Source organism: Scyliorhinus torazame, chromosome 16, assembly GCF_047496885.1.
Source record: "Scyliorhinus torazame isolate Kashiwa2021f chromosome 16, sScyTor2.1, whole genome shotgun sequence".
NCBI classification, from domain to species: Eukaryota; Metazoa; Chordata; class Chondrichthyes; order Carcharhiniformes; family Scyliorhinidae; genus Scyliorhinus; species Scyliorhinus torazame.
Window position 1 is genome coordinate 119,797,871 of NC_092722.1, and position 131,023 is coordinate 119,928,893.

General features: G+C 47.8%; 1 protein-coding gene across 5 annotated transcripts; it reads left to right on the forward strand.

Annotated features, from left to right (window-relative positions):
- The first annotated feature begins 60,243 nt into the window (after positions 1 to 60,243).
- a1cf (apobec1 complementation factor) lies at positions 60,244 to 120,715 on the forward strand. Of its 5 annotated transcripts, none has more exons than XM_072478939.1 (12): positions 60,244 to 60,474; positions 67,357 to 67,502; positions 69,392 to 69,526; positions 76,217 to 76,347; positions 84,069 to 84,307; positions 90,309 to 90,473; positions 92,637 to 92,734; positions 92,827 to 93,097; positions 95,910 to 96,127; positions 96,233 to 96,369; positions 112,347 to 112,477; positions 119,079 to 120,715. In XM_072478939.1, the coding sequence occupies exons 2-12, from the start codon at positions 67,404 to 67,406 to the stop codon at positions 119,300 to 119,302; spliced, it is 1,848 nt and encodes a 615-aa protein (XP_072335040.1). In that variant the 5' UTR covers positions 60,244 to 60,474; positions 67,357 to 67,403; the 3' UTR covers positions 119,303 to 120,715. The 5 variants fall into 5 exon arrangements, with proteins under 5 accessions (XP_072335040.1, XP_072335044.1, XP_072335041.1 ...); XM_072478943.1 differs by having other exon boundaries at positions 60,249 to 60,474; positions 96,006 to 96,127; XM_072478940.1 differs by having other exon boundaries at positions 60,255 to 60,474; positions 95,934 to 96,127.
- Positions 120,716 to 131,023: the final 10,308 nt, after the last annotated feature.

A 131,023-nucleotide genomic window follows, 5' to 3' on the forward strand; every position in this document is an offset into this window, starting at 1 on the left:
TGCGCAAAGGCCACCGTTGAGGAACCTTTGCACTTCTCCGCGCATTACCGAAGGTGAACAGCTAGTTTAGATTTAACAACTTACAAAGTTAGTAATGGATGTCTGAGGCAGGCAGCTTATTAAAAGGTAATGGATGTGGATATTGTTGGTGAACTGTATATTAACAGACGAACATAGGAATAAGGATCAACAGTAGGCCCCTCGAGCTTGCTTCACCATTTAATAAGATCATGACTGACAACATTTATATTATGGCTTTAACACTGTAAACACCATAACATCGTCAACTTTTCCACAGTGCTGCCCAAGAACAATATCAAATAAAATTTGATACCAAGTTTCATAAGGAGCTATTAGGAGAGCTAATCAGAAGTTTGCCTACAGAGGCAGGTTTTAAGGATCGTCTTAAAGGAATAGCAAAAGGTAAAGAGCCAGAGAGAGTTAAAGAAGATATTCCAGCGAGCATCCGGCCTATGCAGGTGGCTAAGGCACAGCTTCTAATGACAAAGCAATGAGATTCCCAAGAGGCTGGAACTGGAGGAGCCCAGGATACACAAAAGTTCTTACAATATGAGAAGGTTGTAGAGATAGGGAAGGGCAAAGGCACTGATGGTATTGAAAACAAGGACAAGAATTTTTAAATCGAGGAATTTATGGATCCTGGAGTCAATTTCCATCGACGAGCACAGGGGTCGATGGGTGAACGGGATTGGTGCAATAGAATACAGGCAGCAAAGCTTTGGATGAACTCAAGTTTACTAAGGCTGAAGAGATGGACCAGGATAGCACTATACTTGTCAACTCCAGAGGTAACAAAAACGTGGATGAGGGTTTCAACAGCCAACAAGCTGAGGGAAGGGCAGACAGGCAGTAAAAGTAGGTGGCCTTGGTGATTGTGAGGTGGAGGATTTGAAACACAGCTGAGGGTTAAATAGATACTGTTGTGGCTCGAGACATACACTGGATTCTTCCAGTAATTAATAATAATAATCTTTATTATTGTCACAAGTCGGCTTACATTAACACTGCAACGAAGTTACTGTGAAAATCCCCCAGTCGCCACATTCCGGCACCTGTTCGGGTATACTGAGGGAGAATTCAGAATTCCCAAATTACCCAACAAGATGTCTTTCGGTGCTTGCAGGAGGAAACCTGAGCACCCGAAGGAAACCCACGCAGACACAGGGAGAATGTGCAGACTCCGCACAGACAGTGACCCAAGCCAGGAATCGAACCTGGGAGTCTGGCGCTGTGAAACAACAGTGCTAACCACTGTGCTACAGTGCCACCCACTAACAGAGGGTTTTATTGATGAAAGACAAAGGCAGTTAGATAACAGTCACTGAACACTATGCAACAGGTCTTTACACTTCTGCTCCCTAGTCTACACTGCCCAGGGTCTTGCTTCCAGGGCCCCAGGTAAATGTCCCATTGGCCGGGCTTCACGCGCTCTTCGGCGATTGGCCCCGAGCAGGTCACGTGGCCAGTGGAGCATGTCCTCTTAAAGGACTACACATCCCTCCCCCTTAAGTCTCTTAATACACTTCCGCATAACAATGTACAATAGTCACAATTGTTAATAGGGACAACCAAGGAAAGAGAGTCCATCAAAAAATCAGTCGGTCTGGAGTCCTCGAGTCTTCCCGGATCTCCAAGGCCAAGCCTCAGGCTTGGCACTCCTGTGGGTGAAGAGGTGCTCCGCCTCAGTCATGACCACTTCAACAATGGGTGAACTAGCCTCACCAGCCTTGACAGATGAATGGAAATGGGAGCCCCTGGCTCCCCTTGGCTGGACCGAGTTACCGGAGTATTCACGGTGCTCGCCAAACTCGTCAACTCCACACTGGGGTTCACCACCCGTCAGCTCCTCAGGTGGTTTATGTGCTTTTTAACATCCTTCCTGTTAACATTGATGACATAAGACAGAGGCTCTGACCTGGACTCAATCTCTAACCCATCCTTCTAACCAAGGCGAACCTGCTGTGAAATTTCTGACCAAAATCGGGTCTCCCATACGGAACCTCCTGTCCCCTCTGCTCTGACTGCTGTCTCTTCTGGGAGCCCTGACGTACCTTCACCCTCCATCCCAAATTTGGAAATGTAAGATCCAATCGGGTTCTCAACCAACAGCCTCTGAGCAGCTCAGTTGGTGTGACCCCCTGTGGTTGAATGAGGGGTTAAGTTGTACAGGAACAAAATTAGCCAACCTCTGGCAAAGTGGTTTATCTGACTGCTTTTTCATGGCATTCTTAAAAGTTTGAACTGCTTGGTCAGCCAGACAGTCCAAAGCTGGGTGATGGGGGGCTATTCTCGTATGCCGTATGCCATTCGCTCTCACAACATGCTGGAAATCATCGCTGGTGAAGGGAGTGCCATTGTCCAAAACGATAGCCTGAGCAAGCCCATGGATACCAACCACACGGTGCACAGCCTCTACCATGCCCACCGAGGTAGTAATCCCCATCTCCTGGACTGATAGCCACTTCAAGTGGGCATCTACCAACACCAAAAACACCTCGCTCAAAACCGGGCCAGCTTACTCAATGTGGGCTCTGCTCCGTGGGTTACTTGGCCATTTCCAGGGGTGAAGTGTGACGGAAGATGGCAAAGATTGCTGCACTTAGAAAGGGTGACACTGTTGTACGAGCTTTCAATGGCTTTGTCTCTTCCCAGCCACCAGATGTTACTGCGTGTCAACATCTTCATCATTGTCTGACCTGGGAGGGTGTTATGTAACTATTGTAGGAGGGACCCCTAGACTGAGACGGGACGATCACATGTGATTCCCCAGAGAATCATGCCATCTTCACATGTCAACTCAACTTGACAAATGAAGTACGGCCTAAGCAGTTCAGACTCTGCCTCGTATTGCCAGCCAGATTGTATCATTCGTTTGAGCTTTGAAAGAATAGGGTCACTTTGAGTCCAGCCGCGGATGTGCCCATGGACACTGGCAGGTTGTCTAGGGTGTTTAGGGCTAGAATGATATCCTGGGTTACAGGCGGTGGCAGAATGCTCCTTGGTAGTGGCAAGCAACTTAACACATCCGCATTTGCAATTTACATCCCAGGCCGGGGCTGGAAAGCATAGTTGTGGCCGTCAACAACAGGGCCCAATGCTGACCCTCTCTGAGGCTTTGGCGGTATGGGCTTATCTTCATTTAACAGGTCCAGCAATGGCTTGTGATCTGCCACAATGTCGAACCGTCGACCGTGCACACACTGGTGGATTTCTCACACCGAATATAACCACTATGCCCTCCTTCTCATTCTGGGTATAGTTTTGCTCTGCTTCAGAAAGAGTCTTTGAGGCAAAGGCGATAGGTTATTCCAAACCATCCACCATTTTGTGGGATAAAATGGCCCCTGTAAGGTAATTTATTGCATCACGGGCGGAATCACCAAGAGTGGCTCGGCAATGCCACCACAGACCGAGCAGACTGGGTCCCAAAGGACATAGCTGCTAGACTGGGACTGCAGCAGGTGGTGAGGGAACCAAAAATAGGGAAAAACATGCTGGACCTCATCCTCACCAACCTGCCTGCTGCAGATGGGAATGCAGGCTGCTGTCGTAGCCCAGAGAAACGGGGATAAATTAAGACCAGTCAGATACTACTCCGCCCAAATGGATGCGGTAGCCACAGGCATGCACCAATGTGTGCGGGCCTTGGCGTGCGCTTCATGGGCAATAAATGCATCAGAACCCATCACCCTGATGGGTAAGATAATCCTCCATAGCCCTCATACCATTGTTCAACTCTTTGAGGCTGGAAGACTGAAGGATGGCTCGGATAGTAGATGCTCAAAGTGGGAAGCTAATATTTCACCTGGGGACAGACATGTGGAAATCTGTAAAGATATGAGGGAAAAGGGTTCACGATACAAGGAACGGAACATGAATGCGTTGTGGAAGTGGAGGAGGACACTAGTGGAGGCTTGGCAGAAGAGCCACTGGTGGGAGAGGGCGTGAGCAACTTATATGTGGATGGAGCAAGGAAGTATATAGGAGGAGAGCCCCGTACGGCATGGGTTGTAGTGGATAGTGAAGGTGCGTTGATTGCAGGAGAACAGATCCCCGGTAACCACTCAGCAGAGATAGCTGAATTAATAGCTTTAACAAGGGCCCTGGAATGGGGCAAGGGAAAGCGACTCAATGTGCACACGGACAGTAGATATGCTTTTGGTGTAGTTCATGACTATATGACAGCTTGGAGTAGGCGAGGGCTTGTGACCTCCAGCGGAGGACACATACAACATGAGAATTTAATCAAGGACTTGATCCTGGCCGCCCGACAGCCCTTATAAGCAGCCGTGATTAAGGTCCACGCCCATTGGAGAATTGAGAATTCTAATTCTGCTGCTGCTGATGGCCCACAGCACCTCATGGATGCCCAGTCTTGAGTTGCTAGCTCTGTTCAAAGTCTACCCCATTTAGCACGGTGGTAGTGCTACACAACATGATGGAGGGTATCCTCAATGATGAAGACGGGATTTGTCTCCACAAGGACTGTGCGGTGGTCACTCCTTCCAATACTTGGCAGAAGATGTGGAATGGCTTACTGAGGTCTGGCAACCACAGGGCGGGCGCCTTCACCATTGCTTGTTTTAGATTGGAAAAAGCCTGCATCTCCTCCTCCCTCCACTCCATCTTGTCTTTGCTAGCCCTTCCTCCGTTGGTTAAATCCTGTCGGGGCTTTGCAATGGCTGCGTATCCCTCCACAAAGTTCCTGCAATAGTTAAATAATCCCAGCACTTGTCTGACCCCTTTCACCATGTGGGGATCTCTGCATGCAAAGCATGGCTTTCTTTCTGTCTTCTGGGATTTTTTTCTTTCCTTGAGCAATGAGATGTCCTAAGAATGTCACCTGACTCAGTCCAAGCTGTGCTTTGTTCGGATTTAGTTTAAGTCCAGCGTCTTGGATCGCCTGCACCACCTGGTAGAGGGCCAGGCAGTGTGATGCTGAACTGTTTGAGGCTATTAAAATACGTATTGTAAAATAGTGGGCCTGACACAATGTAGGGGTTCGATTATCTGGGCCATATTCTTATGAAACATAGCAGGGCTATTGTAGTACCCTTGCGGTAAGTGGGTCCAGGTGTACTGCTGGTTCCCCACTGTAAAAGCAAACTTGCACTGATGCTCCTCAGCCACGGGGATTGACCAAAACCCGTTAGCTATGTCTCAAACTGTAAATATCAAGTGTTCCGGCCCTATAGTATTAAGAATACTCGCCGGGTTTGCTACTATCGGGTCTTCTCTGGCTGCATGACTATTTAGGGCTGTGTAGTCGATGGTCAGTCGGTAGCTGCCATCCGGTTTTTTAACGGGCCATATGGGTGAATTAGTACAGGAGGGAGTTTTAGTTACAATCCATTGCTGTTCCAGATCAGCAATGATGCCTTTGACGGCTTCCAATGCTTCCAGTTTAATAGGATACTGCTTGTGTGGAGGGTGAACTCCTCCAGGGATTGCTATGGGGGTGACAGCAAGGTAACCGCAATCCTGCTTGTGTGTGGCCCAGACCTGGGGGTATTGGGAGGCTAGGTTTCCCCAGACCTTTTCCTTCTCCCAACTGGGCTGAATAGTCGCTATCCGGGAGATTGTACATCCTTTCCGTTGCCCCCACCGGTCCCGTCTGTAGGGTTTGTTCCTCGTTATGGAGGCTGCCTTTGTGTCAGCTCTCAGCTGTTCTAATAAATCTATCCCCAGAATGCTGCCTTCCCCAGTCGAGCATTTCCAAATTTGAACCTGTTCTGCTTGACCCCCTATTTCGAAAACTATCGGTTCACTTAAGATTGCCGTTCGTGTTCCTCCAGTCACTCCCTGTAGTTGCATACTATGATTAGTTGTTGGCAAGGGTAAATCTGTAATGGACACGGCTGCCCCGGTGTCATTCAGCATTGTACAATTCTGACCCCCCCAACACCGCGTCCATATACATTCGGGGGTCCCTGCCCTGGGTTCCCAGGGCTGCTAATTGCCGTTTCTGTCCCAACAACTTCTGTAATTCGGACGCTGTGAGTTGAATCAACCGAGGCTGTGCTGAGACGAGGCTGCTAGGGAGGAACTCTGCGCCAGTCTTTGATTGTTTGGGTCCCTTTCCTTCCTTTCCTCCCCTTTCGCCCAGCAGTCCCGTTTCTCGTGGCCATTCCTCCGACAGTTAGTACATTGAATAACCCTTCCGGCGGCCCTGTTCTGACATTCCCTTGCAAAGTGTCCTTTCCTCCCACATAAGAAACATTCCCCTTTTGCTTTGGGTTGGAATTCCCCAGTTTGAATTGCGGCTAATTTGGAGTTTTTCTGGAAATTTGCCTCAGCTTTCATGGCCCAATTCATAATTTCCTGATATGTATTTCCCACCGGGAGACCCATTTCTACTATTTTAGTTCAGGCTGGACTGAACCCATCCTTTAACATATTTAAAAATATCTCATCATCTTTCTGGGGGTTGACTATACCCCCCTCATCTACATAACTTTGGAACTTCCGTTCCCCGTATTCGTCTGCTGTTTCTTTGGGACCTTGTTTAAGGAGTGTCACCTTAGTCCAATTAGCACTACCGTGTCCTAAGGCTCGCCCCAGGCCCCGTTTAAAATGATCATATTTCTGCTGGTCTGTTCTGCCGGCTGCCGTTATCCAGCCCCTGCTTTGTACAATGGCGGGTAACATCTGCCAGGCCGAACCAGGTAATTTGCCCTATGTTAACACATCATCCAGGATTAGATTGTGGGTTTCCCTTAATTCATCCATGGTTTCCCAAAAGGCTGAATTAGTATGGTTTCGGTGCAATGGACCGAGTTTGTCCATGAACATTTGTTTCTCCGCAGTAGTCAGCGGCATTGCTTGAGTGGCTGTTATGCCCTCTCTCCCACCCGAGGCAGTTTTGAATGTAGTTCGAATTGGTGCCATGGGTTCGGATGGGATTTTAAAATTATACGGGGGTGGATAGTCATTATACTGGGCTGCTTCGTTGGCTAAACTTCTCCGTCTATATTCCCCTGTTCTCCTTCCTCCTCAGGAAGGGAGGGATATAGTGGCTTAGCCATTATCCTTCCCTGTGGTTTGTTAGGTCCCTCCTCCTGCACTTTTCTTATAGAGGCTGCTTGTTTCTGCTCTGTCTCAGTGTTGAGGCGATTTTTCATCAGAGCAGCAAGTATTGCAGCTGCCATCTCTGCCTTATTTTTAGTCTGCCCTTGCCACCAAGCCTTTTGCTCAGCTTCGGGCGCTTCTGAATCATATCCTTTTTCAACCATCTTTTTGATCAACTTCCTATGCTCAATAACAATGGTTTGTATCATACTGCCATCAGGTCCCCACTGGGGGCTCCCTGTTTTGGACTCCATCGAATCGTCATGGGGCCCTGCCCTTTCCGGTCTTCCTTTTTTAAAACGCGCGGCAGTTTATCCTGCACTGCTCCTTGGCGTGGTACAAAAGTCCGTCTTTGTCCACCCAATATTAGCGTGTTCTCAGTGTTGCTTGTGTCTGCCGCTACCTACTCATAACTTGCACCCCTTATTTGAATCGCACAACATATGGATCTGACCGTGTGATACGCAACCACTAAATTAAAATGCACTCACCTGGGGAGGCATATCATTCTGGTCAGAATCCTGTGGACAATAATGCTAGCAGCGCCAAAAAATGTATGAGCGGTTTCAAGGCCTGTGTATTGAGTCGGCTTCCATGTGGGCTTTTCTCCTATGGCTCAACTCAGTACAAACAGCAGCAAACACATCAACAATCTGAAGACGGTTTAATATTCCACAAGCTTGCTTTCATGTACATGAGAGATAAGACCTGGATAGCTGCCAAGGTCCCTCTACAGAACAAAGACACAAACTCAGCACATATACAACATTCAAAAATCAATAGCCCTCCACAGTGGGATGTGATCCAATCCCTGAAGCTGCTATGTTTAAACTCACCCAATAGAATTGCAAGCAATGTTTAAACTTCAACCAATAGCATCGCAAGCAACCCATGATTGATGCCAGGATCCTCATCCTGACAGCTATGTGCAATCTCAACATCCTGTGCTGTTTGTCTGTGAGAAACAGAACAACAGAACCAGCACCCTGGATTGTTTCACTATTGATGACTTATTACTGCTATGTCCTAAAAAATACATGTTTAATGGTTAATAATGATTACTCGGTACTCTTCCTATAATTCATCTCAATCCTGAATAAAGTAATTTATGTAAAACTACTCTAGAGGCATGCTAACTATTTAGTTTTAAGAGGTATCATCACTGAACACCCCCCCCCCCCCCCCCACTTCATCTGCAACCCCTTAGCCCAGCATATCCCCCACTCTACCATTACCACCAAGCCAGGTAATCAACCCTGGTTCAATGAAGAGTGCAGGAGAGTATGCCAAGAGCAACATCAGGCATACCTAAAAATGAAGTGCAGCAGTTGGCATTGCTGCCTTACGGCACTGAGGACCCAGGTTCGATACCAGCCCCAAGTCACTGTCCGTGAGGAGTTTACACATTCTCCCCCTTGTCTGCGTTGGTGTTATCCCCACAACCCAAAGATATGCGGGCTAGGTGAATTGGCCATGCTAGAATTGCCCCTTAATTGGAAAAAAAATAATTGGGTATGCTAAATTTAAAAAACTAAAAATGAAGTATCAACCTGGTGAAGCTACAACACAGGACAAGTTGTGCACCAAACAGCATAAGCAGCAAGAAATAGACAGAGCTAAGTGATTCTACAATGAACACATCAGATCTAAGCTCTGCAGTCCTGCCACATCCAGCTGTAAATGGTGGTGGACAATTAAACAATTTATTGGAGGAGGAGGCCCCACAAATATCCCCACCCTCAATTATGGAGCAGCCCAGCACATCTGTGCAAAATACAAGGCTGAGGCATTTGCAATAATCTTCAGCCATAAGTGCCGAGTGGATGATCCATCTTGGTCTCCTCCGGAGGTCCCCAGCAACACAGATGTCAGTCTTCAGCCAATGCGATTCACTCCATGTGATATCAAGAAACAGCTGAAGACACTGGATACTGCAAAGGCTATGGGCCCTGACAATATTCTAGCAATAGTACTGAAGACTTGTGCTCCAGAACTTGCCGCACCCCATGCCAAGCTGTTCCAGTACAGCTACAACACTGGCATCTGCCTGGCAGTGTGGAAAATTGTCCAGGTGTGTCCTGTACAAAAGAAACAGGACAAATTTAACCCAGCCAATTGCTGCCCTATCAGTCTACTATCCATCATCAGCAAAGTGATGTAAGAAGTCATCAACAGTGCTATCAAGCAGCACTTACTCAGCAATAACCTGCTCATGGATGCTCAGTTTGTGTTCCGCTAGGGTCACTCAACTCCTCATTGCAGCCTTGGTTCAAACATGGACAGAAGAGCTGAATGGCAGATGTGAGGTGAGAGTGACTGCCCTTGACATCAAGGCAGAATTTGACCTAGTATGGCATCAAGGAGTCCTGGCTAAACTAAAGTCAATGGGAATTGGGGGAAAACTCTCCACTGGTTGAAGTCATACCTGGCACAAAGGAAAATGGTTGTGGTGGTTGGAGGTTAATCATCTCACCTCCAGGACACCACTGCAGGAGTTCCTCAGGATAGTATCCTAGGCCCAACCATCTTCAGCTGCTTCATCAATTACCTCCCTTCCATCATATGGTCAGAAGTGGGGATGTTTACGGATGACTGCACAATGTTCAGCACCATTCGCGACTCCTCAGATAATGAAGCAGTCCATGTCCAAATGCAGCAAGACCTAGACGATATCCAGGCTTCGGTGACAAGTGACAGATTACATTTGCGTCACACAAGTGCCAGACTAAGATTATTATTATCATATTATCATTATCTCCTACAAGAGAGATCTAACCATCGCCCCTTGACATTCAATTGCATTACCATCACTGAATCCCCTACAATCAACATCCTGGAGATTAACATTGATCAGAAATTGAACTTGATGAGCCATGTTAATGCTGTGACTATCAGTGAAGGTCAAAGGCCAGCAACCCTACGTCAAGTAACTCACCTCCCGAACCCCCCAAAGCCTGTCTACCATCTACAACTCACAAATCCAGAGTGTATTGGAATACTCTCCACTTGCCTGGTTGAGTGCAGCTGTAACAACACTCAAGACGCTCAACACCATCCAGGAGAAAGCAGCCGGCTTGATTGCTTCCCCTTCCACAAACATTCAAACCCACCACCACCGACAAACATTGGCAGTCATGGGCACCATCTACAATATGCACCACAGTAACTTGTCAAGGTTCCTTAGGCAGCATCTTCCAGACCCACGACCGCTACCATCTACAAGGACAAGAGCAGCAGATATTTGGGAACCCCACCACCTGGTGATTCCCCTCCAAGTCACTCACCAACCTGACTTGGAGACATATCGCCGTTCCTTCACTAATTAACCAAACATTTCTCATCCTTGGTGTTTTATATATTCATTTGAGAAAGGACAGAGACTTTGTGCAAAAATATTGTTTTGCCAATAAAGGATACAATGAAGTAACCATCAGCCTGAGTATCTCGCAATATCCAATGTAATTTCTTTCTTTCCGTCACAAATTAGGGTCGCTTTACAACTTTCTGCCCAGATATCAAACAGTCATATTGGATCGGCAGCCTGGCAAAGTACCCACCCAATTTTCACTTCAATGGATCAAGCTGGACATAAAAAAATCAGGCAATTTCTGGAATGGGCTGCAGATCTGTAATGTCAGTTCTATAGCAAGCTGATAAGTTGCAAATCTATACCATTGTATTCCCAAATCTTAAAAAGTATCTCTTGAAGAGTTTAATGAAGATTCTGATCAATGATGCCTGTAAAAGTCCAGTGTCATCACTAAACAATAACCCAGATTATAACAGTCAATAGTTGATTTGGATTCAGCAAAATTACCATCTGAAATTATCAGCTCTTAATATTTCTATTACTTTAACTAAATCTATAATAAAGTTACAAATTTAATTAATATAAGAATTCACCATAACATTCAGTTTTCAAAGATTGCAGTGGCTGGAATTTTACAATCTCCCAGGAAAGAAGTGGCAGGTGAGATGTTATGGGCCAGGGTTTAGAGAACCCCTGACCCACAACTTTTAATAGATTGTGGTATGGGGAGCACACGGCCCACTCTACAGGTGTGGTACAGCAGAAATGGAAAAGTATTTTTTAAAGCAAAACAATGTTTATTCTATGAACTCAAGTTAACCTTTTTAAAACATACAGTGAACATCTTAGCAACCATTAATTCAAACACAACCCCAAAGAATACAACACTAAGTAATGCTTAATAACGTCCCAAACAACATCCAGAAGACAAAAGAAACACCTTTTAACAGAAGCACATTAGGTTTACATTCACTACTGAGAACATTTATAATTCTGAATTCACCAAATGATCAAGAGATAGTCTTTTCATGGCAGAGAGAACAGCAGTACACCTGCTCTGTCTGGCTTCAGCTCCAACACTGAAAACAAAACTAAAACACACCCTGCAGCAAACAGCCTAAAACAAACGTAAAAAGCTGACAGACAGCCCAGCTCCATCCACACTCTGACATCACTGATAAACACCCATTTCTTAAAGGTATATTTCTTAAGCACCGACCCCGACCCCGACCCCGTGGTGGTTCAATCAACCGAGAGAAAAATAATTCCAATTCCACATGCACAAGGTTCACTCGTATACAGATATTTTTGCCGTGGGGAAAATGGTGCTTCCAGGGGTAACAAAGACGGAATACTCATTGTAATTTTTGACCATGCGCCACACTACATGGGTGTGAAAGAGAAGGTCCGGGCCCAACGCCCCCGCGGTGGCTGGATACAACTCTCCTCGCCGATAAGGAATTCTGTACAAAGGTATCCCAAGCCATCGATGGTTATGTAACCTGCAACCAGAACGGGGAGGTCTCACCCTCCACATTCTGGGAGGCACTGAAGGCAGTGATAAGGTATAACATCATAGATTATAGGGCCTTTAGCGACAGGAAAGAAAGGGCAGCCAAACAGCGGCTGATGGACTTCACAGTGGAGGTGGATCGGGGTAGTGGAGGTGGATCGGCGGTAGTGGAGGTAGATCGGCGGTAGTGGAGGTGGATCAGCGGTAGTGGAGGTGGATCGGGGGTAGTGGAGGAGGATTGGCGGTAGTGGAGGTGGATCAGGGGTAGTGGAGGTGGAACGGCGGTAGTGGAGGTGGAACGGCGGTAGTGGAGGGGGATCAGGGGTAGTGGAGGTGGATCGGGGGTAGTGGAGGTGGATCAGGGGTGGTGGAGGTGGATCAGGGGTAGTGGAGGTGGATCAGGGGTAGTGGAGGTGGATCGGCGGTAGTGGAGGTGGATCGGTGGTAGTGAAGGTGGATCGCGGTAGTGGAGGTGGATCAGGGGTAGTGGAGGTGGATCGCCGTAGTGGAGGTGGATCAGGGGTAGAGGAGGTGGATCGGCGGTAGTGGTGGTGGATCGGCGGTAGTGGAGGCGGATCGGCGGTAGTGGAGGTGGATCGGCGGTGGTGGAGGTGTATCGGCGGGAATGGAGGTGGATCGGGGGTAGTGGAGGTGGATCGGCGGTAGTGGAGGTGGATTGGCGGTAGTGGAGGAGGATCGGCGGTGGTGGAGGTGGATCGGCGGTAGTGGAGGTGGATCGGGGGTAGTGGAGGTGGATCGGCGGTAGTGGAGGTGGATCTGCGGTAGTGGAGGTGGATCTGCGGTAGTGGAGGTGGATCGGCGGTAGTGGAGGTGGATCGGCGGTAGTGGAGGTGGATCGGCGGTAGTGGAGGTGGTTCGGCGGTGGTGGAGGTGTATCGGCGGGAATGGAGGTGGATCGGGGGTAGTGGAGGTGGATCGGCGGTAGTGGAGGTGGATTGGCGGTAGTGGAGGAGGATCGGCGGTGGTGGAGGTGGATCGGCGGTAGTGGAGGTAGATCGGGGGTAGTGGAGGTGGATCGGCGGTAGTGGAGGTGGATCTGCGGTAGTGGAGGTGAATCTGCGGTAGTGGAGGTGGATCGGCGGTAGTGGAGGTGGATCGGCGGTAGTGGAGGTGGATCGGCGGTAGTGGAGGTGGTTCGGCGGTAGTGGAGGTGGATCGGGGGTAGTGCAGGTGGATCGGGGGTAGTGGAGGTGGATCTGCGGTAGTGGAGGTGGATCTGCGGTAGTGGAGGTGGATCGGCGGTAGTGGAGGTGTATCGGGGGTAGTGGAGGTGGATCGGGGGTAGTGGAGGTGGATCGGCGGTAGTGGAGGTGGATCGGCGGTAGTGGAGGTGGATCGGCGGTAGTGGAGGTGGATCGGCAGTAGTGGAGGTGGATCGGCGGTAGTGGAGGTGGATCGGGGGTAGTGGAGGTGGATCGGCGGGAGTGGAGGTGGATCGGCGGTAGTGGAGGTGGATCGGGGGTAGTGGAGGTGGATCGGCGGTAGAGGAGGAGGATCGGCGGTAGTGGAGGTGGATCGGCGGTAGTGGAGGTGCATCGGGGGTAGTGGAGGTGGATCGGCGGTAGCGGAGGTGGATCGGCGGTAGTGGAGGTGGATCGGGGGTAGTGGAGGTGGATCGGGGGTAGTGGAGGTGGATCGGGGGTAGTGGAGGTGGATCGGCGGTAGTGGAGGTGGATCTGCGGTAGTGGAGGTGGATCTGCAGTAGTGGAGGTGGATCGGCGGTAGTGGAGGTGGATCGGCGGTAGTGGAGGTGGATCGGCGGTAGTGGAGGTGGCTCGGCGGTAGTGGAGGTGGATCGGGGGTAGTGGAGGTGGATCGGGGGTAGTGGAGGTGGATCTGCGGTAGTGGAGGTGGATCTGCGGTAGTGGAGGTGGATCGGCGGTAGTGGAGGTGGATCGGGGGTAGTGGAGGTGGATCGGGGGTAGTGGATGTGGATCGGCGGTAGTGGAGGTGGATCGGCGGTAGTGGAGGTGGATCCGCGATAGTAGAGGTGGATCGGGGGTAGTGGAGGTGGATCGGCGGGAGTGGAGGTGGATCGGCGGTAGTGGAGGTGGATCGGGGGTAGTGGAGGTGGATCGGGGGTAGTGGAGGTGGATCGGCGGTAGTGGAGGAGGATCGGCGGGAGTGGAGGTGGATCGGCGGTGGAGGTGGATCGGCAGTAGTGGAGGTGGATCGGCAGTAGTGGAGGTGGATCGGCGGTAGTGGAGGTGGATCAGCGGTAGTGGAGGTGGATCGGCGGTAGTGGAGGTGGATCGGCGGTCGTGGAGGTGTATCGGGGGTAGTGGAGGTGGATCGGGGGTAGTGGAGGTGGATCGGGGGTAGTGGAGGTGGATCGGTGGTAGTGGAGGTGGATCGGCGGTAGTGGAGGTGGATCGGGGGTAGTGGAGGTGGATCGGCGGTAGTGGAGGTGGATCGGCGGTAGTGGAGGTGGATCGGCGGTAGTGGAGGTGGATTGGGGTAGTGGAGGTGGATCGGGGGTAGTGGAGGTGGATCGGCGGTAGTGGAGGTGGATCGGCGGTAGTGGAGGTGGATCGGCGGTAGTGGAGGTGGATCGGCGGTAGTGGAGGTGGATCGGCGGTCGTGGAGGTGGATCGGCGGTCGTGGAGGTGGATCGGCGGTAGTGGAGGTGGATCGGCGGTAGTGGAGGTGGATCGGGGGTAGTGGAGGTGGAGCGGCGGTAGTGGAGGTGGATCGGCGGTAGTGGAGGTGGATCGGCTGTGGTGGAGGTGGATCGGCGGTAGTGGAGGTGGATCGGGGGTAGTGGAGGTGGATCGGGGGTAGTGGAGGTGGATCGGCGGTAGAGGAGGAGGATCGGCGGTAGTGGAGGTGGATCGGCGGTAGTGGAGGTGCATCGGGGGTAGTGGAGGTGGATCGGCGGTAGCGGAGGTGGATCGGCGGTAGTGGAGGTGGATCGGGGGTAGTGGAGGTGGATCGGGGGTAGTGGAGGTGGATCGGGGGTAGTGGAGGTGGATCGGCGGTAGTGGAGGTGGATCTGCGGTAGTGGAGGTGGATCTGCAGTAGTGGAGGTGGATCGGCGGTAGTGGAGGTGGATCGGCGGTAGTGGAGGTGGATCGGCGGTAGTGGAGGTGGCTCGGCGGTAGTGGAGGTGGATCGGGGGTAGTGGAGGTGGATCGGGGGTAGTGGAGGTGGATCTGCGGTAGTGGAGGTGGATCTGCGGTAGTGGAGGTGGATCGGCGGTAGTGGAGGTGGATCGGGGGTAGTGGAGGTGGATCGGGGGTAGTGGATGTGGATCGGCGGTAGTGGAGGTGGATCGGCGGTAGTGGAGGTGGATCCGCGATAGTAGAGGTGGATCGGGGGTAGTGGAGGTGGATCGGCGGGAGTGGAGGTGGATCGGCGGTAGTGGAGGTGGATCGGGGGTAGTGGAGGTGGATCGGGGGTAGTGGAGGTGGATCGGCGGTAGTGGAGGAGGATCGGCGGGAGTGGAGGTGGATCGGCGGTGGAGGTGGATCGGCAGTAGTGGAGGTGGATCGGTGGTAGTGGAGGTGGATCGGCGGTAGTGGAGGTGGATCAGCGGTAGTGGAGGTGGATCGGCGGTAGTGGAGGTGGATCGGCGGTCGTGGAGGTGTATCGGGGGTAGTGGAGGTGGATCGGGGGTAGTGGAGGTGGATCGGGGGTAGTGGAGGTGGATCGGTGGTAGTGGAGGTGGATCGGCGGTAGTGGAGGTGGATCGGGGGTAGTGGAGGTGGATCGGCGGTAGTGGAGGTGGATCGGCGGTAGTGGAGGTGGATCGGCGGTAGTGGAGGTGGATTGGGGTAGTGGAGGTGGATCGGGGGTAGTGGAGGTGGATCGGCGGTAGTGGAGGTGGATCGGCGGTAGTGGAGGTGGATCGGCGGTAGTGGAGGTGGATCGGCGGTAGTGGAGGTGGATCGGCGGTAGTGGAGGTGGATCGGCGGTCGTGGAGGTGGATCGGCGGTAGTGGAGGTGGATCGGCGGTAGTGGAGGTGGATCGGGGGTAGTGGAGGTGGAGCGGCGGTAGTGGAGGTGGATCGGCGGTAGTGGAGGTGGATCGGCTGTGGTGGAGGTGGATCGGCGGTAGTGGAGGTGGATCGGGGGTAGTGGAGGTGGATCGGGGGTAGTGGAGGTGGATCGGCGGTAGTGGAGGTGGATCGGCGGTAGTGGAGGTGGATCGGCGGTAGTGGAGGTGGATCGGCGGTAGTGGTGGTGGATCGGGGGTAGTGGAGGTGGATCGGCGGTAGTGGAGGTGGATCGGCTGTGGTGGAGGTGGATCGGCGGTAGTGGAGGTGGATCGGGGGTAGTGGAGGTGGATCGGGGGTAGTGGAGGTGGATCGGCGGTAGTGGAGGTGGATCGGCGGTAGTGGAGGTGGATCGGCGGTAGTGGAGGTGGATCGGCGGTAGTGGAGGTGGATCGGGGGTAGTGGAGGTGGATCGGCGGTAGTGGAGGTGGATCGGCGGTAGTGGAGGTGGATCGGCGGTAGTGGAGGTGGATCGGGGGTAGTGGAGGTGGATCGGCGGTAGTGGAGGTGGATCGGCGGTAGTGGAGGTGGATCGGCGGTAGTGGAGGTGGATCGGCGGTAGTGGAGGTGGATCGGCGGTAGTGGAGGTGGATCGGCGGTAGTGGTGGTGGATCGGTGGTAGTGGAGGTGGATCGGCGGTAGTGGAGGTGGATCGGCGGTAGTGGAGGTGGATCGGCGGTAGTGGAGGTGGATCGGCGGTAGTGGAGGTGGATCGGCGGTAGTGGTGGTGGATCGGTGGTACTCCATAGTCCCAACAGTGAAATTGCTGATGGAGAGGAAAACACTGCAGATGAAATTTGATCTGCTCTCCACAAGGAAGTCAGACCATCAGCTCCGCCAGGCATGGGGGGCCTTTTACGAACATGGAGACAAGGCCAGCCGCATGCTGGCACACCTGACAAGAAAGCAAACAACCGCAAAAGAGGTAGCAAAGTTAGGGACAGAAATGATTGGATGGTAGCAGACCCAAACGAGGTTAATGAGGCCATTGCAAACTTTTTCCGAGGTCTGTACACCTCTGAATCCCCGGAGAGGGAATTGGACATGAAGCAGTTCCTGGACAAACTGGATATACTGGTGATGGGGAGACAGGAAACAAGGGCTGGAAGCACATCTAGAGCTGGACGAAATCATGGGATAAGACCATAAGACATAGGAGCAGAATTAGGCCACTCGACCCATCGAGTCTGCTCTGCCATTCAATCATGGCTGATATTTTCTCATCCCCATTCTCCTGCCTTCTCCCCATAACCCCTGATCCCCTTATTAATCAAGAACGTATCTACCTCTGTCTGATAGACACTCAGTTATTTGGCCTCCACAGCCTTCTGTGTCAAAGTGTTTCACAGATTCACCACCCTCAGGCTGAAGAAATTCCTCCTCATCTCTGTTTGAAAGGATGGTCCCTTAAGCCTGAGGTTGCACACTCTGGTTCTAGTTTTTCCTACAAGTGGAAACATTCTCTCCATGTCCACTCTATCCAGGCCTCGCAGTATCCTGTAAGTTTCAATAAGATCCCCCCCCTCATCCTTCTAAACTCCAACAAGTACAGACCCAGAGTCCTCAACCGTTCCTCATATGACAAGTTCTTCATTCCAGGTATCATTCTTGTGAACCTCCTCTTTCCAAGGTCAGCACATCCTTCCTTAGATACGGGGCCCAAAACTGCTCACAATACTCCAAATGGGGTCTGACCAGAGCCTTATACAGCCTCCCTGCTTTTGTATTCTAGACCTCTCAACATGAATGCTAACATTGCATTTGCCTTCCTAACTGCATTAATTCCATGCAGTCAGGGAAAGAGCAGGGACCAGATGGGTTCCCGGTAGACTTCTACAAAACATGTACAGCAGCATTGGCCCCGCAGCTGCGGGAGATGTTCAATGACTCACTGTTGAAGGTGGCCCTGCCGCCCATGCTGGCCCAGGCCTCGCTCTCACTGATCCCCAAAAAGGACAAAGGCCCAACAGAGTGTGGATCACACAGATCCATCTCTCTCTTAAACACTGATACAAAAGTCCTAACGAAAGCTCTGGAGAGCTGCCTGCCAGAAGTGATCGCGGAAGTGCAGACCGGGTTTGTCAAGGGAAGACAACTAAGAGTGAATATCAGACGCCTGCTGAATGTAATAATGACCCCACTGGAGAGGACACCGAGGTGATCCTCTCCCTGGACACCGAGAAAGCCTTCGATCAAGCAGAATGGTGGTGCTTGATCGGTTTGGGTTTGGAGCAGGGTTCACCGTGTGGGTGAAACCCGTGTACAGCGCTCCTATGGCGAACTGCGGACCAACGTCACCAGCTCTGAGTACTTTCGGCTACATAGGGGAATAAGGCAGGGGTGCCTGTTATCTCCAGTCCTGTTCGCACTGGCAATCAAGCCCTTAGCATTTGCCCTTAGATCAGCAGAGTGATGGACGGGCACTTGGAGAAGGGGCAGGGAGCACAGAGTTTCACTCTGCGGATGAGTGCTCGCCCAGGGACACACTCCCTCTTTCGCCAATAGGGAGGATACAGATAGTCAAAATGAATGTGCTGTCTTCATTTTTGAAGGTTCCTCTTCATATTCAGATCACTCCCTATCTTCATCCCCAAATCCTTCTTCGCCTGGGTCATCAAGCCAATCATGGCCTTTGCCTGACGCCAGTTACGGATGACTCATAGAAAAGATCAGGATCCCACTGGACGAGGCCAGATGGAAATGAGGAGAGAAGCTAGACCGAGGGGCTGCACTGGATCAACTCCACCTCCTCTTTCATCAGGCTAAGCCTGATGCAGCTCAAGGTGGTGCACAGAGCGCATCTTACTAAGACACGCATGAGTAGGTTCTTCCCGAAAGGTGGAAGAAGTGCGAGCGGTGACAGGGGGAGCGGTGACCACACCCACGTGTTCTGATCCTGCCGCAGACTCAGTAAGTTCTGGACGGCCTCTTTTGTGGCCATGTCCAGGGTTGTGGGGGTTGAAATGAAGCCATGCCCTTCTGTGATGGTCTTCGGGTGTCAGAGCATCCAGCGCTCTACGCAGGAAGAGGGGCAAAGACCCTGGCCTTTGCCTCACTGATCGCAAGGCAGAGACTTCTGCTCGGTTGGAAGTCAGCAGCGCCACTCAGGACCTCGGAGTGGCTCTCAGATCTGGCCGAGTTCCTGGGATTAGAGAAGATAAAATTCTCTATCAGAGGATCAGAGGAGAGATTCCACGACACATGGAGGAAGTTCACAAACCTCTTTGAAGACCTGTTTGCAACCAGTAACAAACTGGGGGGGGGGGGGGGGGGGGAGATGTAGAGAGGAAGCGGGTAGACAGATTGGAAAGAGGGAGGTAGGAAGGGGGGTAGGGAGGGCACAGAGTGCTGGGAGGGGGCAGGGATCACCACCGGAATGAAATGGAGCTCGCATGCAGAAGGTGAGAGAAGGGGAGGAAAGCCATTTATCTGAAGGGACACAGACCCCTAACACACATGGAAAACCAAGGAGGCGGATCATCCTAACCTCCCTCGAAAACTCAATGGTTGAACAGGACTCACCCCATCAAAACAAATGTAAATATAATGAAAGTAAAGAGTTCTGGCATTGATTGTAAATACAAATGTAAATAAGATAACGCGCGCATGAAAACCTGGGTCACAGGACAATTGACAGTCTGTTGTACAGTTGTTTATGAAGCTGCTGTTGCTTGATTTCTTCTTTTGTGTTTTTGCCAATGGCTCTGTCCCTTGCGTATAAATCTTGTTACTAAATGTTAAAAATCTCAACAAAAATATATTTTTTAAAGTGAATGATGAGACCCCTGCATAAGAAGCAAGAGCAATGGAGAGATGTACAATGGAAGCTCAGGGGAATCAAATTAAGCCCCACTTCCATCAACCATGATGACCTTGAAATGTATCACCACAGAATTCTCAGACTCTGACCTGTCCTGTCTGTCCCATAAAAACGCCACCACACGTTGGTTTAACATCTCCTTCCATGTATTGTGCACCATTGCCTATCCCCAGCCTCTCCCTGCAAATGCCACATATGAGTAAATTAGGAGAATACATCTGTCCCCACATGAGCAGAAAACTGAGGCTACAAGGGGCTGTTTAGCACAGGGCTAAATCGCTGGCTTTTAAAGCAGAGCAAGGCAGGCCAGCAGCACAGTTCAATTCCTGTAACAGCCTTCCCAAACAGGTGCTGGAATGTGGCGACTAGGGGCTTTTCACAGTAACTTCATTTGAAGCCTACTTGTGACAATAAGCAATTTTCATTTTCATTTCATTTCATATACTTTCCATCCAACAAGATGTCATTCATTGTATCAATGACCTACAGCTCAAAACATAGTAGCAATTTATTTTAAAAGTATCATCACTCTTATCCATATGCAAACTCTTAGACTGTGATGTCATGGTGCATCGCTATACTCTTCCTAAAAACCTTACAAATGCGTCTACAAGCTTTGACCCCTGTATCATCAGCAGAGGTGGAGGAGGCTGCTGGCATTGGTGGCTGTTCTCTGGCTGCCTGAGATATAGAAGGAGGGAGAGAGGCTGAGACAGAGAAACAAACTGAGGGAGGGCCAGTGGGAAATGCAGAGAAACAAACTGGAAAAGGGAGAGGAGAGCCACACAAACTGGTGAGACGGAGAGATAGCGAGAGAGAGCGAGAGAGAGAGAGAGAGAGTGACAGAAACTGGCAGGGAGGAAAGAGAGAGAGATAGGAAAAAATGTAAAAGAGAGATGGAGAGAACAGCGCAAATTGAAGAGAGGGAGAGAGGTACACACAAACTGGGCGAGGGACAGTTTATGTCAGCCTGTGATGTGTGTTGTGACACAAGATGCTTTGTTCCGGGAGTCAGGCAGCTTTGGTGTTCCTCCCTTAGGACTGAACCAGAGAATCCCTATAGTGCAGCAGGAAGCTATTCGGTCCATCGCGCCTGCACTAACCCGCTAATAGAGCATCCTACCCAGGCCCACTCCCCCATCCCGTAACCTCACCTAATCTGTACATCTTTGGACACTAGGCGGCAATTTTTAGCATGGCCAATCCACCTAACATGCACATCTTTGGACTGTGGGAGGAAACCGGAGCAGCAGGAGGAAACCCATGCAGACATGTGGAGGTTGTGCAAACTCCGCTCAGTCACCCAAGGTCAGAATTGAACCCGGGTCCCTGACGCAGTGCTTACTGTGCCACCTTACCTTACTGAAGCTGGGATTCTATGAATTGAATTATATTGGGTTTAGGTTTCTCTACAGTTCTTGTGTATTGCTAAAAGTCATAAAATATACAAAAACTTGATTTAGAAATTACTTCCATCAATGATGATTTTTGTTAAATCAGTGGAATTTTCTTTTTTACCCCCTCATTGAAGTTAATACTGTGGAAGCAGCATGGGAGTAGTTTATATTTAAACATTACTCATTCCTAAACCTTCATATTTTGGTGTTATTATGGGCCAGGGTTTAGAGAACTCCAAAATATATCATGGAGATCACCTGACCCACGACTTTTACTAGATTGTGGTATGGGGAGCACACGGCCCACTCTACAGGTGTACAGCAGAAATTTGAAAGTAATTTTAAAAGCAAAACAATGTTTATTCTATGAACTCAGTTAACCTTTTTAAAACATACAGTGAACATCTTAGCACCCATCAATTCAAATATACCCCCCCAAAGAATACAACACTCTAAGTAATCCTTAAACTTTCCTTTTAACATCCATAAAACAAAAAGGACCCTTTGTACAGAAAGACATCAGGCTAAACTTCACTACTGAGAACAGTTACCATGTTGAAAACACCAACTGGACATTCATAAGCTTGCAGAGATTCACACACATCCTGCTGTGATTGCAGCTTCTCCAAAACTAAAACAAAACTGAAAAACACAGACACACCCAAGCTTTTCCTCAAAGCGAAACTAAAAAGCAGAGCCAGAGCTCAGATCCACCCACACTCTGACATCACTGCAGCCACTTGAGCAGACAAACATTTCTTAAAGTGACATTCCCATGACACCTCCCCCAAGAAAAAAAAATCAACTTCAAGATGGTTTCATTTTTCACCTTTTCACTTTCCTTTAAGAAATGCAGACAGTAAATATACTTTTTTGTTTCAAAAAACAACACACACAAACAGGTATAATAACACAGTCCATTTTAGTTCTTCTTCCTCCAACTCGAATTCTTCTCGATTAACAGTCTCTTTGAACAAGAAGGTCTCTGCATGATTAATCCATTTCTCTATGCCTCAGCATTTCTCTTTAAAGTCAGATACTTTAGTTCAATCTGATCACAGAGTCCCTTGTAATTCTCCAACACAGGAGCATTGGTTATCACAGCTTTCAGGCAGTCAAATGCCTGTTGAAACTCCGCTGTCCACTGCAATTTTCGACTTTGTTAGTTGTAGCCAGTTAAAATGGCTAACTCCCGATTTAGAATGGCTAACTCCCGATTTAAAATGGCGAACGGCAAAGGCTGATGGGAAAGTCAGCCAACAGGACACAAATGAGCAGCTGCAGGTTGAGTGTGTATTTACCTCTGGAAAGGCCAGATAAGATCGATACCGGCAACCATCAGCATAACAAAACACAAGCCATCTGCACATTAATGAGCAATCCCCGGGAACAATGAGCAACATTTAGACACATAAAGCAAAACTAGACTTGGTGGCGCCAGCAGAAGCCTACACAATGGGAGGTGAGCGACCACCTCAAGACCGCCCATCGATCAGGGAACCGCTCCAGCATTGGAGAAAATCAAACCAAGTGATTGGAACAAAGTCCAATCACTTGGAACCAGGTACAGGGTCCGCCCCGAAAGGAGGGAAGCTCCTGGGGACTATGAGAATCGAGCCCAAGTTCAAATCGGCCCTCTGCTTCTCTTCTTGACCGGGTCACTCAGCAATGCGAACCAACCCTTGACAGTGACTGGTCCAGCCATCGCTGATATCTAGTAAGTCTTACTTCAACGCTCGCTACGAGATAGGCACTCTTAGCTACCAATCTGTACCAACTTCGAATCCCGCAGGCTCAGAACCCGAACGAAAGGCCATTTGTTTCCCTGACCTGGTGGGCCAGTTCCAAGTTAAGTATTGGCCTGTTAGTCGTAGAAGTAGCTTAGGTGTAGAATTTATGCATGAGTAGTGATTACTGTGTATAATAAATGTGCTTTGATTTAAATCTTACTCAGCGGTGTATTGGATTATTGATCATTACTCTGACTTGACACGTGGCGGTATCAGAAAGATACCTGGCGACTCAAGAGCAAAGGTGATAAAACAGAGCAATTAAACTAAGGCAAAAAGTTAGCAACATATTTAACCGTTGAAATGTGGCTGGGGCGTTTTTCATGTCAAATGATATGACTTTGAATTGGTACCATCTGGAGTCACAAAAGCTGAAATCTCCTTCACCCTGTCGGATAAAGGTACCTGCCAGTAACCTTTAAGTAAATCCAATTTGGAAATAAAAGCGGATTGTCCCACCTTCTCAATGCAATCCTCCAAATGTGGGATAGGATAAGAGTCCATTCTTGTAACTTCATTAACCTATCTATAGTCCACACACAACCGTTGGGTACCATCCGATTTTGGTACCATCACTATGGGTGAGCTCCATTGGCTGCATCCCACTTCAAATATGCCATTTTTAAGCATACTTTCAATCTCTTTGTTAACCTGTGCCAATTTTAAAGGGTTAAGTCTATATGGATGTTGTTTGATTGGCAGAGCATTTCCCACATCTACAACATGTATAGCCATTTTAGTCCTTCCAAACTTTTCTCCACAAACTTGCCCATGTGATAACAATAACTCTTTCAGGTCAGTCCGCTTTTCTCTGGAAGGTAACTCAACAATTTATCCCAATTTTTAAGAACATCCTCGTTTTCCAATTTAATTTGAGGTATGTCAAATTCTCAATCATCTGGATTTGGTTTGTCACTTTGAATTAGAATCATTAAAACCTCCTCCTTTTTCTCTCCTTCCCTTTCAAAGTACCTTTTAAGTATATTCACATGACACACTCGGTGAGTTTTCCTTCTATCTGGCGTTCGTACCACATAATTCACCTCATTTAATTTCCTTTCAATCTGATAAGGTCCACAAAACCTAGCTTTCAAAGGTTCACCTACCACTGGTAACAATTCTAAAACTTTGTCTCCACAGGCAAAACTACAAACTTTGGATTTTATGTCCGCTACCCATTTCATCACATGTTGTGCAACTTTTAAATGTTGTCTAGCCAATTTCCCTGCTCTATTTAATCGTTCCCTAAAATTTGACACGTAATCCAATAATGTAAGTTCTGATTTCTCACTCGCCAATTTTTCCTTAATCAATTTAAGTGGTCCTCTTACCTCATGACCAAAAATTTGTTCAAAAGCACTGAATTTGATTGACCCATTAGGTGCATCCCTAATTGCAAACATGATGAATGGAATTCCTTTATCTCAATCCTCTGGATATTTCTTGACAATAAGCCCTCAACATTGTCTTTAATGTCTGATGCCACCTTTCTAATGCTCCCTGCGATTCTGGATGGTACGCAGTTGATTTAAATTGTTTTATTCCTAGGATATCTATAACTTCTTTGAATAACTTTGAGGTAAAATTTGATCCTTGATCCGATTTCTGTGGGTAGTCTATATCAAGTAAAAAATTTAAGTAACTCCTCCACAATCTTTTTAGCTGTAATATTATGTACTGGAATGGCCTCTGGAAACCTAGTAGACACATCCATTAAAGTCAAAAGATATTGATTCCCACTTTTTATTTTTGGAAGCGGTCCTACGTAATCAATTAAGACTCTTGTGAAAGGTTCCTCAGATGCTGGAACGGAAATTAAGGGTGCTGGTTTTATCATTGCTTGAGGTTTCCCTATCACTTGACATGTGTGACATGATCGACAAAATTTAACTACATCTTTATGTAGTCCAGGCCAATAAAAATGTTTTTGTATTTTAGCTTGAGTTTTCCTTACTCCCAAATGACCTCCCACTGGTACCTCATATGCTACCAGCAACACATCCTTTCTATACCCTACCAGCAATACCACTTGATGAACTGTTGCCCACTTTTCATCCACCTGCATATGTAAAGGTATCCATTTTCTCATCAAGACATCATTTTTATGGTAATAACACTCTGGTATACACTCAGATTCCTCTTCCGTGTATGCTTTTTGATACATCCGGTTTATTTCTACATCTTTCTGTTGTAACTCCGCCCATTTTCCTGAACTAAATATATCTGCCTCATCCTCCACCTGTTCTTGTTCTTCCAACCATCTGATCAAAAATCGTTTCTGATAATTGCACTTCAACTTTATCTTCACTCTTTGATTTCTCCTCTTGTCTTAACCTGTGACTTTGCGACCTTGTTAATGCACAATCCATAAAAATCCCAGGATACTCGTCCTTTAACACTTCAGTTGTCTGATTTTCCACTGGCTTATCAACCACAGTAGGAATCACTCCCACTTGCGATCCAGCTATATCATTACCCAAGATAAACTGTATTCCTGGACAAAATTTTGTCTCTATTACTCCTACTACCACTTCACCACTCTCCACTGGACTTTCCAACCTTACCTTATATAATGGAACACTACTCTTCCCACCCTGAATTCCACATACTACCACCTTTTTTGGCAATATTCCTCCCAAACTGCATAACTCCTCATCTCTCACCATTAAAGATTGACTAGCTCCCGTATCTCTTAAAATTGTGACTGCTTTACCTGCTCCTCCTGATACACATGAGTAAACTTTACCCACACAAGTAAATTCTTTAAAGACATCTGGCACCTTCTTATCAATCATCTCTTGATCAGGATGTACAATCTTTTGCACCTCCTTCGCTTCACTTGAGCTTTCCTTTACCACTTTAACAAACCCCACTGTCTTATCTTGTTTTACCATATCAGCCTTCCCAGTGCTTTTCTTCCACCAACAACACTGTGACTTTACATGGCCTAGTTTATTACAGTGAAAACATTTGAAACTTTGCATGTCTCTTCACCCTCCTGGATTTCCTTTTTAATCTGAGGTACACTTTCCTTATTATCTCCCATCAGATCAACTTTGTCGCTACCACGAGTATTTCTCATGTCCCCAGTTCCTATCCATCACAGGTTGAAACGGATGTCGGAAACCAAGATTTGATTTATGAACTAATTCATAAGCATCTGCCATTTCTGCTGCTAATCTCACAGTTTTAATCCTCTGTTCTTCCACATGAGTTCTCACTACATCAGGAATTGAATTTTTAAACTCCTCCGAAAGTATAATTTCTCTGAGAGCTTCATACGTTTGGTCTATTTCCAAAGCCCTTATCCACCTACCAAAATTACTCTGTTTGATCCTTTCAAACTCCATGTATGTTTGACGAGGTTCTTTCCTTAAATTTCTAAACCTTTGTCTGTAGGCTTCAGGCACTAGTTCATATGCACCCATGATGGATTTTTTCACCTCCTCATACCTCCTCAGTTGGTGATGCAAACATTTCACTAGCCCTACCTATCAGCTTTGTTTGAATCAGTAATACCCACATGTCCTGTTGCCATTTCATTTGTTTAGCTACCTTCTCAAATGAAATGAAAAATGTTTCTACCTCCTTCTCATCAAACCTTGGCACTGCATGGACATATTTAAATAGATTCACCACCAAGGCTTCGACTATGACGCTCTTTCTCATTATCCTCATCACTATCCTCCAACTGTACGTTGACCATTACGTCCACCAATTTTAACAGACTGCCATGTTTAATGGCCATTTTCTGAAGTTCAAACTCTCTCTCTTTATCTTTTACCCTGATCTGCATCTCCCTTTCTCTTTCTTTTTGTTCTGCTGGGGCTATTCTTTCTGTTTTCCTTTCTTCTCTCTCTTTTTCTTTTTCCTCTCTAACTCTTTCTTTTTCCTCTCTCTCTCTTTCGTATTCAAGCTGCCTTAATTCTTTCTCATGTTCCATTTGTTTAATTTGTAACTGAATTTATGCCATTTCCAATGAGTCAAACTGTATCTCAGGCAATTTAAAATTGCCATAATTACCTCATCTTTTCGCATTTTGTCAGGTAATGTTAACTGCAATGTTTTTGCCAACTCTAAAAGCCTGTTTTTAGTCTCTGTCCATAAGGTACTGCATGTGACCGTCTCCACCTCCAAAAACTTCAGAGCCTCTGAAAGAGCCATTGTCCACAACACACTCCCTACTTAAACTGAAATAGCACACCTGAAAAGCAACCACAATATCCTCACCCCTCACTGTCATTAAGTTCACTAAGCCAATCTAATATAAACTTTTATCCCCCTCCAGCCCCCAATCTGTTATGGGCCAGGGTTTAGAGAACTCCAAAGTATATCGTGGAGATCATCTGACCCACGACTTTTACTAGATTGTGGTATGGGGAGCACACGGCCCACTCTACAGGTGTGGTGCAGCAGAAATTTGAAAGTAATTGTTAAAAAACAATGTTTATTCTATGAACTCAGTTAACCTTTTAAAAACATACAGTGAATATCTTAGCACCCATCAATTCAAATATACCCCCCAAAGAATACAACATTCTAAGTAATCCTTATTTATACTTTCCTTTTAATATCCATACGACAAAAATAACCCTTTGTACAGAAAGACATCAGGCTAAACTTCACTACTGAGAACAGTTACCACGTTGAAATCAGCAAATGGACATTCATAAGCTTGCAGAGATTCACACACATCCTGCTGTGATTGCAGCTTCTCCAAAACTAAAACAAAACTAAAAAACACAGACACACCCAAGCTTTTCCTCAAAGCGAAACTAAAAAGCAGAGCCAGAGCTCAGCTTCACCCACACTCTGACATCACTGCAGCCACTTGAGCAGACAAACATTTCTTAAAGTGACATTCCCATCACAGTGTACTTTCCTTAAAATTAAGTTATTTGTTTCACCATAAAACAAAATGTTAAATATTCTATTTGGGGGTTGATCATACAAATTTCGACTATGGTAACAGCAATCATATGCAACTAGTGAGAAAATACCTGTGAACAAGGCCGGAATTCTCCGACCATTGGGATTCTCTTTTCCCGCCAGCAACACACTCCCGCCCACAGGTTTGCCAGCAGCGTGGGGTGGATTCAATGGGAAATCCCATTAACAAGCCGCAGGAAGAGAGAATCCTGCCGCCAGCAAATGGCACGCTGCGAAGAAATGCGCGGTTGGGGGCCCGGGGAATCCAGCCCCAAATGTCACACGATCAAATCTCCAGAAACACATCCTTCCAGAGTTGGTAACCCAATTTACAGGACAAGGCAACATTTGAAGCTGAAGGATGCAGGGACAACATTAGAGCTGTGAAATGCTCCACTCTAGCTAATTCCAACCCAATAATTGTCAAAACAGTGGGCGTCATTCTCCGACCCCCCGCCGGGTCGGAGAATGGCCGTTGGCCGCCGTGAATCCCGCCCCCGCCGAAGTCTCCGGCACCGGAGATTGGGCGGGGGCGGGAATCGGGCCGCGCCGGTTGGCGGGACCCCCCGCTGGATTCTCCGGCCAGGATGGGCCGAAGTCCCGCCCAGAAATTGCCTGTCCCGCCGGCGTAAATCAAACCTGGTATTTACCGGCGGGACCAGGCGGCGCGGGCGGGCTCCGGGGTCCTGGGGGGGGGGCGCGGGGCGATCTGACCCCGGGGGGTGCCCCCACGGTGGCCTGGCCCGCGATCGGGGCCCACCGATCCGCAGGCGTGCCTGTGCCGTGGGGGCACTCTTTCCCTTCCGCCTCCGCCACGGCCTCCACCATGGCGGAGGCGGAAGAGACTCTCCCCACTGCGCATGCGCGGGAAACTGACAGCGGCCGCTGACGCTCCCGCGCATGCGCCGGGAAACTGACAGCGGCCGCTGACGCTCCCGCGCATGCGCCGCATTTCCGCGCCAGCTGGCGGGGCAACAAACGCCATTTCCGCCAGCTGGCGGGGCGGAAATCCCTCCGGCGTCGGCCTAGCCCCTCAATGTTGGGGCTAGGCCGCCAAAGATGCGGAGCATTCCGCACCTTTGGGCCGGCGCGATGCCCGTCTGATTGGCGCCGTCTTTGGCGCCAGTCGGCGGACATCCCGCCGTTGGGGGAGAATTTCGCCCAGTGTCTTTCCTCTTTGCCTTTCTTTTGTTATCCCCTTATCTTCCACTTGTGCTAAAGAATATTGCACAAGAGGAGCATTAACGCATTTCACCACATAACCCCTAACTTTCACATGAGCTTCAGTATATCTACTGCATTCATTGCAACAGCAATACAATGTACTTTTCATTTTGCAGCGCCCATGCATGGCTTTCAACGTTTTAACTTGATCAACTGAACTGTTGGTTGTTCCAGACTCCAGGGTAATGCTCTGGGGACCTGGGTTTGAATCCCACCACAGCAGATGGTGAAATTTGAATTCAATTGAAAAATCTGGAATTAAAAGCCGGCAGGTGACCATGAGACCATGGTCGTAAAGCCCATCTGATTCACTAATGTCCTTTAGGGAAGAAAATCTGCAATTCTGACTTTGTCTGGCCTACATCTGACTCCAGATCCACAGCAATGTGGCTGGGAAATATCCAAGCAAGCCACTCAGTTCATGGGCAATTAGGGATGGGCAATAAATGCTGGTCCAGCCCACATCCCCTGAATTAATTTTTTTTTTAAATGATCAGATCACGAAAAACAGAGAGAAGAAATTCCTTTTTGTCTCATTTCTACTACTTAACATCATGGCACAAAATTGCACTTGTTAACGCTGTATAGAAGCACTTTCTGGGTAGAATCTTATGGCTTTTATATAATCGAGGATCAGGGTCATTTCCCGGTCCTGGCCCCACACTGTTGAGCAGGGCGTTTCCCGCACTAGATCTTCTCAAAGGTGGCTAAGAGGTGGCATCAGGGTCTGCAGTCCTGCAGGTCCCTGAGGCTACAGGGTCAATGAGGGTGCCTGGGAGGTTGGCTGCCCCTCCACCAGAAGTGGCAACTCCCGCTGTCAGAGGGGGAATGCAAAGGTTCCTGCATCTTGAGGCATCCTCTGAGGTAGTTTTTTTTTAAAAAATCGGTCCACAGAATGGTCGGCAGCCATAGCTATTACCCACTGTGCATTGTTGGTCCAGTATTGGGGGTGGGAAGATGGGAGAGTGATAAGAACAGGATGCCTCCCTGGCCAACTACTGGGCTAGTTGCCTCTGGTCACTTGCCAAGGCTTGGCACTAAGGAAGCCATCGGGAAGATCCCAGGATTGTCCCCAATCAGCGCACAATTGGGAAAGTTAACTATTCAAATTGACTATCCACTGCTGGCAAATGAGTAGCCTCTTCCAGTGAGGACCTAACTCGGAGAAGATTGCCCTGAGGCAAAAACATGTCATCCCAATGACCTGACACGACTTTTCCTAATTTTACACCTAATCTAGCATAAAAGCCTACCCCCTTGGGACAGAACAGATTACGTCCTCTCTGTGCAAAGATTACTTAAATTTTAAGAACAAATCTTTCAAATTAATCTGATCACCACAGAAATGGATGAACTTGTGTTTTTAGTTGTATTTAAACCAGAAACAAACCTTTCCCCAACCACCAAATTGCTAAAACAAAATAAACAAAGCGGCCATGGTTAAAATGGGGCAAAGACAACCAGTTTGAAAACGCCCACAGCATTTTACCACAAGTTGGGAGAGCTCACAATTTGTTGGAGGGCAGTGATTGTTATGCTGGGCAACTCTAGTGTAGTAGCTATGTTAATGTGTAAATAATCTAAAGGGCTGGACTATGGCAGTGAATATAAATTTAAATCGCACACATAGTTTGAAAAGTTGAATTTAGTTTAAAGAAATATGGAAATGATAAAATAATAATCATTAAGTTATATTGTAGTAAGATCCCAACTGATTTACGAAAATACTCTTTCCGGAAGAAAATCTGCAGTCCTTACCTGATCTGACCTTAAATTACTCCAGCCCCACAGCAAAGTTGTTGACTCTTAACTGTCCTCTAAAGTGACCCAGCAAGCCATTTTACTTCCTTAAGTTACTACAAACATCACATGGACTGCAAAAGTACAAGAATGCTGCCACCACCACTTTTTCTGGGCCAAAAAAAGAATGGCCAATATATGCAGTTCTGCTATACCAGCAAACAAACAGCCTTATCCTGAGAATGATTATACTCATTCTGCACAGGTCGGATCTCATGAGAGGTATTCAGATTAAAACTAATTAATCACTATTTTTAGTGGCATTGTTTAAGTGAGGAACATCAACCAGGATACAGGAGAACTCTCCCACCTCCTTTGAGTGGTCCAATGAACTGCTTAACACACCGGCAAACAGCACAATCCCAATTTCCTCCACCTCCTTCTTTCAGATGTCCTTCCAAATGACTAACTTGGCATTTGGCGGGGATAATGAGGCAGGTGTACGTCAGCTCTTCCCACCTCATTTAAATGTGATTTGCATACCTGCACCTGTTGCAGGAGCAGGCATGCTGCCTCCACTAAAGGAAAACCCCCTGAAAAAAAGCTCCAGGTGTAGATGAAGGGGTCATCAGAATTCTCTGAACCTTTCTCCTGCATTTTGTCATTGGGGAAAAGGCAGAGGAAAATCAACTCTCACATCTAAAGAACAACGTTGCAATGTGTTGCAATAGATCTTAAGCTTGCACTCTACTCCAACCCTGCACTAGGTTGTTCACAGAGTACTGGCCTCAGGCAATACAGTCCCTTCCAATCTGCAACTGAAACAAGCTGACACACTTCAGCTAAGAAAGCAAGCCCATTGATTGGCTTTGTACTGTACTCAGAACTAAGAAATAGCAAGAATAATCAGTATGTTTGTCAGTAGGATTCAGTGAAATATTGGAAATTTGATATGGAAACATGATTTATACAAAATTATTTGCTGTGCATAAAATGTAAATGGGCATATGATAGCACGGTGGATATGTTACTGGACTAGTAATCCAGAGGCCTGGACTCATGATTGTCTTGAATGTAAGAAATTGGTGTTATATATTATATTTTATGTATGTTGCAGTAATGAAGGTGGCAACACAAGCGGACAAGGTAGTCAAGAAAGCATACAAATGCTTTCCTTCATTGGACGGGGCTTTGAGTTTAAAACTGGCAAGCCATGATACAGTTGTACAGAATCTTGGTAAGGTCGCACTTGGAATATTGCGCACAATTATGGCCACCACACTACCAGAGGGATGTGGGGGCATTAGAGAGGGTGCAGAGGAGGTTTACCAGGATGTTGCCTGGTCTGAACGGTGTTAGCTATGTGGAGAGGCTGAATAGACTCAGACTGTTTTCATTAGAAAGACAGAGGTGGAGGGGTGACCTGATAGAGGTTGATAGAGGTTTACACGATTATGAGGGGCATGGATAGGGTGGATGGGCAGGCACTCTTTCCCAGGGTGGAGAGGTCAGTCACCAGGGGGCATATGTTTAAGGTTCGTGGGGCAAAGTTTGGAGGAGATGTGCCAGAGGGTGGTGAGTGCCTGGAATGTGTTGCCAGGGGAGGTTGTGGATGCAGATACATTAATGAAGAATGAATGAAATGAAAATTGCTTATTGTCACAAGTAGGCTTCAAATGAAGTTACTGTGAAAAGCCCCTAGTCGCCACATTCCGGCGCCTGTTCGGGGAGGCTGGAACGGGAATTGAACCGTGCTGCTGGCCTGCCTTGGTCTGCTTTCAAAGCCAGCGATTTAGCCCTGTGCTAAACCAGCCCCAGATGCTGTTCAATGCTGTTCAAAAGGTATCTTGACAAACACATGGATAGGATGGGTATAGAGGGATGCAGCAAAAGGAAGTGCTAAGGGTTTTGGCAAAGGTTGGTATCATGACCGGTACAGGCTTGGAGAGCCGAAGGGCCTGTTCCTGTGCTCTATTGTCATTTGTTCTTTGTTATTAAAATCCGAGGTTAAGGAATATATTGGTTGCCATAATATTATTAAATAACTTAGGTTAAGGTATCTAGACTGTGTGTCTGCTAAATCTGTAATTAAGGAGTCATAAAAGGTGAGGCTATGGTTCATTCTAACCACTTACTTGTTTACATATAGAGGGCGAATGGAATATTGTTATGGTTGCTGGAGATTCCCTGGAGAGTAGATAATTTATGAGGGGCTGTATTTAGTCCGAGCTAAGCAGGTCTTGTGACATTTAGACATTCAGATGATGTAATTAATGGGAGGAGCCAGACCTGTCTGTAGTTTTGTAGTTTGCCGTAGAATTTGAATCTGGCAAGACAGAAGGATTTTAAGTTCAACAGCAGATTGAGCAGAAGTTATTATCATAAATTATCATCGAATTTACAGCGCAGAAGGAGGCCATTCAGCCCATTGAGTCTGCACCGGCTCTTGGAAAGAGCACCCTACCCAAGGTCAACACCCCCACCCTATCCCCATTACCCACTAACCCCACCCAACACTAAGGGCAATTTTGGACACTAAGGGCAATTTATCACGGCCAATCCACCTAACTTGCACACCTTTGGACTGTGGGAGGAAACCGGAGCACCCGGAGGAAACCCACGCACACACGGGGAGGATGTGCAGACTCCGCACAGACAGTGTCTCAGGCTGGAATCGAACCTGGGACCTGGAGCTGTGAAGCAATTGTGCTATCCACAATGCTACCATGCTGCCCCAAATCTGCTCTTGAAAGGAACTCTCTCCAAAAGTCTCTACACTGCTGAGCATGTAAACCTGTTCTGTTAACTTTATTTATAAGTGGCATTTGAACTTTGTTGGGTACTTAACTGGAGTCAGTAGCAGGTATAGATAGTAAGTTTAAGTTATTCCATTTGTTTAAGAACTGTTTAACTGATAATTGTAAAGATATTTTTATGTTAATGTCGTTAATTCGGTGTTTAAATTAAATTTAGTTTTAACATAAACGATACTCTCTTGGGGTGAAGTATGCTTTCCTCACAGTTTTACAAATTAAAAAACAATGTTTGGTGTTCTCATCTGGTATCCTAACAAATGTTGGGGAACTGGTCCAGTATCTGAACATGATTTAGATACATGTGTTCAAGCCCCAACACAGCATCCAAGGAATTTAAACTCAATCGATTGGATTTGTTTTTAAAAGCCAGTCTCAGTAATGGTGACCACAAAACTAGTGGATTGCCATACAAACCAATATGGTTCATCAATGTCCTTCAGAAAAAAAAGTCTGCGATCCTTACCTGATCTGACTCCAATGTATTTGGCTCTTAACTGTCCTCTAAAATATTCTAACAAGCCACCCAGTTGTACCAAACCACTAGCAGAAAGTTTAATAAAAATAAAAATGGATGGGCCACCCTGTACTGACATTTTCTGAAATAAATTTAGAGTACCCAATTATTATTTTTTTATTTTCCAAATTAAGGGGCAATTTACCGTGGCCAATCCACCTAACCTGCACATGTTTGGGTTGTGTAGGTGAAACCCACGCAGGCATGGGGAGAACGTGCAAACTCCACACGGACAGTGACCCAGGACCGGGATTCGAACTCGGGTCCGCAGTGCCACAGTCCCAGTGCTATCCACTGCGCCACATGCCACCCCACACCCTGTACTGACCTAAGCACTGGATTCGAACATGACAAAGACACAACCTTCCATGACAATGCTGCAAACGCTTCCTCACTCACATCTGATGGCTTGTACCAACATTGGCAGAGTTGTCCCATAGACTGGCCAAGCAACAGCCTGCATAGTCATACCTACCTCACAGCCAATGCTCCAGATTGTTCCTGGTACCAGATGGGGCAGCACAGTGCTACACAGTCAGAATAGCATCGTTCTGGGAAATGTCAACATTGATCTCAGACCTCATGGCATCATGTCAAACATGGGCCCGGAAACCTCTTGCTGATTACCACCAAGCACCATCCCTCAACTAATAAAGCAGTATTTATTATTTATTTATGTGAAAAAGGTATTGAGGGTAGTAAGTGCCCAGAACATATACTGGGTATGGTTCCATCCCTACTGGTCAAGCTGGTAAGTCCCAAGGGACATAGTTGTCTGACTGAACTTATAAATGGTGGCGAGATAACTGACACAGGGAATTCAGTAGGACAGGGACAATATTCAGGCTTGAGCCTACAAGTAGCAAGTAAGATTTTCACCACATGTATACCCAGCAATGACCATCTCCAACAAAAGGGTTTCTACCAACCTCCCCATGACATTCAATGACATTAACATCATCAATACCTTGGTTTCACTATTGACCAGAAATAGGATCAGTCACATAAATGTTGTGACAACAAGAGCAACTCAGATGTTGAGAATTCTGTGGTTAGTGATCCACTTCCTGAATCCCCAAAAAATGTTCACCATCTTTAAGGAACAAGTCGGGAGTTTAATAAATACTCTCCACTTTCCTGGATGAGTGCATCTCCAGCGATAAGCAAAAGGTTCAATGCCATTCAGCACAAAACTTGATTGGCAGCCTACCTACCACCGAAACGTTCACTCCCTCCACTTCCAGCATGATGTCGGTGTAATGTGTGCTGCCCACAAGATGCCCTCAACAACAGGCCAAGCCTCCTTCAACAACACCTCCAAAACTTGAAAATTAACTGGAAGAACAAGGGTAACTGTGTGGAGTCTGCACTTTCTCCCTGTGTCTGCGTGGGTTTACTCCGGGTGCTCCAGTTTCCTCCCACAGCCCAAGGGTATGGCAGGTTAGGTGGATTGACCATGCTAAATTGTCTCTTAGTGCGCAAAGGTTAGGTGGGGCTATGGGATTGCAGGAGGGTGGGCCCAGGTACAATGCTCTTTCAGAAGGTCGGTGCAGACTCGATGGGCTGAATGGCTATCCTTCTGCACCGTAGGAATTCCTTGAATCTATGATTCTTTGAACTGGCACACAGAAACACCACCAATACAAGTTCCCCGTCAAATCATACACCACCCTGACTTTGAAATATATTGTCGTGCCTTCATCGACACTGGGCCAGAATGCTGGAACTCCCTCACTGGTATCGTTGTAGGATTACCTTTACCACATGGACTGCAGTGATTCAGGAAGGTGACTCAGCACCACTTTCTCAACGTCACTTAGGTATGGGCAGCAAATGTTGGCCTTGGCAATGACGCCCACATCACATGAATGAACAAATAAATAAATCAATTGAAAGACTCCAGTCGAATTCCTCGTGATGCTCTGCGTACAGCTCTTATGCGCTGTGGAATTTTCCACCTTGTGTTGCTATTTTTTGTCCTTTTAGTTTTGATTTGATCAATAATTTGTTCTGAAGATGGCTTGGCTCAGTCCACTTTAAAAATTATTTACAATCTCCACAAAAGTAAAGGATTCCAACCTTTTTTGAAATGCCCGACAGAACAATGTACAAATATTGCAAAACTAACATCAGTAAAACCCATTTATACAACACTCTCATTATAAAATCTAGGTTTATGACAAATATTAAACCAAACGCAGTTTTTTTGGAAAATATACTTTGTAGGCATCATAATAAGTTAGTAAAGCTCAAATGTTCATTTTACAATGTAAACATCAATGCAGCATTTTAAAAAGTTGATTGTATTGCCACTGATCAATAACAATAAAATCTGGCTACGCACAAAATTATTTAACTTAAAGTTGATGTAATCTTCCCTTCAAATTATTAAATCAGGGCATTTCTATGAAACTAAACTTTTGAATTTATATTGGAAAATGCATAGTAACATTATTTTAAGGTGCCATTTCCAGTTCAGGCTTAATTTTAAACAGTATTTTCCATTGTCACAATTTTAGGATTTCACACTGCGTAGTTCCTTGAGTTCATGGGCACAGGTCAATCCCATGAAATGGACTTTATACTCCTTACAATCTAGTGTGTATCTTTTCCTGTCCTTATCTAGTTAACTTATAGCATCACCCAGATCATAACAGTGAACCTTTGCTCTGTGCATTTGCTGAAGTGTGTTATCAGTTACCTGGTGAGCTCTGGCTCTGAGGAAAGTGGATTGCATACACACTGAAACAAAGCTCAAGCTTCAAATCAGTTAGTCGTCTTACTGCACCAGCTATATGACTGAATTATAGCGGGAGATTCTCCGACCGCATTCCGCCCGATGCAAATACTGCCACGTCAGGCGAAGAGCGGGAGAGTCCCAGGGCTTATTCTCCGATCCCCAACGGTGAAATCGCGTTCGGCAACGTGGCGGAAAATCCTTGATGATGCCCAAATCGGGCGTGGTGCCGCTTTTGCGATGCTGTGCCCCTTGAAAAACCGCATTTTCTAGGAATAAGCCGCATGCCGTATCCATGGCCTCAGGTCATTGTCTGAGGCCCGCCCTGCCATCCTCCGTCCCTGGCTGGCCGAGTTCCCGACAGCGTGGGACTCTCATGGTCTCACCCGCCGTGAACTCAGCGTGGCGGCTGCAAACTCAGTTCAGCGCTGCCACAGTCGGGGGAGTGCCGATCCACGGGCGGGGGGGGGGGGGGGTGGCTTCAATCGGGGCTGGGGGCAGTGTGGGGGGTGGTGCCATCTGAAGGTGAGACTATTTTTGTGGTCAGGGTCCGTGGGCTGCGTCCGCCCAGAAAGCACGGTGTGGCCGTTGCAGGCAGCGGCCGTGCACATGCGCGCCCACTGACCTGGCAATGCTCCGGGTCGTATTGGCAGCTAGAGCTGGGGGCTCTATGCTGCCTCCCTGCAAGCACCCCCCCGAGCAGAGAATTGGTGGCCATTTTGTGCCAGTTTTCCTGGTGTAAAACACCACCGTTTTCACGCCGGCGTGGGGACTTAGTCACCCAAAATCCAGCCCCCAAAATGGGGCTCGCGCCGGGCACTGAACAGAGCGTGATGTTCCCGCCCAGCTGAAGCAGACAAAATCTGATTCATACTTAGATTAGCATATTTAAATAGCAATCTAAATATGCAGGGACAGTTTGAGGCCGGATTCTCCCGATTCCAGGCTGTCCACCCCTCTCCCCCTCCCCATCCCCCTCAACCGGAGCAGCATGCAGCTGACAGGAATTATTCCAGGTCTTCACCACAGGAGGCCAGGAATGATGACCATGCTGGGGAGCACTGAGAACATTGGAGCTCCCAAATGGTCGTGAATATGGCAGTGCCATGGTGCCAGGGGGCAGTGTTTGGTTGGCACTATCAAGGGGAGGGGGTGTGATCGGCAAGAAGGGGGGGTCTGAAGGGAGAACCATTGGGAGGGTCCTTGTTGAATCCGCCAAAGCAGCACACATGAAATAGTCAGTAGAAAACGATGAACAATGTTTATTGAGCAATACAATAAAACACTCCTCTCCCCAAAGGATCTCCATCCTTGACCGGCACCCAGGTCAGGGTCTTTATACCATTGAGGGCTCCCCTTGTTAAGAGGAAATCCCACCCATGTTACCTGGGAAGTTCATATTCCTTGGAGATCATGGGGAATAGGATTCTCCTTGTTCCTTGACCTCCATGGGGTTATAATAGTTGATTGCCCTGATTCCAGAGATCCTTGACGGGGGAGGGGGGGGTGTGGTCAGAGGGGATTGATGCTGCCAAGGATGATGGGGAGGGGCAATGAAGCCCAATGCCAGCGATGTTGAGGGGCCTGAACTGTCAGTTTGGAATCAGAGTATCCCTTATAAATGGTGCCCTGATCTCTATGAATCTGGGCTTGCTGGTGTGTTTAGGCCCCGTCCTCTCAGTGCCAGTGCAAATCACACCCCCTCCAAAGAATCTGGCACGACTCGCACCGATTTTCTCACCCAAAATGACACTTCATCAATTTTGGGAGAATTCCACCCATACAATATTAGAATGTGTACTTTCATAAACTCTTTAGCATGAAAACTTACAAAGACATGTCTTGCTTTCTGTCACAACCCAGGCTCTTATGATCACTTGCAGGAGCCTCATCCCTCACAGCTAAACACAGCTTTAAGGCACGAACAGTCCTTTGTATCTTGGTTAAGAAATTTACATACAATTTGGCTGACAATGTTTCTCTGTGAACCGTCCCGGGTGGATTTGCAAGGCGATGTTTCTACCCATCAAATTGTCGGTCATGGAGGGGACAGACTGGCTTCAGGCTGATATCCAACCATTCTAGAAGAAATGGGAGCTGACCCCTTACTTACTGAATCTAGCATAAAAACGTTGATGTTAGACTATTCAAAGCAAGAAAATATCTAATTTGTCGTCTGTGGTGTGGAACAGAAAGAGGGTACAAATAGCACAATTAAAACAAGATAAGCTCTGTTAAACCAGGACAAAGTGCGATTAAACTGGGGAACAGCAGTCGAAACACACATATCCACACAAAGACACATGATAATCATATTCTTCAAATGACATTATCCTCCGCATACAAAATAATCTATCACAAGTCACCATTGACCTGAGGAAGAGTCAGAAGAACGCCATCCCTTTAAGTCACTGGCTGTGGCAAAAATCAACTTCATGAAAAAAACTAGTTCTATCTACAGTAATAGATGCATTGTTTCAGGAGGAAATTGCATTAAATTGAGCTAATGCAACTACACAAATTAGGGCGGAGTGATATGTAAACTATGTATCATCTTCAGTTAGAATAGGCATCTAGCAGAAGTTTATTATGTGTCAAAGAAATTATTAAAGACCAATTTATAGGACTAAAGTATAAAATTATGCATTTTGTGGTTATTAACCATTGAGAAACGCTTGGTTAAAACCCAGGATATATGAAATCAATCCCAAGATTGGTTCTGGAATGTACTGCCTGAAAGCGTAGTGGAGGCAGATTCAATGGAGGCATTCAAGAGGGAAATAGATGTTTAATTGAATGGAAACAATGTGGAGGGTTATAGGGAAAAGGCAGGAGAATGTTACTCAGTCATAATGCTCATTCGAAGAGCTGGTGCGGATGCAATGGGCCAAATGGCCTCCTTCTGCACGGGAAGAATTATGTGATCACCAATGAACCCTTCAGCAGCAAATGAACAGATTCTCTCAAGTCTGTAAAGAGTTTGGTGACCATCATCATCAGGAAGAAAAATGCCATGGTCCAGGAAGTTGCCGTACCGTCATCGATAATGTAAAGCCAAAAGTTGTTGACAGCTTCACACATCGAGACTTCACAATCACCAGCAATCTGTCAATTGATGTGAAGTTAACATGCATTCCAAAAGCTTCAGCTGTTATGTCCATGCTGAGTGAGAGAGTGTGGAACACGCAGCCTGACTGAAAACACCAAACTGCGAGTCTACCACACCTGCATCCTCAGTGCATTCCTCAACAAGGTTGAGACCTGAACAACATGTGCTCGTCAGGAGAAAAGGCTGAACGGTTTCTATCTTTGCCATCTCACACATATTCTCAACAGCTCTTGGCAGGACAAAGTCCAATTCAGAGGTTCCGGAGCATCCACATTCCATCAGCATACAGTCATTGTGAAGGCAACAATGTCTGTGCTGGCTCAACTACATTGCATTATTTGTTGTGTTATGGTGAACTGGTCATTTTGTCACAACCTCTTGGGTGTTCATCCCTCCGCTGCAAGGATGTCTGCAAGTGTGATGTGAAGATGGTGGAGATTCACATTGGCAGCCAGGAGACAGTTGCTGACGGCTGTGCCCTCTGGAGGCTGACTGTTTCGAAGGGCATTGGAAGAGGTGAATAGAAACAGAAAGCTCAGCTGGTCGAGAAGGCGACCCAGAGAAAGCAGAGGGTAGCGAATTGTACACCTTCGCAGCCCACTACTTTCCTCTGCAGCAAATTTAGCAGACACTGCCGAGCCAGAGTGGGGCTCCTGTGCCACATCAGGTGATGTTCAACATAAAGTTAACCACAAAAAAAACATCGTCTTTTGAGATGGAAGGCTGCCAAGCACAATTTTGAAATGTACAAAAAGTTTCCACAGCACGTTGGCACAGTGGTTAGCACAGCTGCCTCACAGCGCCAGGGACCCGGGTTCAATCCCTTTGCCTCAGGGACCTTGAACTAGCACCATTTGGTACTGGTCCCCACAAAAGGGGACCAGATAGAATGGCACTCGTGAGGGTGTTCAAGGGGATCCGAGGCACCCAACTGCATGCCCTTTGGGCAGGGTGGTGCCCTGGCACTGCTGGTGCCACCTGGGTACCCTGGCAGTGCCAGCCTGTCACTCTGGCACTATTAAGGTGCCAGCTGGCAGTGCCAACTGGCAGGGGCACTGCTAAGGTGCCAAGGTGGCATTTTTTGCACGTGCGCCATCGGGCCGGGGTTACCCAGTGTGGGTGTTGGGGTGGGCGTGGAGACCCTCCCATGGTGCGGTTAGACTTGGGGGGGGGGGGGGCGGGGGGGCGGGGATTTTTTTTGTGGGCCTCAGAGATCAGGACGCCACTTGCAAATGGCATCTCAGTCTAAACGCCCTCACTCAGGGACTTTGTTCCCTTTTAGGAAGTCGTACCCTTGGTGTTTCTGCAAACTCTCATAGGGCTCCTGGAGTTCTTATTCAAGGTTATCTCAAATTTCTAAAGTACCTGTCCATGGAATGTTCAAAACAATGAGCCACGGAACAATCTAAGTCATTCATTTTGAACTCAGGTTGATCTGGCAATGTTTCCGGACATTGCTAAACCCAATGACTGACATTCATAAAGCACTTGGCTCTGCAAATAATTGATTGAAGTCTGCCATGTAAACTAGCATTTACCTTCACTCTCCCAAATGAGTGATCATTTTCCACAAAAATTGTAACCCTTAACTGGTGTTCAGTGAGGGAGCTGGGGGTCTTGAGTGAGATGGGACTGACGGTGAAAGGCTGGCATTCGAACACTCGTATTGTTCAAGGTTCCCAATCGGATATAAATTAAAGCAAAATCTAACTAACAAAAGAAATGTTGCTGGAATTCTGGCAATGAAGCAAGAAAGGTTTTGTAAATCAGAAATCAGCGGTGCCTTCCGAAGCAGCACATCTGCAGAGTTAGTAGTCCCCGTTCGTATAGGTTGTACAACAGATAATGAAGATAATCAAATAGGCGAGACTCCCTTGGGCACCTTCATTGATGGCAGATACTTATATCAGTTTGAGTACAGCATCATATGTCAGAAAACACTTCCTGTGGATTTCATACGCCAACAACTCTCTGCAGAAAGACATCTCTCCCAATATCTCTCTTCATTCACAAATGAAAGTATAAATTAATGGCCACTCGATTCAAGCCCCAGTCTCTCCTAGATCAATGGATTTAATCAGAATATAATTGGAGTGCCACCATTTATCTCCAATGCTTGTAGATATGGGATGATGGTTGGAAGAGATGGTAAGGGGAGATAGGAAGGAGGAAAACGATTTGTCTCTGCTCTCAAATAATCTCTGCCATAACAGGCCTGTGAGTATGGGGTTAAACTCAGATGCAACACATCATATAGTTATTTACTGATGCTCAAATTCGAGGTTTACACATAAAGGTTGGCACATTAGGTACAGGCCGAGTGTGCAGAAGTCATGCACATAGCAGGTGTCAGCTGTTTAAAATAAATTTTGAGAAATATTCGATGGCAGGCGGACTTATCACACATGGAAAAACAAAAAAATTAAGCTCAGTAAACAGAAGCTTGAACCTTTGAATACCCTTCTGCAAAAATAAATAATTTTGACCTTTAGGTTTTTGACAAGACTGCCAAACAGCAACATTTGAAAAAAACACCAACTTATAGAAAGACTGATAATTTATTTGGCACATTTTCTCATCTCTCAAATATCTGCGACTTTCATGGACAGTAAATTACTTCAAAGAGCTGTGATTATTGGTAAATATCCAGTCCAATAGTGCTACATGAGAACAGAGGCCGATTTATAATGAAACATTGGGCACGATTCTCTGGTCTCCGACACCAAAATCTCGTTCAGCGATTGGTCAGAGACTCCACTTTGGTGCCGAAATCGGGGGCGGTGCCACTTTTGCAATGCTCTGCCCAATCCAAAACAGCGCGCCGTCAGGACGGCCTCAGGATGTTACCTGAGGCCCTCCCCCCAATGCTTCACCCCAATGGGCTGAGTTCTCGACGGCGTGGGTCTCCCATGCTATTTTGGGGGGGAACCTGGCGTGGTAGCTGCGGACTAAGTCCAGCGCCGCCACAGTCAGGGGGGAGCCGATCTGCGGGCAGGGGGGGCTTTGGTGGGGGCTGGGAGCACTGGTGGGTGGTGGTCTGGGGGTGGCGAGCTTGGCCAAAGGGGGTCACTATTTGACAGGCTGGGTCTGTGCGTGGCTGCCGTGATGTTGCACGGCATGGCCGCTGCAGGCTGCCGCCGTGCAAATGCACGGCCACGGGCCCGGTAATTCTCCGGCCGTATCCGCAATCAGAGTCGGGTGCTCTACGCTGCATGCCTGCTAGCCCACCACCAGATGAGGGATCGGTGACCGATTTGCACCATTTTTTCCGGTCGTATAACGCCACCATTCCCATGCCGGCGTCAGCACTTAATCTCAGAATCGGAGAATCCAACCCATTGTACCTAGGCACAATGGAGGGTCTCCATATTGGTTGATGGATTTGGGGCAGCAATCATTGGTAGAGTTCCCTTCGGGCTGGAAACCTGGCCTGAGATTGTTGAGCGGTAATGGTGACTGAGAGGGAGAGAATGCAGTACTGAGGATCTCCCAAAAATATTTTTTTAAAAGCTGTTGTCAAAATTCTGATTGGGGGCTGAGGAGGCCAGATAGCCAGGCAGGTAGCCATGCCAACAGCAAGGTGGTCAAGCTTGCCTCAGATGTGCGAGCCTGTGAGGGCCAAGCAAGGGACAGGCAGGTGCTGGCTGGCAGTCCTTGAGGGGAGTAGTGGCGCAACTCCCGGCCCCCAAGCCAGGGTTGAGGAAGGTGGGTGGGCAAACTAAAAGTATTTAAAAATAGCATCAATTTCTGTCCCAGGGCCAGCGGGCTGAGGACGCCAGAGTGCCAGGCAGGCAGCCTGTGAGACAGCACAACTCCCAAAGGTATCACTGAGTAGGGCTTGAGGTGATGTACGAGGAGCGAGGAGGCTCATGGTCATCAAGGGGGAGAACGCAGTGGGGTGGCTCAACCAGGCCAGAGGGGCTGAGGGGGGCTGGGCCATGAGTCGAGGATGAAGCGAGAAGCCTAGATAGCCAGCCAGGTCACCAGTGAGTCAGCACACCTGCCAAGGTCGTTGTCAGGCAGGGCTCAAGATGGGGTGCAAATGCCGAGGAGGCACTGGCAGTCATCGAGGGGACAGCAGGGCCATTCGACCAGGCTTACAGGGAGAAGGAGGGCTGGGCGAGGTGAGGAGCCCAGATAGCCAGATAGGCAGCCAATGAGCCTGTACAACTCCCAAGGTCATTGTTGAGCAGTGCTGGAGGTGAGGTGCGAGGGCCAAGGAAGCGCAGAGGTCATCAAGGGTAGCAGTGGGGCGATTCGACCCCCAGGCCAGAGGCTCAGTTGGGCTGGGCAATCAAGGGAGAGGCAAGGCCAGAGAGCCAGGCAGATAGCAGTGAGGCACTGCAAGGGGCACAGCAGCAGGGCCAATTGACACCCAGGATTAAGAAGGGCTGGGCAACCGACTGCGAGGCCATGCCATAGCCAGGCAGACTAAGCAGCACCGAGGCGAGGTTGTCAAGCAGAGCAGCGACAACTTGAGCCCCAGGGTTGAGGAGGGAATGAAAAGCCTGGGGCTGAATTCTCCACAAATGGGGCCACGTCCTCACGCCAGCTTAAGAAGGTCCAGAGTGATTCTCCTACCTGCAGGGGGCTGGCAGGGCCCCTGAGTGCTTCTCGCATCTCTGGCTGCGGATACGGGGCCTCGCACATCCGGTCGGGAATCCGTGCATGCGCCCAGCAGCGGCCTGCGGCAGCCACCCCGTGCTACATGGCGGACTCGCACCGTGGACCGTGATGGAAGAAGTAGGTCCTCCCGCGGATCGCTGCCGCCCGATTGCTTGCCTGGCCATCCATGAGGCACCCCCCCCCCCCCCCCCCCGGTGAAGGATCCCCCCCACACCCCCTCCCCCGCCCCCCACCAGGGCGAACGCGGACTGAGTCCGCAGCCGCCACCTGAGGTTCCCGACGGCCGATAGGTGGTTAGAACCAGGCCATCGGGAACTCGGCCAGTTACCCTCGGGGGGAGGGGGGAGCGGGGGGAGGGGGGGCCTCTATCAATGGCTACCTACCCGCGCCTAGTAGACCGCGCGCGATTCACGCAATTCCCATGCGAACGTCCATTCTCCGCCCCCGCGCCAAATGCGATTTCAGCGCAGAGGCTTGGAGACTCCTGTCCCTGATAGTTCAGAAAATTAATTTGTTAAAATCAAGAACGATCAGCCAATATGAAGCGACGCTACCAATCTGGCAGTCTAAAGCGTAGAAAATTGAAGGCGAGGTGAGAGAACCAAGTTAGGCAAAAAGATATTGCGATTTTACTTCAGAAAGTTTGAGGTGTTGATGAGTGCACAAACTGTGCATTCAACCTTATCCATCCAAGATGAATTATCTGCTGACTTCCACATTGCCTGAAAAAGCTGAACAAAGAACAAGTAGTAGACTCTGAAATACGAATGGAAATAAAATATATGCTGATTCTTCAGTTGAATTGAGGAAAGAAACCGACTCTGAAGACATTGCCTTCAGGCCAAAGTCTGATCCACTGGGTATGATGGAAAATATCACACTGAATTGGCAAGTCATGTTGCAGCTGTATAGAACCTTAGTTAGGCCACACTTGGAGTATAGTGTTCAATTCTCGTCGCCGCACTACCAGAAGGATGTGGAGGCTTTAGAGAGGGTGCAGAAGAGATTTACCAGGATGTTGCCTGGTATGGAGGGCATTAGCAATGAGGAGAGGTTGAACAAACTCGGTTTGCTCTCACAGGAACGACGGAGGTTGAGGGGCAACCTGATAGAGGTCTACAAAATTATGAGGGGTATAGACAGAGTGAATACCAGAGACTGTTTCCCAGCATAGAGGGGTTAATTACTAGGGGGCATAGGTTTAAGGTGCGAGGGGCAAGGTTTAGAGGAGATGTTCGAGGCAAGTTTTTTACACAGAGGGTAGTGGGTACCTGGAACTCGCTGCCGGAGCCGGTGGTGGAAGCAGGGACGATAGTGCCATTTAAGGGGCATCTTTACAAATACATGAATAGGATGGGAATAGAGGGATATGGACCCCGGAAGTGTAGAAGATTTTAGTTTAGACGGGCAGCATGGTCGGCACAGGCTTGGAGGGCCATAGGGCCTGTTCCAGTGCTGTACTTTTCTTTGTTCTTTGTTCTTCTTTGAATAAACCAAACGACATAGGTAATATGGCAAATTTGAAAAAAGAGTTTGAGGTTGGAGGCCGAAAGCAGGCTAGACGTCTTCATAAGTCCCATTTTCCAAGGTTGAAGAAAAATGGGATGATGGGAACAAGTAATTGGTTGGTTTCTTTGGAAATCTCTAAGGCAGTCTCCCAAATTATTCCCCGACCCTAGTAAAGGGACACAAGCATTTGTCGATGGGTACTCTAAGTGGAGAACTGTAGGAAGAGATATTGCTGAACATGAAATTTCCAAAACTCATATAAAATCTATGCACGTGTTCGTTGAAAGATGTAAATTATCTGGAAGAATTGATTCTGCGTTATCGGCTCAGTTTGAAAAGGAGTGTTCTTATTGGAGGAAAGTGCCACAATCAAATGCTGTCTTCCTAGGGCCTGCCTTGAATATCTCAGCGAAATTGATAAGCTTCTCAAAGACCATTTGAAAAGTTACAAATATTATGGCTCAGGGAAGACCAACTTTTTACGCGCAGAACCTACGCCCATTTCATCGCTATAATGGCAAAGCAGCTCAGGAACCAAGTCACCCCTGAAGTAAAATATGGCAAATACTATTCCATAGTAGTTGATTCATTACCAGGTGTGAGTCATGTGGATATAAGTTCATGAGATATAGGAGCAGAATTAGGCCATTCGGCCCATCAAGTCTGCTCTGCCATTCTATCATGGCTGATATGTTCCTCATCGGCTACCTACAATGTTACAGACCAAAGCTGGATTGCGAAATCAGTCAGAGCATCTCCTGCCTACATGACCTAGGAGCAGGAGTAAGCAATTTAGCCTCCTGAGCCTAAATACCATCAATGTGATCATGGCTGATTCCATCCTGGCCTCAATTCCACTGCCTTGCCCATTCTCCATAACCCTTCAACTCATTGCCAATTAAAAATCTGTCTCACTCCTCCTTAAATTTACCCACTGTCCCAGCATCTACCGCACTCTGGGGTAGCGAATTCCACAGATTCACAACCCTTTGGGAGAAGTAGTTTTTCCTCAAATCTGTTTTAAATTTGCTACCTCTTATTCTAAGATTATGACCTCACATTTTAGAATGCCTCACAAGAGGAAGCATCAGCTCCACATCTACTTTATCCATCTTTTTTGCATCTTGTATACCTCAATTAGATCTCCCTCATTCTTCTAAACTCTAGAGAGTATTTGCCTAAACTGTTCCATCACTCCTCATACGACAAACCCCTCATCTCTGGATTCAATCTAGTGAACCTCCTCTGAACTGCCTCCAATGCCACTACATCTTTCCTCAAATAAGGGGACCAAAACTATGCACAATACTCCACGTGCGGTCTTACCAATGGCTTGTACAATTGCAAAAACACTTCCTTACCTTCATACTCAATTCCTTTTACTATAAATGCCAACATTCCATTTGCTTTCCTTATTATCTGCTGTACCTGCATGCTAGTTTTCTGGGACTCATGCACGAGGACACCGAGATCCCTCTGCATCGGAGCACCCCGAAATCTCTCCCCATTTAGATAATAAGTTGCCTTTCCATTTTTCGACCAAAATGCATGGCCTCACACTTATCCACATTAAACTCTACCTGCCACATTTTGGCCCACTCTCCTATCTATCCATATCCATTTGTAAGGTTCTTATTTCCTCAATACTACTTCTGTCCCACCTATTTTTATGTCATCTACAAATCTGGCCATAGATCCCTCCAGCCCTGTATCCAAGTCATTAATATAGATTGTGAATAGCTGGGGCCCAAGGACCGAACCCTATGGCACCACTAGTCACATCTTGCCATCCAGAAAAGACCCAATTTATCCTGACTCTCTGTCTCATGTCCGTCTGCCAGTCTTCTATCTAAGCTATGTAGAGGGACAGGTAGTATTGAGGAAGCAAGGGGGCTGAAGAAGGACTTGGACAGGCTAGGAGAGTGGGCAAAGAAGTGGCAGTTGGCAGTTAGGAAGGCAAATGCAATGTTACCATTCATGACAAGAGGTCTGGAATACAAGAGCAGAGATGTACTCCTGAGGCTGTATAAGGCTCTGGTCAGACCCCATTTGGAGTATTGTGAGCAATTTTGGGCCCAAGGGAAGGATATGCTGGCCTTGGAAGAGGTCCAGAGGAGGTTCACAAGAATGATCCCTGGAATGAAGAGCTTGTCGTATGAGGAACAGTTGGGGATTCTGGGTTTGTACTCGTTGAAGATTAGAAGGATGGGGAGGGACGATCTTATTGAAACTTACAGGATACTGCGAGGCCTGGATACAGTGGACGTGGAGAGGTTGTTTTCACTTGTAGGAAAAACTAGAACCAAAGAGCACAATCTCAGACTAAAAGGATGATACTTTAAAACAGAGATGAGGAGGAATTTCTTCAGCCAGAGGTGGTGAACAAACAGAGAACAAAGAACAAAGAAATGTACAGCACAGGAACAGGCCCTTCGGCCCTCCAAGCCCGTGCCGACCATGCTGCCCGACTAAACTACAATCTTCTACACTTCCTGGGTCCATATCCCTCTATTCCCATCCTATTCATGTATTTGTCAAGATGCCCCTTAAATGTCACTATCGTCCCTGCTTCCACCACCTCCTCTGGTAGCGAGTTCCAGGCACCCACTACCCTCTGCGTAAAAAACTTGCCTCGTACATCTACTCTAAATCTTGCCCCTCTCACCTTAAACCTATGTCCCCTAGTAATTGACCCCTCTACCCTGGGGAAAAGCCTCTGACTATCCACTCTGTCTATGCCCCTCATAATTTTGTAGACCTCTATCAGGTCTCCCCTCAACCTCCTTCGTTCCAGTGAGAACAAACCGAGTTTATTCAACCGCTCCTCATAGCTAATGCCCTCCATACCAGGCAACATCCTGGTAAATCTCTTCTGCACCCTCTCTAAAGCCTCCACATCCTTCTGGTAGTGTGGCGACCAGAATTGAACACTATACTCCAAGTGTGGCCTAACTAAGATTCTATACAGCTGCAACATGATTTGCCAATTCTTATACTCAATGCCCCGGCCAATGAAGGCAAGCATGCCGTATGCCTTCTTGACTACCTTCTCCACCTGTGTTGCCCCTTTCAATGACCTGTGGGCCTGTACTCCTAGATCTCTTTGACTTTCAATACTCTTGAGGGTTCTACCATTCACTGTATATTCCCTACCTGCATTAGACCTTCCAAAATGCATTACCTCACATTTGTCCGGATTAAACTCCATCTGCCATCTCTCCGCCCAAGTCTCCAAACAATCTAAATCCTGCTGTATCCTCCGACAGTCCTCATCGCTATCCGCAATTCCACCAACCTTTGTGTCGTCTGCAAACTTACTAATCAGACCAGTTACATTTTCCTCCAAATCATTTATATATACTACAAAGAGCAAAGGTCCCAGCACTGATCCCTGTGGAACACCACTGGTCACAGCCCTCCAATTAGAAAAGCATCCTTCCATTGCTACTCTCTGCCTTCTATGACCTAGCCAGTTCTGTATCCACCTTGCCAGCTCACCCCTGATCCCGTGTGACTTCACCTTTTGTACTAGTCTACCATGAGGGACCTTGTCAAAGGCCTTTCTGAAGTCCATATAGACAACACCCACTGCCCTACCTGCATCAATCATCTTAGTGACCTCCTCGAAAAACTCTATCAAGTTAGTGAGACACGACCTTCCCTTCACAAAACCGTGCTGCCTCTCACTAATACGTCCATTTTCTTCCAAATGGGAGCAGATCCTGTCTCGATATGTTCATTTCTCTCCAGTAATTTCCCTACCACTGAAGTAAGGCTCACTGGCCTGTAGTTCCCGGGATTATCCTTGCTACCCTTCTTAAACAGAGGAACAACATTGGCTATTCTCCAGTCCTCCGGGACATCCCCTGAAGACAGCGAGGATCCAAAGATTTCTGTCAAGGCCTCAGCAATTTCCTCTCCAGCCTCCTTCAGTGTTCTGGGGTAGATCCCATCAGGCCCTGGGGACTTATCTACCTTAATATTTTTTAAGACACCCAACACCTCGTCTTTTTGGATCTCAATGTGACCCAGGCTATCTGCACACCCTTCTCCAGACTCAACATCTACCAATTTCTTCTCTTTGGTGAATACTGATGCAAAGTATTCATTTAGTACCTCGCCCATTTCCTCTGGCTCCACACATAGATTCCCTTGCCTATCCTTCAGTGGGCCAACCCTTTCCCTGGCTACCCTCTTGCTTTTTATGTACGTGTAAAAAGCCTTGGGATTTTCCTTAACCCTATTTGCCAATGACTTTTCGTGACCCCTTCTAGCCCTCCTGACTCCTTGCTTAAGTTCCTTCCTATTTTCCTTATATTCCACACAGGCTTCGTCTGTTCCCAGCCTTTTAGCCCTGACAAATGCCTCCTTTTTCCTTTTGACGAGGCCTACAATATCTCTCGTCATCCAAGGTTCAATCTGTGGAACTTTTTGCTGCAGAAGGCTGTGGAGGCCAAATTACTGAGTGTCTTTAAGACAGAGATAGATAGGTTCTTGATTACTAAAGGGATTAGGGGCTAAGGCGCAGGGAAATGGGGATGAGAAAAATATCAGCCACGATTGAATGGTGGAGCAGACTCGATGGGCCGAGTGGCCTATTTATGCTCCTATATCTTAGGTCTTATGTGGACCAATTAACAAAAATTTCAAGACATGTTAACAGCGATGATAAAGTTGCAGAGATTTCTCTGATTTGTCCAGTTACTATCCCACATTTCTGAATGCCTGGAGACAACTGTTTTGGAAATATAATTGCAAGTTTGGGTTTAGACATAAAAATTGTTTTAAGACAGAGGTTCTTGATTAATAAGTGCTGGCGATTGAGTTTAAGAGCTGCAAGGTTTTTGCTGCAGCTTTATAAAACCCTGGTTAGACCACACTTGGAATATCGTGTCCAGTTCTGGTCGCCTCATTATAGGAAGGATGTGGATGCTTTGGAGAGGGTGCTGAGGAGATTTACCAGGATGCTGCCTGGCCTGGAGGGCATGTCTAATGAAGAAATGTTGAGGGAGATAGGGCTTTTCTCACTGGAGCGAAGAAGGAAGAGAGGTGACTTGATAGAAGTATACAAGGTGATGAGAGGCATGGATAGAGTGGATAGCCAGACTTTTCCCCAGGACGGAAATGGCTGTCATGAGGGGACATAATTTTAAGGTGATTGGAGGAAGATATAGGGGAGATATCAAAGGTAGGTTCTTCACACAGAGAGTGGTGGGTGCGTGGAATGCACTGCTAGCGGAGGTGGTGGAGTCAGAGTCATGAGGGACATTTAAGCGACTCTTGGGCAAGCACATGGACAGCAGTAAATTGAAGGGGTGTAGGGTCGGTTGATCTTAGATTAGGATAAATGTTCGGTACAACATCGTGGGCCGAAGGGCCTGTACTGTGCTGTACTGTTCTATGTTCTATGTTCTAAGTGGATCAAGTGTATGGGGAAAAGGCAGGAGAATGGGGATGAGAAACATATCAGCCATGATTGAATGGCAGCGCAGGCTCGATGGGCATAATGGCCTAATTCTGTTCCTACGTTTTATGGTCTTATGGATAGAGCTTCGATAATGCTGCAAATATGGCTATTCAGGTCTACAAGCTAGACAGAACAATGCAAGACCCTGTGAATTCTTTATCACATGTTCCAGTCAGTCCTTGAATTTAATGCTGCAGCTGAATCCTATGAGACAGCCCTACATGGTTTTGACTTTGTTCAAAACTTGTATGCCTTTTTTTCGGTTTCCATGCATCGTTGGAGTATGCTGCATCACACTTGTAGCAGACACAGGAAAAACATTTGATGGTGAAAGCTGAAGTGAAATCCTTAGCCGTTTGAGTTCGGACAGGGATTTGTGGGCTGGGTGCAGTTGTTGTACAGGGCTTTGGTGGTGAGCGTACGGACGAACCGGATGAGTTTGGGGTACTTTGGTCTACATGGTGGGGGGGGGGGGGGGGGTGGTGAGGCAGGGTTGCTGGCTCTCCCTGTTGATTTTCGCCTTGGCGATAGAGCTGTTGGCATGGCGCTTAAGGCGGCGAGGGATTGGAAAGGGGTTGAGCAGGGAGATGCTGAGCATAGGGTTTCGCTATACACGGATCAGTTGTTGTTATATATCTCGGACCCGGTGGGCAGTGTCGGAGGGATTATGGAGATTTGGGGGGCTTTGGCCGGTTTTCAGTTATACATTAAACATGGGAAAGAGCGAGGTGTTCCCAATCAATGCCAGAGGGCAAGAGAGGAGACTAGAGGAGTTGTTGTTCAGGGTAGTGGGGACAAGTTTTAGATATTTAGGAATCCAGGTGGCGCAGAGCTTGGCCCAGCTACACAAATTGAACTTGGCATGATTGGTGGAGGGAATGAAGTCGGACTTTAAGAGGTGAGATGTGTTGCCGCTGTCACTGGCTGGGCGCGTGGAGACGGTGAAAATGATGGTGCTGCCCAGGTTTCTGCTCGTGTTCCAGAACCTCCCCATCTTGCTTTATCAGGAAGGTTAATGGGATAATTTCGGGGTTTGTGTGGGCGGAGAAGACCCGGTGGGTCAGGCGGGTGTTTTTGGAGGGGGGGGGCGAGGATGGGGAGGGGTGCTGGCATTGCCGAATTTGATAATTTATCATTGGGCAACGAATATTGCGATGGTGAGGAAATGGGCTGTGTATGAGAGGACGGTCTGGGGGAGGGTGGAGGTGGTGTCATGTAGGGGAACGAGTTTGAAGGCTCTGTTATTGACATTTCTTCCCTTCTCGCAGGCCAGGTACTCCGTGAGCCCAGTGGTGGTGTTGGTGTTAATGGGGTGGTGTGGGCAGTGCGCGCGGGGCCTGCGTCCACATGTTCTAGGCGTGTCCAAGACTGAGGGGGTCCTAACAACGGTTCTCAGATGTTATGTCCGAAGTTCTGGATGTGGGGGTGGGACCGGGTTCAGAGGTGCCGATATTTGCGTCGGAAGACCCAGGAGTCCAACTGCCTGAACTCATGAGAAATCCAGCTGAGTTTCTGGTTTAATCATAATTTGAACTTTTGGGACAAAAATAAACATAATTGTTTGGGGTGACAACTTGCCCATTTGGGAGGTTGGATATCAAATGCCACTGTCATGTGAGAGTACCTTTAAGACATGGATGTTTAAGCAATGTACCTTTAAGAAAATGCAGTGATGTCAGAGTGTGGGTGGAGCTGGGTTTTAGTTTTGCCAATTTGCAGTTTTTAGTTTTGCAGTTTGAAAAGAGCTTGTGTGTCTGTGTTTGCAGTGAGCTGGATCTCTGCCATGAAAGACTATCTCTGGATCATTTGGATGATTTAAACTCATAATAGTAAAGCCTTTAACCTGATGTGATTCCGTTTAAAGGTGTTAAGTCTCTTGGAAGTTTGAAGGAACATTTTGAGGAATTATTTACTGTTGCAATATTTTCTGGGTTATCTTTGAAGTAAGGGGTGTTAAGAGATCAAATGTTCATTTCAGATGTTAAGTTGAGTTCATGGAATAAACATTGTTCTGTGTTTAAAAACCCATTTGTCCATAATTGTAATCCCACACCTAGGGAACAAGCCATGTACTAGGAAAAGCAACAAATACATTAAAGGGAGAGGTTGGTTGAACTCCATGATACATTTTGGGGTTCTGAAAACGCCTCGCCCATAACAATTGGGGGCTCGTCCAGGATAAAAGTCTATCTATTGGATTGGCTTTTGTGAACAAAAAGACAATGAAGGATTATTGTTTTCCGGTGTAGTATTTTAGTTTAAGAGGGGAAAGTGTTGTGAACAATGGCTCTTTCAGAGGCTCAGAAGTTTTTTGGGGTGGAGAATGTCACACGTAGTACCTTACGGACCGAAACAAAAAGCAGACTGTTAGATTTGGCAAGAACATTGCAGTTAACATTACCTGACAAAATGCGAAAAGATGAGGTAATTAAGGTGGTGGTTAAGCATTTAAAGCTGCATTTAAAGATTGAGTTTGACTCATTGGAAATGGCAAAAATTCAGTTGCAAATTAAACAAATGGAACATGAGAAAGAATTAAAGCGGCTTGAGTATGAGAGTGAGAGAGAGGAAAAAGAAAGTGAAAGACAGAGAGAGGAAAAAGAAAAGGAGAGAGAAAAAAGGAGAAAAGAAAGAATAGCTCCAGCAGAACAAAAAGAAAAAGAAAGGGAGATACAGATCAGAGAAAAAGATAAAGAGAGGGAGTTTGAACTTCAGAAAATGGCCATGAATCATGACAATCAGTTAAAATTGGCAGACGTAAAGGGAAACGTACAGTTGGATGATAGCGATGAGGATAGTGAGAAAGAGCGTGCTGGTCGAAGGCTTGGTTGGAATCTATTTAAATATGTCCAAGCGTTGCCAAGGTTTGACGAGAAGGAAGTGGAAGCCTTTTTCATTTCATTTGAGAAGGTAGCTAAACAAATGAAATGGCCACAGGACATGTGGGTGTTACTGATTCAAACAAAGCTAGTAGGTAGAGCTAGTGAAGTGTTTGCATCACTACCGGAGGAGGTATCTGGAACGTAAGCGGAGATAAAGAAATCCATCATAAGTGCATATGAGCTAGTGCCTAAAGCTTACAGACAAAGGTTTAGAAATTTAAGGAAAGAATTTGGTCAAACATACATGGAGTTTGAAAGGCTCAAACAGAGTAATTTTGATAGGTGGAGAACGGCTTTGAAAATAGTCCAAACGTATGTATGAAGCTCTCAGAGAAATTATACTTCTGGAAGAGTTTAAAAATTCAATTCCTGATGTAGTGAGAACTCATGTGGAAGAACAGAGGGTTAAAACTGTGAGAGTAGCAGCGGAAATGGCAGATGATTATGAATTAGTTCATAAATCAAAGATTGGTTTCTGGACATCAGTTTCAGCCGGTGAGGGATAGAAGCTACTCAAGTGGTAAAGGTAAAGGTGATCTGATGGGAGACAATAAAGAGAGTGTATCTCAGATTAAAAAAGAAATCCAGGAGGGTGGAAAAGAAATGAAAAGTTTCAAATGTTTTCACTGTAATAAACTGGACCATGTAAAGTCACAGTGTTGGTGATTGAAGAAAAGCACTGGGAAGGCTGATGTGGTAAAACAGGATAAGACAGTGCGGTTTGTTAGAGTGATAAACGAAAGCCCAAGGGAAGCGAAGGAGGTGCAAACGATTGTACAGGCTGTTCAAGAAGTAATTGTTAAGAAGGTGCCAGATGTCTTTAAAGAATTAACTTGTGTGGGTAAAATTTACTCATGTGTATCAGGAAGAGCAGGTAAAGAAGTCACAATTTTAAGAGATACAGGGGCCAGTCAATCTTTAATGGTAAGAGATGAGGAATTATGTAGTTTGGGAAGAATGTTGCCAGAAAAGGTGGTGATATGTGGAATTCAGGGTGAGAGGAGTAGCGTTCCATTATATAAGGTCAGGTTGGAAAGTCCAGTGAAGAGTGGTGAAGTGGTAGTAGGAGTAATAGATAAACTATCTTGTCCAGGAATACAGTTTATTTTGGGTAATGATATAGCTGGACCGCACATGGGAGTGATGCCTACTGTGGTTGATAAGCCTGTGGAAAATCAGTCAACTGAAGTGTTGAAGGACGAATATCCTGGATTTTTCGGATTGTGTAGTAACAAGGTTGCAAAGTCACAGGTTAAGACAAGAGGAGAAATCAAAGAGTGAAGATGAAGTTGAAGTGCAATTATTAGAAACGATTTTTGATCAGATGGTTGAAAAAGAACAAAGACAGGTGGAGGATGAGGAGGATGTTTTTAGTTCAGGAAAATTGGCGGAGTTACAACAGAAAGATGAGGAAATAAAACGGATATATCAGAAAGCATATATGGAAGAGGAATCTGAGAGTATACCAGAGTGTTATTACCGTAAAAATGATGTCTTGATGAGAAAATGGAGACCTGTACATATGCAGGCGGATGAAAAGTGGGCAGAAGTTCATCAAGTAGTATTGCCGGGAGGGTATAGAAAGTAGGTGTTGCGAGTTGCACATGATACCAGTGGGATGTCATTTGGGAATAAGGAAAACTCAAGCTAAAATCCAGAAACATTTTTATTGGCCTGGACTACATAAAGATGTAGTTAAATTTTGTCAATCATGTCACACATGTCAAGTGATAGGGATAACCTCAAGCAGTGATAAAACCAGCACCCTTAATACCCATTCCAGCATTTGGGGAACCTTTTACAAGGCTCCTAATCGATTGTGTAGGACCACTTCCTAAAACAAAAAGTGGGAATCAATATCTTTTGGCTGTAATGGATGTGTCTTCTAGGTTTCCAGAGGTCATTCCAGTACGTAATATTACAGCTAAAACGATTGTGGAGGAGTTACTTAAATTCTTTACTAGATATGGACTACCCACAGAAATTTAATTGGATCAAGGAACAAATTTTACTTCAAAGTTATTCAAAGAAGTTATGGATAGCTTAGGAATAAAACAATTTAAATCAACTGCGTACCATCCAGAATCGCAGGGAGCGTGAGAAAGGTGGCATCAGACATTAAAGACAATGTTGAGGGCGTATTGTCAAGATTATCCAGAGGATTGGGATAAAGGAATTGCATTCGTATTGTTTGCAATTAGGGATGCACCTAATGAGTCTACCAAATTTAATCCTTTTGAACGAATGTTTGGTCATGAGGTAAGAGGACCACTTAAATTGATTAAGGAAAAATTGGTGGGTGAGAAATCGGAAATTACACTATTGGATTACGTGTCACATTTTAGGGAACGATTAAATAGAGCATATGAATTGGCTAGACAACATTTGAAAGTTGCACAAAATGTGATGAAACGGGTAGCGGACAAGAAATCCAAAGTTCGTAGTTTTGCCAGTGGGGATAAAGTTTTAGTGTTGTTACCGGTGGTAGGGGAGCCTTTAAAAGTGAGGTTTTGTGGACCGTATCAGATTGAAAGGAAATTAAGTGAGGTGAATTATGTGGTAAAAACACCAGATAGAAGGAAGACTCACCGAGTGTGTCATGTGAATATGCTTAAAATGCTCTTTGAAAGGGAAGGAGAGAAAAAGGAGGTTTTAATGATTCTAACTCAAAGTGATGAACCAAATCCAGATGACTGTGAATTTGACATACCTCAAATTAAATTGGAAAATGAGGATGTTCTTAAAAATTGGGATGAATTGTTAAGTTACCTTCCAGAGGAAAAACGAACTGACCTGAAAGAGTTATTGATATCACATGGGCAGGTTTGTAGAGATAAATTGGGAAGTACTAAAATGGTGTAGATGATGTAAATGTGGGCAATGCTGTTCCTATCAAACAACATCCATATAGACTTAATCCTTTAAAATTGGCACAGGTTAACAAAGAGATTGAGAGTATGCTGAAGAACGGCATAATTGAAGTGGGTTGCAGTCAATGGAGCTCACCCATAGTGATGGTACCTAAACCAGACGGTACCAACGGTTGTGTGTGGACTATCGGAAGGTGAATGCAGTAATAAGAACGGACTCTTTTCCTATCCCATGTTTGAGCGATTGCATTGAGAAATGGGGACAATTTGCTTTTATTTCCAACTTCCAGACCTGGAAAGAACATTTAAAACATCGTATGGAGTTCTTCGATCGACTTCAGGAGGCGGGGTTTGTGATGAACCTAGCCGAAAGTGAATTTGGAGAAGCCCAAATCACTTTCCTTGCGGAGTTTCCGATACACTCAAGACAAAGGGAAATAATGCGATCTCCTAGCATGAATGAATTTGATTGAACCTTTGTGCACAAGATTTGTAGCGTGATTACTCCACTGATGGACTTGCTAAAGAAAAGTCAACTATTTCAAGACACAGCGGACTTTCAACAGGCATTTGACTGCCTGAAAGCTGTGATCACCAATGCTCCTGTATTGGAGAATTGCAAGGGGGTCTGTGGTCAGATTGAACTCAATTATCTGATTCTGAAGAGAAATGCCGAGTAGAGGAATGGATGGATCGTGCAGAGACTTTGTTCAAAGAGACTGTCAATCGAGAAGAATTTCGGTTGGAGGAAGAAGAACAAAGAAAAATTGACTATTTTATTATACCTGTTTGCGTGTGTTGTTTTTTGAAAATGTATATTTACTGCGTGCATTTCTTAGCGGATGGTGCAAAAGTGAAAAATGAAACCATCTTGAAGTTGATGGTTTATGTTTTTTTCTTGGGGGGAGGTGTCATGTGAGAGTATCTTTAAGACATGGATGTTTAAGCAATGTACCTTCAAGAAAATGCAGTGATGTCAGAGTGTGGGTGGAGCTGGGTTTTAGTTCAGCCATTTTGCAGGTTTTAGTTTTGCAGTTTGAAAAGAGCTTGTGTGTGTCTGCGTTTGCAATGAGCTGGATCTCTGCCATGAAAAACTATCTCTGGATCATTTGGGTGATTTAAACTCATAGTAGTAAAGCCTTTAACCTGATGTGATTCTGTTTAAAGGTGTTAAGTCTCTTGGAAGTTTGAAGGAACATTTTGAGGAATTATTTACTGTTGCAATATTTTCATAGATTATCATAGAATTTACAGTGCAGAAGGAGGCCATTCGGCCCGTTGGGTCTGCACCGGCTCTTGGAAAGAGCACCCTACCCAAGGTCAACACTTCTGCCCTATCCCCATAACCCAGCAACCCCACCCAACACTAAGGGCAATTTTGGGCAATAAGGGCAATTTATCATGGCCAATCCACCTAACCTGCACATCTTTGGACTGTGGGAGGAAACCGGAGCACCCGGAGGAAACCCACGCACACACGGGGAGGATGTGCAGACTCCGCACAGAGTCTGAGTTTTCTGAGTTATCTTTGAAGTAAGGGGTGTTAAGAGATCCAATGTTTATTTAAGATGTTAAGTTGAGTTCATGGAATAAACATTGTTTTGTGTTTAAAAACCCATGTGTCCATAATTGTAATCCCACACCTAGGGAACAAGCCGTGTGCTAGGAAAAGCAACAAATACATTAAAGGGAGAGGTTGGTTGAACTCCATGATACATTTTGGGATTCTGAAAATGCCTTGCCCATACACCACCAAGTCTCAAAGGCCTACAGCAGCTTAAAGAAACTGGGCGCCACTCTTGGTTAAACAGAGAGAAGCATCTCCAGGAGTTTCACTGTCATGGCTTTCTGAATCAAGAACAGTGGGTGTCTGCATTCTTAGTCAGAGCCAATGAGTTCCTTGTGGAACCAGCTGGCGCCAGGAGGGGTATTGTTTCTGATGCTATATCTCACTAAGAATTGGAGTGCAAAGAGTTGACAGGCAGTCCCCAGACATGTCTTTCAGATCCCCAGTCTCCTTTCTGGATACAAGAGCAAAGGGCACCCCCATGTGCTGTAAACACCTTAGCAGTGACCCCACAGTTTTCCCAAAGCAAGGGCCATCTCCAAATGTTACCAAAATCCAGGATCCCCTTCTCCACCTCAGTATTCGAGCACTGCAAGATATCACATCGTGATGCATTCTCAGCTTTAGCATGTTAAGGAACAAAGAGGAAATGGTTGGACATGATAATAGCCATTTATATACAACTGACACCAAATAATTATCAACACTGTGAAAAGTGAGAAATCCCAGATTATTACATGATTATGAAACTTGACCTGTTCTGTCCGTGTGCACCAGTGGGCCAGATGCACTTAACCCCTTGCCCCTCCACCCCCCACACACCACCACATCACTGCCCCCACTCATCCTGACTGATCCTGGACAGTGTGTCTGATGCTTCACCATGTGGAATGCTACAGAAGGTCCATCAATATTTTTGGGAAAGTTTTGCAGCCCTTCCTCCATGACATAGAAGGAGGGAGGATCTTCATTTACATAGCGCCTTCAAGGCATCAGGTGGCCCCAAAGTGCCTTTCAACCGCTGACGTACTTCTTAAAGTGGTAGTCCCTGTTGGTCATGGAGAAGTAAATGTAAGCATGTCCCGCCAGAACTCCTGTCCTATTCACCACCCGCAATGGGCAATGGGAAGCATGCCAAAGGCCAGAGGGAGGAAATTTAAAATGGAACGAACAGGCAAAACATTTTTTAAAAGTGGCTAACAGATCCCGGGAGGTCCCACACTTGTTGAGTGCCATGTGTGTTGACCAATATTTTAAAAAAGGGTTTTAAAGGGAACAGTCTCCTGCAAAGCTCAGCTCCCTCACAGCTTGACTCTCACTCTCGGCCTCTGTACAATAACCTTCCAGTTGCCAATCAAACCGAGCAAAGGCTGCCTGGCGGGGAGATAGAGCGAAGTTAAAGTTTAACCTGAGCCGATTGTTAAACAGCCGCCCGGCTGAACCTTTGGATTTTTGATATGATGACTGCAGAATAACATAGGTGACACGTCGCAAACCTGATCATAATCAAGGAGGACTTTTCCGGGCGCTGATCTCTGGAATTGCTCAGGTATTGCCTTATTTTTTTTCTTCCTTGGCGTCAATTCACAAGCTAGTTGTGTTGAGACAGGGGCGCAGGTAAGGTAGCTGGTGTGTGTGGAAGGAGCTGCTTTTATTTCTGCCTCTTGTTCAGGGGAGCAGGCTTGAGATTTTACAGTAGGAGGGTGGCCGGGGGCGGTAGGGACATTGCAAACTTAGCTGGAGCATTTGAGTGAAGTTTGAGAAGAGTATGAGTGAGCAAGAAAAGCGGTCATTGATTGATTTGGCGAAAACGCCCGAACAAGATTTCTTACAGCTAAACACCTGGAGTCATAGTAACACACACACACACACAGTATCAGGGAAAGCATCTTTAAAAATAACGTGTCAGCCTTCTGCTGCGTTGGCTTTCAAATCTACATTCAAATGTATTAAGCTGTTGCAAACTCCTCTACTAAGGCTGTGGTGCCCTTTTAACTATGTCGTACCGTGGCCCCCGTCACCATATGGGGTTTTAACTAAAGTCAACATGTCTGCAACAAGCCACCATCGATCTGCACAAGACAAACAGCCGAATCGTGTTATCTCGTGTGTGCAAACAGTAACCAGGCTTCTCCAGAGAGCTCTTTCGCTCTGGAGGTAAACGAGCTCCAGGGAACAGACCAAGTCAGCAGGAGTTTACCCAGTCAGCATAATCCAATCTTCTCAAGTACCTGTGCTGCGCTGGAAGGGAAGGAGAATGTCCAGCTCTGGGTAACATCAGCATGTGGCTGGTGTGTGTGTGGGTGCTGGGGTTAATTAATGTTAATACAATGTCTCTCATATTAAAATATAGGGGATGAGCAGCTTTAAGGCCATAAAGCAAAACAGGTCCAAATAATAGGGTCAGGAAGCAGTAATCCCCCTCAGTTGATAAGGCAAAGGGATATGTGTGAGGGGCAGTGATGTGATGTGTCCCTCATCAACCTGGAGATATTTTGCTAAATCCCGCCCTAATAAAATAAAGACTGCCAGTGAATGTTGTCCATATTAGGTGCAGAGACACAGGACATGTTTGCATGTGTTAACTCACTTCTGTTACTGACTTGAAGTAATGGACGGAGGTACATCATAAAGCATCGGTCAGCAAATATAATGGAGTACTTCATACGAGTTTTACTATCTTTACAACAATGAAAGTTTCTGATAAATATTGATAGCCATGGAGAGCTAATTTGTGCTGTTGTGGCTGAAGTGGTAGCACTGTTGCTTCACAGCACCAGGGTCCCAGGTTCGATTCCCGGCTTGGGTCACTGTCTGTGCGGAGTATGCACATTCTCCCCGTGTCTGCATGGGTTTCCTCCGGGTGTTCCGGTTTCCTCCCATAAGTCCCGAAAAACGTGCTTGTTAGATAATTTGGACATTCTGAATTCTCCCTCAGTGTACCCGAACAGGTGCCGAAATGTGGCGACTAGAGGCGTTTCACGGTAACTTCATTGCAGTGTTAATGTAAGCCTACTTGTGACAATAAAGATTATTATTATTAAGTAGTTATCACTTAGTCACATTTTAAATGTTTTTTGTTTGGATATTTATCAGTTCATTCATTGTGATGATAGACTTTGGCAGATATTCTTTGCCCCACACACTCTCTGTGGGGAAAAAACCTCAACCTTTGTTCCTTTGAAGATCATTTTAAGCCAGTGATGGGCAACCTAGGCTAGTGAGTGGGCCTTCTTCATCTCAGTGGGCCGCAAGATTGAAATTGGGCTGGTTCACAAACCAATACCCTTGAATAAGATGGAATACATGTAATACATGCCGAATATTGCATAACGAGCTATGGAAAATATTTAATCATTTATATATTAATAGAACTGTCATCAGCAGTAAAAGTGGTAAAAACAAAATAAATATTTACACTTGATTGGACACAGAGGGAGCGCACGGCTCTCACAGTCAATGTTGTGAGCAAGCAGCACGCACCTTGCTTCACTTGTCCTTGATTTATGTGCGTATCACTTTAGTTATACCGGGGGAAAAAAGCTACGGGGGTGGAAACCAGCGGAATGTGACAACCCTGAGCGAGGCTAACGGTCAACAAAATGTCTTGTGGGTGGTGCTCAGAACCCTAATGGGCTGCATGTGGCCCCTGGGCCATAGTTTGCCCACCACTGATCTAAACGGATCCTCTCTAGTTACAAAACCTACTGACCACAGAAAACTATTTTTCTGGTTACTTCATCAAAAGCTATCATTTTTAATGACTTTATCAATTCTCTTCTTAATCTTCCTTATCAATGAGAACAACCACAGTTTCTCTGACTTCTCCTCATAACTAAAACTACTCATCCCTCGTGTCACCTGTGTGAATCACGTCCGTATGAACTCAATCTCCTTGTAATTTTCCAGAAATAAGGAGACAAAGCCTGGCCTGATTGGCCTTTCCACAGGAAGTACATGTAGTTGCTTAGGAGTACACAGTATGAGTTTTGCTGAAAATAAGAGACCTGTTGTTGAAGCTTTTCATCTTGCACTCATCAGAACAGATGCAAGAATGCCAAATTTCAAAGGCAGCAACAATTTCATAGAATCATAGAATTTACAGTGCAGAAGGAGGCCATTCGGCCCATCGAGTCTGCACCAGCTCTTGGAAAGAGCACCCTACCCAAGGTTAACACCTCCACCCTATCCCCATAACCTAGTAACCCCACCCAACACTAAGGGCAATTTTGGACACTAAGGGCAATTTATCATGGCCAATCCACCTAACATGCACATCTTTGGACTGTGGGAGGAAACCGGCTGCATGGGAAAATGGTGCTGATTGATAGATTGCATGAGTTTGCAATGTGGCTCACTTACACTTGCTCGAAGTTACATATATTCATACATAGGGACATTTCCTCTGTAAGCAAAAGGAACATGTCCAGACATTGTGTCTTTTTGAATTAAACAAGAGCCTGGGGGGCAATAGTTCCCAGGTGCATTCTTCATGACAATGCCTAAAGCAAACAAAGCCAACCTGCCCACCAATCAGCACCCTTTTCTCATGCAGCATAAATTGTTGCTCCCTTTCAAATTTGGCATTCTTGCATCTGTCCGGATGAGTGCAAGACAAATAGTTTCAAAAGCTTGCCTCTTTATCCAGCAATGCTCAAGAACAACACGAATAACTGAAATGTCACAAGCAGACCTAATTGTCCTTTTGGCCTGGAATGTGGCAATGAAACTTCACTAATTACAAATCAGCACCAATTTTAGGCCCTGTGGTATAATATTGCAATGTTAGCCATGGTTCATTTGGTCATGCCTCTAAATCAGAGGTTGTGAGTTCAAGTCCACTTGAGGACTTGAAAACAAAAATATCTACGCTGACACACCAGTGCAGTGCAGTGCTGCATTGTCAGAGATTCTGTCTTTCATGTGAGATAATAAACTGTGGCCTGTCTGCCCTCTCAGGTGGATGTAAAACATCTCATGGCATTATTTTGAAGAAGAGTAGTGGAGTTCTCCCCAGTGCCGGGACCTTAATCAACATCACAAAAAGCAGACAATCCAGCCATTATCACATTAGTGTTTATTCAAGCTTATTGTATGCAAGTTGACTGTTGCACTCCTTCATTACAATGGTGATTGTACTTCAAAAAGTACTTCATTGGCTGTTGTGATGTTGCAGGCCGCTGGGTGATTGGCAGGGTGGAGTTCACTCAGTTCAACAGCTCACATACAGTTGTCAAAATTCCAAAAACTGAACCTCTTTTTAAATGTCTTCAGATACTCAACAAAACAGGAAAGAAAGTAAATAAACACCTAGCTCTTCTTTAGCCTAACTTTACACACAGTGGGCGTCATTCTCCGACCCCCCGCCGGGTCGGAGAATGGCCGTTGGCCGCCGTGAATCCCGCCCCCGCCCCCGCCGAAGTCTCCGCTCCCGGAGATTGGGCGGGGGCGGGAATCCAGCCGCGCCGGTTGGCGGGACCCCCCGCTGGATTCTCCGGCCCGGATGGGCCGAAGTCCCGCCCAGGAATTGCCTGTCCCGCCGACGTAAATCAAACCTGGTATTTACCGGCGGGACCAGGCGGCGTGGGCGGGCTCCGGGGTCCTGGGGGGGGGCGCGGGGCGATCTGACCCCGGGGGGTGCCCCCACGGTGGCCTGGTCCGCGATCGGGGCCCACCGATCCGCGGGCGGGCCTGTGCCGTGGGGGCACTCTTTCCCTTCCGCCTCCGCTACGGCCTCCACCATGGCGGAGGCGGAAGAGACTCTCCCCACTGCGCATGCGCGGGAAACTTTCAGCGGCCGCTGACGCTCCCGCGCATGCGCCGCATTTCCGCGCCAGCTGGAGGGGCAACAAACGCCATTTCCGCCAGCTGGCGGGGCGGAAATCCCTCCGGCGTCGGCCTAGCCCCTCAATGTTGGGGCTAGGCCGCCAAAGATGCGGAGACTTCCGCACCTTTGGGCCGGCGCGATGCCAGTCTGATTGGCGCCGGCTTTGGCGCCAGTCGGCGGGCATCCCGCCGTTGGGGGAGAATTTCGCCCAGTATATTTGTATTTAAACATAAACGGCTAATCCGTTTCCCCGGGAAAACTCGACACAGTATATAAAAGCGACAGACAGATTACCAGTACGGGTTCTCATGCTGACCAATGTTCATTCTAAATCAGGGTTTTTGTCGATTCCGAGGTCCGCACCAAACACACAAAATGCACACAGCAAATTCTTCACTCTCCAAAAACTAACTCTTTGCATTTGCTGAGTTGGCTTTTCCCCTAGCAGGGCTCAGTGCTCTGCTCATATAGCCTATCAAGGCTACACTGATCCCTGATAGGGATTTTCCATCAGTCTGCCATGTGACTTCCAGGATGACTTTGTGTGGCCATCTTAATAGGGGGAAACTCTGTCAAGAAACCTGAGAATCTATTGAGAAAAGTACGGTCCTTCCATACACAGCCCCTGGTGAAACCACACTGCAAAGTACTTTGAAGTGTCCAGCGATCATGAAAGTTGCTATATGAATGCAAGTCTTTGCTTTCTAAATTTTGTGAGCACATTTATAAAAAACATGGGCTACACATAGTCGGTAAGATTCAATAGATCCCACAAATGATAGAATTAGATAGATTTATGCAGGAACAACCATGTGTGCATAGGCATTGGTTATTTACATGGAGTTCCTGTCCGTACATAGTAAGTACCTGTTCCTGAGAAGGTCAATGGTATCCTTAAAAGAACAAAAGGACAGCACGGTATGAACAGCAACTTTGATTAACTTTGTTCAGGGAATTCCTTACTCAATGCAGCTATGCAGCCAGGTCTCAGATCAGCAACTGACAGCTGAGACATTGATTGACTTTGTCTTGCTGTAAAGTGCAATGCTTGCCTAAAATCATAAGTGATGGAACAACAGCATCCAACATAAAAACGATGTCATCCACAAATGATTTATTTCATGGTATCAGGTGTAAAAGTGTCAACTGTAGGGAGCTAACATTTCTTGCTTTCAATATCAATTTAATGCCCACATCTCCCTGTTGCAATAGTGCCTGTGAAAGGCAGAGGAATAAAATGGGAGACAATACAAGGGAAATTGGCTTCTAATGTGAGCGTTAACTAAACTAAACTCATAGGTGAGCATGCTGGCTTGAGATCACTCCACTGTTGTACGTTGATGAGAGTTAAAGTGTGTTGTGCTTCTGAAGTCACCAACTTCTGCTTAATTATCTTTTTTTTAAAATGTTACTGCAATCAAAATGATCTGAAATACAAGCTTCCTTTTATTGGTTTGTCAATCTGAAATATTATCCCATTTCATCCATATTGCCTCCAAAATTCGGGGCAGAATTTTACGGGTTTGAGGCTGCACATTTGCGGGTGGCACAGAATTCCTTGAGTGGCCTTTGCGCCAACCTCACACCCACCCAGCTGTCTGTAACTTTCTGAGGAACGTTCATTGCCTAAGGTGACCAATTCATACCACTTAAGGGTAGCTTCCCATCCAGTCTCAATTTTGAGGCCTGCAGGGAAGGTTTATGGGTGGGAGGGGTGATGCCAAGCAGGTCATCCTGCTCAGAACTCGGGTGGAAGCGGGATGAGCCTTCATTACTGACCCCCTTTCAAGTTCTGGCGCAAATGTTCCCTCCCCAACTGTCCTTCAAATTATCCCCTCAGCCCCCTCCCAAGATCTCCCCGCGAGTCCTCGGACCTTCCTGTCTCCTGTAGGCCCTGCACTTTGATTTGGGGAGACTGCCTGCAGTCCCAGCAGTGACCACTGCTCCCGGTGGCAGCTGCTGAGATCGCAGAGCTGCCGGCCACTTGGATTCGCCAGCAGCTCTCTGAGACAGAGCTTCTGCCTGCGTGAGGGATGGAAGTCTCACCTCTGGCCCATTAACATTTCTGGTAGGGTTAACTGTCTGTGGGGCAGCCAGGATCCTGCCAACTTCTCCGGTGATTCGGGAAACTCCACCATTGGAAAATTTTTGCCTGGGTGCCATATATATGAGAGAGTTACTAATAAAGCTAACAGAATTCATGAGGAAGCTCTTTAGCCAGAGAGTGGTGTGAATGTGGAACTTCTGCCACACAGATTGAGATGAGTCACATTAATGCCTTGAAGGTAGATAGACACTTGAGAGAGACTGGAATAGCAGAAAATTTAATAGAGTGAGATAGAGTGAGCTGAAGCAAGGCTGTAGGAGGTTCGAATGGAGCATAAACCGTGACCTAGACCAATTGGGCTGAATGGCTCTTGCTATGCAGTAACTGCTCTGTAATTCTATGTAATTTTATGTAATTCTATAATTTAGGTGATGTCTGTCACTTATCGATACAATTGCAGATTAATGGCAATATTTTTAGAGAGCTTGAAAAGAAACGCACCAAACATTTTAATGTAATTTGACTTAAATACGTGTTGAATTTGGATTTGATTTCAGTGAGCACCTCTAATTATCCTGATTTATTTTGCTGATAATCACACACAATGGAATCAAATCAAAAAAACGGGGATGGATTGACCGGAACTCAAAAAGAGGCAACTTTACGTGCATTGATTCAGCGCACAGGATATAGCTTGGTACAGGTAGGAGTTCAAAAACACCAGGACAAAAGAATTGCATTGAATTTTTTTTAACTAGACCACTTCTCATTGGTGCATAAGAACTCAAGAATAAATACAAGCCCTTGAGCCCCTTGAGCATATTTTGCCATTAATTTATATCATGGCGAATCAGGGTCTCAACCCTATTTACCTGCCTTATCTTCATGTCCATTGATGTCCTTGCCGAACAAAAATTGATCTCTCAGTATTAACAGCTCCAATTGTGCTGGGAGAAGAACGTTCCCGGTTTTTCCAGGTACACCGTCTCAAAGCTAGCTCTTCGAAAACTGACAATGTCTTGAAAACAGGATATTATTTTCACCTGCCATGCAAGAATTTTTGTTTTTATTAGATGAGTAAAATGATCCACTGGCTTGCTGAACTAGTTGCTGCATCGGCATTGTGGCATGCAAACTAGTTATCGGCTTCACCCCTCTGCTTTCTCCTGTGCTCCAAGTGGTCTGAGTGACCCTTGACCTGGCCCAGCTCAAACTGCCCAACCCGAAAGCTAGCACACTCCGAAATCTGGCACGGATCCGGCCCCAAGGTTGCCAGTTTTGAGATACTGTACCTGTAGGACTCCGTGGTTCGGAATTTCCGGCCCTTCCAGCCAGGATCTTCCGTTCCTGCTGAAGGTGACACCCCCCCCCCCCCCCCCCCCTCCCCCCGCCTCCATAGCAGATTCCCTGCTGGCGGATCAGATGAACCATGCAAACCGCTGTAGACATCGGTGGGACCGGGCGATCCTGTTGTCAGCCAATGAAGATCAACCTTTGCCATCGGAAAACACACCATGGGGGAAGGGCAGAAATTCCCACCCTGTGTGTGAAAAAGCATTTCCTGATTTCACTCTGAATGGTCGAGCTCAAATATAATGATTATATCCAAACTTGATTCAATAGCCTGCATCATTAAATATGAACAGCCTATCATTTGTAAATGTTATTTCTGGAAAAATTGTACACCGGCAAGTTTGATCCACCTTCAATAATCATGGTCCGAAGCTAATTGACCCATGTGGTCCCATTTATTTTGCTTAAACAAATTTCTGGATTTACCCCTACGATAACTGATACTGATATGCTGAGGAGGACATGTTGAGTGAAGTAGAATTTACAGCAATTCAGAATATGACAGGGATCTGTTTTGATTTACCCTGATATTTTTCTTCCATCATTTTAACATTCGATCTGTCGAAGCCAGAACAAGTTGTTTATGAGGAATTAATGTTTCAAACAGAGTGGCCGAAACTTGAAGGAGGAAGATTAGATTGAAAATTTCCTTCTTGACCTAATTGCTAGAATGAAATGCATCAAGTGTACAAGCCTCAGTAATTGGCGTTTATTCGAGTATATTAAAAACAGTTTAAAATCTCAGATTTTCTTTTTCAGTGCCAAAAAGCAGGAGAAAATTTGAGGGGAAATATTGGACCCTCAAATCACATATTGCTGACCCAATAATAGATCAAATCAGAACAGGAAGCAGATTTGATTATATTGGTGACAAACATAAACAACTGCTGTAAATGTGCTTTTTTTGTCCCCACACTTTGAGATTTTAGAAAGTTTGATATTTGTGACAAAATGTGAAAGAAATCACACTGAGGTGACACTTAGAATTAAGAAATAAAAGCCTGCTATCAAACTTAATTTCCTTTCACCCTATTATATCATTTCTACCTTGTGGCTTCATTATATGTTACTGAATTAAATGCTCTCTTTAGTCTTCTGGCTGTAAATATCCATCCGTTCATCATATTGAAGCCATCTCCATGAGTCCTGGGACCTCTCTGTAATTAATATTTATAGAAAACTTATTTTTTATTCAAAAATCTGAACATGTGACTACCTGATCTCTCTCTCTCATTGCAGGAAAATGGACAAAGAAAATATGGGGGTCCCCCTCCAGAATGGGAAGGTCCAACTCCTGAGAGAGGCTGCGAAATTTTCATTGGCAAATTACCGCGGGATCTTTACGAAGATGAACTCGTACCAGTTTTGGAAAAAGTAATGCTTTATATCTGCTTTTTTAAACTACTCTGTGTATATTTGATTTGAAACAACAAGGATCTTCTTACAAATAACCAAAGAAAGCTTGAAAAGTCAGAGATCTGGGACGAGATTTTAACTCGCTCGGAATCCATTCACTTGAATGCAATTATCTGGAATTCAAATATTTTTCATCAATGGATTGTTTTTTCAAGATTAAATTTAAAAATAAAATTAGGTCAGGCATTATCTTCTTTCAAATTACTGTTCAATTGCCTATACAAAGGTACATTTTTGTACCTTTTCCAATGTTCACTGTCCCCTGCTTTAAGTCTTTCAGGTCTCCATCAACTTTCCTTGGTTTAATTATTAATAGTAAATTAGAGGGGATTTCCAATTTTAATGTTTCCTTCCTGTACAAGTACAGGTAAAATCATAAGTTCATGCTAGGGGGAATCCCTGCTGAGATCTTTTTTCCAAATTCCTAGCTTTCCTCCTCTAAGTCCACATTGTGAAGAAACATTGGGTGGAATATTCCCCCAAAATGGTGAAGTGTCGGGTTCAGTCAAAAAAAACGGCGTGTTTGAGAAACTGGCCGGTTTCCCGATTAGATCTTCCCACACTTTGCCAATTTTTTGAAGGGGGTCGTGTTTTGCCCGTCATTGGGAGGGGCAGTGCCTAATCATGCCAGCAAGCCTAAACCACCGTCGGGAAACCGCGGGCATTGGTGATCGGCTGGCGAAGCGGAGGATCCTGCCAACGGAGAATCCTGCAGAGATTCTTTTTTTAAAAATAATTTTATTGAACATTATATATACAAAACAAATACCCCAAAAGAACCCCCCCCCACCCCTCTTCCCCACTCCCCCCCCCCACCTCACACCCACTCCAACATCTGATGCTGACCAATTCCTTGAAAGTCATGGCAAATGGCTGCCACCTTATATAATAAAGATAGATTCTTAATCAGTAAGGGAATCAAGGGTTACAGGAAAAAGGCAGGAAAATGGACGTGAGGAATGTCGGATCAGCCATGATCCTATTGAATGGCGGAGCAGGCTGGAGGGCCGAATGGACTACTCCTGTTCTTTATTCTTATGGTCTTTATCTTGACCCTCCCCTTTTTGTCTTTTGATTCCCTTAGCTTGCCCCAACACAACCCCACCCCTCCCAACATGGCCACCTTCCCCTTGTTGTTCAGTTTTGCTTTCACTGAGCACTGACCTTTGTTCTCCGAATGACACATTCTGCTATCTTACCTTTATGCCACTTTTAACACTCTTCAGTCCTTACTAGCACCATTAACACCCTCTTTGTCTTGTGTTCATGACATCTTTGTCAAGTTCTCTGTAGCTCCGACCTAAACCAGAATTTCTGTTAATTGAATATTCATTGGTCATCAATAGCAACCAAAATCTCAATAGGTTAAACCGTAAGATTTTAGAACAGAATTAGGCCATTCAGCCCATCAAGTCTGATCCACCATTCCATCATGGCTGATATGTTCCTCATCCCCATTCTCATGCCTTATCCCCATAACCCCTGATCCCCTTAATAATCAAGAAATCACCTTATTACTCAAAAACACCAGATTATGCTTGAGGTGCTGTTACCTACAAGGCTGCAGACCAAGAGCTGGAAGGTGGAATTAGACAGAATAGTTCTTTCTTACAACATAAGAACATATGAACTATGAGCAGTAGCAGGCAATTTAGCCTCTTGAGCCTCATCCACCGCTTCATACGATCATGGCCTCAGCTCCTCCATTCTGCCCAATCTCTGTAACCCATTACTAATTAAAAATCTGTCCAACTCCTCCTTCAATTTACTCACTGTCCCAGCATCCACCACACTTTGGCGCAGCGACTTCCACAGATTCACAACCATTTGGGAGAAGTAGTTTCTCCTCACCTCTGTTTTAAATTTGCTACTCCTTATCTTGAGACTATGACCTCTCCTTCTAGAATGCCCCACAAGAGGAATAAGGTAAATGAGTTGATGGCGCAAATCATTGTGAATGACTATGGTTTAATGCCACTACTGAAACATTGTTAAAGGATGGTCACAGCTGAGAGTTAAATATCCAAGGATATCAAACTATTCGGAAGGACAGAGTGGATGGTAAGGGAGGTGGTGTAGTTCTATTATTTAAGGATGACATCCGGGCAATAGTAAGGGATGACATCGGTGCTATGGAGGATAAGGTTGAATCCATTTGGGTGGAAATCAGGAATAGTAAGGCGAAAAAGTCACTGATAGGAGTAGTCCATAGGCCATCAAATAGTAACATTATAGTGGGGCAGGCAATAAACAAAGAAATAACGGATGCATGTAGAAATGGTACAGCAGTTATCATGGGGGATTGTAATCTACACGTCGATTGGTTTAACCAGGCCGGTCAAGGCAGCCTTGAGGAGGAGTTTACAGAATGTATCCGCGATAGTTTCCTAGAACAGTATGTAATGGAACCTACGAGGGAACAAGCGGTCCTAGATCTGGTCCTGTGTAATGAGACAGGATTGATTCATGATCTCATATTAGGGATCCTCTCGGAAGGAGCGATCACAATATGGTGGAATTTAAAATACAGATGGAGGGTGAGAAGGTAAAATCAAACACTAGTGTTTTGTGCTAAACAAAGGAGATTACAATGGGATGAGAGAAGAACTAGCTAAGGTAGACTGGGAGCAAAGACTTTATGGTGAAACAGTTGAGGAACAGTGGAGAACCTTCCAAGCAATTTTTCACAGTGCTCAGCAAAGGTTTATACCAACAAAAAGGAAGGACGGTAGAAAGAGGGAAAATCGACCGTGGATATCTAAGGAAATAAGGGAGAGTATCAAATTGAAGGAAAAAGCATACAAAGTGGCAAAGATTAGTGGGAGGCTGGAGGACTGGAAAATCTTTAGCATGCAACAGAATGCTACTAAAAAAGCTATAAAGAAGAGTAAGATAGATAATGAGAGTAAACCTGCTCAGAATATAAAAACAGATAGTAAAAGTTTCTACAAATATATAAAACAAAACAGAGTGGCTAAGGTAAATATTGGTCCTTTAGAGGATGAGAAGGGAGATTTAATAATGGGAGATGAGGAAATGGCTGAGGAACTGAACAGGTTTTTTGGGTCGGTCTTCACAGTGGAAGACACAAATAACATGCCAGTGACTGATAGAAATGAGGCTACGACAGGTGAGGACCTTGAGAGGATTGTTATCACTAAGGAGGTAGTGATGGGCAAGCTAATGGGACTAAAGGTAGACAAGTCTCCTGGTCCTGATGGAATGCATCCCAGAGTGCTAAAAAGATGGCTAGGGAAATTGCAAATGCACTCGTCATAATTTACCAAAATTCACTAGACTCTGGGGTGGTCCCGGCGGATTGGAAATTAGCATACGTGACACTACTGTTTAAAAAAGGAGGTAGGCAGAAAGCAGGTAATTATAGACCAGTGAGCTTAACTTCGGTCATAGGGAAGATGCTGGAATCTATCATCAAGGAAGAAATAGCGAGGCATCTGGATGGAAATTGTCCCATTGGGCAGACGCAGCATGGGTTCATAAAGGGCAGGTCGTGCCTAACTAATTTAGTGGAATTGTTTGAGGACATTACCAGTGCGGTAGATAACGGAGAGCCAATGGATGTGGTATATCTGGATTTCCAGAAAGCCTTTGACAAGGTGCCACACAATAGGTTGCTGCATAACATAAAGATGTATGGCATTAAGGGGAAAGTAGTAGCATGGATAGAGGATTGGTTAATTAATAGAAAGCAAAGAGTGGGGATTAATAGGTGTCCCTCAGGGATCAGTATTGGGCCCACAATTGTTCACAATTTGCAGAGATGATTTGGAGTTGGGGACCAAGGGCAATGTGTCCAAGTTTGCAGACGACACTAAGATGAGTGGTAAAGCAAAAAGTGCAGAGAGTACTGGAAGTCTGCAGAGGGATTTGGATAGGCTAAGTGAATGGGCTAGGGTCTGGCAGATGGAATACAATATTGACAAATGTGAGGTTATCCATTTTGGTAGGAATAACAGCAAAAGGGCTTACTATTTAAATGATAAAATATTAAATTGCTGTACAGAGAGACCTGGGTGTGCTAGTTCATGAGTTGCAAAAAGTTGGTTTACAGGTGCAACAGGTGATTAAGAAGGCAAATGGAATTTTGTCCTTCGTTGCTGGAGGGATGGAGTTTAAGACTAGGGAGGTTCTGCTGCAATTGTATAAGGTGTTAGTGAGGCCACACCTGGAGTAGTGTTCAGTTTTGGTCTCCTTACTTGAGAAAGGACGTTCTGGCACTGGAGGGTGTGCAGAGGAGATTCACTAGGTTAATCCCAGAGCTGAAGGGGTTGGATTACGAGGAGATGTTGAGTAGACTGGGACTGTACTCGTTGGAATTTAGAAGGATGAGGGGGGATCTTATTGAAACATATAAAATTATGAAGGGAATAGATAGGATAGATGCGGGCAGGTTGTTTCCACTGGCAGGTGAAAGCAGAACTAGGGGGCATAGCCTCAAAGTAAGGGTAAGTACATTTAGGACTGAGTTTAGGAGGGACGTCTTCACCCAAAGGGTTGTGATTCTATGGAATTCCTTGCCCAGTGAAGCAATAGAGGCTCCTTCATTAAATGTTTTTAAGATAAAGATAGATTGTTTTTTGAAGAATAAAGGGATTAAGGGTTATGGTGTTCGGGCCGGAAAGTGGCGCTGAATCCACAAAAGATCAGCCATGATCTCATTGAATGGTGGAGCAGGCTCAAGGGGCCAGATGGCCCACTCCTGCTCCTAGTTCTTATGTTCTTATGTTCCAAGAGGAAGCATCCATTCGACGTCTACTTTAACCACACCGTTTATCATCTTGTCTACCTTAATTTGAACTCCGCTCATTCTTCTAAATTCCAGAGAGTATCGACCTAAACTGTTCAATCTCTCTTCATAAGCCAACCCCCTGATCTCTGGAATCAATCTAGTGAACCTCCAATGAACTGCCTCCAATGCCCCTACATCTTGCCTCAAATAAGGGGACCAAACTGTGCACAATACTCCAGGTGTGGTCTCACCAATGCCTTGTAGAGTTGCAACAACATTTCCTCACTTTTGTACTATTGGTGGCTGTGGATTTGTTATTTTGACACATGACGCCAGTTGCTGGTGGTATGTTCTTTCCTAGCAAGGCAAACTGCAATGTCCCGCATTATTCTATCATTCTAGCAGATACAGTGAAGGCCGCATGGGCAGCTCATGGCCACCTTCAATAATTGTACACAGCTCCTATAGACTGAGTTATATAGGCCGGGATTCTCCGAGCCCGCGTCGGGTCGGAGAATCGGCGGGGACGCGGGAAATTCCCGCCACGCCGCACCAACGCCGGGACGCGATTCTCCAGTGGTTTACATATGGTCCCACCCCGCAGGACCTCGGCGTTCTGGCTACAGGGCCGTCCTGGTGGGGGGGTGGGGGAATCCGACTCCGGGGGGGGGGGGGGGGGGGCCTCCACGGTGGCCAGGCCCACGATCGGGGGCTACCAATCGGCGGGCGCGCTCATTCCGGGGGGGGCCTATATTTCTCCACACCAGGCCCCTGTAGGGCTCCGCCATGTTGCCCGGGGGCCGGCGCAGAGACGGCAACCATGCGCATGCGCCGTTGCGGAGACGGCCGTGGCGCGCATGCGCGGACCTGTGTCGGCCGTGGCGAGCATGCGCGGACCGGCTGTGTCGGGCCGGCTTTTGGCGCCGGAGGAAGAGGAGAATGACTGGGCCTGGAGGCCAGTTGACGCCGGGTCGTTCGCGTCGGTTTTGACGCCGGCGTCAACACTTGGCCGGGATTTTGGAGAATCCCGGCCCTAGTCTGTCACAAGGGTGTACCTTTCTATGCACTAATTGTGGTCAAAGAGCTGAGTGAAAGCAGTAAGTGGATTCAGGAGGGCTGACATTGCCCAGCACCTGTCTGACAGTGATAGCCTGACAGGCTTGACTCCCACAGGAAGTGGGCGTCAAAGAACATCCCTTGTCGTGTACTAGTAATAGGCTTCAGAGTGTGACTATTTTGACATTAGCACAACAAATTAGATGGTCATTTATTTCCTTGCTATTTGTTTTGGACATTGCTGTGCACAAAATGCCTGCTTGTTTTTGCCTGCAAACCAACTGCAGTAAATAACATTTAAAAATTGTGACGCTATTCAAGAAAGAAAGAACATGCATACATATAACATTTTTCATGACCTCAGAATGTCGCAAGCGCTTTACCCGAACAAATACATTCTGATCTGCAGACCAAAGTTTTTTGACCCTCCCCTCCGGCGGAATCTTCGAGTCCCGCCAACGGCGCGTTCCCTGGTGCAGACGGTGCGGGGCATGCAATGTAGGTATCGGCAGGACCGGACAATCTTGCCGCCAGCCAATGACAGGTTACCTTTGCCACTGGAAAATACGGCATGGGGGGGGCAGCTGGAAAATCCCACCCATGTTCACTGTTGCAATTTAGGAAACGTGGCAACCAATTTGTAACCAAGAAGCTCCCACAAGCAGGTCAATAGCCAGATAATTTACTTTGGTGATGTTGATTGAAGAATAAATATTAGCCAAGGCGGAAGAGCAAAAAGTTGAAACTTCTAATTTATTCTGCCCAATTAGCTTATGCTGCCTGTGTTAGGAATGACTAGCCTGAATACAAATAGCTCATAATTTTCTTGCTTCCTCCCTCAGATCGGAAAAATATACGAATTACGGATGATGATGGACTTTAATGGCAATAATAGAGGATATGCCTTTGTATTGTTTACCAGTAGACAAGATGCCAAGAATGCAATTAAACAACTTAATAATTATGAAATAAGGTTAGTTAATGACGCAGCTGAAATATACAAGCATGGTGTCAAGCAGTGCCTTGAATTTAAGAGTTACATAACACATACCAGCCATCTCTTGTGTTTACTGAAGCTTTAGTAAATGTGTCATAAAGCAAACATGATGTGGATGAACGAACATTACAGGTACTCATATTACAGTAGCGTTTGCTACACCTCACATTGGGTAGCAAATGGCACCCAATCAACTCACCAGAACATAGAACATAGAACATAGAACAGTACAGCACAGTACAGGCCCTTCAGCCCACAATGTTGTGCTGACCATTTATCCTAATCTAAGATCAACCTAACCTACATCCCTTCAATTTACTGCTGTCCATGTGCCTGTCTAAGAGTCGCTTAAATGTCCCTAATGGCTCTGACTCCACCACCTCCACTGGCAGTGCATTCCACACACCCACCACTCTCTGTGTAAAGAACCTACCTCTGACATCTCCCCTATACCTTCCTCCAATCACCTTAAAGTTTTATCCCCTTGTGACAGCCATTTCCACCCTGGGGAAAAGTCTCTGGCTATCCACTCTATTCATGCCTCTCATCACCTTGTACACCTCTATCAAGTCACCTCTCTGCCTTCTTCGCTTCAGTGAGAAAAGCCCTAGCTCCCTCAACCCTTCTTCGTAAGACATGCCCAATCCAGACAGCATCCTGGTAAATCTCCTCTGTACCCTCTCCAAAACATCCACATCCTTCCTATAATGAGGCAACCAGAACTGGACACAATATTCCAAGTGTGGTCTAACTAGGGTATTACAAAGCTGCAGCAAAACCTTGCGGCTCTTAAACTCAATCCCCCTGTTAATGAAAGCCAACACACCTACACCTTCTTAACAACCCTATCAACCTGGGTGGCAACTTTGAGGGATCTATGTACGTGGACCCCAAGATCCCTCTGTTCCTCCACACTTCCAAGAATCCTGCCTTTAACCCTGTATTCAGCATTCAAATTCGACCTTCCAAAATGAATCACTTCACATTTATCAAGATTGAACTCCATCTGCCACTTCTCAGCCCAGCTCTGCATCCTGTCAATGTCCTGTTGTAACCTGTCAATGTCCTGTTGTAACCTGCAACAACCATCAACACTATATAACTCCCCCAACCTTCGTGTCATCGGCAAACTTACTAACCCACCCTTCCACTTCCTCATCCAAGTCATATATAAAAACCACAAAGAGCAGAGGTCCCAGAACAGCCTTGCGGCCCACCACTGGTCACCGACCTCCAGGCGGAATATTTTCCATCCACTACCACTCACTGTCTTCTTTTGGCCAGCCAATTCTGTATCCAGACAGCCAAATTTCTCTGCATCCCATGCCCCCTAACTTTCTGAATGAGCCTACCATGGGGAACCTTATCAAATGCCTTACTGAAATCCATATACACCACATCCACTGCCCGACCTTCATCAATGTGTCTCGTCACATCCTCAGAGAATTCAATGAGGCTTGTGAGGCATGACCTGCCCCTCACAAAGCCATGCTAACTATCTTTAATCAAACTATGTTTTTCTAAATAATCATAAATCCTATCTCTCAGAATCATTTCCAATATTTAGCTCACCACAGTTGTAAGACTGATGGGTCTGTAATTCCCAGGGATTTCCTTATTCCCTTTCTTGAACAGGGGAACAATATTCGCCTCCCTCCAATCATCTGGTACTACTCCAGTGGAGAGTGAGGATGCAAAGATCATTGCCAATGGTGCAGCAATCTCCTCCCTCGCTTCCCATAGTAACCTTGGGTATATCCCATCAGGCCCAGAGGACTTATCTATCCTGATGCTTTTCAAAATTTCCAGCACATCCTCCTTCTTAATATCAACCTGTTCAAGTCTATTAACCTGGTTCACACTGTTCTCATGAACAACAAGGTCCCTCTATCGTGAATACTGAAGCAAAATATTCATTTAAGGCCTCCCCCATCTCCTCAGACTCTAGGCACAAGTTCCCTCCTCTATCCCTGATCAGCCCTACTCTCACTCTGATCATCCTCTTATTTCTCACATAAGTGTAGAACGCCTTGGGGTTTTCCCTAATCCTTCCCACCAGGGCTTTTTCATGCCACCTTCTAGCTCTCCTCAGTCCATTTTCGAGTTCCTTCCTGGCTACCTTGTCACCCTCTAGAGCCGAGTCAGATCCTTGCTGCCTCAACCTTACGTAAGCTTCCTTCTTCCTCTTGACTAGAAGTTCCACTTTTCTTGTCACCCAAGGCTCCTTCACCTTACCATTCCTTCCTCATCTCAGTGGGACAAAACTAACCAGCACTCGCAGCAAGTGCCCCTTAAACAACCCCCCATTACTGTTGTGCATTTCGCCAAGAACAATTGTTCCCACTTTATGCTCCTCAGCTCCTGTCTAATAGCAATATAATTTCCCCTTTCCCAATTAAATACCTTCCCATACCATCTGTTCCTATCCCTCTCCATGACTACGGTAAAGGTCAAGGAGTTGTGGTCACTTTCACAGAAATGCTCTCCCACCGAGACATCTGACACCTGGCCTGATTCGTTGCCGAGCACCAAGTGCAATTTGGCTTCCCCCCTATTCGGCCTATTTACATATTGAGTCAGGAATCCTTCCTGTACACACCTGTCAAAATCTGCTCCATCCAAACCTGTTTAGCACAGGGCTAAATCGCTGGCTTTGAAAGCAGACCAAGGCAGGCCAGCAGCACGGTTCGATTCCCGTAACAGCCTCCCCGAACAGGCGCCGGAATGTGGCGACTAGGGGCTTTTCACAGTAACTTCATTTGAAGCCTACTTGTGACAATAAGCGATTTTCATTTCATTTCATTCATTTGCACTAAGGAGATTCCAGTCAATATTAGGGAAGTTGAAGTCACCCATGACAACAACTCTGTTACTTCTGCACTTTTCCAAGATCGGCCAACCAATCTGTACCTCTATCTCTCTGCTGCTATTGGGGGGGTCTGTAGAAAACTCCCAATAAAGTGACTGCTCCTTTCTTGTTTCTGACTTCCACCCATACTGACTCAGTAGACAAACCCTCCTCAACTACTTCCTTTTCTGCAGCTCTGGTGCACCCCCTAATTAACAGTTTCACTCCCCCTCCACTTTTACCTCCATAGAACATAGAACATAGAAAATACAGCTCCCTCCCTGTTCTTTTGGAAACATCTAAACCCCAGAACATCTAACAACCATTCCTGCCCCGGTGAAATCCATGTATCCGTAATGGCCACAACATCGTAGTTCCAAGTACTGATCCATGCTCTAAGTTCTTCTCCCTTATTCCTGGCACTCCTTGCATTGAAACAGACACACTTTAACCCATTCCACTGAGTGCAACTTTGCCCTATCAACTGCCTATCCTTCCTCACAGATTTGCTGCATACTATTTCTGCCTGTTCAACAGCTACTCTATCCTCTGATCCATAGTTCTGATTCCCATCCCCCTGCCAAACTAGTTTAAACCCTCCCGAAGAGCTCTAGCAAACCTTCCACCCAGGATATTGGTGCCCCTCCAGTTTTGGTCCAATCCGTCCTTCATGTACAGGTCCCACCTTCCCCAGAAGATATCCCAATGATCCACATATCTGAAGCCTTCCCTCCTGCACCAGCCCTGTCGCCACGTGTGCAGCTGCACTCACTCTCTGTTCCTTGCCTCACTTACACGTGGCACCGGTAGCAATCCTGAGATCACTTCTCTGCTTGTCCTGCTCTTTAGCTTCCAACCTAACTCCCTGAAATCCCTTTTCTTAGCTATGTCGTTGGTGCCTATGTGCACCTCAGCTTCTGGTTGCTCACGCTCCCCCTTAAGAATCCTATAGACTCGATCCGAGATATCCCTGGCCCTGGCACCCGGGAGGCAACATATCTTCCGTGAGTCTCGTTCGCGACCACAGAATCTCCTATCCATTCCTCTAACCATTGAGTCTCCTATCACTATTGCTTTTCTATTCTACCTCCTTCCCTTCTGAGCCATAGAGCCAGGCTCAGTGCCAGAGACCTGGCCGCTAGGGCCTTCCTCCGGTAGGTCATCCCGCCCCAACAGCATCCAAAGCGGTATACTTGTTTTGAAGGGGAACGGCCACGAGGGATCCCTGCACTGTCTGCCCGTTCGTTTTCTTTCCCCTGACTGTAACCCAGCTACTCTTGTCCTGTACCTTGGGTGTGGCTACCTCCCTGTAACTCTTCTCTATCACCCCTTCTGCCTCCCGGATAATCCGACGTTCATCCAGCTCCAGCTCCAGTTCCCTAATGCGGTCTCTGAGGAGCTGGAGTTGGGTGCACTTCCCGCAGGTGTAATCAGCGGGGACACCGGTGGTATCCCTCACCGCCCACATCCTACAGGAGGAGCATGCAATTGCCTTAGCCTCCATCCCCTCTGATCTGAATTCACAAAGAGATTTGAAGGGGGAAAAATAAGAAAAGATTAAACACCCGTTAGGTCCTTTTAAAAAATATATATATATACTGTTGCTACTCTCCCAAGTGAACCCTCTAAAAAATTGATGATTCTGCAAAATGATACAATGATAGCTTGCTGCCCCCAAAAAACAAAACAAACAAAAAAAATAAAATTTTAATAAATTAAAAATTAAAAACCCCAAAACAAACAACTCTTACCTTACAGAATGTAGCTGCCCTGTGAACCAGCTGGAACTCCGCCCTCCAACTCTGCTCCCAGTCAGCAGCACTCTCTGTAAACTCCTGGCTCCCTTGACACTCTTTGAGGAAGTGTAGGAAATAAAATGAAAGGAGCACCTTACTCCCTCCTCACCTAACTCCCTCAGTCACCAAGCTCTCACTATAGCACTCAAATGCACCCAAATTCAGCACTCAGTGCAAACAAAGTCAGCACTGTAAGCTGGCTCACATTTATATTGTGGTCAGCTCAAAGAGAAAACAGGAATTTCTAATCAAAGTGATGTTTATTTTGTTGCCTCACTGGTACAAATTTTAATTTTTGGTGACATCGTCTCCAGGGCCCAGTCCCCTATACATGAAGGAGTTTTTACTTCCAAATACACTGCAAGTGGTATTGGGGATTGGCCTAAAAGCATGTGGAAAACTACTGGGATTATGGGTTTTCCCATGTATGGAATTTTAACATAGGACTTTCAGACCTGACAATTCCTCACCAGAAAGCCATCATGATAAGACCATAAGACATAGGACCAGAATTAGGCCACTCAGCCCATCGGGCCTGCCCCGCCATTTAATCATGGCTCATATTTTCCTCATCCACATTCTCCTGCCTTCTCCCCATAAGCCCTAATCCCCTTATTAATCAAGAACCTACCTACCTCTGTCTTAAAGACACTCAGTGATTTGGCCTCCACAGCCTTCTGCGGCAAAGTGTTCCTTAGATTCACCGCCCTCTGGCTGAAGAAATTCCTCCTCATCCCTATTTTGAAGGATCGTCCCTTTAATCTGAGATTGTGTCCTCTGGTTCTAGTTCTTCCTGCAATTGGAAACATCCTCTCCAGATCCACTCTATCCAGGCTTCGCAGTATCCTGTAAGTTTCAATCAGATCCCCCCTCATCCTTTTAAACTCCAACAAGTACAGACACAGAGTCCTCTACCATTCTTCATATGACAAGCTCTTTATTCCAGGGTTCATTCTTCTGAACCTCCTCTGGACTCTTTCCAAGGCCAGAACATCCTTCCGTAGATACGGGGTCCAAAACTGCTCACAATACTCCAAATGGGGTTTGACCAGAGGCTTAAAGAGCCTCCGAAGTACATCCCTGCTCTTGTATTCTAGACCTCTCGATATGAATGCTAACATTGCATTTGCCTTCCTAACTGTGCACTGAACCTGCACTTTAACCTTAAGAGAACCTTGAACAGGGACTCCCAAGTTCCTTGTGCTTCTGATTTCCTAAGCATTTCCCCATTCCTCCTTCCAAATTGCATAATCTCACACTTTTCCACATTGTATTCCATCTGCCATTTCTTTACCCACTCACCAACCTGCCCAAGTCCTTCTGCAGCCCTCCTCCCGCTTCCTTAATACTACCTGTCCCTCTACAGATCTAATTGACAGATTTAGTTTCCAGTCAGATGGGGAGCATTCAACAGGAGGCCACAGGACTGAAGTGGATACTCCAAACACCAGCCCTGGCAGGGGGGAGGGTTGCCCAATCATAGGGGTTCTGATCCTGAGTTCTGGGGATCTACCCTGGGTTGGGAGATGGAGTTCTGATGATGGGGGGCTTTCAGGAACTGGAGGAAGTGCTTTAACTTTTACCATGCTGTCCTCGCCTTGCTGAAGCTGCCGTGTTTACTGATCAGGCCCAAAACCGGTCACAGTGAAATCAGCAAAGCAGGTTAAATGCAAGACTTTCATCCAAATTAACATATTTAACCCACTGCGTGGGTGTGGGTTATCCTGCTTCAGCAGTACCAGAAACCAGTGCATTGGAGCAAAAATCCCTCTGCACTTGGAATTTCTTTTTTTTTAATTTAAAGTACCCAATAATTTTTTTTCCAATTAAGGGGCAATTTAGTGTGGCCAATCCACCTACTCTGCACATCTTTGGGTTGTGGGGCTGAAACACACCCAGACACGGGAAGAATGTGCAAACTCACGTGGACAGTGACTTGGGGCCGAGATTGAACCCGGATCCTCAGTGGTGTGAGGCAACAGTGCTAACCACTGCACCGCCATACTGCTCCCCCTCCCCGCACTTGGAATTTCTATCCATTTAATCACCTGCCACACACCCATATACACTCAAGCCTCCTATGGAAAGTTTTAACTGTTAGTCACATGCTAGATCCTTGTACATATATCCTGACATATCCAAAAGCATTAAGAGACACTCATCCCGATACACAGGTTGCAAAATGGGCTCAGAGTTGTGAAGCCAAGGTTGTGTTACTAGCAAGAGCAGTTTGTAGACCAGAACCTGAATTTTGATGTTCGTTTTCACACACGCTTGGACTTAAATTTATTTAAGTGCAACTGATACCTACCTGCATTTATTCAAGCTCTATTTATTGCCTGCTGCATCATTGGCTGACACCACAGCTTGAAGAATGCCAACTAAAAGATGAGAGCTGAAACTGAAGGGTTTATTATCCAACTCCTGTTGGGAATCTCACCCAACAGTATCAGAATTTTACAGGGCCAGCGAATTAGCCTGTTGAAATGCTTCTGGTATTCTGTGTCACTTTTGTCAGAGTTCACTGTGAGTGACCAGAGCACTGGTTTTGCTGAGTAAAGGTTCAATGGCCTTGCACCCACCCCCCCCCCCATGTGAAAGAAGATTAAAGAAACAATTGTAAATACACACATACTGTGAATTAAGCTGTAAAGCAAAATCAAAATATAGATACATTACAGTGCTAAGAATAGAAACTGTTCCACTGATGGCTGGGTCGGTTACCAGAGGACATTAATTTTAGAGAACCGATAAAAAGAACCAGACGGGAGACGTGGAGGATTTTATTTGCTGCCGTTATTTGCAATACACTGCCTGAAAGGATAGTGGAAGCATATTCAATGGCAAATATCAAAAGAGAATTAGATTTATATTTGGAGAGGAAAATGGTCAGGGGAGTGTAGTGACAGAGCAAGGGTGTGAAGGTAATTAGATAAATCTCTGAAGGAGCCAGCAGAAGCACGATGGGCTGAATGTCATCCTCCGACGATGTAAGATTCCATGAAGAATATTTGCCTGGTGATCCGTAACCCAGGTCTCTGGTTTCCCTGCAGAAACGGGCGGCTCCTGGGTGTGTGCGCCAGTGTAGACAATTGTCGGCTGTTCGTTGGTGGGATTCCTAAAACAAAGCGAAGAGATGAGATTTTGGCCGAGATGAGGAAGGTGACAGAAGGAGTCGTTGATGTGATTGTGTATCCCAGCGCGGCAGACAAGACAAAAAATCGAGGCTTTGCCTTTGTGGAATATGATAGTCATCGGGCCGCGGCTATGGCAAGGCGTAAATTGTTACCAGGTTTGAAGTTTTTTTGTAGCATGTTTTTGCAAAGGGCAATTGACAGATAAGCTGAGATCTATCCCAGGATCTCGTATTAATGTTAATATACATATACAGTGTGATAATCTCTCTGAGTTAAAGTAACAGCCACAAATGTAGATTTTAATTTTGTTTGACTCAATACTAATTGATAAAGTTATTGTGGAGCCACTTTTAAAATGGAAAATATTGTTAAAAGTCAAAATATTTGTGCACAGATACCATATTGTAGGATTTGCAGACATGCACTGTTACTTTAAAGATTTCAACGATGAAGTATGAACATCAGAACACTTAACAGCTAGCTGATCATAGCTAGATTGACAACAGGACAGTACAATCTGATTCACAGCCCCAGATAAGGAGGAGGAAGCTCTCCAACCAAGGCTCCCATTCCTGATTGCCAAACAATGGAAGCCATGGCCTTCCCCATTTGTGGAATCTTTCTGAAGCCCTATCCTGCGATTTACACAAATCTAGTAAGTGGTCAATAGCCACCAATCTTCCCTAGTTAGCAGCCACTCCGTAAACTGTTCCTGACTGTTCCAAGTGCAGAGTGGTGGAGCGGTGGCAATAAATTGGGGGTAAGGGTTAAATTTGGCATGTCATTCAGCTGCTGCTAGTAGGTGGGAGATACTTTCAGTAGAGCAGTGGCTCTGCACAATTCGAAAGTTCATCCCATAATCTCACTCAGTTGCGGAGAATGAGCATAAAACCAGCTAATCAATGATCACGTCAATCTGAGCCAGGGCCAGCTTTTAGTCTCATTGAGCTGCACTGTAGCTTATTGGGAAGGGGCTGCTGTTTCACTGCAATCTGGGAAAGTGAAGATTACAATGCAAAATTGGAAGGTTTCACACTGGAAAAATACAGGGTTGTGAATTTATCTCCTTTTAAGTTAGCTCATTTCAAACCTCTGTCCCCTAGATGTGTATTTATAAAGGACATTTTCTGCTATTATCTAATTCATCCCTGCCTCTCAGTATGTTGCAAGGTTAGGTCATTTTTATGAGCCTTTATGCTGTTATAGTCCTAAAGTTAGCTTCCTCCATGACTGTGCCTTGTTTATACTGCCTCGATAAACTTACGTCTTGTGACTGGAAGTGAATTTGGTGAATACGTGGTAACAAGCACAGGCAGATCTTTTCTCCCAGAAGTCGAAATGTAAACGCTTAGAGGCTGCCCCCGGCAGCAACCTAATATCTAAATATTTAAATTCAGAAACCTCCAAGAAGTAACATTTTACTCTGAACTGGAATTACATTGTACGGCTTAGTTAAAAATGAGAAACGGCATCACATTAAGGCTGATGCTACCGAGTAAACATACCCTTAGTTAAATGCCTGCAAGATCCAGGGAGAGGACCCTTTTCTTTGTGAGGGACAGGAACCCCTGGAATAAGATCATCCTGACAGGGAGAGGGGGGGTTGAGGGGAGCCTCATATTTATTGGAAAGGACCCTGGTTTGGTAATCCTGTGGTGACCCTTACACTGGTTCTTGAAAAATTTGGGAAAATGTGCAGTTCTAAAACGTAGAAGGGCATTCAATCCATCGTATCTGTGCTGACTAGGACAGTTCTGGACAAGGATGTGCTGGGCGGACGCAGGAAAGGTGCCTGTCCTCCTGGAAGTTGGAATTTAGCCTAAACAAATGGCTCCTAAATTCTGCAACCCCCCCCCACCCCCACCGCCTCGCAACCGCCCCTCCGTCCCCTCCCCATCCTCCTTCAAGACCACCACAGCTACCAAAAAATCCCGCAAACAATTCGAGGGGGCGAAAAGACGGCAGGATCAGTAAGAGCTTGTAAAGAAAGGACGGGATGACAATGAGCATAGGGAGTGTGACAGAGCCAGTAGCCTCCTAAATCACCGAGATACCATCAAACTAGAGATGATGGCAACAGTGAAGATGGCAGTTGCAGACATCCTGGCCCCCTTCAAGGTGGCGCTGGAATAGACGGAGCAGTGACTGGAGACGCAGGAGGCAACCATCAGGGAGCTGGAGAAAGTAGCTACCGACCAGAGTGGCCGAATCGCCTCATTGAAGACAGAAATGGCAAGGTTGGTGGTGAACCAGGGGACTCTGAAAGGGAAGATCGAGGACCAGGAGAACCGGTCGCGAGGCCAGAATCTGCGCCTGTGGGCCAACCGGAGGGTATTGAGGGCAGGAACCCCATGGAATACTTGGCTAAGGTGCTGGGGAAACTGGTCGGGGGAGAGAAATTCCCCATTCCCCCAGAGGTATACAGAGCCCACAGGTCACTCCGACCAAGGCCCAAAACGGGGAGGGGGGGTGGGGGGCGGCATCATCACGAAGCTACATCAGTGCAAAGATGTGGAGAAGGTCCTGAACTGGGCAAGGCACACATGACCCTGTAAGTTGGAGGGACACTCGATCCATGTATACCAAGTCATTGGTGCAGACCCAGCCAACCAGGCCAAGCGGCAAGCTGAATTCAACACAGCCAAGGCAACCCTATACAAGAACAAGATGCGGTTTTTGGAAGCTGTACCCGACCAAGCTCTGGGTAGCCATCCAGGAGAAGGACCTTTACTTCACCATACCGGCCGAAGTGGACAGATTTGTGCTCAGGCACGAGCTGGGAAGGCAGCAGCAATAGCATTGAACACAAACTTGTTTAAGAAATAAGGACAATTGCGCTGGATAGAACTGCCTCATTTTCGGTCTGCTATGAGTCCCAGCCACCGCACTAGCAAGCAAGCTACCACAGGGAGGTACAGGAGAAGTGTGGGCCATGGCACAGCCCCCGAGGAGAATAGAATGCCTGGCAGATGGGGGGGGGGGAGAAAACTCTAGATAGGGAGGAGGAAGCAGGGAAAGGGGAGGTGGGGGGGAAAGGGGGGGAGGCCCTTAGGGGCATGGGGAGGGGGAAAAGGGGGGTAGACAGGGGGAAACCGGGAGGGGGCTGGGGGGGAAGGGGTAGAACACTGGCTACAGTAGCATATAGCAACAACAGAAACAAGTAAACCAAAAACAGCACTTTTGGATGGCCCCACCCAAAAAAGGGAAACCCCAACGTGCTGGGGCTCACCCACATGGTGAACATGGCGACAACGGCCATCTTGGATGGCCCCCGAACAAAGCAAAACCCCTGATTGCAGGGACACAGCCACAAGGTAAGTATGGTTGACCCCGCAGGAGAGGTGGGGGACAGAAAACCCCATCAGGATAGTCACCTGGAACGTCAGAGGCTTAACGGCCTTGTGGAAAAAAATCCAGAGTCTTCACCTATCTGAAAAGTCTGAGGGCAGATGAATTCTTCCTCCAACAGACACACCTGAGGGAGAAGGACCGACTGTGGGTTGGAATGAGCTGGGTAGGACAGACTTACCAATCATTCTACAACAGTCACTATTATAAAGAGTACTGAACACGGGAGACTGAGGGGAAGGAAACTGCACGGACATGTATGGATGACTGTTAGAAGAGGTACACTCACCCCTGGATGAGACAAAGAAGAAGTGGAAGGCAGAGCTAGGTAGGAAGATCGGGGGAGGACTATGAATCAAAGCACTGCACAGGGCAAACATCACCTCCACATGCGCAGGGCTGAGCCTAACATAAATAATGGTGGTGCACAGGGAGCACCTAACGAGAATCCGAATGAGCAGGTTCTCCCCGAAGGTGGAGGACAAATGCGAACAGCTGGCGATCGGCAGCACCATCCAAGGCTGCAGACCTGCTGTCCAACCTGGCGGAATTTCCCAGGCTGGAGAAGATAAAATTTGCCATGCATGGGTTGGAAGCCATTCGCCAACTTGTTTCAAGAGCTGTAGACCTGTTCTCAGCCAGCAACCAATAAAGGCGGGATTGGGGTGGCGGATGCAGAGCAAGTCATGCAACAAGGAAGAGAAAGAAAGGGGGAGGGCAAGGGAGGGGCGTGGAAGGGAGGTAAGGGGATGAATCCACCCAAGAGGATCATGGGGTCAGGCAGAGGGGAGAAAAACCTAAACAGACCGGTTTGTTGGCAGATCAATCTCAGACCACACTGTACATGAACCACTTTAATATATGTTTTGACCAAGTCTGGCAATGTAACGTCTGCAAGAGAAGTATTTTCTTAAGGCGGGCTACTGTTACAGTTGTCTGTTGGAACTTCCTTTTTGTTGATATACGTGTTGGTTTTGTGATAAAGAATGTTAAAAGCTCAATAAAAATATTAATAATAAAACTAGAGGAAATAATAATATTTCAAAATATTTTAAAACTATATATCTGCTCTTTGAAGAGCGTCACTCATGCTTGATAGCTCTGCAGATAGGTGTAAATCTTGTACTAGAGTGTACAAATTTCCATTGCAGGTTTCCCAAGGTGAGCAGCTGTTCATAATTTTCTTTGCTGTCTGTGGCATTTTCATACATAAATGCGGGCCCTTTAAATTATTCTGCACGCCCACGCACACGCGGTAACTTAAAGAAGGCTACGTGTATTCGGTACCCACTTGGTATCATCACTGCTGCTGGTTGCCTGGAGATCCTCTTGACCTGGTGCCAAATTCCAGCCAAATAAAGCAATTCAATAAATTGAACAGAGAGAGATGTTTTCATTTATGGAGGAATCCATAGGAATCCTAAATATAAAGATAGTCACTAATAAATTCAAGAAGGAATTCAAAGGAAACTTCTTGACAGAGACAGTGGTGAGAATCTGGAGCTCACAACTGTGGGGAGTGGTTGAGGTGAATATCATCTTGAGGGAAAGTTAGAAAAGTGCATAATGTAAAAATGTAAGAGGATATTCTGATTGAGTTAGATAAAGCAGTATGGGAGAAGGCTGGTGCAGAACCTAAACACTGGCATGGCTCAGCTAGGCAGGATGGCCGGTTTCTGCATTGTAAATATTGTATAAATGTTGTGTAATTATATAATAATAATAACCTTTAATTATCACAAGTATGAAGTTACTGTGAAAACCTCCTAGCCGCCACATTCCGGCACCTGTTCGGGTAAGACTAGTATGGGAATTGAACTCACGCTACTGGCCTTGTTCTGCATCATAAACCAGCTGTCTAGCCCACTGAGCTAAACCAGCCCCTTTAGTAACTGGATTCAGAATTCATATTCTTTATCCTTTTGGAAAACACATCATCAAGGTTCTTGCAATTATATAGAGAGAATGTTTCCTCTTGTGGGGAAGAGCATAACTAAAGGCCTTCAATAAAGATACTCACTATGAAATCTAATCGGGAATTCAGAGGAACCCTCTTTACCCAGAGAGTGTTGAGGATGTTGAACTCTGCCTCAGAGAGCGGCTGAAGTGAATAATGTCACTGCATTTTAGGCAAAACTAGGTAAGCATATGAGGGACATGGGATAGAGGGTTATACTGATAGACAAGATTGAGGAAAGATGAGAGGATTCTTGAGTGGGGCATAAGCACGGGTATGGACCGGTTGGGCTAAATAGCCTGTTTCTGTGCAGTATATCCTATGTAATCCGATGTAATTTGAATTCTAGGTTGCTGTGCAGCTTAGAGGGAGCATTGGGTATGTCTATAATAACCAAAACCAACATTTTCAAATACTGAATCATACAACACAAACTTGTAACTGGCTCATACCACTGGTGGACCTGGTGGCACAGTGGTTAGCACTGTTGCCTCACAGTTCCAGGGACCCGGGTTCAAATCTGACCTTAGGCGACTGTCTGTGTGGGGTTTGCACATTCTCCCCATGTGTGCGTGAGCTTCCACCTGGTGCACCGGTTTCCTCCCACAGTCCAAAGCTAGGTGGATTGGCCATGCTAAAATTGCGCCTTAGTGTTCAAAGATGTGTCGGTTCGGTGATGGAGTGGTGGAGAATGGGTAGGGGAGTGGACCTATGTAGAGAGCTCTTTTGGAGGGTCGGTGCAGACTCAATGGGCCAAGTAACCTCATTCTGCACTATGGGGGTTCTATGGTGTTTGTTTTATCATTTAATAGAGGGCTTAACAATTGAAACATGCTGCCTTTCCAATTTAGGAAGGATTCAATTATGGGGACATCCAATAGCAGTGGACTGGGCTGAACCAGAGGTTGAAGTTGATGAGGAAACAATGTCGTCAGTCAAAATTTTATATGTACGTAATCTTATGCTGCCAACCAGTGAAGAAGCGATTGAAAAAGAATTTAATAGCATCAAACCAGGTACGAACAGCACAATTTGAATATTAGCATTGTGTGATTTGGAAAGGTTGCAATCTGATTTAAATGTCTTCATTCAGATTTTAGAGTACGTGAATTTTATATTATTAGTGGAGCAATGTCAACTCACTGTGTACAATGTAGCACAAGTCGTAAAATATCTAAATCTTGATATTTTTAATTGGCATATCTTCAACAGCTTTTTGGGGGGAGAATGCCAGACTTCCACCATACAATTTATGAAGATGTACCTTGGACAATCTGGCTCTAATTTTAAGATTATGCTTCCTTGTTCTGGACTCACCCACGAAAGGAAATGACCACTACCTATCCTATCAACTGCTGTGATCATCATTAACACCCCAATTAGATTACCCCTTAATCTTTTACATTCAGTGTGTATGTCTCCAATGCACTGCAGGGCTTCTTTTGCAACACGTTCCAAACCCTTGATCTCTACCACCTAAATGAACAAGGGCAGTAAACGCATGGGAACATCACCACATGCAAATACTCCTCCTGATTATGCAACTTCCCGCCTTGAAATTGTATCGCCTTCCCTTCGCCGTCACTGGGTCAAAATCCACAAACTTCCTTCCTAACAGCACCATGGGTCAACTACACTAGATGGACTGCAGCAGCTCAAGAAGGCGCCTCATCATCACATTCTGAAGGGCAGCCCCACACAACCCAAGAATGGAAAATAGAAAATTCAAGGGATACAACCCAATTTGTACAACCCATTCTCATGGTTTAACACTTTTAACCCAAGTATCATTCTGGGGTGTCTGCTCTGCAACCGAGCAAGAACAATGGCCCGGATTCTCCAATAATGGGGCTATGTCCCCACCCCCGCCAGAAAACGGGCTCGAATCACTCCAGATTTTTTTCTAAAATGTCCGGGGTGATTTTCCATTTATAAAGGGGCTTGCAGAGCCCCGGCGTGCGCCGCGCAGCTCCTGCACATCCGGCCGCGGGTCCACTCATGCGCGCGGCGGCCAGCTGAGGCGGCGTCCTCGCAAAACATGGCGGACCCACACAGCGGGCCGGCGCAGACGAAGGTAACCCCCCCTCCAGATCGCGCGTGCCCACCGATCGTTGACCCCCGATCGCGGGCCTGGCCATCGTGGAGGCACTCCCCGGAGACTTATCCCCCCTCCCCCCACCAGGGCGGCCACCAGAGCCGCGAAGCTGAGCTCCCGCCGGGTGGAACCATACGAGAACCACACCGGTGGGAACTCGGCTGGCCGACCGTGGAGAATCGCCAAGGTCAGGGGCCTCTTTCAACGGCCCCTGACCGGCACCGCTTCGGCCGCGCGCGTACGGCTGGCAGCGATTCTCCGGTCGGCGGAGAATCGCGCGAAGGCGTCGTGGGTCCAATGCCCCATTCTCCGGGCACGAATGTGGCGCAGGGGCTCGGAGAATCCCGGCCAATATATTCCTCCTGAGGTGTTGCGCTCAGAACAGAATGTGTTCTTCAGATAAGATGTAAGCAGTGCTCTGTACAGCAGTAACGTAAGTTCTACCCCTTTAAATCCCAGCCCTCCTGCGATAAAGGCCAATATCCCATGAACGTTTTTAGATTTGTCATGTCCGGGAATTTCTTTTCCTCCTGAATTGACGCAGGGTTTTAGTAATTCGGAATTTTAATCAGAATTTTTTATCTCTCCCAAGAGATCACATGGCTGCTGGTGAGGTGTGTGCTCTGTGTGTGTGTGTGTGTGGAGGGGGAGGAGGAAGGATGGTGGGACATTGTGGTGGCAAGGGGTGGGGGTTTTGTTCTCCAGGGCACACTGGAACAGATGGTCTATTTTTGTACATTCATTACAGGTGTTCATATTTGTAGTTGACGGGGCAAATTAATTCCATGAAAGAAGTTTATTCGATCACCATTATGAGATTTGTAAAATGCAATGTTTTGAATTAGTGTGATCGCACATTCAAACATAGCATGATATGGAATTACAAGATCTTGCACCATGCAACAGATTCATGATTTTTATCCTGTACAATGGCCTTGAAGCTCCACCGAGACATCAGTGCTTTCTGGGCAGAATTGACTGAAACAGTGCAAATGGTTGGGCAATTTAATCATGACTAGGACTTTGTTGGATATAATGGCTGTTTCAATGGACATGAACTTGGCTCAAATGTGTTCACTTTCAGGCACAGTTGAAAGAGTCAAGAAAATCCGAGATTATGCATTTGTTCACTTTGTTACCCGAGAAGATGCGATTAATGCAATGAACAGGATGAATGGAAAGGTATTATTGGAATTTCTAATAACCAAGGCAAACTGTGAGTTATGCATTGGAAGATATTGATGATAACACATGTTTTCTGTGTATTCCTGAAGGTGTTAGATGGCTCTCCGATTGAGGTCACGCTCGCCAAGCCTGTGGATAAGGACAGCTACGTGCGTTATACCCGAGGCACGGGCGGCCGAGGGGCTTTGCTGCAAGGAGAATATACCTACACCTTAGGACAGGTATACGATCCTGCAGCTGCCTACCTTGGGGCTCCTGTTTTCTATGCACCCCAAGCCTACGCTGCTATTCCCAATCTGCGGTTCCCAAATAAGGGGCATCTCAGTGCGAGGGGGATGATACGGGCTCCCTCCGTGAGAGGTAATTGCAACTTTCGGCAACTATCCTACAATAACAGCAGAAATCACAAGTACGACAACAGTATTGATTCTAAATGTTAGGAGCTGGTGCCTTTATAAGCCACTAACAGCTTACGAATTCCTTTTGTAAAATCGGAAAAGAAAATGGGATCAAGGATCAGTGACAGAATTCAGGATGTATCATTAGTCTTGTAATCCAGAGACACCACAGGTACTTCAGATTGATTAAAAATAAAGCAAAGCGTAAAGGCCACACAACCATTGACAGTTATTTGGAGAGCTCTGACTCGAGAGAAAAAAGTGGATCAATCAAATTGCAATAGATGTTTAGGAAAATTTAATACAACAAATGATAGCATCACTGAACTAGATTAACATCTTAAAACCACTCCCCCTTCAATACTAAATCTTTTTGGCGGTTGAAAGGCCTGGAAAGTATTCAGTCATCAAAATGGTCAGTGTGTATGTATGATGTACAAATGAGACTGGGAAAAAGTGCAGGACGAAGTGGACAGATTTGCTGGTATGGTGCCCTGGGGCCATAACTAGCGTAAGATGAGGGCCCCATCAAGAGAATGGTGAGATCTCTCATTAAATTTAACTTCACAACCGCCACCCCAGACATGGAGGGCCACTGCTGTGACTGCAGCCTGTCCAGGTTCCCCCTCCACAATCACAGCCTGGCAGCTGAGATCACTTTTTATTTTTAAACATTGAAATTTCTTAATCTTGAGACCCCCCTTGCATTCTCCAACCTACATTGGCAGTACCCATCTCTGACTAGGGCAGCACGGTAGCACAATGGTTGGCACAGTTGCGTCACAGCTCCAGGGTCCCAGGTTCGATTCCTGGCTTGGGTCATTGGCTGTGTGGAGTCTGCATGTTCTCCCCGTGTCTGCGTGGGTTTCATCCTGTGCTCCAGTTTCCTCCCGCAATCCAAACATGCGCAGGTTTGGTGGATTGGCCATGCTAAATTGCCCTGAGAGTCCAAAAAAGGTTCGGTGGGATTACGGGGATAGAGTACAGGTGTGGACTTCGGTAGAGTGCTCTTTCCAAGGGCCAATGCAGATTCGATGGGCTGAATGGCCTCCTTCTGCACTGCAAATTCTATGAACTATCTATCTATGAACTATGACTGTTAAACTGCCAATCCTTCAGTGTTGGGGGATTTCCTATCGGCTTTCCAGCCTCGGGAGTCTAGCTGCTGCCTTTTCTTGAACAGTGCTCCCGGAAGAGGCAACTAAATTGTCTGCATCCTCCAAGATCTCCCTTGGGGGCATTGGCATCTGAGGGTCCCTGACCTGCATTTAATCCCAACAGCGTAATCAGGACTCTGAAATGAAAATCCTGCCTATTGTGTGGGCGACTATAAGACTACGTTCTCCTTAATAACACAGTTCACTGGTGTATCGGTGCAGTTTTCGACCATACCACTCAAAGAAAAGAAAGATTTGAAATGCAATAGTTTTCCAATTTTATGTTCAATTGGATGCTTTTATTATTTGTGCTAAAGGCAGTCATTTACTTTGTCCATTTCTATCCATGTGTAATCAGGACAAACAAATGTGTTGGAAAGAAAGAGTTACAGATCTGACTCAGAACAAAATAAATGGTGCAAAAAAAAAGTTAATGAGTGATGTGACTGAAAACAGTTCAGTTGTTGCAGTAAATGTGTGAATTTATCAATTTTTTAAAAACATTTTATTCGATGTGAGCACCACTGGCTGGGTCAGCATTTATTGCCCATCTCTAATTGCCCTTGAACTGAGTGATTTGCTCGGCCATTCAGAGGGCATTTAAGAGACAACCATATTGCTGTGTGGATCTGGAGTCACATGTAGGCCAGATCAGGTAAGGATGGCAGATTTCCTTCCCTCAAGAACATTAGTGAGCCAGATGGGTTTTTATGCCAATGGTTTCATGGTCATAATTAGACTTTTAATTTGAGATTTTAAAAAATTGAATTCAAATTTCACCATCTGTCAAAGCAGGATATGAACCCAGGTCCCCAAAACATTACTCATGGTCTCTGGATTGCTGGAAAGTGACAATACCACTATGCCACCCTAAAATTGAAAGCATTTGAACACGATGCTGATTTGCAATATGTTTTGAAAAGTCTTGTGTGTAACTAAAATTCAGACAGTGGGACAATTTGCAATTTGGATAATATACATTGGGAATGTCTTGAGCTAAAGAAAAGTACTTTTTCTTGTTTGCACATTAGTAAATACTGTTAGAATATGTGTGGTGTCTTATAAAGGAACCAGCTTAATTTTGATGAATGATTATAGTCATAAAGGAAGAGTATTGTGGTTATACGTTCAAAGCATGCCAAGCTTGGAATGGGTATCGTTTTCAATCACTAATCACAGGTACTTTGATTTCTTTACTCACAAATTCAAAATTAAAATCAGATTTCCATAAAGACATCGCAAATCTAATCAAAATGTCTCGTATTTTGAATGGCAATGTTTTGCTATCAGATTTTGCATTCAATATGGAAATAACAAAAACAGAATCAGTTTTAATCTGTGCATGTTATAAATAATGCTGAACCTCAAACATAAGCAATATTCTGAAAGATATTTCTCCATGGCCTGCAATCAAGGGAAATATTTCACCAAAGTCATTTCCTCTTTAATTTTCATACCACCACGTGAAGTGCCGAAGTGGGAGATGCACATGCCATTATCTAATGCACGGACGCCATCTTTCAACCAGCTTGATGATCGAGGTTCAGCCTTTTCATTTTAAAATGAGAATCAAGGTGATTTCTGGTGATTCAGTTTGATGCCTTCTTGCATTCCTAGAAATTTACATGAATGTACCTGTAGGGGCTGCAGGAGTTAGAGGGCTAGGAGGACGAGGTTATTTGGCTTACACGGGTATTGGGCGTGGTTATGCAGGTTACCACGTGAAAACAGACAAACGGCAAGAGGAGAAACTTTACGATCTCTTGCCCGGAATGGAGCTCACTCCAACCAACCCAGTGACCCTAAAACCACAAGGAATGAAGCACTCATCTCAGGTAAGAGCTTTTATATGTTCCTCCCAAAGGTTTCTAAGCTTCGTGGAAGTTAAGTTGTTCAATGATGTTGACCTGGGGAAAAAATGTAATTATGTTTTAATCCAGATCTTAGAAGATATATGCCAGAAAAATAGCTGGGGACAGCCAGTTTACCAGCTTCACTCTGCAATCGGTCCTGACCAAAGACAGCTCTTCGTATACAAGATCACCATCCCTGCTCTTGCCAATCAATACACAAACATGTATGTCATAATATTTAATTTTGCATTATATTTATCTTGCTTATGTTCCTGCAATGGATCATTTGTTGAGACTACTAACATCAACAGCAAAATTAGAGGGGTGAACTGAATATCTAGGCAGATTTGAAACACAGTCTGTATTGTAATGCGGGAAATGTAGCAGTCAATTTGCGCACAGTAAGGCTCTACAAAAAGCAACTAGATAACCTGCTTTTAGTGATGTGAGCCTAGAGATAAATATTGAACAGGACACCAGGAAAATGTCTCTGTTCATCCTCAGCACTTCCAATTATACAGCATTCATCAGTACCTGCACCATTATATGATTAGCCTCAATCAACAAAGAACAAAGAACAAAGAAACGTACAGCACAGGAACAGGCCCTTCGGCCCTATCAAGCCCGTGCCGACCATGCTGCCCGACTAAACAATCTTCTACACTTCCTGGGTCCGTATCTCTCTATTCCCATCCTATTCATGTATTTGTCAAGATGCCCCTTAAATGTCACTATCATCCCTACTTCCACCACCTCCTCCGGTAGCGAGTTCCAGGCACCCACTACCCTCTGCGTAAAAAACTTGCTTCGTACATCTACTCTAAACCTTGCCCCTCTCACCTTAAACCTATGTCCCCTAGTAATTGACCCCTCTACCCCGGGGAAAAGCCTCTGACTATCCACTCTGTCTATGCCCCTCATAATTTTGTAGACCTCTATCAGGTCGCCCCTCAATCTCCTTCGTTCCAGTGAGAACAGACCGAGTTTATTCAACCGCTCCTCATAGCTAATGCCCTCCATATGCTCAATTCCCTGGAGCAGGACTTAAAATCACACCTCCTGATTGAGAGGTGAGAAAACTAAGCCCTGAATTATGGCTGACACCACTGCTGGTAGTGCTCAAGTACAAAGTTTCACACTGCTCCTCACTACATACAGTGTAACTCAAGTATAGTGTTAGACCACATTTAGAAGGTTGCTGCGAGGTACACTGCACCTTCTGAGGACTTCGTAAATTTATGCCCCCTTTGAAACTTGGGATTCTTGCAACTCATCCTGATGAGTGCAAAATGAAAAACTTTAACAGCATGTCTCTTTTTTGTTATTTCAATCTAAGTTGAAATGTTCTTTTTGATATCATTGGATTTGAGATCTAGTTCCACAATGAAGATTTTTTTTAAAAATGTTATACATCTGGACATGACCAGAACACTGGCAGGGATTCTCTGATCCTGCGCCGGGTCGGAGAATCACCGGAGGGGCACAAGAATCGTGCCATGCCGCTCCGACGGCGGCCCACCGATTCTCCGGCTCCAATTCTCGGGCGCCCGCAGGATCGCCGCCACGCCAGTCGGGGGCTGTTGAAAGCGACCCCCGGCGATTCTCCGCACCTCGACGGGCCGAATGCCCGCCGAGTTCGGCCGAGTCCCGCCAGCATGGGTTACGTATGGTCCCATCCGGCGGGACCTCGGAGTTCTGGCTGCGAGGGCCATCCAGGTGGGGGTGGCGGGGGGATCTGACTCCGGTGGGGGGCTACCGATCGGATAGCACGCTAGTTCTGTGGGGGGCCTATGTTCCTCCGCGCCGGGCCCCTGTAGGGCTCCGTCATATTGCCCAGGGGCCGGCGTGGAGATGGAATCCCACGCACATGCGCAGACTCGCGCCAGCCGTGGCATACCTACGTGGACCGCGCTGGCTGTGGCGCGCCGGCTTTCGAGCGCCGCAGCAGCGGACACCACTCCGGCGCCGTACTAGCCCCCGAGGAAGGGGTGAATACCTGGGCCTGGAGGCCCGTTGACGCCGGAGTGGCTCGCGCCGCTTGTGACGCCGCCGTCTGAACTTGGCCGCAGATCGGAGAATCCCAGCCACTATGTCTGATACAGATGATAAAAATAATTATTTTATCCTGGTACTCGAAGAAAATTGATTTCACAAATTCACAAGCTAATTGCAGCCTGTTGAAAACACTTAAGGGAACAAACACAATTAAATCCTTCTGGTGTCTCATCTCTCAACATTCTTATTAGCCTCACTACTGCTATCTTAAGATAAAAGCTGTGAATGTAAACTATATCTTAGCCATCTTCAAGGAGACAGTTCAGATGGAAGAAATGATGATGTGGAAGAAATACTTCATTTCAGTCTTTTCGTCCTTTTTGAAGCAATCTTCAAGCATTACTTAATACTTTTTTAATTTTCCTGTATCATTTCCATTTAATTCACATTCAACAGGAACTTTAAGGGAGCACTTGATTTAATGCCTTGTTCTCAAATTTAAAAATTAGGAGTTTCTCCATATTTGCTGCCACCACATAAGGCGAATAGACATTGGGACTCGCATCGAGAACTCAGTGCAAGGTACAGTGAGCAGTGTGACTTGAATGTGCTACTTGAGTTTTGCTCTCTACAGAAAGTTTCGAACCAGAAATACAACTGCACCCTCATCTGTACTGGGGAAGTTATGGTTTTTAAGTATACGTTCCAGCTGTGGATATTGCCACACAGAAGCATATTGATTATAACCGCAAACAGGGAGATAAACAAGGCCAAGAGAAAACAAGATATAGGTTAAGGTGATAGTCTGAACTTGACAAAGATTGTAACATCTATAAGAGATGAAAGAAATAATTACAGGAAGGAAATAGTCTCAAATTGAAGTCTTCAACAAACAACAATCACTTGTCCTCAGTTCTTAACTTTGAGATTTTACAATTGGACTTATTCATAAATGAAACAAAACAGCCAGATAAAGAAAAAGGTCAACAGCAGACATATCTCTGATAACTGAAGGGTTACCAGACAGTGTTTGAAATTTGGCATTATATTAAAAAAAACTAGCCAGTGATTTATTTCCTGTGCAGTACAATGGCAGTGACAGTGCAGGTGACCAGAACTTGATGTATTTTAAGTGTTCTCTTTCCAACATCCACTTGAGCAGAGTACATTCTCTCTCAGGCAAAGTTAGTAAATTCCAGTAGCATTGTGAATTCCGTGCCAAGAATTTGTGCCAAGTGCAACAACTTGACAAGCTTGAGACATCCCTGCAAGACGGATGAGGGAGAAGGATGGACAAGTACCAGAGAAGTTTCTGTACCACCTTCAGAAAAAGACACCGACTATTCAACCTACTGAAAGGGTGTCCTGAGTACAATGTGAAAGAGTTTCCAGTGGAAATAGTCCAGCCCGTCCTACTACTTGAGAATGGTTATGCCAGGAAAGTGAGACTCTTCTCCTGAACTACGTTAGGGGAGGAGAAGGAAAGTCTCTATCGAATCTATCGTATGTGTGAGAGGAAACTCTACAAAGTGGGAAAAGCAGGGGGTGCAAAAGAGCACAAGTATTAATTCAGAAATAGATTGATAGTGAACCCAGTGGAACCTGGATAATGGAGCCCAAAGAGCACATTGAAAGTTTTGGCAATTAATGACCTTCCATTTTTAAATATAAGTATATGTGGACAAACAAAAAAAAAGTACTTTATTGTAAACATGCTGATGATCAAATAGTTACTCTGAAGGCCAATGGCTTTGAAATATTTGGAAATTATCCACTGCAATATTCAGTCAAACAACCGTGTAAACATTCTATTCCCCATCACTCATTCCAAAACTGAGCTCCGAGTTATAACAACTGCACAGTAGTGGAGAAAATGATTTCTAAATAGATTTTGGCCATAAGCCTCACCATTCAAGAATAAAGACAAGCGACTGGATTTTTGCTATCAAGATGGGAAGCTTCAGTCAGGAAAGCGCCTGACTCAACAGACCCAACTCAATATACATCGACTCTGCATGCACTCTTTTTGCTCTGAGGACGTAGGGGTGGGGTTGAGTTGGCTGTGTTGACCTGGGAGCAGTTTGGATACCACTACAAAGACAGCCACAGCTACGGAGACAGCCAAGTGCAGAGGCAGGCTGGTTAGAAGGCCCACCTCCTCATCCATCACACCCACCCACTCCCCAAGTTCCATTCATTGTCCCCTTGCCACCCTTATGCCTGCAAACCCCTTCTATGTTCTCCATGCCACTTCATGTCCCCAATGCCAACTCCATGGCCCCCATGCCCCTCCCATGTCCCTGTGCTACCTCATGTTCCTATCCCAACTCGATCTCCCTTCCATGCCCCTTCCCGCATCCGCCATCCCCAATCACCCAGTATGCATTACAGAACCAATGAACCATATAATTTTTAAAAATGTTTTTAACTGGATTTAGGCATCACTGGCGAGGCCAGCATTTAATGCCCATTCCTAGGGGTCATTCACAAGGTGGTGGTGAGCTTCCTTCTTGAACCGCTACAGTTCCTGAGGTGTACGTACACTCACGGTGCTGTTAGTGAGGGAGTTCCAGGATTTTGACTCTGTGACAGTGAAAGAACGGCAAAATATTTCTAAATCAGGATTTTGAGTGACTTGGAGGGGAACCTCCAGGCAGTGGTGTTCCCGATTATCTGCTGTTCTTGGCCTAGTAGTGGTCATGGGTTTGGAAGGTGCTGCCTAAGGAACCTTGGTGAGTTTCTGCAGTGCACCTTGTAGATGTACACATGGCTGCCACTATGCATCAGTGGTGGAGGGATTGAATGTTTGTGGAAGAGGTAGAAATCAAGCGGGCTGATTTGTCCTGGATGGTGTCAAGTTTCTTGAGTGTTGTTGGAGCTGCACTCATCCAGGTAAGAGGACAGTATTCCATCACACTCCAGACTTGTGCCTTGTAGATGATGGACAGGTTTTGAGGAATCAGGAGGTGAGTTACTCACAACAGGGGCGAAATTCTCCCCCAACGGCGGGATGTCCGCCGACTGGCACCAAAGCCGGCGCCAATCAGACGGGCATTGCGCCGGCCCAAAGGTGCGGAATGCTCCGCATCTTTGGCAGCCTAGCCCCAACATTGAGGGGCTAGGCCGACGCCGGAGGGATTTCCGCCCCGCCAGCTGGCGGAAATGCCGTTTGTTTCCCCGCCAGCTGGCGCGGAAATGCGGCGCATGCGCGGGAAAGTCAGCGGCCGCTGTCAGTTTCCCGACGCATGCGCAGGAGCGTCAGCGGCCGCTGTCAGTTTCCCGCGCATGCGCAGTGGGGAGAGTCTCTTCCGCCTCCGCCATGGTGGAGGCCGTGGCGGAGGCGGAAGGGAAAGAGTGCCCCCACGGCACAGGCCCGCCCGCGGATCGGTGGGCCCCGATCGCGGGCCAGGCCACCGTGGGGGCACCCCCCGGGGTCAGATCGCCCCGAGCCCCCCCCCCAGGACCCTGGAGCCCGCCCACGCCGCCTGGTCCCGCCGGTAAATACCAGGTTTGATTTACGCCGGCGGGACAGGCTATTTCTGGGCGGGACTTCGGCCCATCCGGGCCGGAGAATCCAGCGGGGGGTCCCGCCAACCGGCGCGGCCGGATTCCCGCCCCCGCCCAATCTCCGGGAGCGGAGACTTCGGCGGGGGCGGGGGCGGGATTCACGGCGGCCAACGGCCATTCTCCGACCCGGCGTGGGGTCGGAGAATGACGCCCCAGGTTTCCTGGTCTTTGACCTGCTCTGGTAGCCACAGCATTTATATGGCTAGTCCAGATCAGTTTCTGATCAATGGTAACCCCCAGGATGTTGATAGTAGGGGATTCAGCGATGGTAATGGTCAGGTCAAGGGCCAATGGTTAGATCCTCTCTTGTTGGAGATGGTCATTGCCTGGCACTTGTGTGGCGTGATTGTTAGTTGCCAGTTGTCAGCCCAAACCTTGATATTGTCCAGTTCATGTTGCATTTGGACATGGACTGCTTCATTATCTGAGGAGTTGCGAACGATACTGAACATTGTGCAGTCATCTACGAACATCCCCACTTCTGGGGCGAAATTCTCCGTTATCGGCGGAAACTCCGCCGATCGGCGCAAAAAACGGCGCAAATCCCACTTGCGTCACGTCATAAAAATGGGCCGATAGTCTGCGGCCCGAAATGGGCTAGCAGCGACGTAACGGGATCCGCGCTTGCGCAGTGGTTCACGCCGTGCAGCGTCATACGCGCTGCACGGCGTGACGGCTCATAAGGCCGCGCAGCTCCCCCCCACCCGACCGGAACACCCGACCGCAACACCCGACTTGATGGCTGGCCGTCGCTCAGCCCCGAGGTTCGAGTCACGCGATGTGGAGGCGCTCCTGGACGCGGTGGAGCAGAGGAGGGACGCCCTGTATCCCGGGCACGGCCGCAGAGTTGCCCCACGCCACAGCCTGCGTCTGTGGAGGGAGGTGGCAGAGGCCGTCACCGCTGTGGCCCTAACACCACGGACAGGCACCCAGTGCCACAAGAAGGTGAACGACCTCGTCAGAGCAGGCAGGGTGAGCCTCCCCCATATCCCCCATATCCCCCCCTCCCCATATCCCCCATATCCCCCCTCCCCCATATCCCCCTCCCCCATATCCCCCCTCCCCCATATCCCCCATATCCCCCCTCCCCCATATCCCCCCTACCCCATATCCCCCATATCCCCCTCCCCATATCCCCCCTCCCCCATATCCCCCTCCCCCATATCCCCCCTCCCCCATATCCCCCATATCCCCCCCTCCCCCGTATCCCCCCTCCCCCATATCCCCCATATCCCCCCTCCCCATATCCCCCATATCCCCCATATCCCCCCCTCCCCCATATCCCCCCCTCCCCCATATCCCCCTCCCCCATATCCCCCCTCCCCATATCCCCCCTCCCCCATATCCCCCCTCCCCATATCCCCCCTCCCCCATATCCCCCATATCCCCCCTCCCCCATATCCCCCCTCCCCCATATCCCCCCTCCCCCATATCCCCCCTCCCCCATATCCCCCCCTCCCCCATATCCCCCCTCCCCCATATCCCCCATATCCCCAAGTGAATCCAGCCCTAACCTTAACCTCTGCAATGCACGCGCAACCGATGGCGTGCATTCATATACCTGCCTAACACTGTTGCCTTTTACCCCTGCCACCACCCCCCCCCCCCTCCCAGGAGAAGCGCGCACACAACAATAGGGAGCATGTGAGGACTGGAGGAGGGCCCGCTGATGAGAGGCCACTGACCGTACACGAGGAAAGGGCCCTGGAACTGGCTGGCGGACCTGAGGACCAGGAGGTTGCTGATGCAGAGGTCGGGGCCCCACGAGCAAGTGAGCCACCAACAGCCCGTCCCCATATCCCCCCTCCCCTATATCCCCCTCCCCCGTATCACCTGATCACTGCCTGATGTCTAACCATGCATGCTTCATTGTGTATCGCAGGACCAAACGTCCAGGCACCCATCCCCGCAGATGCAGACCGCCCGCAGGATGCCCCTCGGAGACCACAGGAGACGGAGAGACCCGCACCCTCCAGCATGCGACGCCCGCAGGATGTCCCTCGGAGACCACGGGAGACGGAGAGACCCGCACCCTCCAGCATGCGACGCCCGCAGGATGCCCCTCGGAGACCACAGGAGACGGAGAGACCCGCACCCTCCAGCATGCGACGCCCGCAGGATGCCCCTCGGAGACCACGGGAGACGGAGAGACCCGCACCCTCCAGCATGCGACGCCCGCAGGATGCCCCTCGCACACCACGGGAGACGGAGAGACCTGGAGCAACAGGGAGACGACACCCCCGTCACATGCGGGAGCGACCACCCAGCGATGAGGGGGGCAGCCACAGGCCCCCGTCACATCTGAGCCAGGACACCACTACCCAGGACACCACTATCCAGGACACCCCTACCCGGGACACCACTACCCAGGACACCCCTACCCGGGACAGCACTACCCGGGACAGCACTACCCGGGACAGCACTACCCAGGACACCCCTACCCGGGAAGACGAAATACCGGACAGTGACTCAGAGTGGATGGGTGGAGACGAACCCCCACCCCAAAGTGCCATGGACTCAGAGTGGGACGAAGAGCACGACACAACGCCACTGCTGTCACCAACACCCTCCACCATGGCAGAAACACTCACCACGGTTGGGCACTTTAGTGATGAGGCGTCTGGTACACTCACTGGTGCGCACAACACAGCCGTCCCGGTACAGCAGGTGGAGGTAGGAGCAGCAGAGGGACCGGGCGGTCGGAGGGCAGCCCAGGCCAAGCGAACATCTGCCGCCCAGATGGATCCCGGGTTCCTGCAGTTACCACACCCACACATAGATCCGATGCAACCACCGACACGGAGATGAGCGAATAGGGTGACGGGTGGCTTGCGGCGGCTGCGGTCGCAGGTGGAGGAGTCCACCCGCGTCCAGGAGCTGGGAGTGGTCCCGGTCATGCGTGCCACCCAGGCTGACACCGCACGGGTGGCGTCCGCGGTGGAGGCAATGGGTGCGACGGTGTCAGACATGGGGAACGGTTTGTGAGGCCTGGGGCCTTCCATGCAGGCGGCGTCTGTGGCCCAGGAAATGGCTGCCCTCTCACAGGAGGCCATGAGCCAGTGCCAGCGCCAGATGGCAGAGGCGCTCAACGCCATAGCCCAGTCTCAGCAGGCCATGGCCCAGTCTCAGCAGGCCATGGCCCAGTCTCAGCAGGCCATAGCCCAGTCTCTGCAGGCCATGGCCCAGTCTCTGCAGGCCATGGCCCAGTCTCAGCAGGCCATCGCTGAGGGCATCGGCGCCAGTGGCCATGTGCGAGCTGGCGTCGCACTGTCGCAGACAGGGTTCGACAACCCCCTGGGCTCCATGGCTGCAAACCTGCAGACCCCTGTCGATACCAGCACGGGCCTCCAGGACTGGCAGCGCCAGATGTCGGGGGCGCGTCGGATGGCCAGTCCGTTCGCATCCCCCACCCATGTAGAGGCCTGGGGGCCATCGGGCACCCCGAGGGAGGAGGAGGTGGTGTGGTCCGTCCCGGCTCCCTCTGTAGGGGAGGTCCCGGTACACCGCGACACCTCGGACTCCCCCCCTTCCGTCCCAGGTGCATCGGGTGGGCAACGGGCAGGACAGGCTGGCAGCTCGCCATCCCAGTCGCCCGGGCCGCAGCCTGGCCCATCTAGGCCAGGACGCCTCAGGAAACGGCCGCCAAAGCGATCCGGTGTCAGAGGGCAGGAATCACAGGAGTCCACCTCCAGTTCTGCTGTACCGTCTGGGGAACCACGTAGACGTAGTCAAAGGGCCCGTAAGGCCAAACAATTAGACACTGAGTAAGTTGGCACGGGTGCAGGGCACAGATGAGTTTTAGGGGCTAGGGCACGTGCATGAACTCCTTTGGTTATTAAAGTCAATGTTACACCTACCGAAGCTGCCTTTGTGCTCTGTCCAAAGTGTGCGGGCGTGTCATGTACGTTGAGCGCAAGTGTGTGTGTGACGGGTGGTCTTACCTCAGCCCCAGGTGAGGCTGCCCCCTTCCCCCTGGGCCGCCATCAACATCCCCCGGGCAGAGGACGGGACCGTGCGCTGCAGTGTCACAGCCGCATGCAGGGATGGTCCGGGTGGATGGTGGTACTGTGGCCATGGGTCAGACATAGTCCAACGATGTAGAGCCAGGAGCTCATCGGAGGCGGGTTGTCATCATCCTCCATGGCCTGCGATAGACACGCGTCCACCCGCAACTGGGTGAGCCCGGCCCGTTGTGCCGCCGGTGGATCGGCAATTGGGGGTGGGGGGGTGGTGTGCATGCGGGTGGGGTGTGTGGGGTTGGGGAGGGGGGTGAGGGTGCTGGGTGGGTGGATGGGTGGGGGGTGTGGGTGGTCGGCTGTTGTCATGGTGTGCGGTCTGTGGCCATACTACCCGATTCCCACGCCCATCTAGTCAGTGAAGCGGGCGTCTATCAGTCTGTCCCGTGCCCGCTGGGCCAGCCGGTAACGGTGGACAGCCACCCGCCTGTGTCTACCCCGTCTGCCCTGACCATTGCCCCCATCCCCCTCATCTGGGGAGGACTGGGCCTCTTCCTGCTGCTCCTCCACTCCGCCCTCCTCTGCCTGCGGCACATCGCCCCTCTGCTGGGCTATGTTGTGCAGGACGCAGCACACCACAGTGATGCGGCCGACCCTATCTGACCGATACTGGAGGGTGCCCCCAGAGAGGTCCAGGCACCTGAAACGCATCTTCAGCACGCCAAAGCACCTCGCTATCACTCCCCTTGTTGCTACATGGGCATCATTGTAGCGGTTCTCTGCCTCATTGCGTGGCCTCCGTATAGGCGTCATCAGCCACGATCGCAATGGGTAGCCCCTGTCGCCCAGCAACCAGCCCCTCAGCCGGGGATGGCGTCCCTCGTACATGCCGGGGATGGATGACCGCGACAACACGAATGAGTCGTGTACACTGCCGGGGTGACGGGCGCAGACGTGCAGGATCATCATGCGGTGGTCGCAGACCACCTGTACGTTCATTGAATAGGTCCCCTTCCTATTAGTGAACACGGCCCTGTTCTCTGCAGGTGGCCGCACGGCGACGTGCATCCCATCAATCGCGCCCTGGACCATGGGGAACCCGGCAACGGCAGAGAAGCCCACGGCCCGGGCATCTTGGCTTGCCCGGTCCACGGGGAAGCGGATGTAGCGGTGCGCCATGGCATAAAGGGCATCTGTCACTGCCCGGATGCACCGATGTCTGCGATATGCCGGACAGGTCCCCACTCGGTGCCTGGAATGACCCCGTTGCATAAAAGTTCAGGGCCACCGTAACCTTGACGGACACGGGGAGAGGGTGTCCCCCGCCAGTGCCACGCGGTGACAGGTGTGCCAGCAGGTGGCAGATGTGTGCCACGGTTTCCCGACTCATCCGGAGTCTCCTCCTGCATTCCCGGTCCGTGAGGTCCTGGTATGACTGCCGGGGCCGGTACACACGGGGCGCCCTCGGGTGCCTCCGTTGCCGTGGGGCCACGACGTCCTCCTCCCCCTCCTCGTCCTGTCGGTCAGGTGTCCCTCCAGCCTGGGCGGCTGCCGCCTGCCCCTCTGCGGCAGCCTGCGCCGCCTCTCTGGCACGCTCCTCCTCCTCCGCCTCCTCCTCCTCATCCAGGGCAACATAGACATGAGCGGCTGCCACCACGGCGGCCAACATCGCTGGATGGTCTGAAAACATGACGGCCTGGTGGGGGGGAGGGGAACGACGACATGTCATCATTGCCCATATCCCCTCCACCCCCCAGCCAGGTGGCATGGACCGCATGGGTCCAACTGTTGGAGGCTGGCACCTGGCCAGGTGGACCAACTCATTTGCCCTCCCATCACCCACCCCGGCACGAACCCCCTCCCCAACCCCCAACCTCCACCCCAGCACGGACCCCCCCCCCCCCAACCTCCACCCCGTCACGGACCCCCTCCCCAACCTCCACCCCAGCACGGACCCCCCCCCAACCTCCACCCCGGCACGGACCCCCTCCCCAACCTCCACCCCGGCACGGACCCCTTCCCCAACCCCCAACCTCCACCCCAGCACAGACCCCCCCCCAACCTCCACCCCGGCACGGACCCCCTCCCCAACCTCCACCCCAGCACCGACCCCCCCCCAACCTCCACCCCGGCACGGACCCCCTCCCCAACCCCCAACCTCCACCCCAGCACGGACCCCCCCCCAAACTCCACCCCGGCACGGACCCCCTCCCCAACCTCCACCCCAGCACGGACCCCCCCCCCAACCTCCACCCCGGCATGGACCCCCTCCCCAACCCCCAACCTCCACCCCAGCACGGACCCCCCCCCAACCTCCACTCCGGCACGGACCCCCTCCCCAACCTCCACCCCAGCACGGACCCACCCCCAACCTCCACCCCAGCACGGACCCCCCCCCCCAACCTCCACCCCGGCACGGACCCCCTCCCCAACCCCCAACCTCCACCCCAGCACGGACCCACCCCCAACCTCCACCCCGGCACGGACCCCCTCCCCAACTTCCACGCCAGCACGGTCCCCCCCCAACCTCCACCCCGGCACGGACCCCCTCCCCAACTCCCAACCTCCACCCCAGCACGGATCCCCCCCCCAACCTCCACCCCGGCACGGACCCCCTCCCCAACCTCCACCCCAGCACGGACCCCCCCCCAACCTCCACCCCGGCACGGACCCCCTCCCCAACCTCCACCCCAGCACGGACCCCCCCCAACCTCCACCCCGGCACGGACCCCCTCCCCAACCCCCAACCTCCACCCCAGCACGGACCCCCCCCAACCTCCACCCCGGCACGGAACCCCTCCCCAACCTCCACCCCAGCACGGACCCCCCCCCCAACCTCCACCCCAGCACGGACCCCCCCCCCCAACCTCCACCCCGGCACGGACCCCCTCCCCAACCCCCAACCTCCACCCCAGCACGGACCCCCCCCCCCAACCTCCACCCCGGCACGGACACCCTCCCCAACCTCCACCCCAGCACGGACCCCCCCCCCAACCTCCACCCCGGCACGGACCCCCTCCCCAACCCCCAACCTCCACCCCAGCACGGACCCCCCCCCCCAACCTCCACGCCGGCACGGACCCCCTCCCCAACCTCCACCCCAGCACGGACCCCCCCCCAACCTCCACCCCGGCACGGACCCCCTCCCCAACCCCCAACCTCCACCCCAGCACCAACCCCCCCCAACCTCCACCCCGGCACGGACCCCCTCCCCAACCCCCAACCTCCACCCCAGCACGGACCCTCCCCCAACCTCCACCCCGGCACGGACCCCCTCCCCAACCCCCAACCTCCACCCCAGCACGGATCACCCCCCCAACCTCCACCCCGGCACGGACCCCCTCCCCAACCTCCACCCCGGCACAGACCCCCTCCCCAACCTCCACCCCAGCACGGACCCCCCCCCCCCCAACCTCCACCCCGGCACGGACCCCCTCCCCAACCTCCACCCCAGCACGGACCCCCCCCAACCCCCAACCTCCACCCCAGCACGGACCCCCCCCAACCCCCAACCTCCACCCCGGCACGGACCCCCTCCCGGCACTCCCCCGGAGCCCAGCCTACTCTACCCCCCCCCCCCCCCCCCCGCCGCACACACACACAAGCCGAGACACACCTCTCCTCACGCAATCAGTCTGCGGCCACGCCATTTCCTGCCCAGAGCCAACCCCCCAGGCCGTCACTCACCTCCTCGCTGGTCGGCGTGAGCCTGGAGCACCGGGTCACGCCGATGAAAGGAGGTTTGATTGACGTCGACGTGAACAGTCATCACGTCGACGGGACTTCGGCCCATCCGGAAGGGAGAATATCGGCAGGCCGAAAATCGGCTGCCTTGCGCAGACCCGTGACATTCTCCGCGGCAGCGGCGCCATTAACGCCCCGCCGACTTTTCTCCCTTCGGAGACTTCGGCGGGGGCGGGGGCGGGATTCACGGCGGCCAACGGCCATTCTCCGACCCGGCGGGGTGTCGGAGAATGACGCCCCTGACCTTTTGATGGAACGAAGGTCATTGATGAAGCAGCTGGAGATGTTGGGCCTAGGACACTACCCTGAGGAACTCCTGCATTGATGTCCTATTGCTATAACAATAGCAAGTCTTGAAGTGCACTTTTTAAAACAGTAATTCAAAATCTGCTTTGAAAGGACTACTCAAACAAATAATTATTTTTTTTAACCTCAAGTATGTCAATCAGTCAAAGCAAATACCCCACTTCAGCCTGTAAAAACAGACCAGAACTGTATCAACAGAAAGAGCTGACCTTATTATGAATGCTTGGCGGAGCTCCACAGCTCACATGTGTTAGCTCAGCAGACAATCTCCTTTCATAGACTGAAGTGGGGTGTTTGATTTGATTGATTGGCATTTTTGAGGTTATAATAAATGTTCCTTTCTTTAAACTGTTTCTTTCAATGTCATATGTTTATTTGGACAAGATGAAGAGGGGTGAAATGAGGTAAAGCTTCTGTTATTGATAATACGATGGTTCTGATTGGCACTTTTATGTAAGGGACATGGGTGATATGGAGGGGAATGCATTAAGCCTTTTAAACATACCGTTCAAAAAGTTTCCAAATCCAGACTACGCTTCACAACTGCTCTGAAGGGCCGTGAACCATGTGTCCTCGAGAAGCTTGCTCAACTTCATGAAACTTGTTAGAGGTGGTGAGGTATGAGATGCCTGACCCCCTCCCCCCACAATGGAACCAGCCAGGTTGGAAGTGTGGGCTCACCAGCTGAATGCTTATCCCATGTTGGTAAAACTTGCGTGTGCCAGGAATGGGGGTGAGAACCCCGGAACTGAGTTCTGCACATCATTTAGCCATCAAAGTGCATTCTTTAACACCTTCCTACTTTTAATTATACCATATGATGGTACTTCAGTCTATTGTTTTTGCCTCCAGCACTATGGCAGATAGCACTTTCTTTTTTCTAATTTAGAGTACCCGATTCTTTTTTTTCCAATTATGGGGCAATTTAGCATGCCAATTCACCTACCCTGCGCATCTTTGGGTTGTGGAGGTGAGACCCACACAGACACGGGGAGAATTGCAAGCTCCACATGGACAGTGACCTGGGGTTGGAATCGAACCCAGGTCATCAGTGCCGTGAGGCAGCAGTGCTAACCACTGCAACACCATGCTAGTTCGATGATATCACTTCTGAAAATAATTTTTATTTTAATATTTATTCAGAATTTACATTTTGCTCTTTTGTTAACTATCCTTTGATCCTTTGTTTTTAATGGACCCCAAAGCAATAATCTAAGTTTATCTTATCCATACTATTTACTATCTTCTAAGTTTCAATAGGTGAACATGTGGATTAGGAATAGGAGGAGGCCTGACCCCTCGAGCCTGCTCTGCCATTCAATAAGATCGTGGGTGACCCGATTGTGGTCTCAATTCCACATTCCACGTTCCCCCAATAAGTTTTGACTCCCTTGTTAGTCAAGAACCTATCACTCCCTTAAAAATATTAATTGACCTGCCACCACAGCTTTTCGAGGAAGAGAGTTCCAAAGACTCACCACCCTCTGAAAGAGGAAAAAAATATCCTTATCTCCATTCTAAATGGGAGACGCCTTATTTTTAAACTGTGTCCTCTGGTTCTAGTCTCTCCCACATGGGGAGGCATTCTTTCAGCATCCACCCTGTCAAGTCCCCTCACGATTTCATATGTTTAAATAAGACCACCTCCCAATCTTCTAAACTCCAATGGATATTGGTCTAACCTGTCCAACCTTTCCTTGGAAGATGACCCATTGCCTCTTTTATAGTGGGTATTCCACCTTGAGAAGCAGCACTCTTCATGAACATTTTTTAAATTACTCAGTACAATTTTTTGGAGAATAGAATACATTTACTTTCCCCAAAAGGTAGTGACTAGGCTTGAAAAAGGTAATTACCGCTCGGTCAATTGATACATTTGTAGTGGAAGTTGATCAATAAAAAATTGAGAAATGTGTTTGAATGCTGGAGAACTGTCATGCTTAATCACATGAGATTTATGAAATGAGTACAGAAATCATAGTGGGCATAAGGCCATGGTTGAGAGAGCCAGGCAAGGAGCATGGAAGGAGAGAAACCCTAGTGTGGTTCTCTTAGTCCAAACTTCATTCTGATGCTGGCCATGTGAAAGAATTAGAGAAATATAGGCCTTGATATTCCTGGAATAGCCATTATCAGGGAGTACAGAGTTTGTGACAAAGACCTGGTGAGGCCAGGGGTGTGGAGGACCTCATTATAGTTTCCGATTTTCCATTTCCTTTGACCAAATTGTCAGGCTGGCTAGCTGTCAGACAGGAAAGCCGGAAGAAGAACGGGATAGTCTACCCCACAGAAAATCACATTGAAGGCAAAGGTTAATGTCCCTGTTTTAATGCTCTACATTCTACCTATGTATCTGATTTGCAGTATATTAGTAAAACATGACCCTGTGTGCTTACCCGATTATAAAACCTTTTGTGTTGGGTGGGATTACTGGGTTATGGGGATAGGGTGGAGGTGTTGACCTTGGGTAGGGTGCTCTTTCCAAGAGCCGGTGCAGACTCGATGGGCCGAATGGCCTCCTTCTGCACTGTAAATTCTATGATAATCTATGATAAATGATGCATTTGCCTGCTGTGAAGGATTGTAGTGGATGTTTGCATTGAGAAATGAGCAGAATATTTGTTTTCTCCCAGCCAACCATTCACGCCGCCAAAACTTTGCACGGCCGTAGAGGAAGCAAAAAGTTATGCAGCGGAACATGTACTTCAAATCCTAGGTCTTCAGACTGAGGGCGCGGAGCCCCCTGCAGCTGCAGCTTTCACAGGTATGTGAAGGCGTATACTGACACCATTCATCATAACTTGGAGTATTGTGACTAGAACCATTTTATTGCAAAAAAGTAACTGTCTCATCATTTGCAAAGGCATTTTGCTGTTATAAGTTAGTATGTTTTATGCTCTAAAGACGAAAAGTTTCAATCCTGGGAAGCCGCGCTACTTGCTTCGAGTTCTGATACAGCACAGCCAGATAAAGAGCAATTCTCTACATTCTCCCACTCTGTACCTCAACTGCAAAGGATACATTCGTACTGTCCTAAGTACATAAGAACACAAGAACTAGGAGGAGGCGTAGGCTGTTCAACCTTTCGAATCTGCTTCGACATTCTGTAAGATCATGGCTGATATGATTGTGGCCTTAACCCCATTTTCCTGCCGTCCCCTATAACCCTTGACACCCTTGTCGATCAAAAATCTGTCCAGCTCAACTTTGAATATATTCAGCGACTACTCACTGGGGAAGAGAATTCCAAATGTAATTCCTCCTCACCTCCGTCTTATATTGAAACTGTGGCCCTTAATTCTAGGTTCCCCCATGAGTGGAAAGATCCCCCTCAGAACCTTGTGTATTTCAAACAGATTACCTCTCATTCTTCTGAACTCCCATGGGCAATAGGCCCAACTTTTCCTCAAAAGACAAACGCCTCATTTCAGAATCAGTCTGCTGACCCTTCTCTGAACTGCCTCCAATGCAAGTATGTCCCTGATCAAGTAAGTTGACCAAAACTGTATACAGTAATCTAGGTGTGGCTACAAGGCTTCCCGATTTTTATACTCCAATCCCCTGGCAATAAAGGTCAATATTCTATTTGCCCCCCCCCCCCCCCCACACCAATTACTTGTTCTACCTGCATGCTGACATTTTGTGATTCATGTACAAGGACACCCAGATCCCTTTCTGCCTCAGCATTTCCCATTTAAATATTATTCTGCTTTTCTATTCTTCCTGCCAAAGGGGTCATCCACACTTTTTTGCATTTCTTTCATGGAATGTGGATGCCGCTGGCTAGACCAGCATTTATTGTCAATCCCTAATTGCTCTTGAGATGGTTGTTGCGGTGAGCCACCTTCTTGCACTTGTGTAGGCCATGTGGTATCATTCTGAATAATTTGACCTTAACCCTAAATGTGGGAAAATCTGATCTTAAGGATTGAAAACTTTAAACTTCAATAACAACCTCATTAAGATCTCACCAGGTGGCTCATACCTTAATCAAAGCATCATTGCTCACAGGTTTAGCAGAGTGCAGATTCTGGGAAGCTGAGGAATATGGTGCTCACTTAGTAGGGAACCTACATAGCGAACAGGCTCTTCCTCACAGCTAGCCTGTCAGCCAGTGGAAATCTTTGGCAAAGCTTTGGAAATCCATCTTTGCTTTACAAGAATGAGCAGCTGTTTACTGTGATGGAGGAGCGGTTTCAGGAATGAAGGTGAAAATTCAACTGTGCTGCCATTTTTTATAAGTGGACAGGCATTACCCAGCCTGAACCTGGGCAAGCATAGTTCTTCATAATACAGTGGGACTGGTCATGAGTTTGATTGTGTGTGGACCTCACATAACACACCGAGAGACCCATTTAATACAATATACATTAAGCTTTGAGGTTAAATGTTGGGACTACATCAAATTCTGACAGATCGGGTTGAATTTATGAATTTGAAATTTCAACTGGGCGGCACAGTAACACAGTGGTTAGCACTGTTGCTTCACAGCACGAGGGTCCCGGGTTCGATTCCCGGCTTGGGTCACTGTCTGTGCGGAGCCTGCAAGTTCTCCCAGTGCCTGTGTGGGTTTCCTCTGGGTGCTCCGGTTTCCTCCCACAAGTCCCGAAAGACGCGCTGTTGGTGAACTGGACATATTGAATTCTCCCTCTGTGAACCCGAACAGGCGCCTGAGTGTGGTGACTAGGGCATTTTCACAGTAACATCATTGCTGTGTTAATGTAAGCCTACTTGTGACAATAATGATTTTTGTTTTTAAATTTCAACTGAATTGCATAGAGAGTAGACGTGCACAGTTGGACTTAGAGACCTGTCCAATCTAATCTTGAATGGCTTCTTCCTGAGGTTGTTTGACTTTCACAGAGGCCCTGTTATAGTTGGAATGAAATAGGCAGTGATCTCGGAAAACGTTGATCGCCTGCTGCCTCATGCTGATAATAACTTACGATGTTTACTACCTTCCCACACCCCACATCTCATAGAATTTTCATAGATTCAAAGAATTTACAGTGCAGAAGGAGGCCATTCGGCCCATCGAGTCTGCACTGGCCCTTGGAAAGAGCACCCTACTTAAACCCATGCCTCCAACAAATCCCGTAACCCAGTAACTCTGACTAACCTTTTTGGACACTAAGGGGCAATTTAAAGAACAAAGAACAAAGAAAAGTACAGCACAGGAACAGACCCTTCGTCCCTCCAAGCCTGCGCCGACCATGCTGCCCGTCTAAACTAAAATCTTCTACACTTCCGGGGTCCGTATCCCTCTATTCCCATCCTATTCATGTATTTGTCAAGATGCCCCTTAAACGTCACTCGTCCCTGCTTCTACCACCTCCTCCGGCAGCGTGATCCAGGCACCCACTACCCTCTGTGTAAAAAAACTTGCCTCGTACATCTCCTCTAAACCTTAAACCTATGCCCCCTAGTAATTGACTCCTCTTCCCTGGGAAAAAGTCTGGGAAATTTAGCATGGTAAATCCACCTAACCTGCACATATTTTGACTGTGGGAGGAAACCGGAGCACCCGGAGGAAACCCACGCAGACATGGGGAGAAAGTGCAAACTCCACACAGTCACCCGAGGCCGGAATTGAACCTGGGTCCCTGGAGCTGTGAGGCAGCAGTGCTAACCATTGTGTCACCGTGCCGTCCAGCACCATGCCGTGTTGACAGCTACACAACCCTTCATAGATGCTGCCTGTCCTGTTTCCAGTGTTTTCTGTTAAAATGTACAATTTCAGGTGACTGTATTTAGTTTTTTTATTCATTTTTTCAAAGTCTTCTCACTTGTTATTTATTATAAGTCACACTTTATTACTTTATCAGAGTTACAAAGCCAGAGCTCAGAGTGTGGACAGGGGGAACCCCCTAATCCATCTCCTTGCCTGCTCGAGAAAACAATTCAAATTGAATCCAATTCATGGTCACCACAAGAGAGACATACCAGACCCAGGCATTGCACCTGACCTTATGCTCATCTTAGCCAAAGGCTGAGAAGCGATTTCCAACTGGAAAAATTAGCCTGGTGACCATCCAATTAAACCTGACTTGTCGGTTGTTATCAAATGGGAGTAGGTCGGTTTAGCTCAGTTAATAAAAGCAAATTAATGTAGATGCTGGAATCTGAAACCAAAGAGAAAATGCTGGAAAATCTCAGCAGGTCTGGCACATCTGTAGGGAGAGAAAAGAACTAACATTTCGAGTCCAGATGGCCCTTTGTCAAAGCTTTGACAAAGGGTCACCTGGAATCAAAACGTGAGCTCTTTTCTCTCAACACAGATGCTGCCAGACCTGCTGAGATTTTCCAGCATTTTCTCTTTGGTTTAGCCCAGTTGGCTGATTAGATGCTTCATGATGTAGAACAAGGCCGTACCAGTTGAGGTTATTCATTGTAGGCCCTGCTTTCTCAACCTTGCCTGAGGTTAAATCACCACCAGTCAGCTCTCCCTCTCACAGGGGAAAGCAGTCTTTGGTTATCTGGGGCTATGGTTACTTTATTAAATGGGAATATTTTGAGAATATGACATACCCTGAGGCGTGATACAGTCAGCATTAGGCCCGTGTTCAAGAAACTCCCATAAAGAACACCCAAACAACGAGGCAGGGGTGCCCTCTCTCCCCGTTATTATTCGCCCTTGCGATAGAGCCGCTGGCTATAGCGCTGCGGATCAAAGAACTGGCAGGGGTTGGTTCGGGCGGGGGGGGGGGGAGCATTGGGTCTCGCTTTATGTGGATGATCTGCTCCTGTACATTCCGGACCCACTAGAGGGGATGGGGGAGGTCATGCAGATTCTGAGGGATTATGGCAATTTCTCAGGGTACAAACTAAACGAGAAGAAAAGCGGGATGTTCGTGATCCAAGCTAAGGGGCAGGAAAAGGGACTGGGAGAGCTTCCGCTGAAATTGGTCGAGAAGAGCTTTCGGTACCTAGGGATACAGGTGGCTCGAATGTGGGATGCCCTCCACAAGCTTAATCTATCTCGGTTGGTAGAGCAGATGGAGGGGACTTCAAAAGGTGGGACATGCTCCCGCTATCTCTAGCCAGGAGGGTGCAGACCGTTAAGATGATGGTTCTCCCCAGATTTCTGTTTGTCTTCCAGTGCCTTCCCATCTTCATCCCTAAGTCCTTCTTTAAGCGGGTGAACACGATCATCTCGGGATTCGTATAGGCAAATAAGCCCCGCGAGTAAAGAGACTGTACCTGGAGCGCAGTCGGAGGGGGGGGCACGGTTGGCGCTGCCGAACTTTTGCAGCTACTATTGGGCGGCTAACATAGCCATGATTAGGAAATGGGTATTGGGGGAGGAGTCGACGTGGGAGCGGTTAGAGGCAGCCTCATGTAAAGGTACCAGCCTAGTGCCCCTAGGCTGGTACCTTTACATGAGGCCGCCTCTAACCGCTCCCACGTCGATTCCTCCCCCAATACCCATTTCCTAATCATGGCTATGTTAGCCGCCCAATAGTAGCCACCACCGGACTGGAGGAGTAGCGGGCACTCTGCCGCTCTCGCCGGCCCGCTACTCCTCCAGTCCGGTGGTGGTGGTGGCATTAAAGATCTGGGGTCAGTGTAGAAGGCACAGGGGGGGTGGAGGGAGCCTCAGTCTGGACCCTGATAAGCACCAATTACAGATTTGTCCCGGGCAAAATAGACGGAGGGTTTCAAAGCTGGCATAGGGCAGGCATTAAAAGGATGGGGGACCTGTTCATAGACGGGACCTTTCCCAGCCTGAAAACGCTGGAGGAGAAATTCAGTTTGCCCCCTGGAAACGCTTTCAGATAGCTTCAGGTACGTGCCTTTCTGAAAAAACAGGATACAGGATAGGGTGGTCTCCGGCACCTGGGTAGGGGAGGGGAAGGTTTCAGACATCTACCTGGAACTACAGGAGGTGGAGGAAGCCCCAGTAGAGGAACTTAAGGGCAAATGGGAGGAGGAGCTAGGTGGAGAGCTGGATACGGGCCAGTGGGCGGACGCCCTAAACAGGGTCAATTCCTCTTCATCATGTGCCAGGCTTAGCTTAATCCAGTTTAAGGTGGTCCACCGGGCACACATGACGGCAACCAGGATGAGCAAGCTCTTTGGGGTTGAGGATAAATGTGTGAGGTGTGCAGGAAGCCCTGCAGATCATGTCGATATGTTCTGGGCATGCCCGGCTCTTAAGGGATTCTGGCAGGGATTTGCTAAGGCAATGTCCAAGATTTTAGACACGCGGGTGGTGCCGAGTCCAGAGATAGCGATCTTTGGTGTGTCAGACGATCCGGAAGTTCGGGAAGCGAAAGAGGCCGACGTATTGGCCTTTGCCACCCTGGTAGCCCGGAGACGGATCCTTTTAATGTGGAGGAACGCGAAGCCCCCGAGTGCAGAGACCTGGGTTAGTGACATACCTGGGTTTCTCAGTCTCGAGAAAATAAAGTTTGCCTTGAGAGGGTCCATGGAGGGTTCCACTCAGAGGTGGCAGCCGTTCCTCGACTTTCTCGGAGAGCAGTAAAGGTCAGCAGCAGCAGCATCCTGGGGGGGGGGGGGGAAACGTTACATTGTATTGTTCTTTTCTTTGTATATACGGTTAACATTTATTTTGTTCTGTTAATTGTTGTGTACGGTTATGCAAAAATTATGTTTTTGACAAAAATTTGAATAAAAATAACTTTTTGAAAAAGAGCACCCAAACAAATCCGAAAAGAATTGTGAATGTTCGGAAGTCATCTCCAGCGCCAAGAAATGCGATCAACAATTACAGTCAGAAGCACATATGCCTAACATCTTAACATCAAATTCAATTGTTAGGCGTGCGTGCTTCTGACTTCAGTGAAATGGGAAAGTAAATTTGCAAAAACTGTGACAAGCACTTACTCTGGGTGGCTGCTGGCATTCTGTCTCACGAAGATGAGACAAGCATATTTCTGGTGAGCAGTTAGGATTTTGCCATTGGATCTCTAATTTAAGGCATTACAAATGAGCCATCTCGATGAGAGCACCGAAATACAAATGATGTCTTCGGGTCATTTCCTCGTGTATGTTCTGGCAGTTTGTAGCGGGTTCATGTCAGGAAGTCCTTTATATAAGCCTTTTTGACTTGAACATGGCAGAAAAAGGCAAAGTTCACCGCTGCCTGCATGGAACTAGAATGTTCTCCCATTTTGTGTTCCTAGTCACAGAACTGAAAGTCCACAAATGGAACAGAAATATTGTAAAGTCGGGTGGTTTTGATAATGAGACACAATGTGACCAGTTATTATGAGGAAAGCAGGTCATTTGACAAAAAAAGCATTAATAAAATTAAAATCTTCAACGCACCTAACATTTTCATTTACAATCTCCAGCTTGTAAGCGAGCATCCAGGGTAATGATTGCTTTACATCTTCTTTCAGGCAGACCTCTGTCTATGCCTGTCTCCTACTTGGCTTCATCCACTGATCTCCCATTCCCATGTTATGCTACAGGATACGCATTAGCAGGTGCAGCAGCCAGTGTGGCAGCTACACAACTGAAACAAGCCGTTGCCCTTGGCCAGGACCTAGCTACATATGCCACATATGAAGGTTACCCAGCATTCGCTGTGCCTACACGCGGAGACACCTATGGAGCATTCTGATCAGACACGGACAATGACGAGCAGGCTGCCAACACACTTTAACAGCAACAATGGAAATTCTGATTTTAAATTACCAGCGAAATGTAGAAATAGATAAGTAGAATAATAATAATAATCGCTTATTGTCACGAGTAGGCTTCAATGAGTTACTGTGAAAAGCCCCTAGTCGCCACATTCCGGTGCCTGTTATGTGATTATTCTTAATGATATGATTTCAACAACCACAATCAAGATTTCAATAATTGCTAGAATCTAATTAGATTGCAAGCCTAATCAGCTTGTATACAAATATATCTAACTATATATATATAAATACACACACATATATATATATATATATATATATATACATACATACATTAAGGATGTATCTTAAGTTAAGAGAACATTTAAAACAAAGTAAGAAAGCTATATAGCCCTTTAATATTTTTATATTTCTCAGGTATAATTTGGCCTTCATGTTTACATTGTACTTCACAATTTTGCCATACAGGATACTCAGTTATTAGACTATTAAAGTGTTCATGTAAGGTGCGTGCAACTACTTTAGGTATACATGATTAGAAAGTACCCATCTGCATCACCTTTATTTACTGATGGGGTTCATGTTTACTAAATTTAAACACATTATTTGGGCTGCCAAAAATGGCAACTGCATCACCAGAAATTATTGAAAACATTTCTATGTCCAAACGTAAGGCAAGTTACATCTTGCAAATAATGTTGACAGGGAGAAAAAACATTTTTTGAAAAAATGGCTTCAAACATACAGCTGCTATATTCCAATATCTATAAGTAGATTAGCGACTAAAGTTGAGGTTTTTTTTCAGTATTTAGCACATCATCATTGTCCTAGCAGTTGATTCCCTTTCTCTATTGCTTTGGCTGACTTTTTAGTTTAAAATGGAACAAAACTATTATTGTATTGTGTCAAAAAAAAAAAGCATTGACATTGTATTTGAATTTTGTGAGGTATTCAGGAAAGTACCAAGGCAGTAAACAGTGATAACAGTATTAAAACATGCGCCTGGGAGCGTTTAGAACCTATTTTTCTACCATTCGTCAAAATATCAATGTTTGTACAGAATATAAAATTTTCTCTCAGATATTGAAATGTGCATTAAAGAAAATTATCAATCATTCATTAAAGAAACTGTTATCAGGGGGGAAATTACTGACGAATAAAAGATATGAAAAAATTGGCACCACAGAATCATGGGAATGCAATTAAGTTTTGTCTGGAATATTGTGAAGCCATAGTGTGTTTCATTGCATTTTAATTTCTCTATACCCAGTTACCAAAGTGATGTAAGACATTCATCTCAATTCCTTGTCAATAATGATACTGTAATTTTTCAGAATGTATTCAGTAAGTGTGACACAAATAATTAAAGATATTTACTTCATTATCAACTATGCTTCTGATAAATGTTTCATATTTGCATATTAGGTATAAAGGTGATTTCACTCACGAGAGCAATTCAGACAGTGTCAGCTGTAGTTCGGTTAAAAGCACTCTCATCTTGGAGTCAGAATTGCCTGGTCCAGAAACTTGAGCACACAATCTACCCTAACACAAAGAGAGCTTTGTAATGTTTTGAATCATAGAATCCCTACAATGCAGAAGGAGGCCATCTGATCCAACCCGCTGAAAGAGCACTCCACCCAGGTTCACTTCCACACCCACCCAGCCCTATCCCCGTAACCTAACCTGCACATCCCAGGACACTGAGGGGGAATTTAGCATGGCCACCCCACCTGAGCTGCACATCTTTGGACTGTGGGAGGAAACTGGAGCACCCGGAAGAAATCCACACAGTCAGGGAGAGAATGTGCAAACTCCACACAGACGGTCACCCTAGGGCGGAAACGAACCCAATTTCCTGGTGCTGTGAGACAGCAGTGCTAACCATTGTGTTGCCATGACACCCAAGTTCCGTCTTTCTGATGAGATGTTAAGGCTTTATCTACCCTCTCAGGTGCATGTAAATGATCCCATGGCACTATTTTGAACAAGAGAGGAGGGGATAGTCCCGAATGCATTTGCCAATATTTATCTCCTAACTAAAACCAGATTATCTGCGCATTATCACATTGCCATTCATAGGAACGTGCTGTGCACAAATTCTTGCCTTATTTTCCATATAACAACAGTGATTGCACTTCAAAAGATACTTCATTGGCTGTAAGTTGCGTTTGAACTTCCTGAGGTTCTCAATGGTGCTATAAAAATGCATGTCTTCATTTCATTTTCCAGCCTTGTGTACCAAGTTGCATGAGCTACTCTTTTGGGCTAGGTTACTTTTATATCCTTCCTCTGCTCCAACATGCATGGCAGAGCCTTCAGAAAGGGCTGGGTGGGACAAACCTACCATTCCTGCTATGGGACGAGGGCCAGGGGGTGGCAATACTGATCAGCAAGCAGATGATGTTTAGGGTGACGAAGACGGTTACGGACCCAGGGGGATGGTATGTCATGGTCAGCGGGGCCCTGGAGGGGGCACCGGTAGTACGAGTTAACGTGTACGCACCCAACTGGGATGACAGAAGCTTCATCAAAAAGACCATGGAGAAATCCCTGACATAGCGACGCACCGACTAATCATGGGGTATTGTGATTAGTACCCAACTGTGTACTGGATCCAACGACTGACAGATCAAACCCCAAAACGGGGAAAACCTCAAGCATGGCAAGGGAACTCAGTCACTTTATGGAGCAGATGGGAGCGGTGGACCTCTGAACGTTCACCCACCCAGGGGAGAAGGAGTTCTCCTTCTCCCCAGTACACAACGTAAACACCAGAATTGACTTCTTTGTGGTAGGGAAAAAGGTGCTTCCAGGGATAGACAAAGTGGAATACTCCGCAATTGTGATATCAGACCACACTCCACACTACATGGACGTGAGGCTGGAGACGGGCAGGGCCCAACGCCCCACATGGAGGTTGGACATTGCCCGACTAGCTGACAAGGCCTTCAACAAAAAGATATCGCAGGCCATAGCAGAGTACACGGAGACCAACCAGAACGGGGAGGTCTCAACCTCCACATTCTGGGAAGCGCTAAAGGCCGAACTAAGAGGGGAAATCATCACTTTCAAAGCACGAAGAGATAGGGAGGAAAGGGTGGCGAGGCAGCAGCTGGTCGACTCCATACTGGAGGTAGACCGTAAATACTTTGTGGCCCTGACCGTAGAGCTCCTGGCGGAGAGGAAAGAGCTACAAAGGAACATTGATCTGCTCTCCACCAGGAAAGCAGTGTACCAACTCCACCAGGCACGTGGGACCCTATACGAACACGGAGACAAAGCCAGCCGCCTGTTGGCACACCAGCTGAGAAAGCAGGCAGCCACCAGAGAAATTGCACAAATCATGGATACCAGAGGCACGTTAGAAACAGAACCAGAAAAGATCAGCAAAACCTTCAAGGCCTTCTACCAAGGGCTGTACACCTCAGAGCCCCCAATGGGGGAATCTGGGATGAAACGGTTCCTTGATGGACTGGACATTCCAGTCGTGGGGGACGGCAGAAAACGGGGCCTGGAAGCACCACTAGCACTGGGAGAGATCATGGACAGCATTAGCTCCATGCAGGCGGGGAAGGCGCCAGAGCCAGACGGGTTCCCGGCGGACTTCTACAAATATTTGCGACAGCGCTAGCCCGCACCTGCGGGAGATGTTCACAGACTCGCTAGCTAGGGGCACACTGCCATCCACGCTAGCACAGGCCTCAATCTCGGTGATACCTAAGAAAGAAAAAGACCCAATAGAATGTGGGTCATACAGACCCATCTCACTGCTGAACGCAGATGCCAAAATACTGGCCAAAATCCTAGCCAAAAGGCTAGAAGACTGCGTACCAGAGGTGGTCGCACAGGACCAGATGGGCTTTTTCAAAGGTAGACAGCTTATCTCGAACATCAGGCGCCTGCTGAACGTGACAATGATCCCCTCCGGGGAGAGAGTACCAGAGGTGATTGTCTCCCTAGATGCAGAAAAGGCCATTGACACGGTCGAATGGAAATACCTCATAGAGGTACTGGAGCAGTTAGGGCTTGGAACAGGGTTCACCTCCTGGGTAAAACTCCAATACAACGCTCCCATGGCGAGCGTACGGATCAACAACACCAACTCCCGATGCTTCCATCTGCACAGGGGCACCAGACAAGGGTGTCCACTGTCCCCGCTGCTGTTCGTCCAAGCGATCGAGCCACTAGCAATTGTGCTCAGAGCAGCAAAAAGCTGGAGGGGGATCCGAAGGGGTGGCAGAGAGCACAGAGTCTCACTCTATGCAGATAACCTGCTCTTCTACATTTCGGACCCACAAAGCAGCATGGACGGAATCATCGCGCTCCTCAAAGAGTTTGGCGCCTTCTGGGGCTACAAACTCAACATGAGCAAAAGCGAGATCTTTCCAGTACACCCACAAGTAGGGGGGGGGGCAGCACTAATGGAACTGCCGTCTAAACAAACCCGACACAAATTCCGCTACCTGGGGATCCAAATAGCCCATGACTGGAAAGCGATCCACAAATGGAACCTCACCAATCTGACAGAGGAAGTAAAAAAGGACCTGCAAAGATGGAACACACTCCCACTCTCCCTCACGGGGAGAATCCAGATGATAAGAAATGAACGTACTGCCCAGGTACCTCTTCCGACTTAGATCCATTCCGATCTACATCCCCAAGGCCTTTTTCAAAGCACTCGACAAACTAATCGTGGTGTTTGTATGGGTGGGAGAAAGAATGCTAGGATCCCAAAGAAGGTCCTACAAAAAACAAAATCCAGGGGGGGGCTAGCCCTCCCAAACCTACAATTCTACCACTGGGCGGCGACGGCCGAGTGAATAAGGGGATGGATCAAGGAGTCAGAAGCCGAGTGGGTGCGCGCGGAAGATGCCTCCTGCATGGGGACCTCCCTCCGGGCCCTCGCCACGGTGGCGCTCCCATCTCCACCCAAAAAGCACCCCAGCAGCCCGGTAGTGATAGCCACCCTCCAGTCCTGGAACCAACTACGGCAGCAATTTGGCCTGACCAAAATGTCGGACAAAGCTCCCATCTGCAACAACCATAGGTTCACACCAGCTCTGAATGACGCCACCTTCAAAAGGTAGGGGCAGGACAGAGGGACACTGACAGTGAGGGACATATACACGGATAGCAGGATCGCAGCACTGGACGAACTGACAGAGAAATTCCAGCTAGCAAGGGGGAACAAGCTAAGGTACCTGCAACTCAAAAACTTCCTACGAAAGGAGACAAGGACGTACCCACAACCGCCACGACAGACATTACTGGAAGAGTTACTGGACGCAAGCATACTAGATAAAGGAAACTGTAGTGACATGTATGACCGACTGGTAGAAAGGGCCGACACCATACTGGACACAACAAGAAAGAAATGGGAGGATCACCTGGGGATTGAAATAGGGTGGGGACTCTGGAGCGAAGCACTGCATAGGGTCAACTCCACCTCAATGTGCACAAGGCTCAGCCTGATGCAACTAAAAGTGGTACATAGAGCCCACTTAACAAGAACCCGTATGAGTAGGTTCTTCCCGGAGGTGGAGGATAGATGTGAAAGGTGCCAAGGAGGCCTAGCCAACCACGCCCACATGTTCTGGTCTTGCCCCAGACTTGTGGAGTACTGGACAGCCTCTTCGGAGGCAATGTCCAAAGTGGTGGGGATGAGGGTGGAGCCATGCCCGAAAGTGGCGGTCTTCGGGGTTTCAGACCAGCCAGATCTATTCCTGGGGAGGAGGGCGGACGCCCTTGCCTTTGCCTCCCTGATCGCCCGCCGTAAATCCTGTTCGGCTGGTGGTCAGCAGCACCACCCAAAGCTGCAGACTGGCTGTCCGACCTCTCGGAATCTCTCCAAATGGAGAAAATCAAATTCGCCATCCGAGGGTCAGACGACGGCTTCCACAGAACGTGGGAGCCATTCACCCAATTGTTTCGGGACCTGTTTGTGGCCAACGAACAAGCAGAAGAATAGCCAGGTAGCCAAGAAACAGGGGAGAGTAGCCAAGGCATGAGAGGGAGAGATGGACTGGGAGAGGGGGGTGGGGACAGATAAACCTAAGAGGAAAGAAAGACGAACCACAGGAGGAGGGGAGGGGCAGAAGCGGGGGGCGGGGGAACGGAAGAGACAGGGAACAATAGAGGAGAACCAGGAAGGTGGGGGGGCGGGGGGGGGGGCAGGGAAATGATAGCCAGAAGGAGGGCACGGGAAACGATAACAAACTTAGCATCTACAGGAACAGAGAGCAAGGAGAATACAGGCGAAAGACGGGGCGAACGGCTGAAGCGGAGGTGAGCTCGTGACGACAACAGCACCGAAATCCGTCCGTGACAACTGAAGCAAGTGACAACACCGACACCAGACCCATTCGAGTATTGCCCTCTGTAATTGTTTCTCCGGCACTCAAATGTATATCTACCTCCCCAGTCTCCACCCCTCACTCCACCCCCCCCCCCCCCCCCCCCCCCCACCCCCACAAACAGTTGCCTACTTATGTGTTGTAAATAATATTGCCAATTGTACAGGTTGCTGCTGTTGAGCTGATGCATAATACCTTACCAGTTACTTTATTTTTTATTTATTTTTTATTATTTTGTGTTGTTATGTTTGTGTGTGCCCTTCTCTTCTGTATATATCTTATTCTGTGTACCTAAGGATAAATATACTTTGTTCAAAAACCCAATAAAAAGCATTTATTTAAAAAAAATGGCAGAGCCTTCAGCTATCGACACTGCCGTCCCTAAACCATTCCATCTTGAGACCTCCTTCCCTTCCCTACTTTCAAATGCCACCTCAAAGCCTTTGACTTTGATGATGTCGACTGACCAATATTTATCTTGCTACTGCAGCAGTCATTTCCCTCTGCAAAACAACATCAAATAATAAAGGCCCAGGATAGTGCTCCTTGGTATTCCACTCTCTGGGTCTCTGCCTTAGATGGACAAAACAAATAACCCAGTCATCCTTGGAATGGTGACCTCTATTAATTGGTGCAAATTGCAGTGGAAAATGGAAGGAATAAAAAAATATATTTTTAAAGCTCACAAGCTATCTTTATCCGATATACAATTTGAAGCCAGATAGATAAATTAAACATTTTTGAACACATCAGCCAATAGTAAATTTTTGAAGCCAAGTCGAAAATCCTGGATCTTGTCACATCTACGATACCTCACTGTGAGCTACATCACTGAATAGACTCATGGGCTATAAAAATCCAACGTGGCAGGGTACTAACGTACTTGATTGTTTAGGTTCAAAATTAGCCAAAACTTTGCATTTACGAAAAAAAGGGAAGATCTTTTTAGATGTCTTTGTTTCTCCTTCAATCCTCCAACTTCATGAGAAAAAGGGTGGAGAAAATGGAAACATAAACCCCCAAAAGAACGTGGCATTTTCTCCTAACTAGGTGCGGTGACCAAGTCATCTTCAAGGGTGGAAGCAGCCTGTTTTCATCCTGCTCCAATTGTCCTACTGTGGTTAGTACCGCCTACTCCTTTGCACATAGGATAAGGGGTCAGGTCCTGTCTATTGTTGCAGGATAGTTTATTTCGTCTTAGGCTTCAAAGGGAGAATATACTTCTCCACCTTCTCCTGTTACATGTGACGTACAGTTTGTTTTATTCCTTATATTTCTGCTCGATTTTCCTCCTGTAGACATTTGAAACATAGCTCTGTCGACCCTATAGATAATTCACACACAGGAACATTTTACATTCACAAGTCAAGCTGTCTTGCCAAATCATTTTCATTGTTTTTGTTTAATAGTTGTGACCAGTTCACTCTCTCAACTGTGGGTGGAATTTTGAGCCCGGCAGAATTGCATTTCCCGATTTTAGAGGGTCATTTAATTTGCAGCCCAAGACATCTGGGGGAATGGGGGTGCCATCTAAGGATGAAGGTGAATGTAAGTTGCTGCCCTAGCATGAATCAGGCTGGCCTCGCCCGTCAATTGAGGAAGCCAGTTGGCTGATCAGCTCTCTGCCCCTTTCTCGATGAGTCAGTTATGGAGCAGCAGCGGCGACGTTGACGTGTGGCTGCACGTGGCCAGGACCAGTGCCCTGCAGATGAGAGGGAGGCAGGGCTCACTGATATACCGGGTGCAAGGCCACAGATTACAGAGCTTCAGCAAAGACACGACCGCCACAAGTGTACTGCTGTAGAACTTCCTAACTCCAAATGTCAGTTGTCCAGTGCCAGAGAAGGCTGCATCTGTCCCGGGGGACAATGGACCACCTGTGTCAGGTGATGGAAGAGTTGGCAGCACATGGACTGTGAGGTCACCCAATGCCTGAGGTCCTGAAAGTTACTGCCGCTCTGAACTCCTATGTCAGGGCTTGTTTCAGAGCTGCACGCGTGACCTGTGTGGCATCTCACGGACAGCAGCACACAAGTGCACATGGGAGGTCATAGATGTGCTATTTGTGAGGGCCCATCTGTACATCAACTTTGACTGGGACCAGGCAAGTAGGACTCCAGGGCCAAAGGCTTTGTAGGCATAGCTGGCCTGCCCCAGCTGCCGGGTGTCATCAATTAGACCCACATAGCTCTGCATCCCCATGGCAGCATGGGATGCCATTTATGAACCACAAGGGATTCCACTCCCTCAATGTTCAGATCGTTTGTGACCATGCATGCGCATTATGCAGGTGTGCGCCCATTTCCCGGGGAACATCCATGACAGCTACATCATGGGACATTCACAAATCCCAGTCGTTTCCGAGGGAGAACAGCAGCTAGAGGGATGTCTCCTTGGGGACAAAGGGTGCATATTCTGGAGGTGGTTGATGACATCAATAAGGAGACCACAAACACTCACTGAGACTTGCTACAACGAGTCTCATACATCAACCCGTGTGCTGGTCGAGCAGGTGTTTGATTGCTCAAGATGCGGTTCTGGTGCCTGTACCGGTCTGGAGGAGTCCTCTAATACAGCCCCAGAGGGTGTCCGGCACCCGGTGTATCAGTGAGCCCTGCCTCCCCCTCATCTGTAGGGCGCAGGTCCTGGCCACGTGCAGCCGCATGTCAACATCGCTGCTGCTGCTCCACAACAGACTCATCAAGGAAGGGGCAGAGAGCTGATCAGCCAACTGGAGGAGCGCCGCATCTCTTCAAATGAGGAGGCCGAGGAAGGTTGCGATGGGCATCCCACGGGGGAGCCGTAGAAAGGAGCGTCTGCGATGGCCAGGGCCTATATGGGGCACAGGGTTTGGGCACTTTCCTTTCCTCTCAGTTTGGGGACAACCAGAACTCGGGTGTAAAGGCCTCCTCCACCATAGGGTCTGACACCTTCTCACTACTACGGTGTCTGCAGGAGGTCATCGTGATGGTCGCAACATTCATGGGCAGGGTGCTAAAATGATTGGTCGGACGCTGCAGGGGAATGATGATTTGCTGTGAGGACAGAGTGATGCTTATCTAACCTTCCCAAAGTGCCTGACTCCTGCCTGACAGACAGCTGAACACGATCTTCCACTGGACGGAGTGACCTCGGGGCTCAGAAAGGCTGAATGATATATCTTAGTTGCTACTGCCTCCTCCGTGGTCAGGGGTCCCGCTGTGTAACTTGACCTACTGACGAGGTGGCCAGACTCTCACATGTTTTCAGCCAATGGCATCTTCATAATTAGAGAATGCTGGAAGACAAGAGAGGTCTGATTGTTGTTGTGCAGGGGTGCACCCACCTTGGATGGAGGGGTTTTGAGGGGAGGTCTGTGACAAGAGCAGGGTGGTATTACTGTGACATCAGTGTGGGAGGTTGGAGAGATATAGTGCTACCATTCTCTCACACCAAAGGGAGAAAGTGCTGAGTTTGCTCAGGGTCTTTGCGGAGCATGACACCACAACATGGCATCGTGGAGGACCTGTATGGATGAACAAAGTGACTTATAATACAAGCTAGTTTTTTTTACTAGTACCTAGGGTCACACATGCCCAGTAGGTGCCTATCGTTTCTGCTCTCCCTCACCCTCCCACTACATCTAGGTGTAACCCGAGAGCCACAGCTGAGGTTGAGGCGGCCTGCTAACTTCCACATCCTGTTGCCTGAGATGATAGAATCCCTACAGTGCGGAAGGAGGCCATTCGTCCCGTGCTCCGCAACCTACCTCGGCCCATCCCCCTCTTCTAGCGCCGTAACCCCACTTAACCTTTGGACAATTTAGCATGGCCAATTCACCTAACCTGCACATCTTTGGACTGCAGGAGGAAGCCGGGGCACCCGGAGGAAACCCACACAGACACGGGGAAAAAGTACAAACTCCACACACAGTCACCTAAGGTCAGAATCGAACCTGGGACCCTGGCGCTGTGAGGCAGCAGTGCTAACTACTGTGCCACCATACCACCCTAGATCTTGGCGGGCATCCGCCGGATGGCTGGGACCTTGAGAGTCGGGGTCTACTTTCAGACAGCACGGGCATTGCAGTGCTACCCTCCTCGGTATGCGGGGCTGGAGGTGTGCCTCTCACTGGGAGGGGGTATCTGATGGGCTGGGCACCCCCAGCGTCTCCTGGGTGGAAGGCCCAGAGCTGCGCTACCGCCAATTCTCTTCTCCTTGGGTGCTATGGGATAGAGGGGTAGCTAGAGTAAGATCTAGAAGCCACACTGTCCTCTAGTGCAGCCACTCATGGATTCCCACCATTGCCTGCAGCCATAGAGATCAAGGACATCACCCTCCATGTAGTGCACACCCTGCACCAAGGTCGCCACTGCGGACACCACATTGCAGTGTTGATTTAGTTGCATCGGAGTGATGGCACGATCACATCGACAGAGTGTGATGGGACTCCTCTAGTCGCCCTTGTGGTCTGAGGACGGATGCCTTCCTGAAGCTGTGAGTCATCAGGTAGGAGGTCAGTGGCCCATCGAGGTACGTGTATCTGTGCTGATGGAAGGTGGGGGTGACAGCTGTGACACCTCTTCGATGCTCATCTCTGAGATGTCTCTCTCGGAGCGGCTCAGGTCTGTGGTGTCCAGGGGCCATGAGGATGGTATGGGCCGGTTTGCTGATTGATCTGCAAGGGAAGAAATATGGCATTAATGCAGGACAGGGGAACCTTGATAGGAGAAAGATTACTCAGGTGAAACGTGCGCCATGTCTAGATGTGTTGAGGGTTCTCACTTGTGTCTTTGGCCCCCAGTTCATCCTCAGCACAGGTGCGCTCCTGTTCCCGCCAGAAAGCCCAAGGGCTCGTTCCTCCAATGGGGTTAGGATTTTGAGATCTCGCATCACTCCGGCCAGCTGTGCCCGCTCATATCTGTTGTGCTCGAGTTTGTCCTGCAGACAGATGGGGAGAGTTTAGGCGGGAATCATGCCAGGTCAGATGGTAATGCAGTCTGTCATGTGTGAGCGGTGAGTGGGAGAGAGGGTGTGTGGAGGAGAGGAGATACTGGGGAGGGGCGGTCAGCATGGAAAGTGTTGGGGCCCCTCAAGGTGGCTGGGAGTGAGAACACTGTGGAGACGTGAGGAATGTGTTAAGGGATACTGCCGGACAGATGAGGAGGCAGACATACTCTAGCTTTACAAAGAAGGTCATTCATCTTCTTATGACACTGCAGCCATAAAACCATAGAACCATCAAATACCTATAGTGCAGAAGGAGGCCATTCGCCCCATCGTCTGGACTGACCCTCTGAAAAAGCAACCTGCCTAGGCCCACTTCCCCGCCCTATCCCTGTATCTGCAAAACCCCACCTA

Excerpts from the sequence above, each read along its gene's own strand:
- a1cf (XM_072478939.1), top strand. The coding sequence starts at position 67,404 with ATGGAATCAAATCAAAAAAACGGGGATGGATTGACCGGAACTCAAAAA. Across the intron at positions 92,735-92,826 it reads TGAACAGGATGAATGGAAAG|GTGTTAGATGGCTCTCCGAT; the intron begins GTATTATTGGAA and ends GTATTCCTGAAG. Across the intron at positions 93,098-95,909 it reads ACGGGCTCCCTCCGTGAGAG|AAATTTACATGAATGTACCT; the intron begins GTAATTGCAACT and ends TTGCATTCCTAG.